This window comes from Enhydra lutris, unplaced genomic scaffold (genome assembly GCF_002288905.1).
Source record: "Enhydra lutris kenyoni isolate GAN:26980312 unplaced genomic scaffold, ASM228890v2 scaffoldscaffold2, whole genome shotgun sequence".
Lineage (NCBI taxonomy): Eukaryota > Metazoa > Chordata > Mammalia > Carnivora > Mustelidae > Enhydra > Enhydra lutris.
Window position 1 is genome coordinate 6,567,793 of NW_019154086.1, and position 143,233 is coordinate 6,711,025.

A 143,233-nucleotide genomic window follows, 5' to 3' on the forward strand; every position below is an offset into this window, starting at 1 on the left:
TTAACAAACCTTCACTCTGCAGCTCCTGACCATTTTGCACAGCATTTGGCAAACCCAGAATCCAGAGGGGGCATGAATTCAGCAGGGAAAGCTATGGTGAAGTTTAGCCCCTAGTCTCAAAGATGGAGTGGAGATAGTTGGCAGGCTCGAGTCAGCAGGGAGGGTCTCTATGAGTGAGTAGGGAACATCACCCATGGAGAGGCAGAGGGAGTAACCAGAAAGAGAGGCAAGGTGTCAAAGACCTAACAGTGCTAACGTTGTAGGCAGAACCCGGGTGGGAGTAGTGAGGGCGTTGAGTGCTTCATACTAGAGTCGGGAACTCAGAGTAGCTTGGCAGCCTATACTCGGTGTATGACTTCTGTCCACGGTGCTGTTATTTGTGCAAAATCGTGCTTGCTGCTTTGCAAGGGGCTCAGCAATGTTTGTTGTAACTTCCTGGGGACCTGGGGATGTCCACAATCTGTCATTCTTTTCTGTGCATGGAGAAGTAACAGAAAGTAGCCATTGTTGACTTCATGTAAGAAAGGATCTTACCTTAGAAAGCATGTCTAACTTCCTCTGATTCTATGATAGAGTCATGATGCCAGTCTCCCTGCCATAATGAGCCTTTGTGATGCTGGGTATGGAAATTGTTGAATCTTGAAAAGTCTGAAATTACTGCAAAACAGATTCTGAATAGTTTTGTTATAAGAGTTCTTCTCTTTTTACTTTTTTGTGGGGTTAAAAGTTGAGGGGCTGGTCCACACAAAAACTGGTCCACAAATGTTTATAGCAGTATTATTCATAATAGCCCCAAATTGGGAACAAGCTAAAGCTCTATCAACAGATGAACAAAGTGTGGAATGGCCATGGAATAGAATATTTGGTCATCGAAAGAAATAAAGTAAGTATAGAGATATATTATGACAGGGCGAACCTTCAAAATTTTATGCTAACTGAAAGAAGCCAATCAGAAAAGGCCATACATTGTATGGAAATTTATGGGAAATAAAATAGGCAAATCTATAGAGACAAAAAGCAGATCAGAGGATGCCTAGGGATGGAATCAGTAGGAGCTAGGTAATGGGGAGGGCTCTAATGAGGACTGGTTTCTTTCTGGGTTGATGAAAATGTTCTGAAATTATTGCGGTGATGGTTACATAACTCTGTGAATCTACTAAAAACTATTGAGTTCTATAATTTTAAATGGGTAAATTGTATGGTATGTGAATTATAACTCAAAATTGTTAATAAGTAAGTAAACAAACCGACTCAGCTTATCCTTCAGTGTGTTGTAAATTAACTATTTTCTCCTGTGAATCCAAGCAAAATTATCAAAAGTTCTGATAGAGGAAATTTGAATGAATATAGCATAAGTTTTCCATTATCAAAAACAAAAAAAAACCTCTGGAGTGTGCCTTGAATTTAATTTAGAATCATTTTTAAATTGTGTATTGCTGGATTTTATATAAATTGGTCCTTGAAATGAAAGAAAATAAAAAAAAATTCAGGAAGTGGTAAACTTTGTCTGCAAAATGACATACCTTCAAATGAGTGTTAAAGGACTGGCCTGTGTATGCATGTGCACACACACACACACAACAACACACACCGTTTCTTCTTTAGACCCTGAGTGGATTTTGAGTTCTTAAAACTCATTTTCGCCCTCCACTACCCTCTAGATTGGGCCTTTGAAACTAGAGTGTCTATGAATAGAATTCGTGAGTCAAAAATCCCTGAAATCTGGGGCACCTGGGTGGCTCAGTCAGTTAGGCATCTGCCTTTGGCTCAGGTCGTGATCCTGGAGTCCCAGGATAGAGCCCCAGAAGCATCAGCCTTCCCACTCAGCGGGGAGTCTGCTTCTCCCACTGCCCCTCCCCCCACTCATGTTTTCTCTCTCTCTCTCTCTCTCTCATTCTCCCTGTCTCTCTCTCAGATAAACACTTAAGAAAATTTTTTTAAAAATCCCTGAAATCTGATGCTGATGTTTGTGTATATGTATATGAGTATATTGCTTAGAAGAGGTCCCATATATTACATCATATTTTCAAAAGTGTCTGTGACCCAATAAAGGTTTTAAAGATTAACATTATATAATATGGGAAGAAGAAATAGGAGTTAATTTATTTTTATTTTATATCAAAGAGGCAAAACTAATTTTAATTTCTTGGGTCCTACATACAACAGTGGGTAACATGATGAAATCTGTCCAGGATATTCTATTTCATCCTGAAAATGTACTTGCTTCGAAGGGTTATTTTGTTGTTGTTGTTGTTGTTGTTATTGATAACTCTAATTTTTTTTTTTTTTTAAAACAGCTTCTGGGGCGCCTTGGTGGCTCAGTGGGTTAAAGCCTCTGCCTTTCGCTCTGGTCATGATCTCGGGGTCCTGGGATCGAGCCCCGCATCAGGCTCTCTGCTCAGCCGGGGGCCTGCTTCCCCCTCTCTCTCTCTCTGCCTGCCTCTCTGCCTACTTGTGATCTCTGACTGTCAAGTAAATAAATAAAATCTTAAAAAAAAAAGCTTCTGAATGACATTTTAAAAATGTGTTCTAATGGTAATTGACTCTGACGAGAACTATGTATTAGAAGCACCCTTGAAGCTTTGCCGTAATACTCCAGCTTTAAAGGCGAGACTAACAGTGTTCCTTAAATCAGTAAAGCCACTGTGCAGCTGTGGTTGCTATCTACTTACTCACTTCCAGCAAGAACAGGTGTGCGTGAGAGAGATAAAGTGTGGGATCCTAACTCCCCTGATTAATCATGTCTCAGAATTATGTATGCAAATCATACTCCACAGCAGTTAGGAACCTGATATTTCTAGAGTCTTCCATTTGTCTTTAAAATAGACACCTAGAAATCAGAAACACTGTAGACTGACTAGATTGACTGACTTCTTGGTAGCCATTGATGAGATTAATAGAAAAGAAGTCCTCTGGACCCAAAACAGCTTTCTGCAAGAACAGAAAAGTCTTTGATTATTCTTGGGACTACCAATGCCAACTGCTTATCTTGCGAGCTTATGATTTTGAGATTAACAGACAAGTTGCACTGCTTCCTAGTAGGACACCACTCATACTGTGTTCCAAGAGGTGGGCCACTCACATAGAAATAATGAGAACAGCACCCCCTAAAGCTGTGCAACACCCAGTATTGTTTTCAAATAAAAAAACTCCTTCCTCTGTTTATTGCTATAAGTATCTTTCTAACCAAGAGTTAGTTGATGAAAGTAAAGGGGAAGTTTTGCTTTAGTTTGGTATCTCCGATGGGACCAAAATTTTATAAAGGTTTCATCTTGTCTGTCTTTGTACTTTCTTTTTTTTTTTTTTTTTTTTGGTCTAGCATTCTGATAAAGAGGAACATAAGAGATGAACAGGACTTTTTCATTCTTGTCTACAGTGTTCCAGGGCATGTCAATTGTAATATTTATTTATTCTCTTTCACCAAACTTAAAGAGCTGAGCAGAATGAGAGCCTGAATGCGTCTGATAAGGCGAGTTGAGCTGGCACAATCTAGCTCTTCTGCCGTAGTCACAGTTATCCCACCTCCTCTAAGAGGAGGCAGTTGCTAATTCTGGCCATAATGTGAAATCCCTAGGGTGGCTAGGGCAAAACCTTCTCCAACCAAACCACAACTGCCCTTGGATTCCCAAAGTCTGCCAAGGCCTAGACAATTGTTCATTTGCGTGTTTTGGCAGAGACTGTTGGCTGTCCCCCAGTGTTTTTCTTCTTCGGGAGTAATGCACTTCTCAATTTTTCAGCTGAGCATGGGGCTGCTCACAATACGCAATACATTTGTCAGCTTCTTTTGCATCCAGTTGTGAACATGGGACTGAGATCTAGACAATGGGAGGTGCAGAGGAGCATCCCATGGCAGCTTTGGGGACCCTCCCTTAGAAGTCACCTCATGTGCTTCCTCTGCCGGTTTCTTTTTTGTCCCTTCCTCCATTTTGCTGCCTGGAACAGCTGTGACAGCTGGAGTCTAACCACTATCCTGGGCCACGAGGACAAAGGTCATGCCTTAGGGATAGCAGAATAGAGGGCTGTAAAGAGCCTGGTCCCCAAAGCCCTCCTCGGGCAGAGTTGCTACTCTGCCTTCCAAGAGTCATTTATGTGAGAGAGAAATCAATTCCTATCATGTGTAAGTAAGCCAGTGTTACTGTAGGTCTTTAATTATCATGGGTAGGGCCCATGAGTCAGTGGGGTTTTGTTTTGGTTTGTTTTTGTTTTTCTCAGTGCCAGGGGTAATTCTGATGCAAAGGCAGGCTCAAGAATCCAGTCTCATGAAACAGGATTTCTTATTTCAAGAAAAAAAAAATCGCCAGTGTGATGTGATTTTTCAACTTGATATTGAATTGCTCATAAATTTTTATGTTCTGTTTCTCATAGAATTGTTGTAGGCAGTTCATGGAGAGGTCTGATAAGAACCTGAGAATAGGGCTTTAGATCAACATTTAGTAGGAAATAGTCTCACAGGCTTATTTGAATCTCAGATGGACTCCTACTTAATGAGGGACAAAAACACCCAAAGAACATGTGCATTATGGGAAGGAAAGGTGGTCAACAATGGCACAAAGGAAAAGAAGAATAATTCAAGAAGCAATATCTTGAATTAAACAAACAGTATTTCTCAGCACTGACCAAAAAGGTGATGATAAATCAGAAGTGTATGGACTTTCTGCTCAGTAGATCAGAGATCTCCAAAATGGGGCACCCTTACCAGAGGAAGTGTAAAAGATGACTCATAGAGGTTCAGGCATAAAATATTAGAAATGACTGCTACTTATCTTTGTCTAAAAAATAAGAAATTAATCTTTGTTAATCTTTCACATATATATGGACACTGTTGGCCTCACCAGGCTGCATCTCAGACAGTCATATGTCAGGAATGAAGTCATCCTGCAGGGGAGAGGGCAAGTTCCAACATACAGAGAGGGGGACAGTGGCTTCCTCCCTCTTTCATTTGTTGTCAGTATTTTTTTTTTTTTTTTTTAGATTTTGTTCATTTATTTGACAGAGCACAAACAGGGGGAGAGGCAGGCAGAGGGAGAAGCAGGCTCCCCACCAAGCAAGGAGCCTGACGCAGGACCCTGGGATCATGACCCAAGCCTAAGACAGATGCCCAACTGACTGAGCCACGCAGGCACCCATGCTGTCAGCATGTTGAGAAATACTGCAGATTATGTATGCTGGATAAGTGGATATTTGGATTTAATTATTTAATCTAACTAAATTAACCTTCACAAAAGATTCCTTGAAAGAAAGCATAATTAAAGATAATGCAAATAATACAAAGGTAAACAACAAGAAAACTGCAGAGCTGGTAGATCTGATATCAGTTTTTTGTCAGGCACCTCACAAGATAGAATTATTTAGTCAGATTTGGCAAGAATTTGACCGAAAAGCTTTGAAATTATCAAGACGACTATTAGGAATGTTAATATATAATCTACCATTCATGATGAAGCTTGCCCTAAGTGTGTATTGTGTCTTATGATATTAGTTAATAATAAGATGAAACCATCACCTAACAAAGTGTTTTAACATGATTTATTTCATCGTTATCTCATCATTTATAAATTTCTTTTTTTTTTTTTTTTTTTTTTCAGTAGGCCCACACCTAGTGTGGAGCCCAATATAGGGTTTGAGGTCAACACCTGAGCTGAAATCAAGAACCGGACACCTAACCAACTGAGCCACCCAGGTGTCCTCATTTATAAATATCTATTTTATTGTTTTCTAATGTGCATATATATCAGTATAATAGTGAACTATACAATTTATAAACATCCTACATAATAGAGATGTATACTAAAATTTATATGATCCTTTACCCAGACCCTCCTTTAGGAATGAGAGATTTATTTTCCTAGCTGCCAGCAGTGCTGCCAGAAAATGGCCTTCTTTGGGGATTGCCTTGCTCAAGGTAACATCTTGTTCCAAAGGGAGCTTGTATCCAATGACTGCTCAGTGCAGGAGTGTAAATGCTGGTCCTCTTGCCCCAGCTCCAAAGGGCTGCCAGCTCTAGAGCTCCCAGTGATATTGGCCTAGGGTCTTCACCGCTACTGCACTGAAATGCAAACTCTCCCTCTGCTCATTCCTCCTCTCTGCTTCACAGGTGTTAATCCCAAGAGCACTCCCTAATCTCTATCTTAGAGTCTGCTTCCCAGGGAACCCAAACTATGATAGTGAACCTGCATGATTTTTGGGAAATGTTTGGGTTCATATACTCTCTATCAGCTCTTTGGTATTGGTCTAATAGATTTCTTTTGCTCTCACAAGTCATTAATTTTTATGAATATTCTGGATGTGCTAGAAAAGAATGTGCATTCTCTGACAAATATGGGATTCTCTCATAAGATCAATCTTGTTAATTAAATTACGTGTGTCAAATTTTCTATTTAGCCTTGATGATGTTTTATCTGTCGTCCTCCTGGTCCTGTGACTGGGGACAATTACCCGTGCCAGAATGGCGACTCCTTTCCTTGGCACAAAGAGCCAGAAGTGACTGAGAGTCATGTGTGTTGTGCAAAGGCTCTTACTGAGTCCCTGGTGGAAGGGCTTCCCTTCTAAGAACAGACTTCTAGATCTCAGAGCTTTAGTTGCTGATATTAGATGCAAGATTCTCCAAGTGGGTCACTGGCAGTAATGGTAAATGGGGCCACTTCTACTTCTGCTCTTTGGTCCCTATAACCTTGAATTCTACCTATTAGAAACATAGCACCACATAATGGTTATTGATTAAGGGTGTGAAGTGCATCCCAGATGATTATACCCAATCCTCACAGGATGTCCTCTCCAAACTGGCACCCCATGGCTAACTTCAAAGAGATATTCTGTTATTCCATTAGGAAGGCCAATAGCTTCTGGGTGGTGTCGTATACAAATGAAGTAGGGAATCCAAGCTCGTATGCTCAGTTCTACACCACCTTTGTTGTAAAGTGTGTCCTTTGGTCTGATGCAATATTCTGTGGGCTCTCGTGTCACCGGATCAGATACTTTCTAAGTCCTTGGAAATGCAGTCCTGCAGTCTGGAAAGGAAAATCCACACATGGACTATATGTCAATTCCAGGCACAATGAATCACTGATCTGCTGACAGAAGAGTTTCCAATGTAATTGGCTTACCATGAGGGGCTGGTTGTCTCAGGATAGGACAGTGCCTGGGGCTAGCCATACATTCAGCAGCTAGGTTAGCCTTGGTGAGTGGGAGGCTGTTTTGTTGGGCTCAGGCATAACTTCCATCCTTACAGCTCACTCTGTTTATAGGCTATTATGTGCCTGGCCAAGGCGGTCAAGGACACTGGCTCATTGATGTCAGCCAGCCCAGCCACTCTGCCTACTTGTTTGCTTAATTCGTCTTCTATGGCAGAGGTTTTCTGGATGACATTAACATGTGATGCACAGCTCTTCACACTTTGTGCCCGATCCCATAGGTCTGTTCTCAATTGCCCAGTTTTTGCCGTCCCCTGTCTTCCTATATGTCTCCTTCTAGGACCCAACCAACCATCTAACTATTTGGCAATTTGCCATTGCCCATATATATTCTCACCTTGAGTTACTTCTCTTGAGTCTTTTGATTCCTTCTTCCACCATTGGCCATGGTAGTTCTATCTACTTCACTGATTATGCCATCATTTTCTCCAAGCCTACAAGAGCCAGCTTAGCAGTGTATTAGTGGTGTGTCCCAGAGTCTTTACCTGGGCACTAAATTCTCTATCATGGAGAGTGCTTCCATTCAATAAGTTCTCACTACCATAGTTCATGTCTGCCCCCCACTTTGATCCAGCACACTCAGGGCTCACTCCGAAATGCACTCTCCTGGTTTCTAGTGATACCTGTTGGCTAGTCCTGTAACTCCTTGGGAGATATAAGACCTTTCCTTCCTTAGTCTCAGCACTGCCCTAAATGGGTTATTTTGTGACTCAACTGTAATCATTGTTCTGTTGGCCAGGAGGGAAGGTATTTCCTGAGCTAGGCATGTGTCTTGCAGAACAGAAGCCTTTGACTTATCTTAGAGCAAGTAGGGGTAGGGAGGAGAAGTCACAGGTCTTTAGCAAGGACAGACAAGCCTCTTCTATGGAATTTGATAGTTTCAATTTCATTGACCCTGATGTCCCCGTTCCAAATCACAGGGTTACACTTCTTCCCAATCACAGCCCTAACTTTGGCAAAGGAGAATTGCCACAAGAAAGCAACCCTCTGTGGAACTCCATTTCCCTTATAATTTAGTCCTGGGCTTGATCCTCTGTGTTTCTGCCCTAAGTAGATGAGTCTCCCATATGCTACCAGGGGAGGCCTCTGACATTTGCTGTTCATCTTCCATTGGTAACTAATGACCTTCACACCTCTTATTGTGTGTCTCTAGTGCAGTGGTAGCCCCCAGTAACAGCCATCTGACTCCATGTAATTACAACTTCCTATAAACCTCTCAAATGCCTGAGATACAGCCCTCATTACCTTCTATGGGAATTCCACTTCAACTTCTCCACTGATGAAAGTTGGTGGGTTTTGTTTGTTTGTTTGTTTGTTTGTTCTTTCTTTTAGGTAGGTTCAATGCCAGCATGGAGCCCTCCACTGATGAAAGTTTTAACTTTTTCACAGCTACAGCATGCTAGAAGCTTTCAATATTCCACTTTCCACCAGTGATGATGTTTTCATTGCCAGTTGCCTGGTTTATAAGGCAGCTCCAAAGTCCCATTTTAGAGTTTGCTTCCTAGGACCAGTTCTGTTAGCAACTGTCATAGGTCACGATCCCCAGGAAAGAGACTCTGGAGTAGAGATTCCCATGCAGACTGAATGGAAGGAGGAGTTGAACTGCAAGGCAGGTGCAGCAAAGCTTCCTCAGGCTCCCTGAATTGAGGCAGAGGGTTAGGCTTTGTATGCCTGCCTTGCTTTTGAATGTAAGTTGCCCCCAGCGAGGCATGGCTTTGAATAATGCATCTAACTTCATCTAAGGTCAATATCCTTGGAGAAACTCAGGTCCCTGGCCTCTACTGGCAGCCAGCACTCCCGGGAGCTGAGGGAATAATTGAAGGGACAGAAAGGCAAGACCTGGGCAATGCACCAAAGTATCCAATACACAGCTCTGCCATGCTTTCACATTGCTCTCATTGCACCTTATCCCTCTTTGGATCATTCACTGCCAAAAGCCCACACTCCCAGCCATCTCTCACCTCATCCCTGAATTCTCACCCTCATACAGCTCTGTACATCTCCTGACCCGATGCCTTGTCTCCTTCAGCCTTGCAAACCCTTCCCCTGAGTCCTCAAGGGATTCAATTCACAATTTGCATCAGTGGAATCTCCTCTAGTCTCAAAATGTTCTCTCAATATTCCTTTGTCTTCTTGACCTAAATTCTTAGGGTCTTCAAAGGGGGTCTCTAAGTAAACGGCTTCACCAGCCAGCTTCAGAATAAATTGAGGAATAAATCAGAAGTAACTATGGCACCAAATACCACCTTTACCAGTAGTACAGTCCAGGTGGAAGGATGTGGGTTTTGGTACATTAAGTCTGCAGACTGGATAGCACTGTATTCGAGAAGTAGATCTCCCCAAACAGCGGCTGCAGTGCTGGACCAAACATTTATCTCCTCCCTCAGTTATGTAGTTTGAAACATTTCTCTAGTGCATATAAGTTGTCTCAGACCCCTGTGTGAAACAGGTGAGGAATAATGAAGAGAAAAAAAAAGAGAGAGGACTCTCAAAATCAGATAAACGATAATAGAATGGAACATATATCATAGGGAAATGAATAATGTAGAGTATTAGTATTGGAATTCAGAGAAGGAGGTGGTCACTAAAAAATTAATGCCACTAACCTCAAGGAAGTTATCCTATTACATTTCCTCAGGCATCCATCTCCCCATTCTCCTTCTGGCTGACTATACCTTCTATTCTTCTGCTTCCCATCACTTCCTTCTCCTTTCTCCTTCTCAGCTAATGTGGGCTTCCTTCACAGAGAAAATAGAAGCAATCAGAAGAGAGCTTCCACAGGCAGCCATCAACACATCTACCCACCTCCCTGAATCTGTGCTCATATATCCTGTCTTCCCTCCTATTTCTGTGAACGAGTCATCTGTCAAAACCCAACTCCTCCACTTGACCCTAGATCCCCTCCCCTTTCACCTACTCAGATCCGTTCTCCCAGCAGTCCTTTCTTCTTTCTTCTGCTCTGACTTCCCTTTCTCTGTGGCTTCTTTCCAATCAGCCTATAAACAAGCTGTAATTTGTTCCATTATAAATACATATTAAAAAAAAACCAACTTCCTCCTGTCTTAAAAAATCTTGATCCTATCTCCCCTTCTAGCTACGAACACTTTCTTTCATTCATAGCAAAACTTCTATTTCTGATGATTCTCTTGGTTTCCCATTGTTTGCCTCTCATGCTCTCTTCAGTCTACTCCAATCAGGCTTGTATCCCCACCACTCTACCAATACTGCCTTTGTCAAGGTCACCAATTCTTTACTGCTGAATCCAATGGTCAATCCTGGTTCTCATCCTACTTGATTCATCTTTCATTCCCTCTTCCTTCCAAAGCTTGCTTCACCCAATTCCATGATATCACCACTCTTTTTATTTCCCCCACCTCACTAGCCTCCTGCTTGGTTTCCACTGCTGGTTCTTCATCTCCATCACCTCCAAATGTTGGCAGGCCTTGAGGCTCAGTCTTTAAACCTCTTCTTTTGTTTGTGTACACCTACTCACTTGGTGATCTCAGTTGCACAACTTTAAATATCACCTATGCACTGAAAACTCCTAAATTCACACCTTTAGCATGGACCTCTCTCCTGTTTGTCTTGTCTACTTGAAATTTACATTTGGATATCTAATGGATGTCTAAAACTTAATATGTTTAAAATTGAGCTCTTAATACCTGTCAATCCCCTCCCCCACATATAGGCTTTTCTTTCCCATTTTCAGTTAGTCCCTTCTGGCTATTTACTCAGATCATAAACCTTAGGATCTTCTCTGCCTCTCCTCTCTCACTTTCCGTATCTAATCTATCAGCAAATCTTGGTGGCTTTACCTGCAAGTATACTCAGAATACAAGTACTTATCACTGCTTCCTGGGCTATCACCTAGAGCCAAGCTATAGTTATCTCTCACCTGGGGCAACAGCATCCTAACAGGACCCTGCTTCAGCCTTTGTTTTACTGTGGTCTTATGGATACAACAGCCAGTTGCTCTGTCTGAACTCTCACCTCTGCCAGAGCCACTCTTCTGCTCAAAATCCTCCAGTGGTTTCCCATCTCATTTGGAATAAAAATGAGATTCTCTGCAATGCCACAAAGCCCCATAACTTCTCTGTCCTCTCTCCTATTTCTCTGCTTGAATCATTCTGTTTCAACCAACCTGGCTTCCTTGGTGTTCTGAGCATATGTCAAGCAAGCTCCCACCCCAGGGCCTTTCCATTTCCTGTTCTGGCAACCTGAAACTCACTTCCCTCAGCTCTTTGCGTAGGTTGCTCTCTCTCTTTCTCTCTCTCTCTCTCTCTCTCTCTTTTTTCTATTTCAATGTCACCTTATTAGAACTATCTCTGCCTACTGCACATACAATAGCAATAATTCCTTTCCCCAATGCTTCCTATCTCTTTGACACTGCATTCTCTCCATAGTTCAATTATTAACTGACATATTATATATTTCTTTGTTTCTTTGCTTATTTTCTCTGCTCCCTCTCCAAATGCAAGCTCCCAGAAAGCAGGTGTTTGGGATACAAAGATTGCTCATTAACTGTTTGTTTAAAAAGTATCTAGGGGGCCCCTGAGTGGCTCAGTCATCTGGCTTCAGCTCAGATCATGATCCCAGGGTCCCGGGATTGAGCCCCACATGAGGCTCCACGGGAGGCCTGTTCTCCCTCTCCCACTCCCCCTGCTTGTGTTAGCTCTCCCACTGTGTCTCTCTCTGTCAAAAAAATAAATAAGATCTTTTTAAAAAATTAAATTAATAAATAATATCTAGCACACCTTAACATAAAGTGGTGTAAGAACCAAATTTCCATTGGTAACCTGAATTTTGTCTTGTCTACCTACCCCTAACTTTATTTTTATTTTTTTTAAGATTTTAATTATTTATTTTGGAGAGAGAGAGAGAGAGAGAGAGAGAACGTGCACAGTGGGGGCCAGGGGCGGGGGAGAGGGAGAAGGACAAAGCAGGCTCCACACTGAGCACAGAGCCCATGTCAGGGCTCTGGGCTTGATCCCATGATCCTCGAGATCATGACCTGAGCCTAAACCAAGAGTCAGGTGCTCAATTGACTGAGCCACCCAGGTGCACCCCCCACAACTTTGGAACACATGATCCAATAAAATTTTTCCTAATTTGTGACTTAAATTAAAAAATGCTTACAAAAGGCTAAAAATCAAATTACATTTTATGGTATAATTAACAAATCCTCTTTACTTAAGAAAATAACATTACCTAAAAAGAAACCTAAAATTCTAGAATATTTGATATTAGAATATATGGAAATTTGAAATTCGAACTATTGAAGAAAATCTATATTGTGCTATATCAATATATTTTCAATTATCCAAGTGGTCCTGAAGACTCATCTCATCATTGAGACTCTATGTCACAAGATGGAACAAACCTTATTAAGTAAAATTTAAATAAATCATTCCAAGAAGTAGGTATTCAGACTGGGTTGTTTTTCTTTTTTTTGCTGCATTCCCCACTAGATGGTGCTGCTAAGAAGTTTTCTAGAAAATTCCAACTTAGGGGTTCACTTTTAACTAAGCAATGGAATATAATTCATATGTTTAAGGATGGTTCTTTAATAACATTTGTTTTTATAACTTTAGACAAAACATTCTGTGGGCGTCTAGAGCTGGTATGTGGATGTGATGTGGGTCAGTTTCATCAATAATAGACAGTCTGAGTAGGTGGAAATCAGAGATAGGATTTCAGCTGCAACAACATTTGAAATTATTCGATATTCAGCAGTCGTCATGTGCTTGGCTTCCAATAACTTTTCCCGGAATTTTCAGCAGGCCTCCTGAATTGCAGATGTCATTCAATCTGCAAGATTGAGCATTATATACTATTTCAACTTAAAAACCCAGTTACTTATTCTTGTGGTTCATGAAAAGCCAGCTTTATTAATTGTTTAAAATAAGGTCAAGAGTTTTTAAAATAGAAATTGAACAGGTGGATTTATGGTTCTTTCTATGAAGATATTTTGTCTATTAGGCAGAAAATTCAGGATTTTTTCCGTGTGTAATACACAAATGTAATAGTATGAGTTACTGGTAAAATACAGCAATTAGTCCCCTTGACCACTTCCTTAGAGACCATTTTCAGTGGGAAAACGCAATGAGCTAGGTAGTCAGATTTTACAATTCGCTGTGGATTTGAGGCTTTTATGGAAATTTAAGGATCAAAGACTTCCTTTACTTTATCCTCTGTGGAAATAAAAGTTTGCTGTGAAAAAGCATTACATTTTATTTTCTAGATGAAAATTCCAGCTTCTTTACTGTTTACACATTGATTCTATTTCCCATCTTTTAATCATTTTTCCAGCTTTATTGTGATATAAGTGATTTTCAACATCACATAAGTGTAAGGTGTACAATGCGATGCTCTATGAAAAATGATTGCCATAATAATGTTAGTTAATATCCATCACTTCCTATAATTACCTTTTGTATGTGTGTGTGGTGAGAACATTTAAGATAAATTCTCTTAGCTACTTTCAAGTGTATAGTACATTATTGTTAACTAGAGTCACCTTGCTGTACATTAGATCCCAGAATCTATTTATCTTATAACTGGAAGTTTGTACCCTTTGATCACCTTCTCCCTCCAGCCCCTGGCAACCGCCAATCTATGCTCTGCTTCTGTGAGTTTGGTTTTTTAAGATTCCACATGTAAGTGAGATCATACAGTATTTGTCTTTCTGTGTCTGACTTATTTCACTTAGCATTATGCCCTCAAGGTTTATCCATGTTTGTCTCGAATGTCAGGATTTAATCGCTATTGTTCCTTTCTCCTACTGTTACCAGAACGGGGATGGAGGAAAGGAAAGGCATCATTTACATAATCATTTGCCTACTCATCTACATGTATTTGCATAAGTTATGAATCTCTCTGAGTAGCAGACCCAAGGAAGGAGAAGAGGAGCGTGGAGTGGGGGTTGGGACTTCGCAAAGGTCTCCAGGGACTTTCCTTCAGGAAGCAGAGAATCTGGATGACAGCATTCTGGGGACTCAGGAGAGCCAGACCAGTAGACCTCTGGGCTTAAGGGCATTGAGGCTGCGGGAGGATACGGACTGTGAAATCTTCGCTGGAAAGAGCAAAAGAGGAAAGAAAAGTAGACAGCATAAGCAAAACTCAATGTACTTCTTTTCTCTGCAGCTGATATTCCCACTTCCTGGTATCTCAACCTTGGGGTGAGACAAGCGGGACCTCGGGGCCAGGGATCAGCAGCTGTCCAGCCAGGCTGCGGGGGGCCATGGCCCCAGCACACGGACCCCTTTCTTCTTCCTTGGAGGGAGTGGGAAGCAGCTGTAAGTGGAGATTTGTTGCTTGGTCTCTTCACCCCCAGTTATCAGAGGAAAGCTCTGTGTAGCAGCCTGTCTCCCATTCCCTGGCAGGCGAACAACACAAAGAGAAATAATCCCAGCATATGAACACCCTCTTTTCACTCCTGGGCTGTTAGGCAATTTGGCAGGTCTAGCCCAGATCCCAAAGCAGGAATCTGACTTAAGCAGGAGGGGGCAGCTTGGAGAGGCATCTTGATCTGCTCCTCCAGACTCATTTGCTTCTTTGCCTCTACAATAGTTAGTTGAATTGTTAGAACCATAAATGCCAAACTTTTGAGATCACACCTTTCTTGGTTGGTTGAGAGAGTACACCCTTAATATGCTTTAATAGATGTGAAAAAATCATTGCATGTTTTTCAAATTTTTGTTTTATTTTATTACTGTTTTTTAAAATTCCATATTTAAATTCAATTTCATTTTAATCACGGAAAAAAAGCTTCCGCAACACTTACTACTGCAGGACACTGTTCTAAATATTCTTCATGTGTCAACTCACTTAATTTTCACAACAACTCTCTGTAGTAGGTATTATTATCTCCATCTCATAGATGAGGAAACTGAAGCAGAGAAAGGATTCTTTTCCAAGGACATACATAGGCAAACCCAAGATTTTAACCCAGGCAGTCTGTTCCCAGGGTCTGTGTTCTTAACTTTTAAGTCATGCAGTATGTACTTACTTATAATTACAAACATGTGTATATACCTTGTGAAACATAAATATACATAGATTTTTAAAAAATTTTTTGAGAGAGAGAGAGAGCAAGCGCTTGAGTACAGAGTAGAGCAGAGGGAGAAGGAGAAAGGGAGAATCTCAAGCAGACTCAGCACTGAGTGCCAAGTCTGACATGGGGCTCGATCTCACCACCCTGAGATCATGACCTGAGCTGAAATCAAGAGTTGGACGCTCAACAGACTGAGCCACCCAAGAGCCCCCATACATGGATATTTTTAATGGTAAGTGTAAAAATAAATATAAATAGAATTTCAGACATATTCTTCCTTTACCCCAACAGACTGTTTTATAGTCTCTCATTTTAGAGACCACTCTTTGAGAATATGGAACCCTGTGGAAAGAGGTTGGCCTCGGCAGACCCAGGGAACATGAGCTGTACCACTGCACTCTTCACAGAGTGGGCATCCAGATCTTTCCAGCATTAGGATCCCATTTAAAATTAAAAAAAAAAAAAAATTTGCAAGTGCTGGGGCGCCTAAGTGGCTCACTCGTTAAGCGTCTGCTTTCGGCTCAGGTCATGAGCCCAGGGTCCTGGAATTGGGCCCTGCATTGGGCTCCTTGATCCACAGGAAGCCTGCTTCTCCTTCTCCCACTCCCCCTGCTCATTGTGTGTGTGTCTCTCTTTCAGATAAATAAATAAAATATTTTTAAAAAATATTTTATTTATTTGACAGAGATCACAAGTAGGCAGAACAGCAGGCAGAGAGAGAGGGGGAAGCAGGCTTCCCGCCGAGCAGAGAGCCCGATGAGGGGCTCAATCCCAGGACGCTGAGATCACAACCTGAGCTGAAGGCAGAGGCTTAACCCACTGATCCACCCAGGCGCCCCAAATAAATAAAATCTTTAAAAAAATTTGCAAGTGCTCATATAAGAGTTGTACTTTCCATATCTCTTGATTGAGAAAGGAGACTATGATTTAGGCTATTAAGTAACAGTCATGCTTTTAAATGAAACCATTTTATTAGCTACAATAGCATCAGTGCACTGTAGGAAACATTCCGGGTATATGCAAGTCACATTCATTTTTCCATGTACATGCAATACCTAGTATACTTAGAGATTTGCCTGCATATTATGCTAATCCCAGGCCCGGGACATATATAACCTCTGTGGCTGTTGAGATCTGCTGGTTTGGTGGAAAGAGTCTGGGGTCAGGAACCAGCCAGAACTGGATTGAACTCTAGTTCCACATGTGTGACTTGGGATAAGTAACAAACCCCAAGGTTTCCTCATTTGTAAAATTAGGAGAACACATCCTCGCTTGTATGTTGTAAAGAGAGCTGTCAATGAAAATTCTCTGGTACAGAATGACACAATAAATCAAACTCTGGAAAGGCCCGAGTGACCTGAGGCCAACAGATGTGCCCCATTCCGCCCCCTCCCCCAGAAGTCAAGGCAAGCCTGTGAGGAAGGGAGGCAGAGTTCAAAGCCAGTTCCCAGAGAAAGGGCTTCAAACGGCCAGCCTTCAAGAACATGTGAAGGTGAAAACTGTATGTGTTCAGCCTCCTGGGGGTAGGAGCCTGGAGCGGGAGGCCCTGGGGGGAGCTGAGTTGCTTCGTGACTGCCCTAAGCCCTGCATAGCAACCAAAACAGCAGGGGTACCCTTCCCCCCCCCCCCCCCCCCCCCCCCCCCCCCGTCTGCCTAGTCAGACTCAGAATTAAGATCAGCTCTTGGTCAGGCTCTGAAGTATGTCCTAAACTGATGGTTCTCAACTCTGACAGCACGGGCAAATCAATCCGGGGAGCTTTGAAAAAATACCGACACTCGGATTCACCCCTGAAGATTCTGACTTAATTGGTTTTGGATAAGGCCTTGGCACTGGTATTTTTATAAGGTCCCCAGGAGTTTTCAATGTGCATCAGGGCTGAGAACCACCGTCTAGATTCGTGTGAGCAGCTTCTGTAGGACTAAGAGTGATGTCAAAACTAGTGGCCAGCAATGAGATGGACAGCAGCAGAAGGCGCAAGACCTTTCTTAGGACTGTTGTGGGCCCATACCGTGCTAAGGACACAGACGTCCAAGAGCTAGGACTGTCTCCTGCCCACAAGAAACTCGCAACCTTGTCGGGGAGAAACGCATAGGTAGGTTGCTGTGACGTTTGGAAGAGGGCTTTTGGTTCAGCAAGGACATATCAAGGAAGGCTTCCTGGAGGACTTACCAGCTCATAAAGGGTAAAGTCACTATCCAGATGAAGATGAGAAAGGGAACAGTCCCCCACAAAGGCTTAGAAGTATGAACCACACAGGCTGTGACGGTTAATTTTTTGTGTAAACCGGATGGGGCCATCGGGGGGCCCAGATATTTGGCTGAACATTATTTCTGGGTGTGTCTGTGGGGGTGTCTCTGGATAAGGTTAGCATTTGAATTGGTGGACTGAATAAAGAAGAATGCCCTTCTCAAGGTGGGTGGGCCATCCCCACTGAGTCCCGAATAGGAAGAAAAATAAAATAGGCAAAGAATTCTCTCTCTGCCTTATATCTTAGAGCTGGGGTGTTGGTTTTGCCCTGCGTTCAGACTCAGCCTTGCATTGGAACTATACCATTGTTTCTCTTGGATCTGGACTTCACAGTCTCTATAACTGTGTGAATCTATTCCTTATTAAAAAAAAAAAAAACAACAACAACTCTTTATATATTGGTTCTGCTTCTCTGAAGAACCCTGAATGATACAGAAGGTAGATTCGTTGGGGTGGGAATGGGAGAATGACAATGCAATTTGCAATTATAGAGAAAAAAGCAAGTGGGGCAATGACATTAGTTTGGTGGGGGTGATGCAGTATAGGGGACGTGGATGGGACAACTGGGCAGGCTGGAGGTGGCTGGCTGGGGCAGCTGGACTGGCTTGAGCTAGGCCTCCGCTGGCAGTGTGAACTGAGAGAACCACAGATCTGTCTTGCCCTCATAAAGCTGTTCTGGACCCCAAGCTGGAAGAGGAGGGACCACAGGGCTCTGGACAAACCTAGCCAAAGCAGATGCTAGAACAGGAAGGGGAGCCACCTTCGCTGAGTTAGAGTACCTCCAGGCTCACGTAGGAAGGGGAGCCACCTTCGCTGAGTTAGAGTACCTCCAGGCTCACGTGGAAAGCAAGCCCTGGGCATACCGCTGGGATAAGGCCTTTTAACAGATAGAGTGAGACTTCAGGCCATCCTGAAAGTCAGTCTAGCACCACTGCTCCCCTCCCGGCGCCCCTCTTACCCCCACCTATTGCCCTGGCTGGCAACACTTCCCAAAACTACCTCCCTTAGGAGCTCAATAATACCTGTTTATTCTCAAGAATACATTTCGTTCAAAAGAGTTGGTTTTTTTCTTTAAGTTTTTGTATGTCCATCCTGTCTCTGATAATGTTCTTCATGCTTCTATGATCAGAAATTTGTTTCTTCTCCACCACGAGGATGTTTTTCGTTTATATTTCTAGATCATTTAACCAGTTTGTTCTCATTTATATGTAATGCTCTGATTCTTGATAATATTATTCACTTGACTCCTGGCACTGTGCTAAGTGCTCTACTGTGTTACTAAGTTGCTCCTCAAAACTACCTTCAAGATAGGTGTTATCAGTCCCATTGTGCAAAGAGTGAAAAGGAGTCTTAGGAATTTTAAGATCTTGCCATAGTTGAGCTGATTCTAATTTGGTTCTTAACCACTGCGTAAGTGAATGCTTTTTTATGCCAGTATGTGATTGTCTTAATAGCATTTATTAGTGATGCCTTTCCTCACTGCATTATTTCTGATGTGTCCTACTCAAACTCTTTGAATTAACCTGTTACATCTCTATTTTTTCTGATGTAACAATTTAATTATGCTTTTAACATAGCACTTTATTGCCTTTATAATTCTCACTTTGTACTATGTTTCAAAATTTATTAAAGCAAAATACTAAGTAGGGTAAGTCTGCCACCATCATGCTTTTTAAGATAAGCATTGTTAAGCATTTTTCTTGTTATTATACCAGAGGAATCAGACTCTTCATTTTTAGGTACCTTAATCTGTGATGCTTTCATAAATCTACATCTTAAACTTGGACATACTATTGTATTTATTTTCCTAATCAAGTGCAGGCATAACACTCAATTTATTAACTCTCTCTATAATTTCTCTAGATAAACAAGTCTATACCTGTGCATTCAATCTGCTTTTGTTGTAAGAGTAACAACAGAAATCCATTTTTATTGTATTTCCTTGTTATGTATCAGTATATATACTGACATGTATACATATATAATAAATAGAGTATATACGTACATACACATTTTTTAGTGTCAGTTCTGCAGCTGAACTCATTACGTTCGGTAATTTTTGATCTCCTTCGATTTCTAGGTCTGCAATCATGCCATCTGTAAAACAGATACTCTTGCTTCTTCCTTTCTAATATTTATACAGAATATTTTCTTCTTAAATAGTTATTAATGACGTTTCTAGAACAAGAGATCCCGGTTTGAGAAAACCAGTGTGTTTTTTCTTTAAGAATACCAGTGTGTTTCTTCTTTGTTTTCCGTATATACTCCATCATATTTAGACTGGAAATCCAACATAGCTAATGTAGCCTTAGTTTCCTATTTGGAATAGCTGAAGATAAAAATAGTTTGGAGGCCGGCACCTGCTGGCAGTCAGGTGAGCCTCTGACTCTTGGTTTTGGCTCAGTGGGCCTCAGAGTTGTGGAATGGAGTCCCTCCCCAGGCTCCCAGCTCAGCTTGGAGTCTACTTGGGACTCTCTCTACCTCCGCCTCAACACCCCCCCCAACATGTGCACTGTCTCTCTCTCTCCCCCCCCCCACTCTCTAAAATAAATAAATACATCTTTTTTTTTTAAGATTTTATTTTATTTGACAGAGAGAGAGAGATCACGAGTAGGCAGAGAGGCAGACAGAGAGAGAAAGGGAGAAGCGGGCTCCCCACTGAACAGAGAGCCTGATGCAGGTCTTGATTCCAGGATCTTGAGAGTATAACCTGAGCCAAAGGCAGAGGCCCAACCCACTGAGCCACCCAGGTGCCCATAAATAAATAAATCTTAAAAAAAAAATAGTTTGGTGGAAGCTCAAAGCAAAATAAGCAAGAAAAAAATTTTTTTAAAGATTTTATTTATTTATTTGAGAGAGAGCCAGAGAGAGCACAAGCAGGGGGAGAGGCAGAGGGAAAGGGAGAAGCAGGCTCCCCACTGGGCAGGGAGCCCAATGCGGGGACTGGTCCCACATCTTGGGATCATGACCTGAGCTGAAGGCAGATGCCTAACTTAACAAAATTAAGAAAAGAATTTTTTAAGAAGTGTATCATTAAGTCATCAGAAGCCTTTGTTCCTACTCCCTTTTCTTGGGCATTGCTAAGTTATTTTGCACAGGTGAGCCTCTTGAATTGGTCTCTCCTTGGATCTTAGATTCCTTAGTGCCACATCTGTAAATAATAAGGGTCCCTGCCCCGAGGTGCAGATATTTTTCTTCTCACCAGTCCCCCTTCCTCCACATCCTTGAGTAAAGGCTATATTCTCATATAAGAGAAATTGTTTTAAACAATGATGACCAGGAATCTACCCTTTTGATGAATTACTGAACTAAATTCCATATGACAAAAAGCAATCTCTGAATTATCAACACCTGATTTTCAAAGTTCTCATCAGGAAAAGAAGAGAATTATAGCCAACAACTTATTAAAATCTCTTTGGATAAAACATGTATATCTATTTCCATTTTTCTGTTAATGTGATGTGCTATATTACTTTTACTCTGGGGCACCTGGGTGGCTCAGTTGTTAAGTGTCTGCCTTCGGTTCAGGTCATGATCTGAGGTTCCTGGGATTGAGCCCTGCATCAGGTCCCCTGCCCAGCGCAGAGTCTGCTTCTCCCCTTCCCTCTCCCCCAGCTTGTGTTCTTTCTCTTCCTATCTCTTTCTCTGTCAAATAAATAAATAAAAATAAAAATAAATAGTTTTACTTCTTTGAACCAGTCTTACATTTTCTAGAATTAAAAACAGTGACGAGTACATGCATTTTTCTCCCTTTTTGCTTACATAAGATCTTAATTTTTTAAAAAGATTTTATTAAGCAGCCTTCCCGTTTCTTCTCTTCTGCTTTCCTCCTACCATGCATTTGGGTGAATAAATCAGCCAAGGCCTATGGTGCAAACCTGGCCATATAGTTCCCTGTTTCTTTGACTTCCTCATCTTTGCAGACAATCAGAGAGCAGAGAAATCCCAAGAAGAAGGCCTCACTTACTTTTTGACCAGAGAGCTCTACATTGGGGTATGGATGCCTGGGCCATGTTAATAAAGAGGTATTTTGTTTCATATCTGTAATTGTTTATTGTGCCTAGCTTCCTTGGAGCCTGGTGGGAAGAGGAGAGGGAAGTAGCCAGCAAGGCAAGGTTTGGGCATTGCTGGGTCCTTATCTGTAATAACACAGTAGGAAAACATCATCCTAAAATCTAACAGTGGGTAGAAAACAAAAAGGAGTAATCAAAATTTTAAATGCATCAAAGAAGAAGCCAATTTGTCTTCACAGCTCTAAGGTAGCAGGAAGAGCAGGGGCCTTTGGAAATATATGGTTTCTATCTCCTTCTCCAACAGGAATAGTTTGTGGAATGAGTGGTTTTATGACCTTGGGCAAGTCACATTGTCACTTTTCTATGCCTCCACTTTCCTAAGTAATAAAAGGGATGTTTTACTTAACTAATTCTGTCAATCTCTGAATCTATACTTTTCTCCACTCAGTCACCTTCTAAGCTATTCACCCTGTCAGCTTCCAAACAGGCTCATTTGGCTTTAGATGGACACCCATGGGAGACGCGAGAAGGATAGGGACACCCCAGTTCTGCGCTTTCTGGAAATCACAATAGCTGCCACTGGGACTTGGCCCTCTCTTTGGGAAGTAGAGAATGAACACCCTGGGGGACAGCAGCTCCCTGGGGAAAGCCAGCTGCCAGTGAGGGCAAAGACTTGTTCCTACCCTTATTTCACCCTGGATGAACTCTGCTCAAGACTGAAGTCACAGTAATGTCCCAGATTCTACACCCAGGCTAAGCAGGATTGAGTAGCAGAGAGAGAAAACAAGTCTTATCCTTGCCCTTGACGATGGAGCAAAGCGTAGGTTCGTTTTCCAAACAGCTATATAAAGAACTGAAATGCAGCCACCACAGACACTATACCAGGAGCTAACCACGTTGGTAAGTTCTTTGTACCTGATCCCTTGACAGAGGGGAAAAAAGTGGGACTCCTGGAAGAAACTTCCAGTATTGTAATGCTACGTGACATCTTCAGGCAACTAATTTCATACAGACTATTTTTTTTAAAGAGTTTATTTATTTCTTTGACAGAGAGAAATCACAAGTAAGCAGAGACGCAGGCAGAGAGGGAGGAGGAAGCAGGCTCCCTGCCGAGCAGGAAGCCCGACGTGGGGCTCGAACCCAGGACCTGGGATCATGACCTGAGCCGAAGGCAGCGGCCCAACCCACTGAGCCACTCAGGCGCCCCCATACAGACTATTTTTTTTTTTAATTTTATTTATTTGACGGAGAGAGAAAGAGAACAGGAGCACGCAGGAGACAGCACAAGCAGAGAGGAGTGGCGGAGGGAAAGGGAGCTTGATACGGGACTCAATCCCTGGTCCCTGGGATCACAACCAGAGCCAAAGACAGATTCTTACCTGATTGAGCCACCCAGGTGCCCCTAATACTATTTTTGAGATATGATTGACATATAACATTATATTAGTTCCAGATGTATAACCAAATAATTTGATATTTATATATACTGTGAAATGATCACAATAAATCTAGTTTATACCCATTAACACATATAGTTACCAATTATTTTATGATGTGAATTTTTAAGATTTACTACCTTAGCAACTTTCAAATATACAAAACAGTATTATTAACTATAGTCACCATGTCATACCTTACAGCCCCAGGACCTACTTATCCAATACCTGGAAATTTGTATCACCTTCACCCATTTCTTCCCCCACCCCACTTCACACCTCTGGCAACCACCAATATGTTCTCTGCATCTATGAGTTCAGGGGTGTGTGTTTGTTTGCTTTAGATTCCAGGTATAAGTGAGATCATACAGTATTTGTCTTTTTTAGTCTGGTTTATTTCACTGGTATGTTTCAGCATAATACCCTCAAGGTCCATCCATGTTGTCATAAATGACAGGATTTCCTTCATTTTTATGGCTGAATAACATTCTCAGACTGACTTCTAAAATAACAGTATCTTTTTTCTTTTTTTTTAATCTGCCCTGCCATCCAGCCTCCTGGCCTGTGCTGGACACAAGCTCATACTATACTGGGCATGTCAATCGTGGTTTCTCCATGCCCTCAGTCCCTTCTACGGGAATTGGTCCACCCATGGGTCCTGTTAAAGTTTAGGTGGCTTTTACATCACATGACTTCCCCTTCTCTTTCTTCAGCTGTGGATGGCTGCTAAGATGGTCTTTGAAACAGATAATCATTCTCAGTTTAAACCCCAAGGGAAAAGGAGAAGGTAGGTCCTCTCAGGAACTGAATTAGAAAGGATATCCTATCTAATATAGAATTAGATAGGATAGAACTAGATATCCTATCTAATATAGAATTAGATAGGATAGAACTAGATATCCTATCTAATTCTAACTGAATTAGAAAGGATAATTCTAACCGAATTAGAAAAGGATATTCTTTTCTTTAGAAAGGAAAAGAATAGGTGGGGTTAGGACTATAAGGGGTCAAAGTTAGATACTACGAGAGAAGAGAAGCTATCAGGTGGAAAAAAGAAAAGGTAGAAAGAATAAATATATTGGCGACGTAAGCATCAACACATACGGAGTCCTATTTCTGGAACACCAGTGTGAAGCTCTGTCAGCTCCTGCCGCCATTGTCTGAGGGCTGCTTTGGTTGAAATCCCAGTTCCTGGAGGCCTGGATGTACCATGGTTTCCTGGGTTTCCTTCTTGTACCACGTACCTCCTGAAATTCAACTTTCCATTACTTATGGTACTTGTAACACACACACACACACACTCACCCTCCTGGACACAGTACTGGGAGATCTCACATGGGCACTCTGTGATGACTCTTGTGCTCTCTACATAGAATGGTGGGGGCAATCCACTGTATGTTGAAGTGGCCTTCATGGAGAGGTAATGGCCATTATTATAACACAATCATAATGTTAGCTACGACTTCTGAAAGTACTTATTTTGTGCCAGGAGCTTTCCTTTGCATTAAAAATCATTATCTCGCTTAATCACAACAATTCCATTAAAATTGGTGTTCTTAACCCTGTGTGCAGCTGAGGAAATGCCAGCTGAGAGAGGATAAGTAACGTGCCCAGGGACCCTGGTGAGTAAGTGGTGGAGGCGAGATTTGAACTTAGTGCTGCCTGACTCCAAAACTCACACCCTTTTTACTCTGTTGTGACATCTTCCTCAGGAATGCTGTTAAGTCCAGCTTCTCTTGAAGTGGAGTTCAGCCCCGCAGACAGCAGTGTTTCAAACATGTTTGGCTTTGATAGTTTAAGGAAGGTAGGAACCTTTCATTTTAACACAGTCGCCACCACTCCCTATTACTTCATACCCAGGACTCTTCTCTCCGTTGTGTTCTTTCCCTATCCCACAAAGGCACTGGAGTTCGCAGCGTCTATGAGGACAGCTCCCTGAGGTGTAAGGACATTTTCTCATGTAGCACACCCTATTTCAGACTTCTTTGTACCATGCCTCCAAGTAACAGTGTTCTCCACAAAGATGACTCTCAGCTACTTTGATCTCCACACATTCCAAGTTAAACTTTTTCCCTTTCTCTCTAAACATTCCTTCCTCTTTGGTCCCTAACTGATGACCAGCATTGTCCCTGAAACTCCTTTACTCCCACAACCAAATAACCTCAAGTTTTATTAATTTTACCTCTTCAGTAGTTATGCTCCTTCCCCTCTTCCTGTCCTTCCCTCCCCTCTCCCCGCCACTGCTCAGGCCTTCTTCATCTTCCTCCTGGGCCAGCCACTGCCTTATCAGGTCTTGTCCCAGTAAATGTCTCCTGCTAGCTCATTCCCCAGTTAGCATTTAAAATGCACATTTGATTGCTTCTCAGCCTTTTGGCTAAGATCAAGTGTAAAATGCACAACTGATCCTGTCACTCTGTGCTCAGAACTCCACCATGGAGCCTGTAATAGTTATCTCTTGCTGTATAACAAGTGGCCCCCAATGCAGAGGTTTAAATATTATCTCACAATTTCTGCGGTTCAGCGGTCTGGGTGTAGCTTAGCGGGCTCGAGGTCTCTTACAAGGCTCCAGTCAAGGTGTTGGCTAGAATTGTGGTTTCATCTGAGGATTCAACTGGGAGGATTTGCTTCCAAGCTTACTCATGTGATTGCTGGCAGTCTTTGGGTCCTTACTGGCTGGTGGCCAGAGATACCAGTCTCTTCCTATGTGGGCTTCTCCAGAGTACCACTCACAATATGGCAGTTGGCTCCCTTAGAGTGAGATCACAGAGAGTGAGGGAGAGAGAGATGAAAGCAACAGAAGTCACAGTCTTTGCAACCTAATCTTAGAAGTGACTCCATCCCTGCTTCTGGAGCTGCTAAATCCAGTGCGTACTCAAGGGAAGGAGCTATACAGGCTGTGAAGACCAGGAGGTGGTGATCCCTGGGAGCCACGTTAGATGCTGCTGACACAACTAGCCCTGCCTGAAGCAGTGGTTTGGTTTGGGTATTGGGGGTTTGCAAACAAAGGGAGTTCCAGCATTCCCACCAGCATGTATTCTTCCCAACAGGAGCAGCCGGACTTCGCAAATCTCTTTTATTTATGCTTTCTGGTAAGTATTTCCAATGAACAAAGTGCCTCTAGCTTCAAGGGGTTCAAACACTACTGGTTTATCTCACAAAACAAACTGAGAGTTGCTGGGGGGAGGGGGGAAGGGAGAGGGTGGTGGAGTTATAGACATTGGGGAAGGTATGTGCTATGGTGAGTGCTGTGAAGTGTGTAAACCTGGCAATTCACAGACCTGTACCCCTGGGGCTAATAATACATTATATTTTAATAAAAAAATAAAAAATAAAAAAAAACCCTGCTGGTTTAGAGGACGAAATCTAAACTTTGTTGGGCTTATCATCATTTGGCCGCTGCCTACCAGTCCCTCCTCTCATCTGATCGCTCCTTCAGCCCACGTTACTTTCAAGCAAGACAGACTTCCAGAATAGCCTTTGCCTTTCTTGCTGGCATGCATGCTGGTCCCTCTCCCATAACATCATCCCAGCTGGTCTGCATTGTCAGTGCTAACTCACTGGTTTTGTGAAATACTTTTTGATGGCAGACTTATCTGTTTGTTTCTTATTCTTGGAGTTTGCTTTGTTTAAAGCCCTGAATCAAAGCCATTACCTTCTATACTCTTATGGTTGGTTCCTAGCTCCCCTCTAAATGATCTCCAGCATCCAACCCAGAGCCTGACACACAGAAGACACTCAGTAGCTAAGTGTGGAGGGGATAAGTGGGCCCAGCATTGTATGTTGGGCACTGCCTAAGTGCTTGGGGCCCTGGGTGTGGATGGAGGGCTGACCACTTCCCAGCATTTGCACAGGTTATGAGAGGTACCTCGGCTGTCTCCTTTATAAACCATGAGTCATTCATTGTATTCCAGATCGCTCTTCACTGTCATTTTAGACTTTAGCTGCTTCCTGAAATAAGCTAATTAAAGCTGATTATTTTAATTGTTAATCATCAAGGAAAATTTTTTTTTAAAAATGGAAATGGCAGAATGTGTGTGTTATTCTACCATTTAAAGAAGTCAGAGTGTCTTCTTTCAGAATTAGGATAAGTCCATTGCTTCTAGAAATAAGTGTGGACTGTCAGCACGTAAAGAACAGGGTTTGTTGTGTGGAGCACAAAATTGACCCAGATCTTACTTCTATTAGAGTCACATCACATCACTCAAGAAAAGTTCAGTGGTTATTGGCCTTGAACACTGAGGGTGTTTACTGAGGTCCCCAGGAGGCTGATTGCTTGACACAGTAATGACTGGCCTTTTTGCCCTCACTCTTTATGTTCAAAACCTACTCTGGAGGTTGATCTTTCCACTAAAGTTTTTTATACATAAAAATATTTCTCTAATGGACTTTTTCAAAAAGTGGCACAAAACTGGTGCATCCCTCTCTAAGAAAAACTGAGGAATAAAATGGTGAATTTTGAAAAACATATGAAGGCAATCCACCAATAATAACTACTTCCACCACTGTAAAAATATAAGAAATTCTATTTTGGATCAACTCAGGGTCCAAAACATTGGGTCTGTTTTTCTGTCTTGCCTCTGGTGATTACACAATGGGATACTTTGTGGGAAAGCTGCCCTTCATGGGGCCATATCAGAACGTTAGGGAGGGACCATGAATATTTCTCTATTATGGGCCTGTCATTCTTGCAATGTCTAAAATGCCTTTTTGAGCCTATAGTTGTCACCTACAGAAGTAAGACATTCAATGAGATTACAAGCATGTTTATTTAAGTAAGGTTTCTTTTTAATTTCCAAGGCTCCAAAGGAATCTCTTAGTTCTGGGGGCTTAAGTTTTGAAAAACAGATGTTTTGCTTTTCCACATTATTTATGAATTTTTAGTCCTAAATCTTTTAATGTATCTATTCCAAAATATTTGTTGAGAGCCTCCTAGTACCCACCTAATGTCAGGCACAGGAAATACACAATACCTGCTTCACTACTTGAGTTACCAAGTAGAAGGCAGAGCATGTCCTTGAGTGTGGAGAAGGGTGGCAACTAAGAAAAGGCTCCAAGTAGCATTTGAGCTAGAACTGGAGGGAAAAGCAGAAATTGCATGCATAAATGAAGTTAGGCATTTTGAGACAAAGGAGAGGATGAGGGAAGAATGAGAGAAGACACAAAGGCATCCAGGAGAGGATATTACATGTCTAGAAACCAAACAAATAATCCAGTGGGGTACAGATATGGAGACATGAAGAAGAGTAGCTGGAGAAGACTTTGGGAGGGCTTTGCATAGCCTAGAAAGGAGTGTGAATTCGTTTTCAGTAGGCAGTGAGAAGTGTTAAAAGTTTTTAAGGCTAAGTATGATACAGATTTTAGAGTGTTCTCTTCTTAGCATTGTGAAGGAAGAATTGGAGCGTAGAGAGTCTGTAGACAGGGAAGGCATTTGAGGTGCTTGGAAGTGGAATACTAATACTTCTCGAGGATCTGCAATGTGCCAGATACAGTGCTAGGCTCTTGACATACGTGGTCATGTTTAGTGTTCACTGCAAGTGTATGAGGTAGGAATTCTAATTCTCATTTAAGAAACGAGGCCAAGTAACTTGCCCAAGATCACCCCGCTAGGTGGTAGTGGAGCTGAGCTTTGATTCCATTCTGCCTGATTCTAAAGCTGCCCTTCTTTCCTTTGCATTAAAGACGATGACGAGGGTCTGACTTATGCCTGTGACAATACCACAGAGGTGTCGGGTCCTCCCTCCCCACAGAAGACTCCTCATTTACTTGCTCCTCATTTGGAAGCTTCTCCAAATACTTCATCATTTTAATTGCTTTAATATGACAAATTGACCAATTACTAGCAGGTTATTTATAACTATGATGCAATTAGTTGCTCGGTTCAATCAGGCAACCAAAACATAACTGATTTGTAATGGCTTGATCTATCAAAGTGTTCAGAATTGTTGGTGTACATAGATATATCTTACAGTAGCATTAGACAAATATGTGCAATAGAATAGGAAGGCAGAATATGATCATTCACAAATGGCATCCGGACCAAAAGGATTTTAACTCTAGCTCCATCCATACCCAAATGGACAAGTCAGAGCTTTGTGTGAAAAAAGATGTCCTGGGAAACCTTCTGTTTTGCTTTGCTGATAAAGAAACTGACGCCCAGAAAGCATAAGGGATCTGCCAAGGTCTCCCAGCCAGGAAACAGCAGAGCTTAGACTTGAGCCATCTGCATTTTTCTGATGCCAGGTCCTAGAGAACTTTTCCCACTATGCCTGCTGCACTGTGACATAAGCAAGTCACTTAGCCTCTTGAATCCTCAATTACTTTGCCTACAACAAGAGAAGATCAGTGGGTGTGCCAGTTAGCTTTTACTCTGTAAGAGACCATCCAAAACAGCGGGTTTTTACAGCAACTGCTTTATGTAGCTCCTGATTCTATGGAGTGCCCTGGTGGCTGTTCAGGTCATAACTAGCTCAGTGGATTTCTGCTGGACTTTCTCATGCTTCTGTGATCAGCTAGTGGGTCTAAGATGGTCTAGTAGGGCCTCATTGATAGTTCTGGTGGTTGGTAGACCATTGATTGGCTAGAGATTGGCTGCTTATCGAATGGGGCACCTTCCTTTTCCTCCATAAGGCATTTCATCCTCCATCGGTCTTGTATACCTGGTGCTCTCAGGGATCCAAGCACAGAAAGAAAGGAACTCCACTGAGCATGCTCTTTGGAAATCTTTGCAATGGAAAGTTTATTATTCTCTCATTGGTTAAAGTGAGTCACATGATGTGGCTACCATGAATTCCTACCTCCTGATATTCATGTATTTGTGTATTCTCCTTTCCCTGCATGAGAGATGGAGTTAGGACTTTCTGCTAATGAATAGAATTCAGGAAAAGTGATAGGCTATCACTTCCAAGATTAGGTTGTAAAAGACCGTGACACTCTCTTTGACTCTTTCTGCCTGCTTGCTCCAGTAAAGCAAGTTGCCATGTGTGAACTGCCCTGTTGAGAAGTTCGTGTGACAAGGAACTGAGGGAGTTCTCTAGCCAATAATCAGTGAGGAACTGAGACCCTCGGCCCAACAGTTCCTTGAGGAAATGAACCTGCCAACAAACCGTGAGTGAGTGAACTTGGAAGCAGACCCAACCCCAGCTGAGCCTCTAGGTGACAAAGCAGCCATGCCCCACACCTTCACTGCGGTCCTGTGAGAAACTTGGAAGCAGAGGACCTACCTAAGTTATGCCTGGGGTCTTGACCCATAAAAATGGAGTTGTTTTAACTTAGTAGTGAATTGTTATATAGATAGATAGCTAATACCCATAACTAAGTTCAGAGTCAGTGGGGGAATACCCAAGGGTATGGTTATAAGAAGAGTGATTATACAAATTATTCACGCATATTTGCAAACAATTTACTGTAGATGGACTTTTTCCAGCCTTTGGGAGTCTGAGGTGGAATAATTTTCACGGCTTTAACAATTACTTATTCTCTGTGCTTAGAACTGGGAACAAGATAGTGAACAAGACAGAGGTCATATTGCTTCTGCCCTCAAGGAGTTTACAGTTTGTGGCAGGGGAAGGGAAGAATGGGGAAAGATATTAGTTCAATAATTCCCTCTTTAATTGTGTGTTTAAAGTTATACGAAGAGAGAATGTATGTAAGAGTTTAGGTTGGTCAGAGAAAGCTTCTTTGAGGAAGTAGCACATACACTGAAAAGGCAGGCAGGACAGGAAGAGAAGGAAAGAGGAAAATTCCAGACAGAAGGGTAGCTTTCAAAAAGGGGAAGTGGAGAGGCGGTTAGCACCAATGGGACAAGTACCTGTATATGATCAAAGTATATCTTATTATGTAATAATGATGTTGTGGGTTATGGTTTTAGAGATAAATGCAAAAATATTTATGGATGAAATTATTTGATGCCTGGGATTTGCTTCAAAATAAACCAGTGGCAAGGTGGGGGTATGAGTGGGAGGAGCTAAAAATGAAACAAGAATGCGTTAATCATTATTGAAACCGGGCAATGGGTTCAAGAAAGTTGATTATACTAGCATCTCTCCTTTTGTGTATATTTTCCATAATAATACTTTAAAAACTTGTATCCTGACAACACATCTTGAAGGGTATATGTATATATGTTTGAGAGGTCACAGGATATTTATTTCCTCCAGCTCCACTGCAGACAGTAGAGGTTAATGGCACCTTTGGGGCAAGGGGATAGAATGAGTTTTGTGTTATAGAAAATGTAAAGGCTTCTCAGCTTCAAATAATGTGGCTAACATAAAATAGGGTATTTGGGTAATTTGCCTTGCCTCCTGGTTAAAGTGCTATATTGCATTATTTCTCATGCTCATTTTTCACTAGCTGAGACGGTATGGTTTCATATAGCAGAAACTTCTAACGTGTTTCAGCCTAGAGTGGAAGGCAGGGGAAGGATGCTGTTTAAATATTAGCAGAATGCTGTAAAGATTCTGTTACAAGGCCTTATATAATATGGGTAGTATTAGAATGCTTATGGGTTAGGGAAGGAGAGAAATAAGATAGAGATGGGACTCCCCATTTGTTCAAAAAATTCTGGGTTGGCTTGCTACAGCAATAATGGATTATGGATTTATTTGATTAAGTTTTCCTTTAACTCTTGTTATTCTGAGGTGGGTCAGTCTGTGAAATTAATAGCCAGAACAGATAGATTTTATGAGTCAGGGATGTATTTCATCAGGATTTTTTTCCGGAGAGGGACGCCTGGGGCTGAAGCTGAAGAGATGATGTTTCATATTTATAGCTGTTTCAGTATTAGGTTTTGGGGGAAGCATATTTTGTGATTTTGATTCGGATCTTTCTTGAAAATTCCATTCCCACCAAATTGAGTCTCTCCCTAATCCCTAACAAATGAAGACTTCACTAGAGTCAGATATATGCAAATTACATTTCCCTTCTTGTGCCAAGGTTAAATAAAAGGGAAAATTACAAAAGATTGCTTATGGCAGCAAGGATTTTCAGTGCTTGAAGATGAATTTTGTTATTTCAAAACCATGACGAGTCTCCTTGTCAGTGCAAAGCAGGAAAGGAATAAAGTAACGGAGAAAGTGGACCTGGGCATAAACATGTTCCCACACAGCATTTGTACCAAAAGGCTTTGTTGTTGTTCCCTGAACCTTGGCAATTACAGGCATTTTCCTTTGCTCTGAAAAACAGTTGGCAAATAAGAAGAGTAGGTCCCTTCCTTTTCTGTGTTCAAGGCTAGGTCTCGCCTTGTTGCAGGGAAACACTAATTCCCAACCATGCTCCCTGAGAGCAAATGGTTTGTTTTCTCTTCACTGAATCCAGCCCGGGGTGGGCTCTCAGCAGCTGAGCCTGGCATGGAAAATCTATTTGGAGCAGCTTGTCCCCAGGAGGGAAGAAGGCAAGCTGATTGTGTGCAGGAACCGCAGCCACCATCCTGGCCAGTCACACCCAATGGCCAGGGCAGGCATTAACGCACAAAGCCACACACAAGAGTCCTTGGCAGACAGGAGTCCTGTTTGTGGGCCCACACCCACATGTACCACACACACCCAATTCTACCCATAGATGCACTGTGCACACATACTTGACCTACCAGTCCCAGGTGCCATAACGGCACACATCCCACACACATACATACAATACTTATGTAAGCACATCCTGTGCTCATATACACAAAACACATGTAACCACATCCACCCGCACACTGTGTACATGCATACGCAACTGCACATAGGACACAGACCACATATACTCTACTACACAAACATACACACCACCCACACTCTGCATCGGTATATCCATCCATACTATGTTCTCCTGTATACACACACCTCATCACACACTGTGCACCATGCACACATTCCACATATACCATGTACACACTTAACACATCCAGCTACACACACACACACCCACCATACATACCCAACGTAACATTCATACACACCCACATACCACATACACACCAAACTACACACCCATGCAACACATTCCATACACTAGTCCTGTGCACACAAATGCATCTCTCTCTCTCTCCCGCCCTGACACACACACCCACCCACCCACCCACGCACACACACAAACGGGCGTTATTTTCCTGCTCAGCAAGGTGGGGCTGCACCCCCATGGAGACTGGGGCTGGGGCACCAGGGCGTCCTCAGGGCCAGCAGGCAATGGTTCCCACGGGCGCGGTGGCCCAGGCCTGGAGGCTTGGGTCCCTGCCACGTCGCGGAGTGGCCGCGCCTGGAGCAGGAGGCTTGCCCTGGGGCGGAGAGTGCGCGCGGCCGTGAACGCGCGCGCGCCTCCGAGGTGCCTCCGTGTCTACTCTGGGAGGCGTGTACGAGGGAAATGTGAGCCGCGTGTGGGGAGAGGATGTGTGTATGAGAGAACCCCGCAGGCAGAGGCGCAGGGACCAGCCCACCGAGCGCTTAAGGTGGGCGTGTCCTCTGTGTGCACAGCCCTCGGCGGAGTTCTCGAGACTGCCCAGCTCGGCGGGAAGTGTGTGTGGGAAGCGCGCGTGTAAGCTGCCGTGCCTGTGAATGCCAAGCCGCCGAGGCGCTTGTATGTTCACTAATGGCCGTGCGTCGGTCGGGGTGGGTCTCGGAGGAATGAGTGAGTGTGTGTCAGGGACTTGCTGTGACAAGAGGGGACGCCGACAGCGTGTGTGAAGAGGCCGGGCTCGCTGACCGACGCTTGGCGCCAGCCCGGGCGGTCGGCACGCGCGCTCGTGTGCGCGTGCGTGTGCGCGTGGGGACGCGGCGCGCGCCGCGGCGGAGGGAGGCAGGCGGCGGTAGGCCCAGCCCCCCGGTCGCAGCGCCCGGGGCGGCTCCTCTGCGAGCCTGGGACCTCCGCGCTCCCGCCGCCGCCGCCGTCGCCGCCGTCGCCACCGCCACCACCGCTACCACCACCAGCATTACCGCCAGCACCGCTGCCGCCGCCACGCGCGCTGGCGTGACTCCCGGCCCGCGCCCTCCCACGTCTGCAGCCGGCTCGGCTTCCTGCCCGCCCAGACGCCGCTTCTCCCGGGCTCCCGGCCTCTGCTCCGCTGAGGGAGCGGAAATGAGTGCGGCGTCGGCGTCTGCGCCCGAGCGGGGCTGGAAGAGCGAGAAAGTGGATGAGGCTCAGGCCCTGGCGCGGAGTTGCGCTGCCCGCAGACCCGACTTCCAGCCGTGCGACGGGCTTTCCATCTGTGCCACGCACAGCCACGGCAAGTGCTTCAAGCTGCACTGGTGCTGTCACCTAGGATGGTGTCACTGTAAGTCGAGCCGCGTCTCCCCGCCTTCGCCACCGTCCCGGGGCGCTCGCGAGGCTGTTCAGGGTCGCGGCTGGGACCCTGCGGCCCCGGCGGCTCTGGGCTCCGCCGGGGCTGTTCGGTTGCCAGCTGGGGCCACCCTGGGCTCCGGGCGGGCGGGCGCTGCCCTGGTGTCGGACGCCTCGGTTGGCACTGCCTTGGCTACGAGATGAAATCCCACGGGGAGCCTCGCTTTAGCTACTTTTACAAAAGGGGATTTCCCTGTCCCAGGAAAACTGGAATCAGTTTTTGTTTCTTTTTCTTTTTTATCGGAGAGGACCAGGCAGTGTGTTGAGAAATGGTAGAGCGCCGTCAAGAGTTGACAACCAGAGGGGAAGCGTTTTTTCAGGGCTGGTGGTTAAACATGCTCCTCTTTTTTTCCTCACTTTTGTCTTTTCCAGGCTGCTCTTTAAAAGAAAGAGCCCTTGGTAATCGAATTGTGGTCCATTTATTGTATCCAAACGGAGAAATCACTAAAGTGTAAGGGACAGCTTCCAAGAAGTTAATATTAACAGTTTGGAAGGATGAACTCCTTCAGCACCCGGCTGTAACTGGGTATATACAGAGCCAATATAGGAGACGGTTTTAAAATTACAAAATAAAATGAATGGAAGTAAGCTTTAATGATATTAAACCAATTTATAAAAGCCAGAACTAAATGGGCTAGGCCTTTTCTCGGTGTTTATCTTGCCTCTGTGTGTGTGTGTGTGTGTGTGTGTGTGTTTTCAAATGGATTAAACTTAAGTAGCCATTTAATCAGAATCCCACAATTTGATTAGTTCATAATATTAGGCCTGCTATATCCAATAAATCATTTCTAAAAGAAATCTATTATAAACTTAGTTCCACATACCCTTATAATGGAGGTTTTTGGAGTGTTTATTCAGGACACAAATTCTCAAAGTGATCTTAAGTTAAAATTGTTTTTTCCTGGTTGATTAAGAAAAAATGGCTCCCAACAAGAGATGCAGTACATGACAAGTCCTTGTTTATGTTAATTGAACATAGTGAGGTATTTTAAATTGAATTTATGACTTAAAGTATAAAGAATTCCTATATTTTCTGTACATTGAACAGTATTGATTTTTTTGTGTTCTGTGTGCTGATGGTTCAGTTTCTTCCCGTAGTTCATTATTCCTATTGCTCTCAGACCGTTCCCCATTATAAAGCATCATTTCAGGGGAGGATAGGGTACAAAGTTGGAAGTAGCAACTGTAGGAAAGCTGTGATGCTGAAGTGCACAAGTACGGTGAATCTGGTGAGAGTCCATTTCCTAGGGAAGTGTAGAGTCCTAGTATCGAATACGAGGAACATTAAAGATGGTCAGTTCAGTGCCTGTCTTCTTTCAGCAGTCTCTCCACTAAGTACAACATTCCTGATGGGAATGGGAACCTTGCTGTCTTCTCAGGTAGCTTAAGTCATCTTTGATTCCTAAAATACTCTCATTTGGAGCTGAAATCAGTTACTTTCTAACTTCTTTCCACCGGTCTTATTCCTACCTTATGAAATCATATAGAACAGTCTAATCCTTTTTCAGATCATGGCTTTTTCAGCTCTTCAGATATACATAGGAACATGCCATGGACATAGACTCTCTTCTCTCAGTATTCCCAGACATTGTTATAGCATCTGGCCTGAAATAGATTTGAAATTCATGTTCATTGAGTGACTGAGTGAAAGTAGCCATCATTTTCCTCTCAAGGCACTGTTTTGTCCTATTTATAAATCTCCTTTCTCTCCTGCCTCTCCTTTTGTGGAATGGTATCCAGGGTCCTGAGCATCCTGGTGGTTCTGTTCTGAACATGTGCCAGTATGGTTATGATCCTCTGAAGACTGTGACCCTTAGAAGGATACACAACATCCCAGTTGTTGTCAGATCAGTCCAGAATTGAGCAGGACTGCTGCCTCCCATGTTTGAAATACTGTTACTGCTGCATCTGGCATCACATTAGCTTTTCTGAGATCCTCATCATATTGAGCTTGCTGCTGTCAGATTGAACTAAGATTGCTGTCAAGAGCTATTAAGCCCCCTTTTTGTTTGTTTTACATATGTGTCAGTAAGTCATGGGACTTGCCCATCTCACAGTTCTATATGTATTTTGTTTTTTGGATAGTGATTGATGTCTTAGATATTTTTCCCTGTTAAATTTCATCTTAGTTAGAATTAGCCCACTTATCTGGCTTATCATTGTTTTTTCAGATCCCAGCTCTTTCTTAATACATATTTGTGCCTCTTAGTTTCATGTCAGCCATATATTGGATAAAGGCAGCAGTATAGTAGCCTTTTACATCTTCATTCAAATTACTGATAAAATTGTTGAATAGGAAAGGGCCACAGATAGGAGTTCTGAACCCTGCGGGTAGAACTGACCTTCAAGTTGATGGCACTTCATTAAGAAGCACTCATTGTTATGGTCATTTAAGTAATTAGCCAGCATTTAATTGTACTGTTATCATCTTATATTTATCTTACCATATGGTGTAATGAGAGCCTGGTCATATACCTTGTTGAAATTCTACCTTGTTGAAATCTGATACTATTTTTATTGCTTCTTTTTGATATGTGATCTGTCTATAAAGACAGCCTTTAAAAAAAAAGAAAGGAAATTATATTTGTCTGGTTACTTAAGTTGGTTCCACAAATGCTTACCATTTTTGTTTCAAAGTGATTAGAAGCTGCTTTTTAAATAAATAATCTGATTTTAGGAAAGAACTGATGCCAAATATACTCGACTATTATTGTCAACTCTTTTCTCCTTTATTCTATATTAGAAAAAATCAGATCTACATTTATTTGCTTGTTTCCAGTCTTTGGCAACCTTCCAGGTCTCCATGCTTCCTCCACTGGCAGTGATGCAGTGATCACATTCACGAGGAGCTTCATTTCATTTAGAGCAGCAAGGTGCTGTGTTACAGTCTTCTCACCTATACTGGGCATCCATTCTTTCTACCCTTTTTTAGTCCAAATACTGTTTTTCTCGGGGAAAAAAAAAAAGCAGAGTTCACACATTTGAGAAGTTCTGCTTTCTTTTTGGCACTCATGAACATTACAACATCAGCCCTAAGCAAAATTCTTTGAGTCTTTTGAACGTGTATTGAGCACCTTCTCTTTGTGAGACATATTGTGGAAACTAGGGATACAAATATTAATACAGCTGGATCATGCCCTTTAAGCAGAGTATAAGGACATGATTCATGCTGTATTTATTTTTGTATTCCTTTAAAATCACAAAGGATTTTTAGGATTCCTTTTTAAAATCACAAAGCCTGGGTGGCTCAGTCGGTTAAGCCGCTGTCTTTGGCTCAGATCATGATCCCAGGGTTCTGGGATTGAGTCCCACATCAGGCTCCTTGCTCAGCAGGGAGCCTGCTCTGCCTCTCTGCCTCTGCCTGCTTGTGCATGCTCTCTCTCTCTCTCAATCTGACAAATAAATAAATAAATAAATAAAATCTTTAAAAAAATAAAATCACAAAGGATATGGGTGAGAAAACTATCAACTTGTTCATCAAATGAGAAGATGCTGAAATGAGAGGACCACTTTGATACTTGGGAGAGGGATTTCAGAACAAATGAAGAAAGTTCAGAACAAATGAAGAAACACAAAATGATTTGTGTTAAAGTTGTGAAATTCATAATCTTATGAAACAAAAGGTTGATAACATATACATGTTAATAAAAGATAAATAAAACATGTATACATGGATGTGGTACTTGTATCATTAAAGGAAATAGTTTATTTGGATAATGGCAGATTTTGAGGACTATGGGAGGGAAAACTATTAAATGTTCTGTAGGTGTTGCTGTCAAAGAGAGATGACTGGGTTAAATAAATTATGGCCCTGAATGTGTAACCTCCCCCCACCCATAAGGAGTTATATTGGATGGAATTAAAGAGTGAAGGATTCCAAGAGGTTTTGTTTTGTTTTGTTTTTAAAGATTATTTATATATTTATTTGATGGAGAGAGTAGGCAGAGAGGCAGGCAGAGAGAGAGGGGAAGCAGGCTCCCCGCTGAGCAGACAGCCCCACATGGGGCTCGATCCCAGGACCCTGAGATCATGACTTGAGCTGAAGGCAGAGGCTTAACCCACTGAGCCACCCAGGTGCCACTCCAAGAGGAGTTTTGAGAGAAAAAAAAAACAAAACGTGACTTGGCTAGGGAAGAGGGATGGGAAAGAATAATCACATGCAGATATTATAAAGTAGATTTTGTGGCTAGAAGAGGTAGAATATTTAGAGGGCATTATACATTAGATTGTTGAGATGCAAGGGAGGGAAGAACAGGAAAGATGTAAAGTCTAAAGTTTCAGTTGATAGAGACCTTAACATTATAGCAGTAATATGGACAGTAGAGGAATGAAACTAGCAAAGGAGATTATTTTGGTATTAATGTAAAAAATAGAAATTAATAAAATAATATCCATAAATGGAAATTGGAATAAATTAGATTTGGAGAGGGAGGAAGAGGAAGGTTATAAAGGATAACTTCTAGACTTCTGCCTCATGCACCTTGGATGGATGGTAATGCCATTCATTCACCAACAACACAGAATACTAGAGATGAACTAGGGTTTGACTGAACATGGCTTGTGAATCTAGTTTTGAATAATGTCCAGGGAGACCATGAGTTCAGTTTTGGATCTGTTGAGTTTAAGCTGCCTTGTCATCACACGGTAATATCAGTAGGCAGTTGGATATAGAGATCTAAGACTTAGAAGAGAGGTCTGCACTAGAGATAATATGGAAGTCGTTTACTTATTTTTAGATTGCAGTTGTGGCCATGATGAAGCAAAAAGACCACCAAGGGAGCGACTATAGTATGAGAAATGAAAATCGTTAGGTTTTCCCTTTAGAACACTAATATTTAGAGTTTTGGGTACAGGAGGGTGAACTCGCAGTAGAGTCTACAAAGAAATGCGAGAGAAGAAAAATGTGGCAAGTTTTTTTTTGCAGGTTTTATTGCAGAAGTCAAGGGAAATGAGTCTTAAGAAAGATTATGAAGATGAGGGATACCTGGCTAGTTCAGTTGGTGGAGTGTGTGGCTCTTAATCTTAGGGTTGTGAGTTCAAAGCCCTACTTGGGTATAGAAATAATTTAAAAATAAAATATTTAAGAAAAGAAAGAGAGAAAGAGTATGAAGATTGAATCAGTTTTTAGCAGGTTATTTCTTAGATATTGGCAAAATATACAAATAGTGATTTTCTTTATTACTGAAGAAGAGGGTAAAAGGTTTAGTTCTTCAACAGTAACTTGAGGAATATATTTAACTGCAGTATTTAGTCAAAGCTATTTGAATTCTTCAAAGTAGACAGAGAGGAATAGAATAACAGGAGCTGGAGTGCCTTGGTGGCTCAGTTGGTTAAGTGTCTGCCTTTGGCTCAGGTCATGATCTCAGGGTCCTGGGCTGGAGCCCCGCATGGAGCCCGCATTGTGCTCCCTGCCCTGCACCTCCCTCTCCCTCTACTCCTCCCCCTGGTTGTGCTCTCTCGCTCTTTCTCTGTCAAATTTTATAAATAAATAAAATCTTAAAAAATAAAAAAGAATGACAGGAGCTGAGAATTAGGACACAGAAATTATAGTCAATATTTTTTGAGTGATTATTTCATATCAGAGTAAGCTTATTATGCTAAGCACTAAATAGACAATAATGTCATTATGTCCATTCTACAGTTGAGGGAAAAGGCTTGGGGGAAGTTAAGTAACTTTCCCATGGGCACATAGCTAGTAAAAATAGAGACTGGATTTGGATCCAAGTCTGTCTGATTCCTAGCACCTAGACTCTTAACCATCATAGGTTCTACAGAGCGATTTAAAATTAATATGCATATCAACTGTTTTTTGTCTCCATTAAAGCCAGTGATGGGGAAGGTTGTTAAGAAATGGGTGGAAAATTATTAACAGTTGCAAAAGTGAATATAGAAGAATGAGAACTATAAAGAGGTCATAGGATGTGATGGGGAATGAAATCTAAGTTAAGAATTAAGGAAGAAAAAGTGATTAGAAGGTGACAGGGGTGGGTGGGGAGTGTACGTGGTATGATGTCGGTGCCATCAGCAGAACTCAAAGTTGGCTTAATAAAATCACATAATAGACGAGTTCAGTTTTCTGCAGAAGTCATCTTAAACGATGTCTGTCTTTTTCAGATTGAAAGCTGGAAGAGTGGGACTTGATGTAATCTAATAGATGATATTAACATATCTAAAGAAAGACTCACAGCAGAAGGTGGATGGGCAGCATGGAAATACAGAAAAATGGAAATTGGAGAGGCAGAATTTGGAAGTGTTTTTTCAGAACTGTTCAGAGAAGGTGATAACACTGCCCAGACCTTAAATATTTGGTCTGTATGACTGGACTGTCATACAAATATTTGGCTATAATTTGGTTTCCTATTTATAGATTTCCTTTAGAGAGAGAAGGAGCTGATTAAAGAATTTAACTCTCAGGACCTTTGGGCAAATACACTTCTCTCCATTAGTTAGTATATTAGCATTGTGGTTTTTGTGTTATTGTGTTTGTTCTGTTTTCCTGCTTCTGTACAAGTAAGGGGAAATTCAGAGAGTCAAGTCTGACTTTCCCAGGGTAATGCCAGCTGTTTTAAGCCACATCCTAATCATATCAACAACAGTTGCTACAAGAAATACATTTAAGAAGTTTGACAGTGAAAACTAGCAAAAAAAAAAAACCAAAACAAAACCCCAAACAGAACAAAACAAAAAAAACCCAACCACAGAGTGGTCATTTGACTAGATGAAGGCCTCAACGGGAGTTTTTTCCCTAAGAATGAGGGTTCTTACCATGTCTAGCGCTTGAAGGAAGAGGATATGGTGTTAAGAGGATAAGTGCGACATTAAGTTCTGAGTAAGATTCCTCAAAGCTTTTTAGAGAGAGGGAGAAGTGATAGGTTTTTTCCATCCACATGGTGCTTCAATCACGGACAGGCAGCAACTTAAACAATCACAACGACTGTGGTTATATGTAGGCATATCTTTTTGCACGTAATCTTTATATATGTTGGCATCATCTTTCTGCATGTGTCAGCTCATTTAAACCTCACAACAACCCTGTGGGGTAGGTATTGTTACCCTCATTTTTTAGGTTAGGAAACTTGTCAACGGTCACATACAGTTACTTTGGCTGCATATGGTAAATGTACACCAGAATCTCACAAACCAACTAGCAACCAGGGCTCTGGGTCACTTGGTTCCAGTCAAGGTAGAGTGAGGATGATTTTCAGCTGTTTTACATTCTTTCTGGAATAAGCAGGAATTAAATGAGTAAAATGAGGTTGGTTTCTGATGTTATTTTTTATTTTTATATTTTTAAAAGTTTTTATTTATTTAAAAAAAGATTTTATTTATTTGAGAGAGAGCGCACGAGTCAGGTGAGAGACAGAAGGAGAAGCAGACTCACCATTGAGCAGAGGGCTCAGTGCAGGGCTAGATTCCGGGACTCTGAGATCATGACCTGAGCCGAGGGCAGACGCTTAACTGACTGATAGACCTGGGCACCCCTGGTTTCTGATTTTCACAGAAGGGCAATTGTATGCAATAGGAGCATTTTCAGAGTTGTTACCAACACTGTAAAACTGCGCTTTTAAAAATTAATAAATGGGGGTGCCTGGGTGGCTCGGGTGATCCAAGGGACCTGGGATCAAGCCCTGCACTGAGCCCTTGCTCAGCAGAGAGCCTGCTTTCTTCTTCTCCCTCTGCTGCTCCCCCTGCTTGTGTGTGCACACGCTCTCTCAAATAAATAAATAAAAATCTTTAAAAAATAAATAGAATAAAAACTAACAATGTATTGGTATAATATGAAGCTTCAGTCATCTCATATTCTCAGCTGATCCCTAGCTGAAGCAAGCCCCCAGGTTTTTTGTTGTTGTTAGATTTTTGTTGTTGTTTTTGTTGTTGCTGTTACATTTGGATGCATACCATTAATTATTGCTAGCTTCCAAGCCTGTTGCACTTAGGGACTTCAACTAGGTAGCTTTTGAGGATGTTTCTATGATAATTTCCTACATTCCAAAACCTTTATTTTATTTAGGTTTGTTTTCTCATACTGTAGAAATTAATTAATTATAAGAAAGAACATTTTTAGAGAAATTATATGTCGTTAATTCCAAACAATAATAGGAATACATGTTTAACAATCAAAAGTTGTCTAGTAGAAGATTTGCTTTCTTGAAAAATAAGGAATGGTTTATACATAGAGCAAGGAAGGCAGAATGTAATCCTAGAAAGGAAAAGGGCCATGGAGTCAGACAGTGGTTTGAATCATGGTTCCTCCATTTGCTGGCAGTATAACTTTGGACAGATTACTCAACCTCTCTCAACCTTAATGTTCCCTCTGAAAAACAGGAGTAAAAGTCCTATTTCACAGGGTTGTTGTGAGGGTTAAATGACGCAAGCAAAGTACTTACTGCAGGTATTCAGTGAAGGGTGGCATCAGGCCCTCCTCAAAAAAACCAAACGAACACAAATTGGAAATACCAGATAGTTTAAGCATCCTGAGGGCAGGCTCTGGGGTTGGACTGCATTTGCATCATGTCTCTGCCCACTTAACTAGTTATGTGGTTTGGGAGATGTTAACCTCTTTCAGTTTCCTCACTTTTAATATGGGGATAATAATAATACCAGTCTCATAGTGTAATGGCCATCCATCCCCAACTCTAGCGACTTACCCCTTCCACAGTAATCCTCGTTTCATTTGAAATTCACTTTGTGACTGGACCCATTTGTTCAATTAAACACTCAAAACCAACAAAGATCGTAAAAATACACATTTTGAATATTCTATTTAGAGATTGCTGAGTTTTTTGTTACCTTCATTGTTGGAAGGCCTATTTTGTAATAGTCACTATGTGATGATTGTCTACTTTTTGTCAATGAAATCTTACAGTGTGCTCCAACTCCCAAGCCCCTTTCGTGTCCTGTTTTCCACCATTGTTAAACAATGGATAGTTCTGGTTAATCAGATTACCAGTTAATAGAGAGCTTTCATGCACAGCAAATACGGCTCAACAGGTTTCAAAGGATCAGAATATTATAAAAGTTACATTGTATTAAAGGGAAATGGAATATATTTAACTTGAATGACTTAGAAGACTTGTCAGGATCCTGTGGTGATACTTGGCCATCATTTGGAATGCTGATTTTATATAGAAAAATGGCAAAAGTACTACTTTGGTAGAGTATTCCTGGTAGCTAGAATGCTGGATAAAGTTAACTTGATTGTAGTCTTTGCAAATTACTTTTCTCAAGTTCACAGAATATTTGTTTTGTGTTTCTCTTGTTGTTATTGTTGGTTTGTTCTTCAATTTTCTGATACTTAACAGTATTCTGTAAGTACACTGCCAAAAACATGCAATATCCGGAGTGCCAACAATGTAAAATCAATCCCTCCAGCTGTGTCTGCACAATGCCCTAGAACAGTCTCTTCAGGACAAATCCTTTAACTTGCCTAGTGCTTATCTGTCCATTTAAAGCTAGACATCTTGGGATAATACAGACATGTATTTCTTCTTCTGTATCTCGTTCTAATGGACTTTAGTGAAAAAGAACACGAAGAGTAAAATTTGGTATTTTATGGGAAATTCTTTTAGACTCATTGCTTTATCTTTTTCTGTCTACACATGACTACACATATCTTTTTCATGTCTACATACATGCATGCATACACACTCTTCCTAAAGTATTTAAAAATAAGTTGCAAATATCATGATATTTCACCTAAATATTTCAGCATGCCTCTCAAGAATGAGGACATTTTCCTCTATAATTGCAATACTAATCACATCTAAGATAATTAATGCTAACTTAGCAATGCCATCTGATATACAGTTTCCTTAATTGTCAAAAAATGATTTTGCGGAGTGCCTGGCTCAGGTTAAGCGTCTGCCTTAGGCTCAGGTCATGATCCCAGAGTCCTAGGATCAAGCCCCAGATAAGACTTCCTGCTCAGGGGCGCCTGAGTGGCTCAGTTGGTTAAGCAATTGCCTTGGGCCCGGGTCATGATCCTGGAGTCCCGGGATCGAGTCCCCCTTTGGGCTCCCCGCTCAGTGGGGAGTCTCTTTCTCACTCTGACCTGTCCCCTCTCAAGCTCTCTCTCTCTCATGCTCTCTCTCTCTACCTCTCTCTCAAATAAATAAATAAAATAAAAAATCTTAAAAAAAAAAAAAAACTGAGATGGAGGTACAGAGATTTCTCCTATATTTTGCTGCCACACATCCACATGTTTTCCACAGTGACTACACCAATTTACATTCTACTAGCCATACACAAGGGTTCCTTTTTCTCTACATCCTTGTCAACACTTATTTATTGTCTTTTTGATTCTAACCATTCTAATGGGTGTGAGCTGGTATCTCAGTGTGGTTTTGATTTGCATTTCCCAGATGATGAGTGATGTTGAGCATCTTTCCATGTGTTTGCTTGATGTCCATAGGTCTTCTTTGGAAAAATGTCTATATAGGTTCTCTGGAATTTTTAATCAGATAATGATTTTTATTGTTATTATTTGGTGTTGAGTTGTCTATGTTCTTTATGTATTTTGAGTATTAACCCCTTATTGGATATATCATTTGGAAATATTTTCTCCCGTTCAATAGGTTGCCTTGTCATTTTGTTGTTGATTTCTTTGACTGTGCAGAAGCTTTTTGTTTTAATGTAGTCCCAGTAGTTCATTTTTGCTTTTGTTTTCCTTGCCATAGGAGTCCTATTTAGAAAATATTGCTATGGCCAGTGTTAAAGAAATTACTGCCTATGTTCTCTTCTAGGAGTTTTATAGTTTGAGGTCTCACTATTAGATCTTTAATCCATTTTGCATTTATTTTTGTATTTGGTATAAGAAAGTGATCCAGTTTCATTCTTTTGCATATAGCTATATGGCTTTCCCAGCACCATTTGTTGAAGAGACTCTTTTCTCCATTGTGTAATCTTGCCTACTTTGTCATGGATTAATTGACCATTTGAGTCACACACACATTTGAATGTGAGTTTACTACTTCTGGGCTCTGTATTCTGTTCCATTGATCTATGTGTGTAACTATACTGTACTGTTTTGATTACTACAACTTTGTGGTATATCTTGAAATCTAGGATTGTGATACTTCCAGCTTTATTCTTCTTTTCCAAGATTGCTTTGGCTCTTTGTGGTCTTTTGTGGTTCCACACAAATTTTAGGATTATCTGTTCTAGTTCTATGAAAAAAGCTGTTGATCTTTTGATAGAGATTGCTTTGAATCTGTAGCTTACTTTGGGTAGTGTGGACATTTTAATAACATACTTCTAATCCCTGAGCAATGGGATGTCTTTTCATTAATTTGCATCGTCTTCAGTTTCATAGTTTTCACAGTATAGGTCTTTCACCTCCTTGGTTAAATTTATTTTGATATTTTATTCTTTTTGATGCAAATGTAAATGGATTTGTTTTTTTAATTTCTCTTTCTGCTCCTTCGTTATTAATATATACAAATGCAACCAATTTCTGTATCTTGCAACTTTACTGAATTTATTTGTTACTTCTAGTAGTGTTTTGTGGAGTCTTTAGGGTTTAATGTGTAGTATCATGCCATTGCAAATAGTGACAGTATAACTTCTAACCTTCTAATCTGAATGCCTTTTATTTTATTTTTTTCTTGTCTGATTGCCATAGCTAGGACTTCCAGTACTATGCTGAGTGAAGGTGGTGAGTGGACATCCTTGTCTTATTCCTGATCTTAGAGGAAAAGCTCTCAGTTTTTCACCATCGAGTATGTTAGCTTTTGGTTTTTCATATATAAACTTTATGTTGATGCATGTTCCTTTAAACCCATTTTGCTGAGAGTTTTTATCATGAATGAGTGTTGAATTTTGTCAGATGCTTTTTTCTGCATCTGTTGGGATGATCGTATGATTTTATTCTTTGTTTTGTTAATGTGGCATATCACATTAATTGATTTACGAGTGTTAAAACATCCTTGCATCCCTGGGTTAAATCTCACTTGATTTTAGTGAATGATCCTTTTAATGTATTGTTGAATGCAGTGTGCATGTTGGGGGGTTTGCATCTGTGTTCATCAGTGATATTGGCTTGTAGTTTGTGTGTGTGTGTGTGTGTGTGTGTGTGTGTGTGTATGTGTGTGTGTGAGTGGTATCTTTGTCTGGTTTTGGTATCAGTGTAATACTGGCCTCATAGAATTTGGAAGCCTTCGTAGTATTTGGAAACCTTTCTTCCTCTTCTACTTTTTGGAATATTTTGAGGAGAATAGGTATTAACTCCTCTTTAAATGTTTGGTAGAATTCATCTGTGAATCCATCTAGTCCTGCACTTTTATTTTTTGGTAGTTTTTTGATTACCAATTCAATTTCATTACTAGTAGTTTGTCTGTTCAGATTTTCTGTTTCTTCCTGGTGAAGTTTTGGAAGATTGTATGTTGCTAGGAATTTAATTTTTTCTTGTAAGTTGTCTAATTTGGTGATGTATGATTTTTTATAGTAGTCTCTTGTAATTCTTTGTATTTCTGTGGTGTCTATCGTTACTTCTCTTTGTTTTTTATTTCATTTATTTGGGTTCTTTCTCTTTTTTTCTTGATGAGTCTGGCTAATGGTTTATTGATTTTGTTGATCTTTTCAAAGAATCAGCTCTTGGTTTAATTGGTGTTTTCTATTTGTTTGTTTGTTTAGTTTCTATGTCATTTATTTCTGCTCTGATCACTTACATTTGAATTTTTTACCTTATAGGTAAGGAACTGTTTTTTCCTGGCTGCTTTTAAGATTTTTTCTTTGTCTTTAGTTTTCAGAAGTTTGAATGTGTTGTGTCCTGGCCTAGGTTTTTGGAGTTTTTCCTGTTTGTGGTTTGATCAGGTACTTGAACCTATATGATAGGTCTCTGCCAAATCTGGGAGGTTTGTTTTTGTTTTTGTTTTTTAAAGATTTTATTTATTTATTTGACAGAGAGATCACAAGCAGGCAGAGAGGCAGGCAGAGAGAGAGGAGAAAGCAGGCTCCCTGCTGAGCAGAGAGCCCCATGCGGGGCTCGATCCCAGGACTCTGAGATCACGACCTGAGCCGAAGGCAGCAGCTCAACCCACTGAGCCACCGGGGCGCCCCTGGGAGGTTTTCAGTCACTATTTCTTTAAGTCATTTTTCAGCTCTGCTTTTTTTTTTTTTTTTTTCCTCTTCTGGGGACTTCAGTAACATAAACATTAGATTTTTTTGTTGTTGTTGTTGTTACGGTGTCATGGCTTCGACAGCTCTGTCCTCCCCCCACCCCCAGTCTGTTTTCTCTTTTCTTTCAGTTGAGTAATTTCTATTATTCTATCTTCCAGTCCATTGAAACTTTCCTTTTCCATTCTTCTGTTGAGCCCATCCACTGAGCTTTCTGTTCTGGTTATTATATTTTTCAGTTCTCCTATTTGTTTGGTCCTAATTTTTCTATTTGCTAAGACCATTTCTTTTTTGTGTCTTTCTTTATTTGCCTTTGTTTCAAATATGTTTATAATTACTCACTGAAGTATTTTTTGAAATAATGTCTGTTTTAAATTTCTTGTCAGATAATTCTAACAAATCTGCCATCTCAGTGCTGGCATCTGTTGATTGTCACTTTTAATTCAGTTTGAGTTCTCCTTGGTTTCTTGGTACAACAAGTGATTTTCAGTTGAAACCTGGACTTTTTTGTGTTATGTTATAGGACTCTTGATCTTAAATGCTCAGTTTTTACCAGATTTTTTTTTTTTTTACACCACTCTAGCAAGGGAAAGGGGCAATATCTTATTACTGCCAGGCGCAGGTAGAAGTCCAGGTACCACCCTCAGCTTCCACTGACAGCTAATAGAGGGGAGTTTTCCATGTTTTTGCTGGATGGTTGTGGGTTCTAGCTCTCCAAGGGGCTTCCAGTAACACCACAGTAGGGATGACTTCATTACCTGACTTTCCACTAGGTCTCTGACACCACTGAGCTGGAGTGTTGAGAAACCTTATTAGGGCTTTTCAAGATTAGAAGTCCAGGTTCTTTCTCTCTTCCTGGTCTTTGCTGTCATGGTTTGGTTTTTTCTCTGAGTACAGTTTTTTCTCTGATGTTTGTAGTAGGGTTTTAGTAGAGTGATTATTATCCAAAAGTTTTCTGTCCTGCTAGGTTGCTCCTTGTCATTTGGCCAGAGAGTGCAGACATTTGTTGGGACAACTTTTGTCTGGGTCCAATGGCTTTTTTGGTTGACAATTTCTCCAAACCTGGCATATACCCACACAAAAAATCTGGAACTCATTGCCATGTTGCTGCTTGGACTCTGAGGTTGCTAGGTGTTGAGCCTTTTCTTCCCTCTTAGAAGTCATCTTCTGTTTGTTTTATATTTAGTGTCCAGGGTTTTTAGTTGTACTTAGTAAGGAATAATAGGTAAAAGTATGTCTGCTTCATCTCCTGGAAGTATTTGTCTCTATTGTCTTGATTTGATTTTAGTTTTTGGATATGTACTCAAAAATCAAAACTATATAAAGGAATACTGAGAAAAATCTCATTTGTATTTCTGTACTTTCCACCCCCTTCCAATTCACCTCCTCCAGATACTCATTTTTGTTAATTTTCTATTGTACTTTGTGTTTCTTTCGCAGAAGTGTATTATATGCGTGCATACGCACATTTGTGTATTTATATACACATACACATTCTTATTTCACCTTCTTTCTTAAACCAAAGCTAATCATACACTATTACTCATGGCATCATCCTTTTTTATTTTACTGTTTATTTCTAAAAATCATTTCATAGCCATTCATGGAGATACGTCTTATTTCTTTATGCCTGCATAGTGCTCTATTGTATCTATATGTGCATTTGGTTTTTAACCGATTTGTTATGGCTGGGCATTTTGGTTCTTTTTCCTCCATTTTGTTACAAATAATGTTGCAGTGGATAACTGGTGCATATACCATATGGTTGTAGTGGTATATCTTTAGAGTAAAGTACTAGAAGTGGGGTTGCTTGATTAAAGAATACATATTTTTTTAATAAGATATTGCCAAATTTTGCTCCATATGGGTTGTACCATTTGTCTTCCTACTAGCAGCACGTTAGAATGCCTATTTCCTCATAGTCTGGTAAAGTGTTTTTGTCAAACCTTTGAGTTTTGGCTGGTGTGATTGGTTAGAAATATGTTGTGAGTGACATTGGGCTTATTTATATTTGTTTTCACCCTCACTTTTCAAAGATATTTTCACTGAGTAGAGACTTCTAGTGTATCGAATATATCATTCCACTTTTTTTCCGAGCTCATTGTTACTGTGGAGAAGTCAGGTGTCAATTTGTCATTTCTTTGAAGGCTATCTCTTCTTTCTCTGCTTTTTTTTTTTTTTTTAAAGATTTTATTAATCCATTTGACAGAGAGAAAGAGATCACAAGTAGGCAGAGAGGCAGGCAGAGAGACAGAGAGGAAGAGGCAGGCTCCCTGCCAAGCAGAGAGCCCGACGTGGGACTCGATCCCAGGACCCTGAGGGCATGACCTGAGCCAAAGGCAGAGGCTTAACCACACTGAGCTACCCAGGCGCCCTATCTGTGTCTTTTAAGCCTTGTTTCATATCTTGATTCCTTTTGTCACTCTATCTTGCATGCTCAATAATTTCTTTAGTTATGCCTTCTAGTTTACTAGCTTTTCAGTTGGGTTTAAGTTGTTATTAAATTAATCCATTGAGTTTTCTTACTTCACCTATTGCATTATTTTATAGATGTTCTATTTGGTACTTTTCAAATAGTCATTTTTGAACAAGATTTGCTCATTTTAATAATGACCTTGTTTTTACTCCTCTTTTCAATTCCTTTTATTTCTATAAACATAAGAAGTATACTTATTTTATTTTTTTTTTAAAGATTTTATTTATTTATTAGCACATGAGCAAGGAGAAGGTCAGAGAGAGAAGCAGACTCCCCGTGGAGCTGGGAGTCCGATGCGGGACTCGATCCCAGGACTCCAGGATCATGACCTGAGCCGAAGGCAGTTGTCCAACCAACTGAGCCACCCAGGCGTCCCAGAAGTATACTTATTTTATATTCTACTTCTGATTGCTCCAGAAGTTTTGTAGATCTGTTTTTACTTGATTTCTGAAGAGTCTTGTTCATTTGTGTATCTTGTGATTTTTTTTTAACCTGTGAGCACCTACTTCTTGGAATGTTACCCATGGAATTCCTCCAGACAGGATTTGCTTTGGTTTCTGTTTGATGTCCTATGGGCACTATTAGTACAGAATTACTTTAAAGTAAACAAGTAGCTTGACATATTTGGACCACCTAGGAAACATGAAGTTTGGTTAAAACCTGTCGAAGGACAGCTTTTGCTCATGAGTTATCATTTTTCTTCCATCCCTCCTCATATGTTCTAAGTTTCAGATATGTAAAACCCCTGCAGGAGTATGTTTCTTTATAATTTACTATTATAACACTGATAACAACTTTATGGGGAGTTTCTTCTTAGACTATTTATGGTAAGCCTTAAGCTTTGTCTCTTGAACAAAGCTTCCACGAGATCATAGAAACCAAAGCTTAAGTTCACCTATTCCTGCTCATATCCTCAAAGTAAATTCCATGTTCATTTATACACTCATTTCTCTGAATTTCTATCTTTATTTAGATTTTGGCCTGATAATTCCATACTTTTTTTTCAGTTCATCAATGTAGTGGGAATATTAAATTTTTTCTAGCATTTAAAAGTTGTGTTTGGCAGGAGGATTAGCCTGGTTGCCTAGTAAACCATACATTTGGAAACAAATCTATTTTTAAAATTCCTACCGTATGGCATGTCTTTTTAAAAGTTGCTTCAAAGCTTTTTTTGGATCAACATAGAATATAAATACATGCACATATAAATTCAGTATAATAAGAGGCAGTAGGTGTAATAATTATCTTGTTAACCAGACATTAGACTATAGGCAAACTCTACTATAACAAGATACTCTATCACTTGGTTCCTTTGGGTTGAGTGGTAAACGCTTCCATTCAAATCATGGAGAAATTATCATTTGAACATAGACATACTATGGTTAACTTTTGAGTCAAATTACAACTTCTGTAAAATTATTTTGATTTGAGTGAGATGATAGTCATTTGATTGCTTACAATTTTAGCCTGGCGGATCATTTAAGAATTACTTTTTAAAGCCACAATGAGATACCATTTCACACCCACTGTAAGGCAGCAATAACAAGGGCAGATAATAACACGTATTGTCAAGGATGTAGAGAAATTGAACCCTCATGCATTGCTGGTAGGAATGTAAAGTGGTATAATCATTTTGGAAAACAGCTTGGCAGTTAACTCTATTTTAAACATATTGAGTATCATATGAGTTAACAACTGCACTCCTAGATATATACCCAAAAGAAGTGAAATGTGTCTACATAAAACTTGTATGCAAATGTCATAGAAACATTATCCATAATGTCCCAAAAGTGGAAACAACCCAAATGTCCATCAGTTGATGAATGGATAAACAAGGTGTGGTATATCCACTTGGTGTACTGTTACTTGGCAACAAAAAGGAATGAGTACTACTGGTACCTGCTGCAACATGTACAAACCTTGAAAACCTTGTACTAAGTGAAATAAGCCACAAAATCCACATATGGTATGATTCCATTTATATGAACTACCCAGAATTGGCAAATCCATAGAGACAGAGAATAGATTAGTGATTTCCTCTAGCTGGAGGAGGGAAGAATTGAGAGTGTTTTGGGTTCTCCAAAGAAATGGAACCTGTAGAGAACACGTACGCACTCCCCTGCATACAACACACAGAAAAGGGGATTTATTATGATGAATTGGCTCATGTGATTATGGAGGCTAAGTCCTACAATCTGCCATCTGCAAGCTGGAGACCCAGGGAAGCTGGTCATGTAATTCATTTTGAGTCTCAGCATTTGAGAACCAGGTTGCCGACAGTTTGAATCCCAGTCTGAGGATTGGAGAAGATGAGGTGTCCCAAGTTCAGCATGCAGGCAGGAAGCAAAAAGTTGTGAATTCCTTCTTCCTTTTCTTTTGTTCTTTTCAGGCCCTCAAAGAATTGGATGGTGCATACCCACATGGGGGAGGTCAGTCTACTGAGTCAGTCCATCTAGTTAAGTGCTTATCTCATCTAGAAACACTTCCACAGCCATACCCTGAAATAATGTTTAACCTAGGCACAATATGATCACAAAACAAATTGTATGTTGATGTACAATTAATCACAGAGAGTGACTGCTAATAGGTATGGGGTTTCTTTCAGGGTGATGAATGCAGTATGGAATTAGGCAGTGGTGATGTTTGCACCACTCTGAACACACTAAACACTGCTGGCTTATATACTTTAAAAGGATGAATTTTATAGTATGTGACTTTTATGAATAAAGCATATGAAAAAAATTTAATTTTATATCTTATATTGAGAAACAGATTTCCTTCATTACATTTATTTCTAGCCCAGACTTCAGGAAAAAAGAAAAGGGTGGGGGTGCAGAGAGGGAATCTCAAGCAGGCTCCATGCTGAGCATGGAGCTGGATATGGGGCTGGATCTCATAACCCTGAGATCATGACCTGAGCCGAAATCAAGAGTCCAATATGTAACCGACTGAACCACCCAGGTGCCCCAGGAAATTATTTTTACAGGGTCATTTTGTTGTATAACTGATATAACATGAGATAATGTCACAGGAGGAAATCAACAAGAAAAATAGAGGGTTTTTTGTGTGTGTGTTTGTTGGTTTTTGTTTTTGTTTTTTTAAGTAATACCAATTTACCTTAATTAAAAGATTATACATTTTAAGAGGTATCCTGAAGGATGAGCTGACTCTTATTTAGTTGCTCAATTTGAGAATGTCTCTACGCTAAATTATCAGTGATGTTTAGCTTTCATTGTATAATTGAAGTGAAAATATTACTTATGTTTTAATCTGTTTATTAATATAGACTTTACTTTTGGGATGCCATATCACTTATTACTCTGTAGTCTTCTCTTAGAATGATATGAACATGTATGCTATAATTTTTTTGTTTGAATATAAACATTTTGATAATAGAACAGGTCTAAAATTACCTTCTTAAGATACCTGGATGGCTCAGTTGGTCGGGTGTCTGCCTTAGGCTAAGGTCGTAGTCCCTGGGTCCTTGGATTGAGTCCCGGCATTGGGCTCCCTGCTCTGCAGGGAGCCTGCTTCTCCCTCTGCCCCCACCTCTGCCTCTCTCTGTCTTTCATGAATGGGTAAATAAAATCTTTTTTAAAAATTGCCTTCTTGGGGCACCTGGGTGGCTCAGTGGGTTGGGCCTCTGCCTTCGGCTCGGGTTATGATCCCAAGGTCCTAGGATCGAGCCCCACATCGGGCTCTCTGCTCAGCTGCTTCCCCCTCTCTCTGCCTGCCTCTCTGCCTGCTTGTGATCTCTGTCTGTCAAATAAAAAATAAAATAAAATAAAATAAAATAAAATAAAATTGCCTTCTTAATAAGTAGATTAAATATATTTAATATTGTCAGATTTGTTGTCAAAAATAACTGCCTTTTGTTGTATGTACCTTTATTTTTTTTTTAAAGATTTTATTTATTCATTTGTATGAGAGAGGGAGCACAAGCAGGCAGAGGCAGAGAGAAGCAGGCTCCCCGCTGAGCAAGGAGCCCAATGCAGGACTTGATCCCAGGACCCCGGGATCATGACCCAAGCCAAAGGCAGCAGCTTAATGCACTGAGCCACCCAGGCGTCCCTTTGTATGTACCTGTGATAATTTATACATATTCACTACATTTGCCCTTCCCCCCTTTGCCCTGGCAAGTTGTTAATTTTGCTCTTCTCTTACTATTAATTTTGTTAAATAACACAATGTCTTGTTAGCCATGTTCTGTCTATAATGGCTATTTTTAGAAAATATTCTTAGATTTATAGTCATGATTCTTTTTTTTAATTCATTTTTTTAGTATATAACATAGGAAGGTCCTAATCGCTTGTTAATAATAGCAACAAAAATATAAAATTGGAGAAACTTAAACATCATCTGAGTCTAACTTGTTACTTTGAATATTTTCTGTAGCCCTTTTTCAAAATGGGCATCAGCCTCTCTAGAGGCTAGGAAGCTGTGGCTTCCACCTTTGGGCAGTATAATCATTAGCAAGTTATTTCTAAAATTGAGACGTCTCCCTTCTTCGTTCACCTCTGACCTCTGCCTCTTCGTCCTAGCTGTCCTACCTAAAGCGGCACTGAATAGGTATGCTCCATTTTTCCATGCAGTATTTTATGTAGCACCCACTATGTGTAAAGCCCTGAGCTAAGTGCTGGGAATCTAGCATTGAACAAGATACCCATGGTTACTACTCTCCTAGTGCTTATGTTTTAGCAGGAGAGGCAGACATTAAGCAACTCACCACACAATGAAGTGCTTAATTACAACTGCCATTTCTATTAAGAAGGAAAAATAGAAACTGCTTAGAGTATGATACCTAGACAGGGGATGGGTGACAAACGGAAGGCTTGTTTGAGGAAGTGATGCTTGAGTTGAAAGCTGAAGTATAGGTAGAAACTAACTATGTAAGTGGTTCAGAGAGACTGGAAGGGAAAGAGAGGGCCATCCAAATAGAGGGCAGTGTGTGTGGAGATCCCTAGGGAGGAAAGGAGATTGGTTTCAAGGAAGTCAAAAATGGCCAAGGTTAGTTTTTGTTGTTGTCAGTTATTTATTTGTTTGTTAGACACGGAAGTGGTTTAATCAGGATTTGTGTTTTATTAAACTTTTATTTAACTCTTCATTTTGAAATAATTTCAGACTGAAGAAAATATAAAATTTACGTGCACTCCTCACTGAGATTTCCCCCAAATATTAATATTAATTTTATATTTCTCTAGTATCATTATCAAAATCAGGCCTACTACATATTTTGTAAAGCATGTAAGATGGATTGTACATTTTTAAAATTTAAATTCAATTAGCCAATAGTAGTACACTGCTAGTTTCAGATGTAGCATTCAACAATCCATCAGTTGTGTACATCTTTAAAGATTATTAAAAAAGAATCAAAGGACTATGTGATGGTGACCTTATGTGGCCCACAAATCCTAAAGTATTTACTATCTGGCCCTTTACACAAAGGTTTACTGATGCCTGATCTAATCCATAGACTATTCCAATTTTCCCAGTTGTCCTACTACCGACATCCTTTTTCTGCTCCAGGATGCCATGTTGTATTTAGTTGATATGTCTTCCTGGTAAAGAAAAATAGAAAATTGAATAAAAAAATGTAATCAACATGGAGGACTCTCAGTGACTATTTGTTAAATGATTTAATACAGCTACCATTATTTTAAATTACTTGATTGAATACCATGCATTTGCAGTGTGATAGAACTTACCTCTAAGTTCTGTAGAATATAGGAAAGAAAGTACCTAGGGATCATCTGTTTCAGAGTTTTTCAAACTATGCTACGAAGTAGGGTTTGATGGAAGTACAGAGTGAAAGTGGCCAATTCTGAGCCCCCTTGCCTTCTTCAGGGCATCTCTTTTCTGTTTTACATAAAATGGAAAAACTGAAGAAATTGATATCATTGGACAAAGAAAATTACGTTTTCTAGACTTCTCTTCACAAGGTTAATCAGTTACAAACCCATTCATTTTCAGAAATAGAGATGGAAAAGTCTCAAACTCACTGATTATATCGTTTGCTAAATAGAGTATGATCTCACTCATTTTAATTTCTAAGCCATTCTTTTTATTAATTTAAGCTCCTTCAAATGTTTTATAATATCTGAAAATTGTAGTTTTACTTCAATTACTACCTTATCCTTTCACTTGTTAGTTTATTCCTTGGTTTGGCATGAGTGTTTCTGTACTGGTGGGTTAATTACATTCATGCATAAAACAGAAAATGGAGGAATCTGGAATAATCAGAAAGCCAGCAAATGAGAATATAGTATTTTTCATGTTGTAAAGAGAAGGGAACTTAGCAATATCCCAGACTACATTGCTGAAAGAACATGTGAAGATGTCTCAGATTCTTCTTCAACATGTGACAGTTAAGTTCCTACATCAAATTCTAAGCATACTGCTTATTTTGTAAACAACGTACATATAGTAATAACATCACCACTGTTTCTGTCTTCTGCATTCGTTATTTCTCTCTCTCTCTCTTTAACTTGTAATCAGGAGTACTGTTTGATTTTTAAAAACAGCTGGTTGTATTTGAAAGGGACTTTAACCAACAGTTTGCTATCAGATTTGAGTACAGTGATTGCTGAAGTAATTGACTTCACTGTCATGGATTTTGTTTCCCTTCTCACTCTCAGTATTATAAAACCTCTAACCATTATTGTTTCTTAAAAGGTCCCTTCATTTGCCTCTTCAAAGGCATATTAACTTCCATGTTAAGAGCTTTTGATTGTTAAGAGCCCCTTTTTATTAAGTTTTTATTTTAATTCCAGTTAATATGCAGTGTTATATTAGTTTCAGGTGTACGATATGGTGATTCAACAATTCCTTGCATCACCCATGCTCATCATGACAGGTCACTCCTTAATCCTCATCACCAATTTCTTTCTTTCTTTTTTTTTTTTTAAGATTTTATTTATTTATTTGACAGGGAGAGAGAAAGAGAGCACAAGCTGGGGGAGTGGCATGCAGAGGGAGAAGCAGGGAGCAAAGCAGGGAACCTGATGCGGGGCTCGATCCCAGTACCCTGGGATCATGGCCTGAGCCAAAAGGCAGACATTTAGCCAACTGAGCCACCCAGGTGCCCCTCCTTACCACCAGTTTCACTCATCCCCCCCACCCTTCTCTCCTCTCCTCCTAAGTTTGTGCTCTGTAGTTAGGAGTCTTCTTGGTCCCCCCCCCCCATTTCTTTTTTTCCTTTTCTATTTGTTTCTTAAATTTTACATGTGAGTGAAATCATATGGTTGTCTTTCTCTGACTAACTTATTTCACTTAGCATTTTACTGTCTAGTTCCATCCACGTTGCAAATGACCAGATTGCACTTTTTTTATGACTAAGATCCCATTGTACATATGTACCACATCTTTTTATCTATTCACCTATCATTGGTCATTTGGTCTGCTTCTATAATTTGGCTTTTGTAGATAATGCTGCAATAAATATAGGGGTACATTTATCCCTTTGAATTAATGTTTTTGTATTTTTGGAGTAAATACCCAGTAGTGTGATTATTGTATCATAGGGTACTTCTGTTTTTAACTTTTTGAGGAAGCTCCATCCTGTTTTCCAGGTTGAATGTCGTTCATGTTTTCTGCTCATTTTAAAATGGGATTATTTTTTCAGTGTTAAGTTTTGTAAGTTCTTTATATATTTTTGATACTAACTCTTTATCTATAAGATATGTCATTGCTAGAATCTTTCCCCATTCCATAGGTTGACTTTTAGTTTTGCTGGTTGTTTCCTTTGCTGTGCAGAATCTTTTTATTTTGGTATAGTCCCAATAGTTTATATTTGCTTTTGTTTCCCTTGTCTCAGGAGACATAGCTAGAAAAATGTGGCTATGGTTGATATCAGAGAAGTTACTGCCTGGGCTCTCTTCTAGGATTTTTATGGCTTCAGGTCACACATTTAGGTCTTTAATCCCTTTTGGATTTATTTTTGTATAGGGTATAGGAAAGTGGTTCACTTTCATTTTTCTGCATATAGCTGTCCAGTTTTTCCAACACCATTTATTTTTCTTTTAAATACTTTATTTTAAAGATTTTATTTTTTCATTTGGGAGAGAAAGAGCACCAGCAGTGGGAGAAGCAGGGAGAAAGAGAGGGAGAAGCAGACTACCCTCTGAGCAGGGAGCCCGACGTGGGGCTCCATCCCGGGACCCTGGGATTATGACCTGAGCTGAAGGCAGATGCTTAACCAACTGAGCCACCCAGGTGCCCCTCCAACACCATTTATTGAAGAAACTGTCTTTTTCCCATTGGGTATTCTTTTCTGCTTTGTTGAAGATTAATTAACCGTGTAATTGTGTGTTTATTTCTGGATTTTTGTTCTGTTCCATGGATCTGTGTGTTCTTTTTTGTGCCAGTACCATACTGTTTGGATGACTACAACTTCATTATATAACTTGAAGTCTGAATTGTGACACCTTCAGTTTTGCTTTTCTTTTTCAAAATTGCTTTGGCTGTTTGGGGTCTTTTGTGATTCCATACACATTTTAGAATTGTTGTAGTCCTGTGAAAAATGCTGTTGGTATTTTGATAGGGATTGCATTAACTGTGTAGATTGCCTTGAGTAGTATGGACATTTTAACAATATTTATTCCTTCAATCCATGAGCATGGAATATTTTTCCATTTATTTCTGTCATCTTCAATTTCTTTCATCAGTGTTTTATTTTTCAGAGTATAGGTCTCTCACCTCTTTGGTTAAATTTGTTCCTAGGTACTTTATTGTTTTTGGTGCAATTGAGATGGGATTTTTTTCTTAATTTCTCTTTCTGCTGCTTCGTTATTAATATATAGAAATGGAACAGATTTCTATATGTTTATTTTGTCCCCTGAGACTTTACTGAATTCATTTATCAATCCTAATAAGTTTTTTGTGGAGTCTTTCAGGTTTTCTATATATAGTACCATGTCATCTGCAAATAGTGAAAGTTTTATTTCTTCCTTACCAGTGTGGATACCATTTATTTCTTTCTGTTGTCTGATTGCTGTAGCCAGGGGATGTCTAGTACCATGTTGAATTAAAGTGGTGAGAGTGGACTTCCTTGTCTTATTCCTGACTTTAGGGGGAAAGCTCTCAGTTTTTTCTCACTGAGTAAGATGTTTGCTGTGGGTTTTTCATATAAGGCCTTTAATATGTTGAGGGATGTTTTCTCTGTGCCTACTGTGTTGAGGGTTTTTATTATGAATGGATGTTATACTTTGTCAAATGCTTTTCTGCATCTATTCAAATGATCATATGGGTTTTTTTTTTTTTTAAGATTTTATATATTTATTTATTTGACAGAGATCACACGTAAGCAGAGAGGCAGGCAGAGAGAGAGGAGGAAGCAGGCTCCCCGCTGAGCAGAGAGCCTGATGCGGGGCTGGATCCCAGGACCCTGAGATCATGACCTGAGCTGAAGGCAGAGGCTTTAACCCACTGAGCCACCCAGGTGCCCCCATATGGGTTTTTTTAATCCTCTCTCTTATTGATGTGATGTATCTTATTGATTTATTTGTGAATATTAAACCACCCTTGCATCTCAGGAATAAATCCCACTGGATCATGGTGAATGATTTTTTAAATATATTATTACATTTGGTTTGCTACTATTTTTTTGAGGGTTTTTGGATCTATGTTCATTAGAGATATTGGCCTATAAGGTTCTCTTTTTTGGTGTCTTTATTTGGTTTTGGTATCAGGGAACACTGGCCTCATAAAATGAATTTGGAAGCTCTCCTTCCTCTTCTATTTTATGGAATAGTTTGATAGTTTGAGAAGAATAGGTATTACCTCCTTAAATGCTGTGTAGAATTTGCCTGTGAAGCTGTCTGGTCCTGTACTTTTGTTTGTTGGGAGATTTTTTTGTTTTTGTTTTTTCCTTTTAGATTTTATTTATTTGAGAGAGAGAGAGAGAGAGAGAGAGTGTGTGTGTGTGTGTGTGCGCGTGTGTATGTGTGTGTGTGGGTGGGGGGGCAGAGGGAGAAGCAGGCTCCGCACTGAGCAGGGAGCCCATTGTAGGGCCTGATCCCAGGACCCTGAGGTCATGACCTGAGCCAAAGGCAGCTGTTGGGAGTTTTTTATTACGATTCAGTTTCCTTACTAGTAATCAGTCTATTTACATTTTCTATTTTTTCCTGCTTCAGTTTTGGTAGATTATATGTTTCTAGGAATTCCATTTCTTCTAGGTTTCTAATTTGCTGTCATATACATTTTCATTATTTTCTCTTACATTTGTTCATATTTCTGTGATACTGGTTGCTATTTCTCCACTCTCATTTGTGATTTTGTTTATATGAGTTCTTTCTCTTTTCTTTCTTGATGAACCTAGCTGGAGGTTTATCAGTTTTGATTTTTTTTCAAAGAACCAGCGCCTGGTTTCATTGATCTGTTCTATTGTTTTTTTAGGTTTCTGTATCATTTATTTCTGCTCTAATCTTTTTTTATTTTTTAAGATTTTATTTATTTATTTGAGAGAGCACAAGCAGGGGGAAGGGCAGAGGGAGAAGCAGACACCCTGCTGAGCAGGGAAACTGAGAGAGATCACAAGTAGGCAGAGAGGCAGGCAGAGAGAGAGAAGGAAGCAGGCTCCCTGCTGAGCAGAGAGCCTGTTGAGGGACTCGATCCCAGGACCCTGAGATCATGACCTGAGCCAAGGGTAGGGGCTAACCCACTGAGCCACCCAGGCGCCCTATAGTGTCCTTAAAAAAAAAAAAAAAAGATTTATTTATTTGAGGGAGGGGAAAGAGAGAGCCAGAGAGCAAGCAGGCACCAATGGGGGAAGGGAGAGGGCGAAGCAAACTCCCCACTGAGCAGGGAGCCCAGTGTGGGAGTCTATCCCAGGACCCTAGGATCGTGACCTGAGCCAAAGGCAGACGCTTAACCATCTGAGCCACCCAGGTGCCCCAGATTATTAAATAGTATCCTTCTTTGTCTCTTGTTATAGTCTCTGTTTTAAAGTCTATTTTGTCTTATATAAATATTGATACTCTGGCTTTTCTAAGAGCTCTTTTGAAGAGTGTCTGCTCCGTGATAGTCAACACATGGGTTGTATCCCTCTTTATCCTTTATGATCTTCCCTGAACTTTAATGTTGTATTTGTACAATCTCTCAACAAAGCAAACAGTATGTATTTGCAGTATTTTATTAATTTTTTGAGTGGGGGAGGGTCAGAGGAAAAGGGAGAAAGAGAATCACAGGGAGACTCCACACTCAGCACAGAGCCTGATGTGGGGCTCGATCTCACAAGTCTGAGATCATGACCTGAGCTGAAATCAAGAGTTGGACCCTTAACTGAATAAGCCACCCAGGAGCCCCTATTAATTTTAATATAAGGCTAAAGTCTACTTTTTTCTAATTCAAATTTCTCAGACTATGAACTGGAGATATTATCAACCTTTGTGAATTTGTTCTTTCTTTAATTACCTCAAGAACCGCTGTTTCAGTTGTTGATTCTTGTGCATATTCCACTTTTAGTCACATTCTGACTTGAAAGAGATTTACAGAATGTGTGTTGCAGAAAACATGGTGCTTTTAATTATTAAAAAAAAAAACAACAACCATTTTTGTTACTCATTTAACAAATTGCTCCTGAATTCCTAATGATGCCAAATATTATTCTAGAAGTTGAGGCTTCAACAGTGAACAAAACACAAAAATCCCTATCCTCATGGACTTTCCAGTAGTAATTAACAATGAGGTATAAGGTTTGTTGCTTTCATGGTCATTAAAAAAAAAACAACAACCAAACTAGTCTTTAGGTATTATCTTTGGTACTAGGAAGAGAATTTTTGTGTGTATACAGTTTTTTAAAAAAAAATATTTTATTTATTTATTTGAGAGAGAGAGAGACAGTGAGAGAGAGCATGAGCGAGGAGAAGGTCAGAGGGAGAAGCAGACTCCCCGTGGAGGTGGGAGCCTGATGTGGGATTCGATCCAGGGACTCCAGGATCATGACCTGAGCTGAGGGCAGTCGCTTAACCAACTGAGCCACCCAGGCACCCTACAGTTTCTTTTTTTAAATAAATGTTTGGATGATGTGATCACACACTAAAAGGCAGCGGTTATGGGGAAGACATGGTCTTTATTGTCAGGTACACGTCAGTTTGAATTTTAGCTTTACCACTTATATTCATTTGGGTGGTCTTGGTTAAGTAACTTCTTTGAATCTTAGTTTACTAATTTGTCAGCTGGAGAGAACATTTATATTGTAGAGTTATCACAGAGAATTAGAAATAATGTAACACGTTAAAGCACTGGCAACTACCATTATCTTGTCATTATATTCTTCATAATCCAGGCTTGTAGCCAAGAAGGACAGCAACAATAGGAAGGCAGGGCCTACGCCCCAAGATTCAAAGGCTTCTTTCTAGATATCCATCTGAATTATTCCATTCTTAGGGATTGAGACTGGCTACAGTAAAGGAGTATGTTGGGAGGATGGTGAGGCCTTTTAGATTCAGAAAAGTTGATCAGATCAGCCTCAACAGCTTTTTCTTAGAAACATTGTTTTAACTTGTAACTAAGGTACTTAAATAGCTACTACAGTGTTACTCAACACTTAAAATTTTTCGAATGTTGATTTTATTGTGCTGATACTGGATACCTAAGCTTGGGATTCCTTGGACAAGGAGAACAGGTAACTAGGCACTCTAGTACAGTAACTATATATTTGCTTCTGAAAGAGAATCTCTTCATACAAGGCTGAGCCAACGCACATGGATGCCCTGGAAGGCTATTAATTTTAGCATTTTTCTGAACTGGTGTTATTTGAATATTTTGTTCAACAATTATTTATGGAGAGTAGCAAGAACTAAAAAGTTGTGTATCTTTATGTTCATCAAGTAGAGCTTTTAGGCTCCTAAATGGAATATAAAAGTTTTATTCTTACCTATAAGGTGCAAAATACTCAGAAATAGGTGGGCTCAGCAGTTTTCATATAAAAAGCTATTTACTTTAGTCATGACATCTCCAATATATAATTTACTTTAAAATGTGGAATCCTGAGTTTACTGGGGTTCTGTTTTTTATTTAACCCTTATAAACTAGCAGCATAGATCTTGCTGCCCTGTTCCTTATCCAATGCTGTCCCTATATCTGGGGAAAAGGAGACAACCTATTTTTCCAATATCTTCATAGGACAAGAGAACTTTGTTAGAGCAATAATACCTAAATTGGAAAATAAAAGAGCATTGCTTTTATGCCCATGTGTAGGTAGAGACTGGCTCTAGGAGAGGCCCTTTTGCTCTTCATTATTTTATTTTATTTTTGATTCAACTTAGTTAACATGTAGTGTGTCACTAGTTTCAGAGGCAGAGGTCAGTAATTCATCAGTTACATATAACACCCAGTGCTCATTACATCACGTGCCCTCCTTAATGCCCATCACCCAGTTACCCCATCCCCTCACCTGCTCGTTTCCCCTCCAGCAACCCTCAGTTTGTTCCCTATATAGTTCCCTACAGTTTTTTATGGTTTGCCTCTCTGTTTTTTATCTTATTTTATTTTTTCCTTTCCTTCCCATGTGTTCTCTGTTTTGTTTCTTAAATTCCACATGTGTGAAATCATACAGTATTTGTCCTTCTCTGACTGACTTACTTCGCTGAGCACCATTTTCCATCTGTATGGACATTTTGTTCCTCTGTGTCAAGTGCATGCACATTAGATTTATTTACTGAGCACCTTTTATCTCCCAAGCACAGTGCTAGATTTGTTAGAAGACAAATATGAATAAGAGACAGCCTCTTCCTTTAGGAGTTTAGAGTCTCTTAGGAATGGAAGAAAACTAACATGTAATGAGTACCTATATTGTGCTAGACACTGTTAAAAGCTTTCATGGGCATTGTCTTATGTGAGTCTCTGTAAGTGCATATCAATACCTCATTTTGAGGGGCAGATAGTATAGGGGTTCAGAATATGGAGTTTACAGTCAGACTACTTGGGTTCAAATTCAGACTCCAACATGTACTGACTTCAGGCAGCAAGTAAGCTACTTACCTTCTCTGGACCTCAGTTTCCTTATCTGCAAAAATGTAATAATATAACAAATCTCAAAGTTATTGTAAGGATTGAGTAAGGTAATATGAACAAGGGGATTAGAAAATTATGTGGGATATAGTAAGCACTAAATCATTCTTTATTTATAGGTTAAATAGCTATTCATTAATTGATGGAACTGGAATTCAACTGTCTCTTTCCCTTCACCCTACTCTCCAGTGGCATTGATACAAGACAATGGGCAGCACAGAGTTTAGGAGAAATAAAAACTGTTAGTAGCCGTTTAGAGGAAGGAGTACTTAATTCTGCATTGCGGAATTGGAGATTAGGAGTCCTTAATCTAGGTCTAGATGGATGAGGTATATTCCCTTTGGGAAGAGGATCTTTCAGAAGGCAAACTCCCATGACTATCTTTTAATAATCTTGTAACCCCACTACCACAAACAGGAAGACAGTAGGCACTGGATAGGTAGTTCTCAAACTGAACTGAACAAGTGGCGATTGGAGAATGTACTGAAGAATAGCTGAGTGGGTCAAGCTCTGAGGGTAGAGATCCTTGTTTTCTCTTTATCTGTCCTGAAGAGTTTTACTCTTTTCTTTTCATTTATCTCAATCAGGAATGATCTCAATTATCCTACCCTATATCAATGTAAGTAAAAATCAGTGTAGGAATATTTCACCGTGCTTTGTCTTTATTATTCTAGTTGAGCAGAGACTTGAAGAGAAGATCTGATAAAAAAGAGTTGCTTCCCTTCCTTTGAAAATGTGTACACCAAAACATTATTTACTACACTAGCCCACTAAGTGAATCAGCAGATTTGGAGAGGGAAGGGAGGTGTACTCTGGCTGGATATTTTATATCTGGGTCTGAGATGACATAGTTTGTCACCACTGAAAATGGGAAATAGAATAAGTTAATTTGCAGGGTGGAGGAGGTTACCTAGTGTCTGGATTTGTTTTGATGTCATGGCATAGGATTTTTTCTATTCTCATTTCTTATGTCCTGCTTTCCAAGATGTGACAGGTTATATGTTAGTTGTTTCTGCTTGCTTGTTTTAAAGTTATTGAACATAGGGATTTATTGGCAAGTTGTTTATTGGCTTTGAGGGGTTTTTAGGATAGGGTAGGGATAAATTATTGCATCATTTCTGGGATTAAAGATATTTCTTTCTACATAGATGTACACTATTTTTTCATGACCTTGTTTTAAAAAATGTTTTTAGAGGCATTGTTTTTATAACTTCAGTTGTTGGCTTAGTTATTCACACTTTACATCCCAAAAGGGTGTAAGTGTGAATAATTTATTCACACCAGAGTATAATTTAAAATTAATTTCTAATTAGGTTTTAGAAATAAAAAATTTGCATTTCTTAACTGTATTTTATAGATTTGTGGATCATAACGGTATAACACCTGGTTTGATGAGAAATTTCACTTTTTATTTAGTTTGTTTCTTAATTTTATAAAAAGCACTCACTGAAGTCTTGAGAGCTGACACTCTCAAAGAATGCATGCTGTGGCAGTGAGTACCATGGTCAGGTTTTAAGCAGCAATCAACTATCTAAAGATCAGAATTATTTGACACATTAATTAATTAATATAAATAAAAATAAAATAATTTACCTTGATTATTATTGGTTTTGTTGCTTATGTATTTCATTTGAAAATTAGCTTCTGCTTTGTAGTTGTAAAGGAGCTATAAGCATAAAATGTAAAAGAGCTTTAAGCATAAGAGCTTTATACTTAGTTTTGTTTGTATTTCAGTGATAGCATACCAACTAAAAAAAAACTGAAGCTAACCTTAAGGGGAAAATCTGGACAAATCATCATGTGACCTTAACTCAAAAATCTTCTTAGTCTCTCAGTGTTTTCTTGTGTTGATCTGCTCTCCCGTGTTCTCCAGATGTCAAGTATATGGACTTTCTGAGGGGGGTCCATTTACATGGACTGTAAAAAAAGTATTTTTATAAGGAATAATTTCTTAGACCCTTTCTGTAAAGTTAACCTTATATATCTTTTTAAGGAGCTAAAGGTTAATTAGTCTTTTTCTTAAAAACAGAGATAAAAAGTATAAAAACCTTACACTTCTACTACACATTGAGCTTTTCAATAGTGCTTTCTTGTTTATTATCTCATTTTCAGATCCACTATTTAAACTGGTTAATTTCTTTCTAGCTTGTTTTAGGTTTGCTGACAGAATGCATTACTTTTTTTTACTTTTACTTTCACATCCTGTGAAATAGACAGCCCATAATGATCTTCAGACATATAAAAGGGACATCTTACAGGCAGTGATAGAAATATATTTTCTGTTATTCCTAGGTATGAGATAAGGGAGATGGGGAATTTCAATAGAAAAGAAAGATAAAAGATACCTGGAGAACTTTTCTGACACAGTAAAATGGATTTTTAAAAAGCTATAGAAACTCCTCTGGAGATTTGAATGTGAGGATTTAAAATAATATTTTAATGGTATAATTATCAGTGCAGTTAGGGAATGGACAGGAGATCACTCACATGTTTATGAATTTGTCAGTGTACTATACTTCTCCCTGTGGCTGGGTTTGTGGCCATGTGAGTGGGCAGTAGGACACGCCCTACCCTTAGAAGGCCTTTGTGCTCAATTTAATTATTTGCTATTGTCATCTTGAAATTCTTCAGTTTTGAACAAGTGACCTGGATTTTCGTTCTGCACTAGGAACTGCAAATGATGTAGCCTATTTCCTAGCATTATTTGAAAATGAATTAAAACACGTGAAAGTCCATCCTGAGCCTCTGCACTCCACTGTGACTTCTGTTTGCTCCATTATTTCCCGGGTCTCTCGTGTCAGCTGCAGGCACTTTGAAGCACTCAGGGGAGTTATTTGAGACTCCTTGCTCTAACAGTAATGACCCTGTTTTACAGCTGTTTTGCCATCTATCCCTGAATTTCACTTGTCTGAAAAGACAGTTCCTTCAATCTGACTCACATCTCCTTTTTATCGTCTTGCAACAAGTTCTGTAAGCTGTCTTACCTAGAAAAGAGACCTAGCTTTCAGCTGTCAGAGTTTGCTAGTTATGTTTAAGACCTCGGCAGCCTGAACTCAGACCACCATATTATTATGTAAATTGGTATTTTTTAAATTCAAGAAATTAATTAAGTTAAAGAGTGGTCTTCATAAGTTAAAAATGGTCTTACAATGATAAAATATATAAGAAACTGCTTAGAGAAGTCAAGCATTATAGAATTGTAAGATATCTATCATTTTTATCTTTTTTTTTATTGGTGCCCTTTTGTACTTAGTATGATCCTTATTTTCTTTTTTAGAGAATTAGGTTTGTTGACATATAACTTATAGTAAAATTCACACATTTTTAGGTGTACAGTTATCCGCATTTTTAATAGATATATATAGTTGTTTAACTACCACATCAAGGTGTAAAATATTGTAGAATATTTCCATCATCCCAAAAGATTCCCTCAAGCTCCTTTGTGGTGAATCCTCTGTCTGCAGTCCTAGCCCTAGTAATATTTAGTCTGTTTTTATTCCCTATAGTTTTATCTTTTCCATAATATTTTACAAATGGAATCATATAATATACATTTTCACTATACTTTTTATAGTGTTCCAGAATGTTACCTAAATGGAATTATATAACATGTAGCTTCTACTTAATGTAATGCTCTTGAGATGCATCCATACTGTTTACTGATTCAGTAGTTTGTTCCTATAGATCACAGTTTAGTATCCCATTGTATGAATGCACTACAGTTTGTTTATCCACTCTTCAGCTGTTGGACATTTAGGATGTTTCTGGTTTTTGCCTATTAAAAACAAAGCAGATATGGACATCTGCATGCATGTTTTTGTGGGGTCATAAATCTTCATTTCTGTTTGGTAAATATCTAGGAATGGGATTACTAGATAAGAGTGTGTTTAATTATCTCCAAACTGCTTACCTGTTTTCCCAAGTGCCTGTACGGTTTTGTATTCCCACCAGCAATGAGGAAGTGTGGCTTTTGCTCTGCACCCTTGTCAGCACTTCGTGTTGTCAATTAAAAAAAAAAATAATCTATTTAAGTATGGGAGTACTTGTATCTTATGGTAGTTTTACTATGATTTCTCTAATGATTAACAGTGTTGAGCATCTTTTCATGTATATATCTGCCATCTGTATAGTCTTTGATGAAATACTCAAATTATTAGCTCATTTATTTGAGTATTTTTTACTGCTGTGTTGTGAGAGTTCTTTATGTATTTCAGTTATCAGTCCTTTGTCAGATATGTGTTTGCAAATATTTTCTTCTAGTCTGTGGACTGTCTTTTCATTTTCTTGTAGTGTCTAGAAAGGAGTTTTGAATTTTGATGACACCCATTTTAACAATTTTTTCTTTTATGGTTTATTCTTTTTGTGTTCTCTTTAAGAATTTTTTGCCTATTCCAAAGTCACAGAGGTTTCCTCATATGTATTCTTCTAGAAGTTTTATCATATAAATTTCATATTTAATTCTGTGATTCCTCCATTTCAAGTCCATTTATACCTTCTGTATGGTGTTAGGAATTGGGTGAGGTTTTTTGTTTTTGTTTTTTCGTTGTTTTTTTTTTTTTAAGATTTTATTTATTTATTTGACGGACAGAGATCACAAGTAGGCAGAGTGGCAGACAGAGAGAGAGGGGGAAGCAGGCTCCCCACTTAGCAGAGAGCCTGATGCGGGGCTTGATCCCAGGACCCCGAGACCACGACTGGAGCTGAAGGCAGAGGCTTTAACCCACTGAGCCACCCAGGCGCCCCTGTTTTTTGTTGTTTTTTTTTTTAAACACATGGATATTCAGTTGTATCAGCACCCTTTGTTGAAGATTCCCTTCTCCATTGTATTGCCTTGGGCTCTGTTGAAAATCTATGGACTGTAAATGTGCTGAAGCCAACTTCAGTTCCATCAATACCATACTGTGTTTTTGTTATAGGGCTGAAATCAGGCATTGTGAGTCCTCCAGCTTTATTATTCTTTTTCAGAATCCTCTGGGCTATTGTACTTCCTTTTTCTTTCCATATATATTTTCGAATTAGCTTTTCAATATGTAAAACAAAACATATTTCCTGGGATTTGGATTAGATTTGCATTGAATTTGCAGATCAGGGTTTGATTTCCCTTTATGTATTTTGAAGCTCTGTTGTCAGGTTTATGCATATTTAGGATTATTATGTCATCTTGGTCAATTTGTCCTTTTATGTGAGGAACATTAGGTAACATCCCTCTTTATCCTTGGTAATCTAACCCTTGTTCTGAAATCTGCTTTGATAGTAGTATAGTCACTGCAGCTTTCTTTTGCTTAATGTTTAAATGGTATATATATTTTTTATCCTTTTACTTTAACCAGTATATCTTAATTTTTTTGTTTTGTTTGTTTGTTTTTAAGATTTTATTTATTTGTTTGACAGAGAGGGAGAGAGCATGAGCAAGGGGGAGGAGTAAGGGAAGAGGGAGAAGTAGGCTTCCTGCTAAGCAGGGAGCCCAGTGCAGAACTTGATCCCAGGACCTGGATATCATAGCTGAGCTGAAGGCAGATGCCTAACTGACTGAGCTACCCAGGCAACTGTTATGTCTTAATGTTTTAAGTAGGTTTCTTATAGATAGCATATTGTTGGGCCTTGTATTTTTAATGCAGTTTGGTATCGTGACTTTCTTTGATTGTCCTGCATGATCTGGTCTTGTTATTTCTCCAGTCTCACACATCTTGGTACACTCTCCCTCCTCCCTGCTATACATCAGACTAGCTTTAATTTAGTTTGTGGAAATCCTAACATGCTTTCTTGGTATAAACCATAGTTCTTGCTATTGTCTCTGCCTTGAATATTTTCATACCCCTTGGTATCCTACCAATCTTTTGCCCTCCAGTCCCCCATGCTGTAAACTTCTAGTAAATAACCTTCTTGTCCTTCAGGTCTCTTCTTTACAGACGCCTTTCATGATTATCCTACCTAGAACCAGCCCTTTCAATCTGTGATAGAATCATTCTTATTTCCTTCTAGCTATAATCCTAATCTCTGTTTATTTGCTTTGCATGTTTGTTTGTTTACTGTGCTGGAGATAATTGGGAGATGTTGCAGGTTTAGTTCCAGGCCACTGCAATAAAGTAAATGTTGCAGTAAAGCAAGTCAAACGAATTTTTTGGCCTTCTAGTACATAAAAAGTTATGTATGTTACACTGTACTGTAGTCTATTAAGTGTGCAGCAGCATTATGTCTAAAAAATGGACATGCCTTAATTTAAAAATACTTTATAGCTAAAAAAAAAATGCTAACTATCAGCTGAGTTTTCAGCAAGTTGTAATCCTTTTGCTGGTGGAGGCTCTTGCCTGGATGTTGATGGCTGCTGACTGCTCATGGTGGTGGTTGCTGAAGGCAGGGGTGGCTGCGGCAATTTCTCAAAATAAGACAATGAAGTTTGCTGCATTCATTGACTCTTCCATTCATAAAGAGTTTCTCTATAGCATGTGATACTGTTTGAAAGCGTTTTACCCGCAGTAGAACTTCTTTCAGAATTGGAATCAGTCTTCTCAAACTCTGCTGCTATTTTATCAACCAAGTTTATGTCATATTCTACATTCTTTGTTGTCATTTCAACAATCTTCACAGCATCTTCACCAGAAATAGATTTCATTTCAACAAACTACTTTCTCTGTTCATCCATAAGAAGCACCTTCTCATTCGTTTAAGTTTTATCATGAGAGGCACCTAGTTGGCTCAGTCAGTTAGGGGGCCAGCTCTTGGTATCGGCTTAGGTCATGATCTCAGGGTCCTGAGACTGGGCCCTGTGTCAGATTCCGTGGTGGGCTCCGTGCTCAGTAGGGAGTCTGCTTGAGGATTCTCTTTCTCCCTCTCCTTTTGCCCCTTCCCCCACTGGCACGCATGCATGTGCTCTCTCTCTCTCTCAAATAAATAAATATTAAGGTTTTATCATGAGACTGCAGCCATTCAGGCTCAACTTCTAATTCTACTTCTCTTGATATTTCATTTCATGAAGAGTCCTTCATGAGTGTTGGAATATACTTCTTCCAAACTCCTGTTAATGTTGATATTTTGACCTCTTCCCATGAATCACAAGTGTTCTCAATGGCATTTAGAATGGGGACTCTTTTCCAGAAGGTTTTCAATTTACTTTCCCCAGATCCATCAGAGGAATCACTATTTATGGCAGCTATAGTGTTATGAAATGTATCCCTCTTTTTTTTGTTTAAGATTTTATTTATTTACTCGACAGAGAGATAGAAAGCACAAGTAGGCAGAGAGGCAGACAGAGGGAGAGGGAGAAGCAGGCTCTCCACCAAGCAGGGAGCCTGATGCAGAACTCGATCCCAGGACCCTGATCCCAGGACCTGAGCCAAAGGCAGACACTTAACTGACTGAGCCACCCAGGCGCCCATGAAATGTATTTCTTAAATAATAAGACTTGAAAGTCAAAATTATTCCTTGATCTGTGGGTGGCAGAATGGATGTTGTGTTAGCAAGTGTGAAAACAAAATTCATCTAATTGTATATCTCCATCAGAGCTCTTGAGGAACCAGGTGCATTGTCAGTGAACAGCACTATTTTGAAAGTCATCTTTGTTTTTCGGAGCAGTAGTTCTCAATAGCAGGCTAAAATATTCAGCAAACCATGTGTAAACAGACGTGTGGTTATTCGAGCTTTGTTGTTTTGTTTGTAGAGCACAGGCAGAATAGGTTTAGCATAATTCTTAAGGGCCCTAGGATTTTTGGAATAGTAAACGAGCCCTGGCTTCACCTTAAAGTCAGCAGCTCATTAGCCCCTTACGAGTGAGTCAGTCTGTCCTTTGAAGCTTTGAAGCCAGGCATTGACTTCTCTTCTCTAGCCATGAAAGTCGTAGATGGCATCTTCTTCCAGTACAAGGATGTTTCATCCACACTAAAAATCTGTTGTTTAGCGTAGCCACCTTCATGAATTATCTGAGCTAGATGGATAATGATGCTTCTGCATCAGCACCTGCTACTTTGCCTCACACACTTATGTCATGGAGACGGCTTCTTTCCCCTAAACCTCCACTAGCTTCAGACTTTTCTTCTGCAGCTTCCTCATCTCTCTCAGTCTTCACAGAATTGAAGAGAGTTAGGGCCCTGCTCTGGATTAGGCTCTGCCTTAGGGGAATGTTGTGGCTGGTTTGATCATCTATCCAGACCACTCAGACTCTCTCCACATCAGCAATAAGGCTGTTTTGCTTTCTTATCATTTGAGTATTCACTGGAGTAGCACTTTTCATTTCCTTCAGGAACTTTTCCTTTGCATTAACAGCCTGGATAACTGTTTTGTGCAAGAGGCCTATCTTCCGTCTCACTTTTGACATGCCTTCACTAAATTTAATCATCTCTAGTTTTTTTATTTTTTAAAGATTTTATTTATTTGGCAGGCAGAGATCACAAGTAGGCAGAGAGGCAGGCAGAGAAAGAGGAGGAAGCAGGCTCCCCGATGAGCAGGAAGCCCGACGTGGGGCTCGATCCTAGGAATCATTTCTAGTTTTTTATTTAAACTGAGAGACATGCAACTTTTCCTTTCACTTGAATACTTAGAGGCCATTGTAGGGTTATTAACTGCCTAATTTCAGTATTGTTGTGTCTCAGGAAATAAGGAGTCCTGAGGAGAAGGAGAGAGGGGAACATCTGGTCAGTGGAGCAGTGAGAACACACACAATATTTATTGATTAAGTTTGCTGTCCTATATGGACGTGGTTTATAATAGTAATATCAAAGACCACTGACCACAGATCACCATAATAAATAAAATAAATGGAAAAGGTTTGTTGCCACAGACCTTCAATTTGTACAAAATGCAATATCAGTGAATTTCAATAAAACAAAGTGCAATAAAACAAGGTATTCCTGTACTTTGTACCGTCTCCTATTGGAATGCCAGTCTCATGAAGGTAAAGGGGCCTTATCTATTCTCCACTGAATGGTTAGCATTTAATAATACAACGTCTGGCATATGGTATATATTTATTGAGTGAACAAATTTTCTAAAATTTGGCTCATTCTAGGAATTACATAACCACATGTGTATGTATATATATATATATATATGTATGGTATATGTATACATATATGGGGCTTATACACACACACACACACACACATAAGTGTGTGTGTGTATATGTGTATGCCCCATTGCATATATCCTCCATTAGGCAGAAGTGTGTTTGTACTTGCTAAATTACCCTTCGCCATTAGCAATCCTACATCTCAAGTAATCTGCAGTCTTGCTGTTATCATATGACCAAGTAAAGGATCTTTGTAAGACACTTCATAAAACAACTTCGTATTTCTGAAAGTACCTGAAATTCTAAAAACTGCATTACAATCAAGGGACACGAAACTAAAAATAGAGGTGATCAACTTTCATGACAAATTCAGAATTAGATTAATTGAAAACCTAACTTAAAACTTCATAATCAGACATGCCTTTTCAGTTTGTTTTCAAATTTGAAATGTCATGAGATCTGGTACAGTGTTTCGATTGGACATCGGACGGCTAATGTCAAGTAGTAGTAAACTGATAATGAGATGTTAGAGCTAATTTATCATCAGTCAGTCAGTAGGATCAACGAGCATTGATGGTGGCAAGAGGGGCAAAGTCTGCTTAGAAATTAATACTTTTATTTTTAAGGGACATTAGTGAAGACTTTAATGCTACAGATGACATACTGAAGAGTAACTTCTAACAAATTAGGAAATTCCAGGTGAGATAATGGAATTCAAAGATGAAAGAATGTCCTTCTGCTGAAAACCTAGATAAATTTTGGATTAATATAGCAACAACAAAAACTCTTTTCATGTAGAGCCACATTTGAAGGCAGGAAAGGCAAATCTCCTGGTGCCAGAGGGAACTCTGAGATTGGAAGTTAAAGTCCAGAGGCCCACGAGACAGCGATTGGACTGGAGATGGGCCTCTGGGGTTTTAACTCAGGCTGGGGCTAAGAGTGGACATCGTGGGCTGCATGTAGAAGTGGAAACTAAACAGAGACAGCTCACTGAAGAGTGTTTTTCCCTCATGAATCTAATCAGATACAAGAAAGAAACTAGAAAATTCCTGAATTAGTGTAATCTGATTGTTGCTTTTGTTGAGTAAAATAGAGTGATCTGGCAATGGATTAGCTTTTCAGATTTGAATGAGACTGAGTTTTTTGCCATTATACTTCTTGTAGGTCTTATCCCTGCCTTCCCTGCTTCATTGAGTTTTCATTTTACTGTATTTTAAACAAGGTGGTAAGGTAGAGAAAAGGGCAGTGTCTTGGTCAATAACCTTTTATTTGTTTCTCGAAAGTTTCACATGTTCTTGGTTAAGGACAAGCAGGACAAATGTGCATTCGTTTATGAGCTGTGACAGAAGCAGCCAAATAACAAACTTCTATCCTTATATTGTTCTAATTATGTCTTCTAAAGAGTTACTGGAATAACATTTAATGTTTCAGAAGTCTAGAGAGATAGACCACATGTTAAGAAAAATAAAGTTGCTTTAGCAACCCAACTCTTCCCTCAATATAAGGACATAGGAAAAGTTTACAGATATCGTAACATTGTTCATAAAGGGTTAGCATCATTTGCAGTGGAATTCTTAAGTTAAATTATCCTTTTAGTAATGGAATAACATGGAACAGTGGTTCTTGAGATGCCACTATTTTAAAATGACTCACCTTGCACTGAGTGCAGCATTCAACTTTCCTATTTTCCTAGAACTGATTTATTATTTAAATTATTTTTAAATTTTTATTTAGTGTTCTGTTACTGCAGAGTTTTGTTATTCTTTTTCTTTTTAAAAGATCTTATTTTTATTTATTTGACAAAGACACAGCAAGAGAAGGAACACAAGCAGGGGAGTGGGAGAAGGAGAAGCAGGCTTCCCGCTGAGTAGGGAACCCCGTGTGGGATTCGACCTGAGCCAAAGGCAGATGCCTAACGACTGAGCCACCAGGTGCCCCAAATTTTGTTACTCTTTTTTTTTTTTTTTAAAGATTTTATTTATTTATTTGGCAGACAGAGATCACAAGTAGGCAGAGAGGCAGGCAGAGCCAGAGGAGGAAGCAGGCTCCCTGCTGAGCAGAGAGCCCCATGCGGGGCTGGATCCCAGGACCCTGAGATCATGACCTGAGCCAAAGTCAGAGGCTTAACTCACTCAGCCACCCAGGTGTCTCAAATTTTGTTATTCTTAAAGCACACCAAGGAGAATATTGGTAAAGATTTGTTAAAAGCTATTTTGTTAGGTCACAGTCCTTTATGGATAAGCTGTAATGTAATTTAAATGTTGGGGCTTTATTTCAGGCTCTATTTTGTCCTTATAATGTTCTCCCTCAGCATGGGTTTCTGCAGACAGGTAGGAACTGTGTAATAAAATGCAGTGTATTTACCTCTGTATTCATTCAAACATTGATAGGATATCCCCTCTGTTTTGAGCATTTGCGCTGCCAGCAGAGCATATCAGATGATTGACACAACCCTGATCCTTAAGAAGCTCACAGTCCCTAGTGGAAGAGATGGAGGGACACAGAGAGACAAGCACAGAGAAAACTACAGTCAAAAATATATGCTGTATAAAATTATATCCAGGATGTTATGAGAGCACAGAAGTGGAGTATCTAACTTGGCCTTAGGGATCAAATTAGATTTCCAGGGTGAAGGATGGTGAGCTGAGTTTTAAACTTTTTTTTTTTTTTTTTTAAAGATTTTATTTATTTGACAGACAGAGATCACAAGTAGGCAGAGAGGCAGGCAGAGAGACAGGAGGAAGCAGGCTCCCTGTCGAGCAGAGAGCCCGATGCGGGGCTCGATCCCAGGACCCTGGGACCATGACCCGAGCCGAAGGCAGTGGCTTTAACCCACTGAGCCACCCAGGCGCCCCAAGGTGAGCTGAGTTTTAAAGGGAAAGAGGAGCTGGCCAGATAGAGAAGGAAAAGAGGGTCATTACAGATAGGAACAGTCTGAAGACTTGGAGATGTAAAAGAATACTCATTTACTTATTTGATAAATATTCACTGAGCATCTACAGTATGCCAAGCATAAGTGAAACTTGCATTGGGGACATAGTGGACAGTATGTCCCAAGTATAAACATACTTCCTGCCCTACTGGAGTTTACAGTCTGTATGGAGAAAGAGATGAATGAAATAACTACACAAATAATTGTAAAAACTGTAATTGTAATAAATTCAGTGAAGGAGAGGTCCATGGTGCTGTGAAAACATGTAACAGAGTTGGGGTTGGGGCAGTGTTCTTGAGGAAGTCATACCAGATCTGACAACTGAAGGGTGGGTTCGTAAACAAGCATTACATGCAGTTGTGTTATATCACTTTTCCTGGTTCTTGGTAATATAGGTTCTTAGTAAATATAGGTTCTTGGGTATCTTTAGAGATCTTCAAGGAGTACGGAATAGCTGGAACTTAGGGTATGTATGGGAGAAGCAAAGGAGATGAGGCTGGAGAAGTGGGCAGGAGCAGGATCATGGGAACTGGGAAGTTTGGTTTTTATCTTGAAGATGATGGATATTGTGAACCTTTGAGGGATTTGAAGCCAGGCTGAAATAAGCATAATCAGATCTGTGTTTTAGAAGGATCTTTTTGAGAAAGGTTACTGTGGAGGATAGGTTGGAGAAGGCCAGACTACATTAATACCTACTTGTTTCTTTGCCCCGTAATACATGATGGGTTCTGTACTTTTTATTAATATTTTAGTTCTTTATTTCTGTTATATCATTACATATATTCTTCTATATTTTTTTTGTGATATATACATATGGTGAGAACCATGGTTTTTACCTTTAGTAGTGTAGGCATGGCTGCTAAAGATTTCTCACAGGTCTTATAAGAGCAAGAATTGGAGGAAATGTATTTCATGTATTTTAAAGTGATACAGCACAGCTCTAGAAAGAATACTAATGTTTTCAGGAGGATAAACAACTAGAGAATTCCTAGCTTATGCTTCTTTTTGCATTTTTATTGTTAGGGTTGCTGATTTTAAAATATAAGAGGTTCTGCCTCAACGAATGATTTGCAATAACTATTAGTATTTTCATAATTGTAGTTTCTCATTTAAAAATGCAAAGTGTTAGGGGCGCCTGGGTGGCTCAGTGGGTTAAAGCCTCTGCCTTTATGATCCCAGGGTCCTGGGATTGAGTCCTGCGTCGGGCTCTCTGCTCAGCAGGGAGCCTGCTTCCCGCTCTCTCTGTTTCTGCCTGCCTCTCTGCCTACTTGTGATCTCTGCCTGTCAAATAAATAAATAAAATCTTTGAAAAAAAAATGCAAAGTGCTGGACTAGGTGAGCTGTAAGAACCTTTCTGGCCATTGTAATCTATGATTTGGTGTTTGCTTTTTCAACACCTATTCACACTTTTGCTTTCCTGTACTGACACGTCAAATTGAGGCAATGGTTCCCACCACTGGGTGATTTTGCTACCTGGGGGACATTTGACAGCTGTATCTGGAGACATTTTTGATTGTCACAACTTGGGGAGTTGCTACTCACATCTAATGAGTAAGAGCTATGGATGCAGCTAAACTTACTAGAATGTTCAGGGCAGCTGTCCTCAGCAAGCATTAGTCAGCCCCAATTTTTGGAAGTGATGGATATGGTTATGGAATAGATTACAGTGATGGTTTTACTGGTTTATACTTACCACCAAACTCACCATGTTGTATACATTAGATATGTACAGCTTCTTGTATGTCAGTCATGACCTCAACAAAGTGGTTTTAAAAAAGGGAAGAAATTTTTTAGCCCAAAATGTTAATAATGATAAGGTTGAAAAACCCTGAATTAAGGCAATAGTGGTAAGACTTCCTTTGGTTTGGGGCGCCTGGCTGGCTCAGTCGATTCAGCATCTGCCTTTGGTTCAGGTCATGATCCCAGGGTCCTGGGATGGAGCCCCGAATTGGGCTCCCTTGTCAGTAGGGGGTCTGCTTCTTCTCTCTTTGCCCCTCTCCCCTGCTTGTGCTCGCTCACTCTCTCTCAAATTCTTTTTTTTTTTTTAAAGGCTTCCTTTTGTTAAAATATAGTCCTTGAATAGATCTGTAATAAATATACCACAGTGGCTTAAAAAACAAATATTTATTTCTCCTAGTTCTGGAAGCTGGAAGTTCAGGATCAGGGTGCCAGCACAGCTGTGTTCTGATTGTGTTACAGAACACAGTTGTGTTCTATAAACTCTTCCTGGTTTATAGAGGGCCGCTTTTTTGCTGTAACCTCAGATGAGGAGAGATCATTTCTCCTGTGTCTCTTCTTCTAAGGGCACCACTCCCACTCATTAGGGCTTCACTCTCATTACCTAATTACGTCCCAAAGATCCCACCTCCTATTACTATCAAAAGGGGGTAACATTCATTAACATGAACGTTGGCAGGACACATTCAGTTCATAACAACCATAATATTTATTTGTTCATTTACTCACTCTGAATGTTACCAAATGATAAGCATATCATCCTCATATTCCTCTGGCATTGTTAAATACAGAGTAGGCCTTGTTGAGATATCTGGGAGGGCCCGGTAAAACAGCATGGCTCTTCATTTACTGAGTTCTGAACCAGTTGAGAAATAAGACATAAATATTTGGGAACCGAATATTACCCTTTTCTAATAAAATCTGAATTAGAGGGTTGCAGCTTGTATTTGCTGCTGGATAGGCTTCTAAATTCTGGACCTCAGAATTAGAAGGCTTACAGCAGTCATAGCAGCCCTGGACTGAGGGGAGTCCCAGTGCAGAGACCGTCCTTAGAGAACTAGGTTAGAATTTGTGTACTCTGGTTAGCTCATTCCCAAGAGGTGAAAGGAGGGAGCTGAGCCAAGCATCTACAGATTATTCCTCCAGATTTGCCGACTAATAAACAAGTCTGTCTTGGAGGGAGGGAGGAAAGGCATAGATAGGGCCAAGAATTTGATGCTAATTGAGTTCCCTCCATAGAGAAAGATACTCCAGGGAAGAAGAAGGTTTCTTCTGAATAGGACTCAATAAATGCTAAGGGATTATGGTATAGAATCTATACACACCATGGATGTCTATGCAGTCTAAAAGGGACTTTTTTCTGGATTTGTGTACATTTATTGTGTCTAACGTGCCCATAGCGTTAGTTAATGTTACAAACAAAACAAGGGAGAATAAATTCAAATTTTATATGATAAAAGGGACCTTTAAATATTATTTAGTCCTGTGGGCCTCAGTCTTGGTTACACATTGGAATCACTCGGGGAACTTTAAAATAATATTGAATGCCTGCAGACCATCCCAGACCATTTCATATAGAATCTATGTGGGGTAGGACCTTGGTGTTGCTGTTTTTAAAAAGCCACTCAGAGGATTTGACTGCATAGCCAAGACTGAGATTCACTGATCCAGTCTAACCTTCTCATTTTATATACAAAAACTGAATCCTAGAGTTTGGGTGACTTACTTAAGGCTATGATTAATGATAGCTGGAGTAAGAATCTGGTCTTTTTCTGTCTCAGAATCCAGAAAATTTGCTTATGGCAAACAAAGCTTTTGGTGGGTCCTTTTTTGTTCCCTGTCCCAAAACTTTAGCCCAACAAAAGAATTTGCAAAAACCCCAGTCTTATGTTAGGAGACTTGGATTTTAATCCTGGCTCTGGTGCTAGTTGGCTAAATCGTTTGGCCTCAGTAATTTTAACTTTTAAAATCAAGGGGTTATACAAGATCATTTCCAAAGGTTTTTCCAGTCAGTCAAATTCTGGGCTTCTTCTATAGTTTCAAATATTTATTGTTCCATAGATAAGGTTAATTGCTATTGTTGTTTTAACTTTTATTAAGAATCCACTGTCTAGCAAGTGTGATGCTAGCTGCTTTCATATACATGAACTCACTTTAACCGAAGTATTTTAGGATAGGTCTGATGGGGAATCTTTAAAGTAATTATTAATAGCTAGATATTGCTACCACTTAAAATTATAATGCCTTGGAAATCTGAGCTGCTTTAGTTTGTTTCTTTAGTTTACTGTAGAGGTAGCCTCTAGGGCTATGTTTATGTGGTAAGGAATATCAAGAAAAATGCTATTAGTTCTTCTTGGATATTTCCAAGTCTGGATGTATTCAAATATCTGAATAATTACTTGAGTCCTTTTAATGTAATCTTAATATTTTTCAGTATATAAATGAAACTTGAGACAAAATTAACCCAACTATGTTCTTTTAGTTATTTTTGTGTTCTTTTAGTTATTTTATGTAATCAACTTAGTATTATTTGAAATTTAAATTATTGTTTCAGCTTCTAGCTGTAGCCTGTTATATTCCAGGGATTAAGTTACGTACCTTTCCCTTCCTTGCTCTCCATAGAGAACTACATAAGTTATGTACCTTTCCCTTCCTTACTCTACATAGCTCTGTCCCTGGCACTTAAGAAGTGCTTAATAAATATTGGTTGGCTTAACTATTGTTTTGTATTCTGGTATTAGTAGTCCACTGTGTCTTTTTTTTTCCCCATGTATATCACAAATGGAATTTCCTGTTGGCACTGTTTCATAATGAATTATAATTGAAGCTCCCTATGACTAATGAATAGAATTATTTCATTAAATGTTTCTACTAGTGTTATTTATAGTCCCTTATATGCTTGTCCATTATTTTATGACTGGATAAGGTTTTCCTAACTTCTTCTTAAATAAATCTCAGGTGAGGCAGGAATGAAAACACTGCTATTTTCAGCCATGTTTGAAACAAGGAATACTCTCTTTAGGCAGTCGTGTTTCTTTCAACTCCTATTCTTATAATTCTATCCAAAAAATATGGCACAGTTAATTTTTTTTTTAATTTATTTATTTGACAGACACAGCGAGAGAGGGAACACAAGCAGGGAGAGTGGGAGGGGGAGAAGCAGGCTCTCTGCTGAGCAGGGAGCCCGACGTGGGACTCGATCCCAGGACCCTGGGATCTTGACCAGAGCCGAAGGCAGAGGCTTTAACCCATGAGCCACCCAGGTGCCCCGGCACAGTTAATTCTTTAGGAGTCTAATTTGCCTTTCTGTATATTGTGCGTATATATAACTTTCTATATATTGTGTACCCTTTTTTCTAGTCTAGCTAAAAGCTTCCATAGGAAGGCAAATATTAGATATGCTACTTTGTTTTTCACTATAATCTCCATAGGATTTGTGTGCATGTCAAACGGCAGTTATGAATTTGGAATAAAACTGTTAAAAATTTAACTCCTGTTTAGTGACTCAGGTTTTAAAATAATGTCATGGGAATTTTTTCTGAATTTACAAATTTGGGAATTTTTCTTAAGTACCGTAATCATTATTAGTTATTATTTATTAGATAGAGTTGGTTTGGCAGTATAGACTATACAAAAAAAATATTTTAATTAGTCTAGGCATACAAAGTCTAGAGAGGTAATGAAATGGGTAGAGGTTACCTTGGCAGTGATGGTGTAGGGAGAGAGAGAGAGGAATGAAATTGGGAATGAATAAATAGAGACTTCAACTATATTGCTAGATTTATTTTCCTTTCTTTTTTAAACTGTGAGTTCTTTATTTTTTTCTTTATACTTTTGTGTAAGACAAATATTTTATAGTAATTTTTTAAATGCTAAAAGTAAGTTGGCTGAAAATAAGTTAAATATGAAAATGCCATAAGCATAATTTTTCTAGCCTACTGGGAATGTTAATTTGAATTATTTGTTGAAAACTTCACAGAAATAAGTTTTCTAGTGAAATTGGAAAATACTGAAATTATTTGGCAATAGAAGCACAGTGTTTCCAAACTAAAGGCAGGATGAAAGAGAGCAAGAATAGAGAAAAGGGATTCTTGCTAAGGGAATGAGAGCCACGTGGCAAATGACCACTCAGTCAGTTTCTTGATAAAGTCAGAATATTATCACAAAATGAGCCACAAGGGACGACCATGTACTTGACACAAAAGTCATCAGTGGCACTGCCAAAGTCTTGAGACTGAGAGGAATTAGAAAAGAAACCAAAGGCTTAACTTTTCTAAAGGAAGAGCTACGTAAAGTTCACTTATGTCTTTGGGTTTCATTAATAAAAGCTGTTATTTACCTTCTACCTGGGCACGTTGCTTTCCATCAAGGCTTAAATCAATACTTTTCACTATATGTGAAATTCCACATATTTTTAGGGTAAGAGTGAGTCATCCTCCAAATTGTGCATCTCAGGCTGTCTGTGCTGGCAAATATAGGACGACTGGGCTCTTGAGAAGTCATCCAGACTTTGTCTTGGCAGTGTTCCATGGATATACCAATTATTTTTTTTATAGTTTTTTGTTATGTTAGTCACCATATAGTACCTCATTAATTTTTGATGTAGTGTTCCAAGATAACACTCAGTGCTCCATGCAGTACGTGCCCTTCTTAATAACCATCACTGGCCCACCCATCCCCATAACTCCTCCCCTCTAAAACCCTCAGTTTGATTCCCAGAGTCCATAGTCTCTCATAGTTCATCTCCCCCTCTGATTCCCCCCCTTCATTTTTCCCTTCCTTCTCCTAATGTCCTCCATGCTATTCCTTATGTTCCACAAGTAAGTGAAACCATATGATGATTGTCTTTCTCTGTTTGACTTATTTCACTTAGCATAATTTTCTCCAGTTCCATCCATGTTGATGTAAATGTTGGGTATTCATTCTTTCTGATGGGTGAGTAATATTCCATTGTATAGATGGACCACATCTTTTTTATCCAGTTGTCTGTTGAAGGACATCTCAACTCTTTCCACAGTGTGGCTATTGTGGACATTATTGTTATGAACATTGGGGTGCCTATGGCCCTTCTTTTCATAATATCTGTATCTTTGGAGTAAATACCCAGTAGAGCAATTTCTGGGTTATAGTGTAGCTCTATTTTTAACTTTATGAGGAACCACCACACTGTTTTCCAAAGTGGTTGTACCGACTTGCATTCCCACCAACAGTGTAAGAGCGTTCCCCTTTCTCCACAACCTCTCCAACATTTGTTGTTTCTTGTCTTGTCAATTTTTGCCATTCTAACTGGTGTAAGGTGGTATCTCAATGTCATTTTGATTTGTATTTCTCCGATGGCTAATGATGATGAACATTTTTTCAGGTGTCTATTTGCCGTTGTATGTCTTCTTTGGAGAAGTGTGTTCATGTCTTCTGCCCATTTTTTGACTTGATTATTTGTTTTTTGGGTGTTGAGTTTGAGAAGTTCTTTATGGATCTTGGATACCAACCCTTTATCTGTAGTGTAATTTGCAAATATCTTCTCCCATTCTGTGGGATGTCTCTTTGTTTTGCTGACTGTTTAATTTGTTATTCAGAAGCTTTTTGTCAGTTCATTTTTGCTTTTGTTTCCCTTGACTTTGGAGATGTGTTTTGAAAGAAGTTGCTGTGGCCAGTGTCAAAAAGGTTACTGCCTATGTTCTCCTCTAGGATTTTGATGGATTCCTGTCTCACATTGAGGTCTTTAATCCATTTAGAGTTCATCTTTGTGTATGGTGTAAGAGAATAGTCAAGTTTCATTCTTCATATATAGCTGTCCAATTTTCTCAGCACCATTTATTGAAGAGACTTTCTTTTTTCGATTAGATATTTTTTCCCGCTTTGTCAAAGATTAGTTGACCATAGAGTTGAGGGACCATATCTGGGCTCTCTATTCTGTTCCATTGATCTATGTGTCTGTTTTTGTGCCAGTACCATGCTGTCTTGGTGATCACAGCTTTGTAACATAGCTTGAAATCAAGCAACGTGAGGCCATCAGCTTTGTTTTTCTTTTTCAACATTTAGTTGGCGATTTGGGGTCTTTTCTGGTTCTATACAGATTTTAGGATTGTTTGGTCGAGCACTTTGAGAAATGCCATTGGTATTTTGATTGAGATGGTATTGAAAGTATAGGTTGCTCTGGGCAGCATGGACATTTTTTAAAAATTATTTTTATTAACATATAATGTATTATTTGCCCCAGGGGTACAGGTCTGTTGATCATCAGGCTTACACATTTCACAGCCTTCATCATAGCACATAACCTCCCCATAGACATTTTAACAATGTATATTCTTTCAAACCATACATCTTTTGGGAACTGGACTCCCTTTTGAGAAATTTGAGTTTAAAATACTTGACCATTTCACAAATCATAGAAAGCAGATATGTATGTAATTTGCATGATACAATATTTTTGTAGAATTGCCAAGTATCTTATCTTTGTTGTTCTTTGACAAGTTGATCTTTGATCTTTGACAAAGTTATGAAGCCTTTTCAAGCTGTCTTCTCCTTTTGTTCCCTTATTCCCTTCAGTGTTTACCACTGTCTCTACTTTAATTGTCCAGTTCTACTTTTGTTTCTTTCCTCCTTCTCTGTCATAGAGAATGAATCTGATATTACCTACTGCTAATTGATTGATTATTCTTTAAAGTCTCTAATAGGTTGAATGGCAGCTCCAATAAGATATGTCCAGATCTTAACTCCTGGAATCTGTGAAGGTGACCTTATTTGGAAAAAGAGTCTTTGAAGGTGTAATTCTGTTAAACTGGTATAATCACCCTGGGTTATCCAGGTGGGCCCTATATCCAGTGACAGATGTCCTCTAAGAGACAGAAGAAAAGACATAAAAACATCTTGTGAAGGCAAAGGCAGAGATTGGAATTTTGTAGCCATAAGCCAACAAAGCCTGGAGTCATCAGAAACTCCCAAGAAGCAAGATTCCTCTTCAGAGCCTTGGAGGGAGGATGGCTCTGTTCACACTTTAATTTTGGACTTCTGGCCTCCAGAGCTGTGAAAGAATAAATTTCCATTGTTTTAAGTCACTAGATTTGTGATGATTCGTTACGGCAGCTACAGGAAGCTAACACAGATTTCGTGAGATTTCTTGTTGGGGTCAAGAAAAGTGTTTTACATTTCTGGACCCTGGCTTTTTTAATCTTTAAAGTAAGAGAATTAGATTAAATGGTATCGAAAGCTCCTTTTATTTCTATGAATGCTTTAGAAACAAACCATCTCAAAAGCTACAAATTCAAATTAAGGAAAGGGAATGCCAGAGACACTGGTATTAGCCAGGAGAGGCAGTCTTTCAATAAAATTACTTAATCTCTTCATTAGCATAAATGAAGAATATACTTCATTGTGTATTTGTCAAAACAAAACAAACTCATCATAACAAAAAATTTAAAAATACCCTACTAGAAAGTTATGACTATCAGGCTTCTTTTTTCTAGATAAGTATTTTTCTTTTTTGTTGTTAAACTTCCTTTACTAGCATAAAATACTGAAGTTTAAAAATACTCCTGATTTTGGGGCACCTGGGTGGCTCAGTGGGTTAAAGCCTCTGCCTTCAGCTCAGGTCATGATTCCAGAGTTTTAGGATTGAGCCCCCGCATTGGGCTCTCTGCTCAGCAGGGAGCCTTCTTCCCCCTCTCTCTCTGCCTGCCTCTCTGCCTACTTGTGATCTCTGTCTGTCAAATAAATAAATAAAATCTTAAAAAATAATACTCCTGATTTTATTTATTTTTTTTTTTAAAGATTTCTATTTATTTATTTGAGAGAGAGAGAGAGCATGAGAAGGGAGAAGTCAGAGGGAGAAGCAGACTTCTTGCTGAGCAGGGAGCCCAATGTGGGACTCGATTCCAGGACTCCAGGATGAGGACCTGAGCTGAAGGTAGTTGCTTAACCAACTGAGCCACTCAGGTGTCCCAAAATACTTCTGATTTAAAAAAAAATAATTCTGATTTTTGGCAATGTTTTTAAATCCTCTACATATTCTTTAATGTGTGGTTTCTGCAACTACACCTTTTACTGAGGTAGGCACCTGACCAGAACTTAACAATGTGTATTTCATTGCACCGTGCAGCCTCCTACTCCTACTCGTGTAATGCTTTAACCATGTAGATTTATAGCTACGCTTCTTTTAAGATCCTCCTAATACGGGTGCCTGGTGGCTCAGTGGGTTAAGCATCTGCCTGCTTTTGGCTCAAGTCATGATCCTGGGCTTCTTACCACATCTAGCTTCCTCCTCAACGGGGAGCCTGTTTCTCCCTCTCACTCTGCTGTTTCCCCTGCGTGTATTCTCCCTCTGTCTCTCTGTCAAATAAATAAATAAATAATGAAATCTTAAAAAAAAAATCCTCCATGTATTTGGGTCATTTATTAGCACTTCTTCCTTTGTAGTTAGTTTTAATGTGTGAGCTTGTAATAGGCCAAGAACCTTCCCGGGAGGTGGTCTCTAAATAAATGTGTGCTAAATAAATTATTAATTTTAGGGGAGATTCCCCAAAGAAACATATTCTTCTAGCAAATTTAGTTTTAAAATCAGTATTTTCTAGACTGTTTATATTGAGTTACCTAATGTGCCCCCCACCCAAAATTTTAAAGCCGCTTTGTTGCTGTTGTATTCTTTTATGGCAAGGAATTTTTTTAGTGACCTCAGAGTAGCTGTTGGTGGACATATTAAAGAAAATATTTTTGTAGTTGGAGTAGCATAACCTCTCCATACTGTTTCCTTTCAATCAGACTTATTTTACTTTGTAGTTATTTAACACCTTATATATGACAGCAATGATCGCTCACCTGCCTTTCCTCTTCCAAGGTCATGTTACCTATAGAATATGCCACAGGCGTGGATGATCATGTCTTCTAATTAGTAACTATTTTGCCTTCTTAAAAATTTAAAGGTTTTATTTATTTATTAGAAAGAGTACAAGCAGGGGGAGCAGCAGAGAGAGAGAGAGAGAGAAGCAGGCTCCCCTCTGAGCCGGGAGACCAATATGGGGCTTGATTCCAGAACTCTGGGATCATGACCCGAGACAAAGGCAGATGCTTAACTGATTGAGCCAGCCAGGCACCCCTGCCATTTTTTAAAAATTCAATGTCTTAGTACAGTTGTGATATGAGCCTATGCTGCCTTAAACATTACTAATACTGCATAAACATCCAGATTTCAAAAAAAGGGAAATACTTTGTTAAAAATATCACTATAAAAATAGTTACTATTGTATTTAGTAATATCACTCTTTCCTGGTACATTTAGAATATGATTCAATTTATAGTAATTGAACACTTTTCCCCATTGCTTGTTTTTTCATCTTGTAAAAAACAAAAAGTGAAAACCTCTTAAGTAATTCCTTAATTTAAAAAACTTTAAATTTTTTATTTTAAAATGAGAATAATATTGAAAGGCAAAGCATAAGGAATATAGTCAGTGGTATTGGAATTGCATCGCGTAGTGACAGATGATAGCACTTGTGGTGAGCAGAGCATTATGTATAAACTTGTCAAATCCCCATGCTGCACACCTGAAACTAATGTAACACTGTGTGCCAACTATACTCCAATAAAAAATTAATAAAATAATGAAAACAAAATGAGGATAATGTTAGACACAGACAGAATGTTTCCCTGATCTGTAATTTGGGGGAAACTATCGGTGGGGAAAGCACTCTTATTATTTGAATCAATAAGGTATGGTAATTGAGCTGTTTAATGATATAAAATAGAAAGTGTAACACAGACCTTGGCCTAATTATGTAGCTATCACCCTAGTGTCCTTTTATTACATGTTACTACAAGGGAGTTTTGAAGAGAGAGTGACAAGTCTTAGGTATCATGTTAGATCTCTGCTAGAGTCTAGCTTACATACCTGGCCTGAGGAGCTCAGTGCTACCTGGGACTGCCTCTGTCCTGTGTGTGTGCATGGGGGCACTGAGAGGAACTGGCGCTGTTTCCATTTCCCTCGAACCTGAATTTAGGCACTGCTGGGAGGGAATGGTGGGTTATGTATCACATCCTTTTGGTGTCTTCCCTAGAATGTAAGTGCATGTGAGGCAAGATAGAGTTAAAGATGTAGGTCCTCGGAGGGACTCAGCAAACAGTTATCCTGTGGGGGCAATTAAGTACATGACCGTGCATGTGCGTTCACCTGTGTACGTCCCTGTGCAGACTTGAGAGACTGTAAATCAGTGTCTTGAGTGGCTAAGTATAAACTTTAATTCTGACGTTAACATGCTTTTTAAAACTACATATATTTTCGGGGCACCTGGGTGGCTCAGTGGGTTAAAGCCTCTGCCTTCAGCTCAGGTCATGATCCTAGGGTCCTGGGATCGAGCCCCACATTGGGCTCTCTGCTCAGCGGGGAGCCTGCTTCCCTTCCTTTCTCTCTGCCTGCCTCTCTGCCTACTTGTGATCTCTATCAAATAAATAAATTAAATTTAAAAAAATTAAAAAAAAAAACTACATACACTTTCCCCTTGATGTCCTGAGATGTTCCCACATAGATCCTGCTCTCCCCACCCCACCCTCAGCACACACTGTCAGGGACAATAAGATAACATTCATATTCATGAGTCATGAAACCTTGGATCCCCTTACATATCAAACGAGCACATCTCACAAAATTTATCGCTTTCTAACCTGCTCCTTTGCCACTGCCTTAATGGAGGCTCTTCTTCATCTCTCTCCTGCAACCTAAGTTGTCTTCCCCACCCTTTCATCTTTCTTAATACTGTTGACAGAGTGATCTTTCTATAACACAAATATTCTCTGGCCCCATTCTTCTTTACCCAGGATCCTTCAGTGACTCCCCATTACCTCCTGGATAAAATCTCTATATCTAGTCTCTGTGGGATGGCCTAACACAGTCCTTTGTGGCCAAGCCCCTGCTCATCTATTTGGGCTGTTTTTCTTCTTACATGTACCATTTTAAAGTGGGACTAAAGTGCTTTAATTCTTTGAAAACATTTGCTCTTCTGCATCCTTGTGCGTTTACACACCACACTGTCTGCTGGGGATGCCTGACCTTTTCCAGCCCCACCAAGCCTCCAGCCACCGGACTTAGCTCAGACATATCTCTTACAGGCGTCTCCTAAACCACTTGCCCTCCTGTGGTTGATTCCTCTCCTCTTCCTTTGTTCTTTTCTCTGTGCTCTGTACATCATCTTATTACCACACTTGCCACACTGTATGGCAGTTGTTATTTCTGGACTGTTACCCAGATAGAAATGACAGCCATTTTCTAATGATGATTCTGAGTTACATAGGCACTGTGTAACTAGAAAAAGGACGCAAAATTTGAACTTGAATCCTATGAACCACAGTATCAAAACTCAAACTACTTTAACAAAACAGTGGAAAATAAGTGAAATAACTCAAAATATTTTAGGTACTTGACGTAACTTTTAATTTGATTTTACAACTCCTTACATTGGAACATAAGACTCAGAATGCAGTTTGGCCTTACTCAGTGTCACAACCAGAATGAAAATGCATAAAGGATAATGTCAGGAAAAAATTTTTTTAAACATTTAAAAATTAAAAACGTTTAATAACCTACAGTATGGGTAATTAAAGTAAATGGGGAAAAATCATGTTGCCAATATGTACTAGAAAACCTGATGGAAAAATCTGAAAATAACCTATCAATGTATATGAATTCCATCATTTTATTGTATGGGAATTAGACTAGACCTAGCTATATACTATTTAAAATATATAGTACACATGCATGTATGCCCTTAAAAGAAGCAAGATTGAGGCTTCTCACCAGCTGGCCTGAGGAACAGTTAATGATGAGGTAGAATAACCCTATTTGGGGGTGATAGCATGAAGAAACAAGGACACTGGAATAAGGAGTTGAATGTTTTTCCCTACTAGCAGACATTAAAGTTGAATGTATTTGATTATATTTCTGTGTCAATATCTTATCACTACAGGTAAGTTAAGTCCTACTGCATTAGTCAGGGTTTTCTAGAGAACAGAACCAGTAGGATTTGTGTGAATATGGGAAGATATAAGAAATTGGCTCATACAGTTATGGAGCTGGTGAGTCTAAAATATGCAATGTGAGCTGACAGGCTAGAGACTCAGAAGAGCCAGTGGTGCAGATGAAGTCCAAAGACAGTCTACTGGAGAAATCTCTGTTGTTCAAGGAAGCTGGTCTTTTTGTTCTGGTCAGGCCTTCAACTGATTAGATGAGGCCCACCTACATTATGGGGACGGTAAGCTTTACCCAGAGTTCATTGCTTTAAATGTTAGTCTCATCTGAAAGTACTCTCCAACTTGACACATAAAATTAACATGATACCCACTGAGCGGTAAAATGAATGTTTTGTAATTAGTTTCCTCAGGCATTACAATATAGTAATACATCTTTTTATGTCTCTGGGTTCATTAAAATGTTCACTATAAAGGGAAAGGCTATTTGCCTTTATCTCATCATTTTGTAATCTTTTGAAGTTTTATGGGAGAACTATAGATTTTCTGAATTATTAGCATTAATCAATGAATTCTTGGAGATACTTGTTTTGACTCAAATGTGGTCTGCTTATATTCCAGACAGAAGCAATAAAAGCCTCATTAATCTCTCTGAAATCATCAAGAAGATCTCAACTACCATTTTAAGCTCATGGTCTACAAAAAAATTCACTCGCATTTGGTTCTTCATTAGCAACATTTCTTAAAAAATCTGTAATTGGTACGCCTCTTTCAAGAAGAGTTGGGGATCTCTGAGCCAACCACTTGCAGAATTAGATAGTTCCCAGGATGGTTTTATTTGTTTAGATTATCCCAGGCACATCAGAACAGCTGCATCTGGACATGTTTCATCCTTGCTGTGGGGCTGGTGTCCCTGGGAGTGTTTTTTAACCAGAGCCTGTCTCTCAAAGGCCTGTGGCTTTGTTTGTCTGCAGGGGACATACTTGTGCTGATAATATCTTTTTTCCCTTATATTTTCAAGTGGTAATTTTGAAAAATTCATCGAACCCGTAGAAATTTTATTTGGCCTTGAAAATCTGAATTATCATATTACCAACTCTAATCAATGTACCAGTAGTCTAAAATCATACAGGCATATGCTATAGTCCTAAATTATCACATACTCAATGTAGGCAAACAGGCATAAAGCTCCCACTGTGCCCATCATGGTGCTTCCTTTCCATGTAGCTCGTTTTGTCTAGAACATCACATGTAATCAGGATTTCTCTTCTTGAGTGGTCGGTTCTGCATTTTATGTTCCACATGCTTTACAGGTAGGGGTGATTGATTCCTCCTTGTCTGTTTCCATTGTTCTCTTCATAGGCAGTTGTATTCCAGGAAAAAGAGCTGAATTACTGTACTCTGCCAGCCATGGTGATGATGTGCTCTCATTCATAAAGTTACTGAATGTTACTCCCAACCTACCCCCTGAATTTTTCAATCTGGAATTAAAATTAACGTGTGTTGGTCTGTTATAAAGGCTGGTTCAGAATTTTCTTTCCTGCTTTTTTTTTTTTTTTTTTTTTTTTTTTTCAGGGAAAGCACTTTTAGTTCAGTAGTTTTATATGTCATTTCTTTGGAGGAGAATACTCAAGGATATTCAATAAGCTCTCTTTGTTGTGTTTTTTTTTTTTAAGATTTATTTGTTTATTTGACAGAGAGAGCCTAAGCAGGGGAAGTGGCAGGCAGAGGTGAGAAAGAAGCAGGCTCCCCGCTGAGCAGGGAGCCCAACACAGGGCTTGATCCCAGGCTCCCCGGGATCATGACTTGAGCCAAAGGCAGACGCTTACCCGATTGAGCCACCCTGGTGCCCCTGTTGTGTTATTTTTTTTTACATTAATTATTGATATAGAAATATTAAGTAGTAAAAACCATACACTTTAAAAAAATAGGTTTCAGAGTTTTGTTTTTGTTTTTTTTAAAAGATTTTACTTATTTATTTGACAGAGAGAGATACAGAGAGGGAACACAAGCAGGGGGAGTGGGGGAGGGAGAAGCAGGCTTCCTGCTGAGCAGGGAGTCCAATGTGGGCCTCAATCCCAGGACCCTGGGATCATGACCTGAGCTGAAGGCAGAGGCTTAACGACCCAGGCGCCCTAGAGTGTATTCTTCTAATATTCTCCTCTATTATTATTAAAATTAATTGCTTGTCAGTTTTCCAGTTTTAAACATCTAAAAAATTATTAGTATTTTAATACGTAACATTTAGTATCTATTAGTCTAAGTTCCAAATATATACAATTTAATTTCTTAATATAATGTTTAAATTTTCTCAGTAGACAAAGTAGGAAAGTACCGCCTATAAGAAATCCCACACCTTGAACTTGATCACTGAATCAGTTTAAGTCCAGTCAGGAAAATGGAAACCATACAGTAGATTACACAGGTATTTTAACATAAAAAAAAATTATGAAACTCTAAGAAATAAGTGACTATGACATATAAGGAAAGCTTGCATGGTTCCCATGGGCTGAGGGACGATACCCAGGAAGGACAAAGGTGGAAGGTAGTACCCTCCCCAAGGCCCACCAGAGGGGTTCGGCCCCCTGTTGGAATAAGCGTATTTCATCCCACTTGGTAGCAGAGAAGTTTGTTGCTTTGCCAGGCTGTACTGGTATGAAATTGCCTGGCAAGCAGGAAGCGCACCCCTGGAGTGCAGGGGAGGCACAGGCAGTCAGCAGTTACAGGTGTGGGTGTGTAGAGGGAGTGGAGGCTTGGGTGGGCAGGAGGGTATGATGTAGGCAGAAGGCCTTTGGAATGGTGGCTTCCATGTGAAGAAGCCTATCACCAGGCCAGGCCAAGACTGCAACTTTGCTAAGGAACTGCATGTTCTGGGTACCTGCTGGGGGCAGAGCTCTGACAGATTTCCTCACCCCTAACCCCTCGCATGTACAACAAATAGTAGGAGAGCCCCTTACTTCTTCGGGGTCCCTCCAGCACCCTCTCCTGAGAAAAGTTAACATCATGCTGACTGTAGAGGAAACGTGCCAAAAAGAACGCTGTGCATTATGGCAGAACATATATTGAAAGGAAAATCTGGAGTCGAGAGGCAATCCATATATAGCACATTTGTAATCTCATTGTAATCTGGTTTTTACTCTTTACTGTTAATGTCAAGTGTGGAATGCCTCCATCCATATATTTTACTACCCAGCTATTGTCATGAAGAAGTAGTCTAAGAACAAAGCTCCAATGTGGGTTTTGGTGCCATGCTCTGAGCCTCTTGTCCCCATCAGGAGTACGGGCATACCTCGGTCTACCGTGCTTTGCCTTATTGCACTTTGAAGATACGGGGCTGTTATACAGATTGAAGATTTGTGGCAATGCTTGTCGAACAAGTCTGTCAGTGCCATCTTTCCAATAACATTTGTTCGCTTTGTGCCCGTGTGTCACACTTTGGTAATTCTGGCAATATGTCCAACTTCTTCATTATTATATTTGTTAGGATGATCTGTGATTAGTGATTACAATTCTCTGAAAGCTAAATTATCATTAGCATTTTTTAACAATAAAGTATTTTTAGTTCAGGTATGTACATTTTTCAGACCTAATGCTGTTGCACACCCGATAGACTACTTTCGGAGGCACTAGGAAACTAAAAAATCCATTTGCCTCACTTTATATCAACATGCATGTGAGTGCAGTGGTCTGGGACTGAACCCACAGTCTCTCTCAGATATACCTATAGTTAAGTGGATAGTTAAGTAGAGATGCCATTTAGTTGTAAATACTAAATTTATTACTTCTTATTCCTTAACTCTTTGGATTTTCCCAGTAGCACTGTTCTTAAAATTGGCTAGCCAAACCACTTCCAAGAGAAGTGAATGGTAATTATTATACCTGATTAAAGAAATAACGTATTTCCTTTCATTATATCAAGAAATAATCATATGTAGTTATTAATAATTTGATTTTTAAAATTACATCATTGATATTTAGGATGTGTTTCATTGTTGTAATTGATTAATAAAAAAAGTTCTAGAATGCCATATTGGCTTGTATAAATTTGAAAATGAGGGTTTTGAATATGCATAGACATATTCTCTACAAAAATAACCTTTAACAAAGATGCATTTTTAAAAATTTAGTCTGCTGAGTCCCTACTGAGCTCCTTTGCTAAGCAGAGACTTCACGTTTCACGATCTTAGTTTCAAGATCTTATTTTTCTTAAATCAGCTTGACTGGTTAACATCACTTTCTCATGAATTTCTCAACTTTTCATCCCCAGATCAATAGATATATGTGACAGATGCCTTAGACTGTTTCCCTTAGCTTTAGTTTGTTGGGAATATCTGTCCTTTGAATTAGTGGCTGCTAATAACTTACTTGGCATCTGGAGAACTATATAGCTTATACTAGTGGTAAGGTAGAAAACCGCACCAGGGTCATCATGTTCTAGATCTCCGCTTTTGCTGCTTCCCTTAGGGAAAATTTCTTCCTTCTCAAATTTTTTCTAACTGCAGTTTTAGAAATCTGCTGCCCAGTTCATGGCCTGGGTAACTCAGCCCATATTCTAGTGATTTTTGCAGAGAAAGGTAGGAGGCTAAGACGGCCCCATAAAATGCCCATAAGGTCAAGTCTTGTTCTAAAAGAAATCAGAGGTCATGACTGTTATTATTATGTTATCATCATCATCATCTTCTTCTTCATCTTCTCCTTATCATCCACCTTTAAGTAAAAAAGGATAGTATTCATATAGCTTTTCTTACTTTGTAATGATCCATAATCAGCCATTTTCCCCATTAATTCCTCTTTCCCTCCATCAGGCTTCTTGGTGTTTTCTTGCACTTCAAAGTACAGACACTTAATACATATGGGTTGAGTCTCTGTGTGCTCTGTCAGCCGCCACCTATTTCTTTCTGAACATACTGTTTTCATGCTTCGTCTCACCATCAGTGACCAACCTATCCTTGGAGAAGACTCCTTCAGCTCTCCCTTAGCTCTCCCTTTTCTAACCAACTTGACTCTGTTAAGACCAGCCCTACAGAGCCCCTTTGAGTGGTTAGTAGGACTTCAGATTAAGTGGAAGGAGGTAGACATACTGCTCTTGCATATGAAACCTTTGTTTGGCCAGCTGAAAGGAAATGGAAACCTGAGAGTTCTCATTCTCTGACCTTTTTTATTTTAACAGTGGGCTCTTTTAGCCAGACTTACCTATTCCGATGTTTCTGAACTTTCTGGCCCAGAAGGGCTCTTTCCCCACCGGAATCGTCTGTGTCTACAAATTCAAGGAGTTCCATTGTGCCAGCTGACTCAGCAGAGTGGCTCTGTCGGGTCTAGCCTAATAAGGCGGGAGGAGGGTCTTGCTCTCTTCCTAGATTATCTCTTGGTCATAGGAGAGCCCTCTGCTACAGTCAGGCTGGTCACCCTGCTGTCCTCTGCAGTAACCCACATTTTTTCCACCTCTGGATTTTTGCACAAGGCATGCCACTTTCTTTTGTCCAAGTCCTAGCTCCTCTTCAGTTTACACCCTATATTTTCCAGGCCCAGCCCTCACCTTTTTCCGAGCTCCTACACTGGATATAGTGTGTACCTCACAACTGGATACTTAACCTTTCCTCTTGTGCTGTTTTTGGATGTGTGTGTGTGACCCACCTGGATTATAGGAGGGGGGTGTGTTTTACACTTCTGTTTCCCTCTTGTTGCTCACTGGTAGGCTATTTGTTAAAATACTCAGAAGTTTCTTGCTTCTCTCTGTCCCTTAAACCGGAGGGGTTGGCTTCAGGTAGAAATAAACATGGTTTAAAAAAATACGGAGACAGGGGCGCCTGGGTGGCTCAGTGGGTTAAGCCTCTGCCTTCAGCTCAGGTCATGATCTCAGGGTCCTGGGATCAAGCCCCGCACTGGGCTCTCTGCTCTGCGGGGAGCCAGCTTCCCCGTCTCTCTCTGCCTGCCTTTCTGCCTACTTGTGATCTCTGTCAAATAAATAAATAAAATCTTAAAAAAAAAAAAAAAAAAGTACAGAGCCTTCATTAGAACTCTGTTCAGACCGGTTGCTCTGTAAAATGATAAATGTGGCAAACAGCTTCTCCGTTTTTGGGTTTTTTTTAAAGATTTTATTTATAACAGAAGCAAGCAGAAAGGCCAAGCTGGTCATGTTACTCTCCCCTTAAAACTGCGCAGCGCCCTTCTACTCTGCAAGGGAAGATCCCCAGTCTTGACATGGCCTCTAGTGCCTGCATGGTCTGGCCTCCATGGCCTTCTTCTCTAACCATTCTCCCTCTTACTCATCCTGCGCCAGCCATTCTGCCCATTTGCCGTCTTTGCCTGGTGACTCCCACTTATTCCTAAGGTGACATGTACCCCATTCAGTCATTTTCTCAAGGATGTCTTGCCTGACACCACCCCCACCCTCCCATGGTCCAGATCACATATCCCACATGTGATTTTGAATCACTGATTTTGCATTTTCTATTGCTTTATGCCTGTCACTTTTTATGGTTTGCCATTACATATCTTTTGGGGTGATTATTTGTTCAAATAGATATATCCCTTCCATAAGAGCAGGGTTGCAGTCAGTCTTCTGGCTATTTTAACTCCATGTCCCTAATTTAAGGCCAGGCACCCAAGTGAAGCTCATTACATGTTAGTTTGAGGAGGAGTGACAGCAGATGTAAAAGTGAATTGTAGGGTCTGGGAGCTAGGGAATGAAGGCAGGCTGGCAGAGAGCTGTGGTCGGAGAGAAGTTTACAGGCTAAGCTGAATCAAGAAACTGGGTATATTTGGGGCATTCTAGAGGGTGAGGGTGGTCATGGGCTTGGCAGGGCTGGGCCACATGGCAATCTGTAAAGCCTAGAGTGGCTTGGAGACTGGTAGGCAGCCCCTTACAGCCTTCTGTAAATAACACCAGTAATAGAAGGTTTACAGTGTGCCAGACACTGAGGTAAAGCTTTTAAAAAGTAGATATTACTAACTACTTTTACACTGAGGAAATGGGAAACATGGGAGGTTGACAGTCTCATGAAGGTCAAGCAGCTAATAAGCCCCAGAGTCAGGATTCATACCCAGATGCATTTGATTCCCCAGTCCTTGCTCTTAAGCCCCAGGATCCGTCATCTTCTAGAGTGTCTTCTGTGTTCCTTACTTTCCCAAGCCGTGTGACTTTAGATCAGAATATCACGCGTGAAAATCCACGACAGCCTCCTCTAAACCCTCATCTCCTCTCTCTTCAGTCTGGTTTGTGCATCTTTGCCGGACCGAATTTCTTTAAGGTCCTCCGTTTATCGTGGTTACTCATGTCCTCAGCGATCCTCAGTGCTTCGCCAGGCACCGAAACACGAGCTCTGGCCCCGCATTCTGAGCCCCATCCGCCCTCCATCTTCCTCACAGACTTTACTGTCCTTTGCTCTCTCGGTCAGCCCTCTGAACCTCCAGTGCCTGCTGACCCTTCCGGCAGGTCTGGAGCAGGTCTGTGCTGCTCCCTGGGTTCGTGTCCTTTCTTAGTCTGGTGAAATCCTTCAGGGAAACCTGGAATCCCATTCTGCTGCTTGCTGAATGCCCTTGTTATGTATTCTTTTAGTTACTCAGTTCTTGACTTAATTGTGCTTTGTTTTCTTCTACCCCTAATTTGACTGGAAGCTCCTTGAAGCTTGACTGCGTGTTTTATTTGTTTCCCCGTAGCATCTGATAGAATAGCATAAATATGGTGGATTTTCAATAAATGCTTGTTAAATAAGTAAACAACCCATGCTTCTGGTATTCTGGCTCACTAGGGTTTTGCTTTACATTAATGTGTTCCCCTGCACTAAAGATTATCCGGTTTGAAAAATGAAGAAACTACGATCTTGCATAAAGTTGTGACTGGGGACTTTAACATATTGGGCAGTATATAAACTTTAATGTTCTCCTAGAATGAAGTGGCATATTGACTGCCAGTGGGGCAGGGTGCCAGATAAGGCCACAAAAAATACTGGTTATAGTAAAAGATATATTTTATATATAAACATATTATATATATATTTATGTAGTAAATATGTTCTTTTGTTTTTAGTTTGTGGTATGCTTCTCAACTTAGTAAATAATGCATATTGCAGAAATAGCTGAATAAGGATATTTAACATTATTTTCAGTATAATGAATGCCCTTGGGAATAAAATAAACATAATTGTGATTCACTATATAAAATCAGAGAACTGAACTGTGGATGCAGTTTCCCTTAGGCCACTCATTTTTTTCTTTTTCAGTATTTTACCTTTCTAATTATATTTTGCTTAGGCTAATTTTAAAATTACTTTGCATTCCCCGAGAGCAAAGTTCTTCATGTGTCAAGGGGACACATACTTAATAGTCCTAAATACTATCTGTAAAAGCAAAAAGCTCATTTCCCTCCCAGAGGATCTTTTTTAAGAATCAAATGCACAACTTAAAAAAAAAAAAGAAGTTTGTAGAGTGCGTACAATAGCTTAACAGGGCATATAAATTATTTTTTACATTTATTTGGGTCTTCTTTTCCCCTTTGTGCTCTAAAACCAAAAAAAAAAAAAAAAAAAAAAATCCCTTCAAGGAAATATATCTGCTCTGTGTTTATACTATGTTCCAAATTGGAATATTAGCTGAAGTTAACCATATTAATGAAGGAATGAGTATCCTCATAAAAACACATGCGGCACAAGGCTTGGGTCCTAGAACAGACTTCTGTTGTGTTACATGAGCTTGAGAAAAGTAATTAAGTCTTCTGTTTCTTCTTCCTTTTTTTTCTTAACCAAAGAACCAAGATGAAAACATAAGTCTTTTTTAGTGTCTCATCCGGCATTGTTAAAAAGTATATACTACACGTTACTGCTAAACACCAAAGGGGAAGAACAATCGGGATAGTTAAGAACTCAGACTCCAAAAGAATAGTGGAAGTTACTTATCTAATGGTTTTGATCAACCTTTAGTTGAGAAAGAGCTGAAAGTGTTGAACCAGGTTCCCTAAAAAGAAATAAGATGTATGAAATTTCTTTTTATTTTTTTTTAAAGATTTTATTTATTTGTCAGAGTACAAGCAGGGGGAGCAGCACAGGGAGAGGGAGAAGCAGGCTTCCCACTGAGCAAGGAGCTGGACAAGGGGCTTGATCCCAGTACCCCAAGATCGTGACCTGAGCCAAAGGCAGATGCTTAACCATCTAAGCCACCCAGGCACCCCTGAAATTTATTTTTCACTTATGGATCACAGTTGGTTTTTGTGATCTTGGTGTTGTATAGTCAGTTTCATTATTGAGAAAATTGTTTCAGCTCCCTTGAAAAAGATTCCAGATAAATTGATGGGTTTGTGACATTTGTTTTTATTTGTTATATTATTTTTAAATGGGAATTAAGTACTGTAATGAGGTTTAATATTCACTTTCTTATGGATGAATTTAGTGAGTGAACGAGTCACTAGCAAGCTAAGCCTGCTTCCCAAAAATATTTTGGCAATAAGCTTAAGAATGTATTTAGGGGATACCTGGGTGGCTCATTCAGTTAAGTGTCTGCCTTCAGCTCAGGTCATAATTTCAGAGTCCTGGGATTGGCCCCAGTCAGTGTCCCTGCTCAGTGGGGAGCCTGCTTCTCTCTCTCCCTATGCTGCTCCACCTGCTTGTACTCTTTCTGTCAAATAAATAAAATCTGAGAGAAAGAAAGAGAGAGAGAGAGAAAGGAAGAAAGAGAGAAAGAAAGAAAAAAGTGTGTTTAATTTCTTAAAAAAAGGAACTCTAGGGCTCCTTGGAGAAATGGCTGATTCCTGCACTGGGGCAGGGAAGTACATGATAAGCCATTAACCTCTTATGGTACCAGAAAGCACTGACTGCTCCAAAAAAGGTTGGGGGCACGTTGAGAGGACACAGGTGCTAACTTGAAGGAGCTCCCAGAGTTAAATATGGGATATTTGAGCAGCAAAGTAAATAATGATAGTAATGGATTACAGTCCATAGAACAAAATAGTGAATCATGCTTAATTTAAGTAATTGGAAAAATAAATGAAGAGAATGAACAGCTCTTACTTAAATAGAATTCTAATTAATAAATGTAGAAGTAATGATGGAAATAGGAAATAACTGTTGGGCAAACACCACAGTAGTGATCATTACAGACCAAATCCCCCTGGACATGCTAAAGTTAGTAGATGACAGTAAGGGGACAAATGGGATATTTGTACAGTCTCAGGGTTATCCCTTCACCAGATATGTAAGATATAAAGGGAAAATGCTAACTTTCAGTGGAGAAACCTAGACAGACACCACATTAAACAAGTGTTCAAAGTTACCATCATCTGTAATGAGATCAGCAGCATTTTACCTACTGATCAAATGCATTGAAAAAGGTACATCACTTCTATGGGGATTTTTAAGTTATATTTTTTATTTTGAAAATAATTATAGATTCACATGTAGTTTTATGAAAAACACAGAGATTCCATGTATCCTTTACATGCTTTCCAGTGACAACTATAGTTGCAAAACTGTAGTTCATTATCATAACCCAAGATACTGATAGTGATGTAGTCACATTACAGAACATTTCTATCACTACAGGGATTCTTGGCATTGCCCTTGTATAGCCTCACTCTTTTTTTTTTTTCTCTTTTTTTAAAGATTTATTTATCCCAGAGAGAGCTGCACAAGAGCATGAGAGTAGGGGGAGGGAGAGAGAGAATCCCAAACAGACTCCCTGCTGATTGGGAAACCCAATGTGGGGCTCGATCTCACCACCCCAAGATCATGACCTCATGACCCCAAGGTCATGAACCTGAGCTGAAATCAAGAGAGGCCCAACCAACTGAGACACCCAGGCAACTCAGCCTTCGTCCTTTTTAAAATTGGGCTGCTTGTTTTCTGTTATTGAGTTGTAAGAATTTTTTGGTATATTCTGAATCATATGGAGTTTCCCTTCCCGTCTGTTAATGTAGTGAATTATACATATTTTTTTAGTATTAAAAATTGTGGTAGAATACACACAAAATTTACCATCATAACTACTTTCAAGTGTATAGTTCAATGGTATCAACTATGTTCATATTGTCGTACAAACATCACCACCATCCATCTCCAGGACTCTCTCTATCCTGCTGAACTGGAACTCGGTACCCATTAAATAGCTCCCTGTTCTGTCTTATCTACTGGCCCCGGGTAGTCACTACTCTGTTTTCTTCCTATATGAATCTGACTAACCTAAGTGGCTCATGTAGGTGATCTCATACAGTATTTGTCTTTTTGTGACTGGCTTACTTCACTTAGCATAATGTCTTCAAGGTTCATGCATGGTGTAGCATGGATTTCCTTCCTCTGTAAGGCTGGATAATAGTTATTGCATATTCCACGCCTTGTTTTTCCATTGATCTGCCGACAGGCAGTGGGTTGCTTTCACCTTTTGGCTAATGTGAATGACGCTTGCGATGAACATGGTTATGCAGCTACTCTCTTTCAGACCTTGCTTTCCTATTTTGGGGTATATACCCAGAAGTGGAATTGCTGGATTATATCTCGTTTTTTTCTTTTACTCTCTCTACTTTGTATTCTGCAAGCTCTGTCTCCCTCTGAATATCTTTTCCTTTTAGAGATTCAAGTTTTAAAAGTTCTCATCTGCTTATTTCTTTAAATAATATAGTAAACTCTTAATTAAAAAGACTGTTCGGAAAAGAGAGTATAGTGATTATTGAATTTTGGGGCTAAGTGGCCAGGAAACCCCTTTTGTTTCAGTCCTTGCTATTGCGGTGTGTTAGTTTGTTTTATTCCCTTAGTAAGTACATTACAGCAGACATAATTGAATTTCTCTGATAATTCAGCATCTTGTGATGCTTCAAGGCTACCATTACAAACATAGACTCACAGTGTAATATACCACAGGGCAGAAGTTACTGGGGAGTGGAGGCAAGTACAAACCCTTCTGGACTCTTTACAAAACTAAATCCTTGATACAAGTTTGTTTTCTCCTGTTAAGTATGTGCTATAAGAAAATCAAACAATACAGTATTATAACTAGTTGATTTTTTTTAAAGATTTTATTTATTTGACAGACAGAGATCACAAGTAGGCAGAGAGACAAGCAGAGAGAGAGGAAGAAGCAGGCTCCCTGCTGAGCAGAGAGCCCGAAGCAGGGCTTGATCCCAGGACCCCAGGATCATGACCTGAGCTGAAGGCAGAGGCTTTAACCCACTGAGCCACCCAGGTGCCCCATAACTAGTTGATGTTTGAAAGATGTTTACTAAACTTAGTTTCTCATCTGGCCGTCTTTACTATTAATTTCTTCTGTGCCTTCCTCTTTGCATCCGTATCCCCATATCACCAGATAATGGGCTGGCACTTTAGCTCGAAGTAAGCACCTTTAGTAGATTTAACATGTAGAAGCAGATGGAATCTGGAATTCAGTATTCTGCACATCTTGGTCTCCCAGCTGCATTTCTCTTTCTTTTACCACACTTCAAGGAATAAAAACAGAGCTTTGGAGAAGGCAGGACTAGAGAAAGAGGTAGAAGAGCTGTGACGAAGAGAAAGAGAAAAGGATTTTTAAAGAAGCACAAAGGAGGAAAAGAAAGACGAGGGTAGGGCTGGGACTCAGTGCGGGGGTGGGGAGGGATCGGAAGGAGGGGGGAAGGCAGGGTGGTTACAGAAGTCCCAAAGTCAGGCTTCATGGAGTCCCTCCTTTGGACTAAATAAAGTCCTGAACCCTGTGAGTCTGAGGACGAATTTCTAGGAACTTCTAGAGTTCACTTGGGCCCAAATGAACTTACTCAGCACCCTACATCAGGCATTTCTTGAGTGCCTGCCATTCACAGCCTCCCGAACTCAGTAACCCCAGTCCACCAGCCAGGAACAGAAGAGACCAACCTCCATTCCAGATGTTCTATTCACCGTTTTGTGAACATAAGGGGAACAGCTCCCTAGGTTCTGCGAGTAGTTTCTTCTCTGCCCTTGCCAGACTTGTCTTTCTCTGGTCTTGAGGCTGGAGGATTGGAGGGGAGGCTTGAAGCTCTGCCATCTTTACCCCTTCAGCTGACATTGCCACGATGCTTGGATGTGGAGGTCCTACTGTACCAAATTATTAATTAGTCTTACTGATTTGAACTTTCCCTGATAAGTAGTAATACCATACTGTCTTCATAGCTAAGGAAGAAATAAAGATACCTGTCATATTTGAAACATAGTTCCCCAGGCAGGTGTTATGGGTTCTTCTTACTTGTATTTTTATCAGACGGTGTAAGGTTTGCATGATATATATGTCCAGGCTTCAAAGCAGACCTAGGAATCCAAAGGTTTAACAGTTTTAAATGTACCTTTCCCATGTGTTACTCCAGAATGAAGCTGAATATATTTTAGAGTAATTTAGTTACAATGAAATTATAACAACTAAGCCTACATTTTTGTACATTTTTGTACAGTAGTCCGGGAACAGAAGTAAAAAATATAGGCAGGCTAATCGATCTTAATAGATTACTGATGTTGCACTATTTGTGGCCTAGTTTGCTGCTCACATTTCTGGTCTGAAATTGCTGTTCTCCCATGGCCTAAATAAATTGTTAAAAAGTCTAAAGTAGTTTTCCTTACAAATGTCATTTCTGTCCTAGAATTTCCAGTCTGACCAAGAAATAAACAGGAGCAGGTGTCATGTGCGGTGAGCGAGTAGCTTGCAAAGAGACACTCATGAGGATACCAGAGATCAGTAGTTCTCAGCGGGACGATTCTGACCCCCGGGACTCTATGATAATGTCTGGTGACGGTTTTGATTGTCATGCCTGTGGAGGAGGTGCTACCAGAGGTCAGGGATGCTGTTGAAACTTAGGTGGTCTAAAATGGCAATAATGCTAGTTAAAACATGCCATCAGAAATATGCAGAAGGTACAGTATGAACTGATTGATAATCAACTCTATTAGGAAAACCCAAAATGGTGTCTACCATTGTGGCTGTTTTCTCTCAGTTTTTCAGGGTTTTGTTCTGTTTTTTTTTAACACCCAGATTTCTATTTTGAAATCATTTTAGATATACAGACTCATCTCTGTCTCAATTTCCTTAGCACTTGGTACCTGAGAGGCTTTGCAGAGTGTTGAGTGAAGTCAAAGAGAACAAAGAGAGAGACACATTAGGAACAGATCTGTTTAGGTCTCACTTCCACAGTGAGCTATGTGACACACTGCTCAGAGCAGAAATTTTGTAGATAAGCTTCTTGGTTTCCTGGAAATGCCCAGTAGGTCACCCCTTATATCACCTGTACCCTTGCTTCTACTTGGCTTGGGTTGCCAAGTGGAGTTGGGGCCAGGGAGAACTTCTTCTAACTGGGCCACCGATGAACTGGGTCTTGAAAGAGATCATTCCATGCCTCATTATCTTACCCCAGCCATTACTGATGGCTAGGACAACCCTCCAGGCCATTACATACATCTGTGTGTGTATATGTATTCTCACGAAAACATAGAAACCTAAAATGTGTAAGTCTTCTGTAATCTTGATAATAAATTGGTATACATTCCTCTAGTTTTAAAATATATATATTACCACATGTATTAATAATTGTATTTAATATTTAATAATATTAAATATCTAATATTAAATTCAAGTATTTAATAACAAATTAATAATTATTAAAGATAGAATGGAATTAGGATTTTATAGTCTACAACTTTACAGCATTTTGTTCTGTTTTGTTTAGATTTTATTTATTTATTTGACAGAGAGAGACGGAACACAAGCAGGGGGAGTGGGAGAGGAAAAATCAGGCTTCCCAACAAGCAGGGAGTCTGGTGGGGTCTCGATCCCAGGGCTCCGAGCTGAAGACAGTTGCTTAATGACTGAGCCATCCAGGCACCCCTTTACAGCATGTTTTTACTGTACTATATCGTGAGCATTCGGTGTTATAGTGCAAGGGTAAAAGATTTAAAATTGTCTATAAAGTAAGGATTTTAGTATATACCCACCTCAGAGGTATTAGAAAGACATAAATATAAGTTAAAATTTGTAGAGTGTTGAGTTTCTTAGATGAAAATACCATGATGTTATTATGTACCATAATCAATGAAAAATTATGTATTTTTCATTGATTATAACAATGTTGAATGATTCTATTACTGGTTTCTTTTGATGGTGAAATATTTTTTAAAATATCTGATCCTCGGAAAGAAACCATTATGGCTACATTAATGTAGCTTGTGTCATATTCTTTGATTTCAACCACCTTTTTGGTGTTCCCCTCAGGCAAATACGTGTATCAGCCCATGACTCCTGTGGAGCAGCTTCCGAGCACGGAGATTCCTGCGAAGCCTCGGGAACCCACAAACACCATTCAGATCTCGGTGTCACTCACTGAACACTTTCTGAAATTTGCATCCGTCTTCCAGCCGCCCCTCCCCCCTGATTCACCAAGGTACTGTATGATCTCAGACCTCTTTATCGACAACTATCAGGTTAAATGCATTAATGGGAAGATGTGTTATGTGCAGAAGCAGCCAGCGCCGCATTCCCACAAAATGAGTCCCGAGGAGGTCTCTGCACACGATGCCTTAATTTCAAGAGAGAGCAGTACCCCTAAAATAGATCACTGCTCTTCTCCCTCAAGTTCTGAGGACTCCGGGATCAATGCGATCGGGGCTCACTACGTGGAATCGTGTGATGAGGACACGGAGGAAGGAGCAGAACTGAGTTCCGAGGAAGATTACAGTCCCGAGAGCAGCTGGGAGCCAGATGAGTGCACCCTTCTCTCCCCTTCACAGTCCGATCTGGAAGTGATTGAGACAATAGAAACCACCGTGTGAGAGCCCAGGCAGGAGCCACCGCCTCTGATCGCGCTGAGCGTCTGCAGTTCTGTCCGATGGATCCTTTCTCCCCTGCAGCTGGTGTTTTCTGCCCCTCTAACAGCCGTAGCAGCTCACTGGTCTGCTGATTAGCATCACTCTTATGTTAGTCTGATAACTAAGACATTCCTTTTCTTATAAATGGTTTTCTTTTGTATCTAGACTTATTTTCTATGTAGCATCTGGTGTCATGAATTGTGACCCAGCCTTAATTTCACTGGGAACTTTGAAAGCGATGCAGTGATGGTCACAGAGGGTCATGGATCAGGTTGAGGAGCCACCCTGAGTGAAGGAGGCAGTGAAGGGGCGAGTTCTTCACACACACACCCGCCCCTCTTGGCATTCCTTCCGGTGTGCCCACAGGCACCCACACCCTGCCGGTCTCAAATGGGAATCAGCTCCTGAGAGGGCAACAGAGTGTGCACTGGCAGATGCCATTCTGTCCCTTTTCCCTTCTCCCACCACCTGCACGGGCCTGGGCCTGTGTTGCCTCTGCTTACCGCTGGAGGCTCCTGGAGACCCTCACTCAACCCCAGTTGTGGCTAGTGTCTGCGTTCCGTGTGTGACCTGGGGTGGAGCCAGACCTTCACTGACAAGAGCTGACACCTTCAGTTTCATGTTCAGTCCAGCTTTAGCCGGGTGCCCGCGCTCTGCCTGCTGCCTCTGCCCCGCGGCGTGGGGCTGCAGCCTGAACCAGACCTGACTCCTGGCAGTGAGGGGTCCATGGTCCAGTGGAGCACTGTGCCAACGCATGCGGGTCACAGTGCCCAGAGCGCTCTGGGAACCCAGGGGAAGGAGGGAGGTGCTAGGCTTGCAGCTGGGGAACGTGTTGCAGTATTCGAACTGGCCCCTTGGGTGGGTTCCTCAACGTTTCCCTGTTTTTCTTAATTGTTCTTCAAATCCGGGGAAAACTTTTAGGAAGTTATATAGGTATTATACTTAGGAGGCAGCCACATCTGACGTCTTAAGAAAAAAAAAACCAGTAATAGTTTTAGTTAGCATGGAAATGCTAAAGACAGCAGCCCTTTAGGGATTAGGAATGAATCTAATAGGTTTGATTAATTCTGCTTCATTTGGTTGTATGAAGCATTAGAATGGTTTAGGTGAGAAATGGATTAGAATTCAGTATGATGCATGGGTTTTTTTATGCAAATGCAAAAGCAGTTGAAATAGTTTGCTGCTAAGTCAGGAGAAAATATTTTGTGTGATATTCATTCACTTTACTATAGTAATAGTCATAGTCTGTTGTACATGTTCTCTTTTCTCACACACACAAAATAGTAAATAATTCTTTCTTATTTAGCTCTCTTCAGAATTCTCCTAATTTCCATTTATACAAGGTGTTTTTGTGTGAGTTGCTTATCTGCCATTTCTTCAGATCTGCTTTCTGTAAAGCATAGTTAAGAATCCAGGAAGTTTAAAATATGGCCCTAATGAAACCAGAACTATCCTTGGCGGAGAGACAGAAATACTTCTCCTATCCTAACCATGAGCATGCTCGTGGAGCATTATCTTGTGCTCCGTTCGCATTTTGGCACATCTCTTCTGTGTCACATGAGTGTGTATTTTAAGAAATAAGAAGAGGCCTGTTGTGTTCTTCTCTGAAGGCTTCATTTGGCATCCTTCACAAATCACTCTAGGCAGAGTCTGCTTTCTTAGCTGTATGTGTCGTTCACGTGACTGGCTAGAACACTTCGGTAGGCTTAGGTGCCCAGAACGTCCCTAGGGATTAGAAAGCAGAGCACGCGTATTCCTTTGAAAACAGTGTTAGTTGAAAATTCCTATGCTAGATGAGAATGCAATATACGGTTCCCACTTACTGAAATGTAGAGACTCAACAAGACAGACCAGGAAGGTGGTGAGAGGAGCTGCAGGAACAGCAGGGTACAGGAGAGGGCAGGTGGAGGCGGGCGTGGAGAGCAGCTTCTCCAGCCCAGGTGGCTTAGGGACAGACCTCCGGGGAGTCTCCCCGCGGTTCTCAGGGCTGCCCCTGGTGGAGTCGCCTGCTGGAGGAGGGCATCCAGACCCAGTCCTGGGAGCCTAGCGGTGTGGCCAGCCACTGTGTGTGCCTGCCCCGTGGGTGAGCTCACTGGAGCCCCCGTGTGGGCACATGCAGGGTCTTCTTCCTCAACACCGCTCCTCTCAGTTCTCAATTTGGGACCCACATTCCTGTTCATTAGACTGATTGCAGTCAACCACCAGGTCTCCAAAGCCATGGAAATATGTGGTCACAGGGCCACATTTCTGAAGCTGGCTGGGGCAGGGTTGGGGCCTTTATGGGTAATATCTACGACTTTTGCCTAGGTTCCTGTTTTTTAAACTCCTGAACTGCCATTCAAATTACCCACGATTTTAATGGAATTTTTGGATTTAATAATGGTTGATAATCACTTTAAATATTTGCACAATCTCTTTATAATTAAAAACTCACAAAGCTTCACTTGCTACTATTTTATAGAATTGGAGATATTCCATTGGATTCTAAATATCAGATGCTCCTGGATCTCAAAATAGCCTTTTCTACACAAGCACAAGCAAGAATTTCTGTGTCCTAGCACTGTTAATAATTCTCTGAAAATCATATATGATTGAACCAGAATTGTTTCTTTATGCTTGCATTCCAAAAAACAACTGATAAGGGTATAAAAATGTGTATTTACAACTAAATTCTAGGCCTATCTGTTATATATTATATAAAAGAATTTCTCTGTGAACCTGATATTATATTGTTCATTTGTATAAGCATATTTATAGGCACTTTAGAAAATGTTTAGACTGTAATGTGTATTATAGACGTCAGACACAGTCATGTCATGTAGTCTTTTGGTTTGATACTTATACATTGACAGGTATGAAAACTTTTTAACATGAACCTGGTAGTTTGCTCACTTGGAACAAAGGGTTGGGCTGTATGGATGGAGAAGCTGCTTTTGGGGCGCTTGATGGAAACCCAGCTCCATTCCCACTTACTGCAAGTTGGTGTAAAAGCTGTTAGGTCGAAGATGCATGGTAAGTGCGGTATGGAATTGAGCTTTCTTACTGAACCAACATTTATTTTAGAATTTTCAAGGTCCAGATATGCCCATGACTCTTCTGAGCAGTGACAAACCAACTCAGTCACTTTTGTGGCTGCACCTCTTTGGCACATTAACAAATAAGGCTTTACTGTCAAATCTCGGTATTTTTTTACCTTGTAATTTCTAAGATTTGAAGTAAGAATGTGAGAAAACCCTGGATAAAAACCAGTTGCTTTCCTGGAAAAGCAGACTGTGTACTTCAAGGTTATATAATACAAAACCAAACCAAACCAAACCAAATAAAACCACCCAAACCCAAACAAAACCATGAAGTGGTTGTCCTGAGGTACCTTTTGGGTTTGATCTAGGGTTTGATCCCATTTTAGGGGTGGTGGTTTTAGTTTTTAATGTCCACTTCCTGGCCTATTTGAAACTGTTCTTTTGGGACTAATTATAACAAACTCCTTTTACACAAATCTCTCTATTTGGGTAACAGGACACCACCTATTTTAGAAAGTTGTCAAAATACCCAGACATGTTTGGCAGTATAAATACTACAAGGCAAAGGGGAAAAAAGCACAAGTTAAACTAATATTTATATGTCAGCTCTTGATTTTTCCATCTTGTTTGCAAACTTGTATTGACATGTTTTGGCTTTTCACATGAGGGAAACATTTTAACAGTTTTTCTTTCCTACTCCCCTCCCCACGGGAGGTGGGAGCCAGACTGAGGAGCATTCTAGGCTTTTCCAGTGAACAGCATAGGCTTGCGTCTCCTCTCATTGAGGAGGAGAGGGGAAGGAAGTGGGAGTTGTATTTGCTGTCTCCTGCCGGAAATTCCAGGGGTGTCTGTGTTTCTCACCTCCAAACACAAGTATAAGGGCACCTCTCAGAATTAATTTTGGAATTCTTTACTTTTAAAAAATGTTCTCTGCTCCCATTCATTACTCTGGGGGATGGAGAGTTGACCGTACTGCGTGCGGAAGGGCCTTGTTTCTGTTGGTGCTTGGAGTTCTTCTCTTGGGACTGAAGCCGTGCTCTCTTACTCGAGCTCTCTTATTAGTGTGAACAAGTCTGAAAGCACATCACCACTGGAGGCTTTAATATTGAGCTTCTGTATCATTGTATCCATATACTCTTTTGAAGGCTGTCCATACCTTGCAAAATTCACTTACTGTGCTACTTTTTGCACCTGTTTTAAAGTTTTAAGCACAATGTTGACCACTCTGTAATTTCCTAAAATTATATTGTTTTCCTACAGACAGCTCAACTTTCCTTTATGTATAATACTTTAGGAAAATACTTACTTGTAAAAATAAATGTAATTTTTTTCTTTTGTACCAGCATAAATCTGATATTTTGGAGTTCGGACTATTCTCTCCCCCACCTTCTCCTTTGGAGAGGTTCTGTCTTGTTTAAATATTGCATTGTGAACTTAACAAAACAAAAACAGAACCCGCATTTGTCAGATGTGGAACATGTATATTGAGTGCTTACTCTGTGCCAGGAAACACGCAGCTGACATCATCGTCACACTTAGATTGGACAAAAACGATGACACGCAGCCGAGTATTCTTACTCATAACGGTAATATGCTCCCAGTGACCTGCTCGCACTCCCAGAACACTTTGTAACAAGGACTTTTTTGTTGGCTACATCAGGTGTATACTAGTAAAACTTACATATACCCCCCCACAGTCTTCCTTTCACACAAAGCCACAGCTCTGTATTTGGTTTACACATGCGCGTGAGACAGTTCTAACCATAGGTCCTAGGGGTGCGGTCGCTTTGTCACCAAGGCTCAGGGTCCAGACCTCCGCGTGGCAAATCCAAAAGCTCAGTTTGCTAATTCACACCTGGAAAAGAGCAGCTTCTGGGGTTGGATTTCAGCGAATAACCTCACTAGGGACGGCTAAATACATTCACTTATTGGTAACAATAATAATGCTGTTGTTACTACTATTAGTAGTTACGGCCCAGCCTTACCACTTTCCACAGGTGAGCCTCACGGCAGTCCTCTGAGGGAGGGAGAGTGCAGCCCCGCATTGCACGAATCAGGGAAAGTGCTCAAGGAGTGAATATATTTGCCCCAAGTGGCCCAGCTCGTTGGTAGTAGGAGTCAGAACAGAACCCAGTTACTTTGGCTCTAGAGCTCACATTCCTGGCCCTTTGCCCGAGTTGCTCCCTCTGGTGCCCCCCCCCCCATTCCCAGGGTAGCTGGAGACTGAGCCAGGATGCTGCTGGTGCCCCTGGGAGCGGAGCAGAGCAGAGCCCAGGGGCTGCCAGTCCTGCCAGTAACCCAGCACACCCCTGCACCCAGGCAGGGGCCTTACGCCTCTCGCGGGCGGGCAGTGTTGGAGCAATACCAACAGACTTCCTTCCCCTCTCCCCCTTTTCTGTGCCCCACACAGACCACACACACACACACACACATCCCAGCTTGCTGTACATATTTCGGGGCTTTGATGAGGCTGTGGCTTCTTCCATGTTTAATCACATCTTGACTAGCTTTCTAGGCTAGCTGTTTCTGCCTTCACAAAAGATGACTTGTCTGAAAATGACTTGCCGACAGCTAATCTCATCTACTGCGTGTGCATTTTACTCACTTAACTCTACATAATTGTACTGCCAAGTTCTAGAAGGCATCTCATTGTAGCCTCTTACAAATGCTGACTACATACACTTTTATTCTGCAATAAACTTTAATTTAGCATCTCGTCCTCATTACAATTCAATCACTGCGAACTGGTAATGCCTTTACCCCTCGCTGTGCCACCCCGTTCTGTGCTGACTGAAGGGAGTGGAGCAGGACCTTGGGACTCAGGCCTGGCACAGTAGGGTTGAAGGAGGTGTGCATCCGAGGTCAGACGGAATTGTGCAGAAACCAAGCAGGCATGGGAACCCGTGGAAGTGAAAAGCAAGACAAAGCAAACATGGCAGATACTGGTGTTTTTCTATTCGCCTTTTTGAATTTTCCTAGTTGTCTAAAATGAATCGATACTACTTCATATTCAGAAACCTGGTGGGTTAATTTGAAGATGATGAGTCCTAGGCCAGTGAGTGCAGGTGGAGCATTTGCAAGGTGTGTGGGGGCGGACGTGGAGAGCCCACGAGCCTGACACGCAGTGACACCTGCTCAGGGACCTGCAGGACGACACTGAAGGCTGGACTGGGAAGTGTGTCCTTGAACTAACCAGCCTCCACTCAGCAGTGACTCCTTTCCAGGCCTCCAACCGTGGATGGAAAGTTCTGTGCCCATGGGTTGGAGAAAGAGGAGAGGATTTGTTTCTTACTCTTTCTCAATCCCCAGCCTGAAGCTCTGCATGTGAATTTGGAGATGGGCGATCAGAGGGCCTGGGCTTCAGTGGGATGCCTTAGCCCTCGGTGTCACCTAGTGTAAGACCCCAGATGATTTATCCCAAGAAAGAGCTCTGGAGTGTCGCCGTGAGGTGAAGACCGTGCGGCACTATCAACTAGCAAACAAATGCAACGTCTGAATGGAGATGTCACCAAGCATTTTCCCAGATGTCAGTCCCCCACACCCCGTAACTCTGTGTGGTAGGCAGGAAATGATAATTTCGGGAAATTTGGCTGATGCAACCAATAGGAAAGTCAGCGATAAAGGCAGGTAAGTGAGTTCTACGTGGCAGGTAAGTCGCGGGGCCAGAGCTCCACACGTCTGCTGAGGTTCCAGAGCCAGCTGCTGTGACTGCCTCACTTGCTGAGCCTGTGCGGTCAGACCCTGTTCTGCTCCTGCTTCGGCCTGTTCCCTCTGCTCTCGCTCACCTGTCTCTCTCCTCCCCATACCCGAGGCTCTGAAGTGGTCCACTGCACACCCCCAGGCCCACCTCTGTCTGGACTGGCCCTGGAGCTAGGTGGAGGAGTCCGTGAGCCGCAGCTCAGCCCCCTGGTGTTGCCCTTGTTGCTAAGTCGCTCTGGCTTTGTGCCCAGCTTGGCTTGACCTGGACCTGGGTCTGGCCTGGGACCTCAGACACTGCCTTGCGCTCGGGTGGGGTCCTGGATCTAAGAACTCTGTTGGCAATTGGCCTCCCATCATAGCACTTTTGTTACCTGCTGCCTCTGCCTTCTCCCCTTCCCAGCCCTGTTGGGGTGGGGCCTTTGATGCCAACGGCTTTCTTAATTATCGCATATCCTTCTGTCATCACCTGTTACGGACTTGCCTCTTGGGACCGGTTTACTTCAGGGGACTGTGTAGACCCTGACTCTGATTTCCTGGTCGTGGATGTCTGGAGTCTGCTTGAGCAGGGCCCCATGCAATAGAGGGCTGAGATCCTGCTCTCATGTTTAGAATCTGCCTGTGTGAGCTGTGATTCCAAAATTCAGAGCAGGGTGGGCACATCCACGCATCTATAGAGGGACTTGGCAGAGCTATTGCCGTGTATCCACAGTAGCACTCTAAGCGGCACCCAGTCCAGGAGCTCTTGGGAAGGCCCATTGGGGGACTGCTCTGTGTCTGGAGGGGGTGCTCGCTGAGGCCTGGGATTTGCACAGGGATCCACACAGACTGCCCAACCTGGGAATCTAGAAGAATGAAAGTTAACTCTAGCACGATTTAGGGACTGCACTGAGTGTATGGAGAGGACACGAGGGATTTGGGTTTCCCAAGGAACCCAAGGCCCTAGATAAATGTGGAACCATATTTATCTCTGCGTAGGTCACTGAGAGGTCAGTAAAAGATCAGTGGGTCCAACTGGAATTCACTGGGTGTCCTTTTAGATTACTAGGGTTCCCAAAGGGGTCAGTTCTACCCCAAAGAGTTTTCATCCTATAATCAATATATCCAAGAGTTGGAGAGGCTGTGAGTTCCTGGAGCTACAGTGTTCCCTGAATCAAACAGGAATTCACCAGGCTCCATGTTATCTCTGACGCAGCCACTCAGAAAGGGAATAATGGGGTCACAGGTCAGCAAAGGGGAGGATGAAGGGAGGAATCACCATTTCAGCTGGAGGTGACGGTGTAGTGTGGGAATGTTGAAGGGTGATGGGAAGATACCCTTCTAGGGAGAAGAGGCTGGTTGGGCAAACTGTGAAATCCTGGGGCTTGGCACCCTGCAGACGATTAGGAGCAAATCCTGACCTTTGAGATGGCTGTGGTGCAGAGTTTGGAGGGAACAGATGTCAGGTGGTAATGGGGGCTACCGGGCTCCTTGGTTTTGGAGAAGAGCCTTGGTTTCGGTAAGGCCCAGCCCCACCAGCAGCTTCATTAGCCGGTCCTGTCCGGCTCCTGAGCTAACCACCTACCCGCTGGCTGGGCAGGAGGCAGATTTCAGGGCTTGTGCACTAAAAGCCAAGCTCAGGAGGAGACGGTGCCGGGCTGGCATGCACGTGTCCTGTCTTTCTTACCCCACTGTCCGCTGCCTAAACTGTAGACATGCGTGCGTGCAGGCGGGCATATATTCAGAAAGGGGCCAATTACCTCTATCCTTTGACCCTGCAAGATCACTCCTAAGCTCCTACCCAACAGAACTGCATATGTATGTTCAGCAGGACAGGAAGCAGAATGGCAGTAGGCCCATACTGGAAACAGTCAAGTGTCCATTGACAACACAGTGGAGAAATGATGGTATATTCAGGTAATGGACTACTATACACCAATGAGAAGGAATAACAAAGATAAATCTCACAAACAGAATTAGAGTGAAGGAAACCACTCCCAAAAGAGTGCGTAATGTACTTTATTTCTATAAAGTTCAGAACAAGCAAAACTATGCTACTGGAAGTCAGGATGGTGGTTAAGTTGGGGGGTATGATGAACAGAGAATTCAGGGGGCCTCAAGGGTACTGGTTCTCCAGGTGTCCTCAATTAATCAAGCTGTGTGCATTGGGTTTGTGAACATTTCTGTCCATAAAAAAAGTGACTTTAAGGAAACTGTGGTGATACCTATTACATTTTAAGCACTGAATTACGGAGGTCACGGGAGTGTACAAAACGCAATTCTTCCAAGCAATGGAGACAGACGGGAACGCCCCCCCCAGGTGTGGACAAAGGGTGAGTGAAACTGCCATTTTCCTTCAGGCGCTGTGCAAGACTTCCTAGAGTATCAGCGCAGGAGGCTGGTGGCAGAAGGAGGGGCCCCTGGGATGAAAGCTGATGGCCATCTCTGCCCTCCGGTAGTTCAAGGGTGCTCCGACACCCCAGGGGCTGGAGTTGGCTGTGGGCTGCCGAGAGGACAACACACCAAGAGGCCTTCCCTGAATCTTCAGGCACATCAAAGGCATCTGATTCTGGAGATGCACCTTAAGAAAAACATCTTCAGCAGGCAGAGCTGAGTGGAAACTTACTGTTTCTAAAAGGATCCCCAAAGCTCTGAATTATTTATTCACTAAAGCATTCATCATTGATGAGGCCCCCTGTTGGCTTTCCTTGTCCACAAACACCTTCCCTCCCCCTCACCGCTGAAGGTTCTGGTTGGCAATGTTATCTTTGGAAGGCATCTTCCCACCCATCACTTGGACCTTTGCTTATAGATGAAACAGATCACTTTATTTTTATTTTTCAGAAGAGCAGACAGCCTTCCTCAGCTCTCATGTGGGCCAGTGGTGGGGGCCTGATTGGCAACCCAGCACTCTTTCCAGCAGTCCATTCTGCTATTTGTGGAGAACTGGGCGAGACTCTCCCCCCATGTGTGGGAGGGGGCAAACACAGTCAGCAGGGGGCACTCAGCTGAAGCTGGGAGCTGAGAGTAACCGTTTTTTAGGTGGGCTACAGTAACGTTCAAATACTTATTCCAGGAACAAATCTGTGATGGGTACTGCCGTATTTTGACCAACCAGAATCCACTCCCCTCTCCCATCAGGTCCTTGATGTCCTTTCAGAGGATCATCTCTTCCTCCCCTAGGGGTGGGGGGCAGCATGAGAAGAGACTCGAGACCAGATACCTGCCCTCCCAAATGGTACCTGCAGGGTCTATGGAAACTCTCCCCAGATCCTTCCTTTGCCACCTGTCACAGCCAAGGGGTGAGCATGGGGCCTAGCAAAGCAGCTGGAGCTCAACACGGGTGAGTGGGGGACACGTAGAGCTGCCTGCTCCTAGTCTGCTCCTTGATCCTGGGAGCTCCCCCGCTCCCCTCTGTGAGCTCCATGGAGATGCCAGTGGAACCGCTGCTGTTGCTGAGTCTAGAAATACTTCCGGACAAATATTTGCCCCTAAGGGACTGCTTTCGAAGCAGGACCTGACATCCCTGCAGAGGAGAATATCTGCTCTGTGCCATGAGAAGGGACAGGGACGGTGGCTTCCAGATGGCAGGTGTTGGGGCTCGCTCAAGCCTGCCACATCCCCAGTGCCCAGGGCTGCCCCACACTCAAGAGTCTGTTTCTCATCTACCCTTAGGTGAGACAAGAGGGCTCTTCAAATCCAATCCAGAGTGTGCTCTTAGGAAGGCGTGACCTGAATATAAAGATGCTGTAATTGATTCAGTGGTGCTGTGACAGGGATGAGAAGTTAAAGAACTGAAGGACTGATTAAACAAGACGGGGGCTAAAGAAGAGTCACGTGTTGTTTACTAGCCCTGATTTGAACAGAAGTTCTGATATTACCAAGAGCTTTTTTTCTTCAGACTATAAAATGAAGAAGGGCCATCACCACATTTTGCTTTGAGAATATCAAGTGCCTTTGGCTTTAATTTCAGGCTCATTGAGAAACCTGATATGTAATCTGGGCAGGGAGCATCAGCAGCTCTGGAGTCACAGTTCTGAGTTCAAATCCCTGATCTACCTTAAACAATTACATTTGGGTGTACAGCTTTAGAATTCGTCTGTGTGCCTTACAAAGTGGTCACCACCATCCAACACCAAACACTTGACTCCTTTAGCCATTTTGCCCACCTTTCAACCCCTCTCCCCTCTGGTAACCACTAGTCTTTTTTCTGAGAGTTTGGTTTTTTTTTTTTTTAGGTTCCATATTTGAGTGAAATCATACAGTACTTGTCGTTTTCTGACTTATTTTGCTTAGCATAAGATCCACAAGTTCCATCCATGTTGTAAATGTCAAGATCTCATTTTTTTTAAAGATTTTATTTATTTATTTGAGAGACAGCAAAACAGCACAAGTGGAGGGGGAAGGGCAAAGGGAGAGGGAGAAGCAGGGTCCCTGCTGAGCAGGAAGCGTGACTCAGGACTCGATCCCAGAACCCTGGGATCATGCCCTGAGCCAAAGGCAGATGCTTAATGACTGAGCCACCCAGGTGCCCCCTTTTATGGCTGAATATTCCACTTTGTAAATATACCACATCTTCTTTATCCATTCATCTATCAATGGATACTTCATTTGTTTCCATATCTTAGTTATTGTAAACAATGCTGAAATGGACACAAGGGTGCATATAACTTTCTGAATTAGTGTTTTCTTATTCTTCAGATAAATACCCAGAAGTTGAATTGCTGGATCATATGGTAGTTCTATTCTTAACTTTTTGAGGAATAAACATGCTCTTTTCTGTATTGGCTACACTACATCCCCACCAATAGTGTATAAGGGTTCCCATTTCTCAACATCCTCTCTGACGGTTGTCATATCTTGCCTTTGTGATAATTCCAGTAGGTGTTAAGGGATATATCATTGTGGTTTTGATTTGCATTTTCCTAATAATTTGTGCTATTAAGCACCTTTTCATGTGCTTATTGTCCATTTGTATGTTCTCTTTGGAGAAATGTCTATTCAGATCCTCTGCCCAATTTTTTTTTTAAGATTTCATCTATTTATTTGACAGACAGAGATCACAAGTAGGCAGAGAGGCAGGCAGAGAGAAAGGAGGAAGCAGGCTCCCCGCCAAGCAGAGAGCCCGATGCGGGGCTCGATATCAGGACCCTGGGATCACAACCCGAGTCGAAGGCAGAGGCCTTAACCCACTGAGCCACCAGGCACCCCCTCTGCCCATTTTTTAATCAAGTTTTGTTGTTGTTGTTACTGTTGTTGGGTTCTATGAATTCCTTGTATGTTTTGGATATTGATCCCTTATTGGATATATGGTTTACAAATATCTTCTCCATTCGGTAGGTTGCCTTTTTGTTTTGATGATGGTTTCTTTTGCTGTGCAAAAGTTTTTTAGTTTGATATAGTCCCGTTTGTTTATTTTTGCTTTTGTTTCCTTTGCCTTTGACATAAGATCCACAAAGACATTACTAAGACCAATATCAAGGAGTTTATGCCTATGTTTTCTTGTAGGAGTTTTATGGTTTCAGGTGTTACATTCAAGTGTTCAATCTATTTTGAGTTACTTTTATGTAAAATAGTCGTTTAGTTTTATTCCTTTGCATGTAGCTGGCCAGTTTTCCCAGCACCATTTATTAAAGAGTTTCTCCTTTCTCCATTGTATGCTTTTGGATCTTTTGTCATAGATTTATTGTCTCTATATATGTGGGTTTATTTTGAGCTCTCAGTTCTATTCCATTTATTTGTGTATCTGTTTTTGTACCAATGCCATACTGTTTTGATTAATCTAGCTTTGTGCTATAGTGTGAAATCAGAGAGTATAGTATCTCTGGCTTTGGTATTCTTACTTACTCTTTCTCAAGATTGCTTTGGCTATTTGGGATCTTTTGTGGTTCCATGAAAATTTTAGAATGATTTGTCCTCGTTCTGTGGAGTATGCCATTGGTATTTTGATAGGTATTACATGGAATCTGTAGATTGTCTTCTTCAATTTCTTTCATCAGTATCTTGTAGTTTTCAGTGTATAGGTCTTTAACCTCTTGCTTAAATTTATTTCTGAGCATTTCACTCTTTTCAATGCAATTATTGTTTCTTTTAAAAGATTTTATTTGTCAGAGAGAGAGCGAGAGTGAGACAGTGAGCGAGCACAAGCAGGGGGAGTGGCAGGCAGAGGGAGAAGCAGGCTCCCCTCTGAGCAGTGAGCCCAATGTGGGACTTGATCCCAGGACCCTGGGAACATGACCTGAGCCAAAGGCAGATGCTTAACTGACTGAGCCACCCAGGTGCCCCCTTTCAATGCAATTATAACTAGGATTTGTTTATTAATTTCTGGGGTTTTTTGGTTATTAGTGTATAGAAATGCCACAGATTTCTGCATATTGATTTTGTATCATGCAAATTTACTGAACTCATTTATTAGTTCTAACAGTTTTTTGGTGGATTCTTTAGGATATCCTATGTGTAACATCATGTCATCTGCAAATAGTGACAGTTTTACTTCTTCCTTTTTGATTTAGAAGCCTGTTATTTCTTTTTCTTGCCTAATTGCTTTGGCCAGAACTTCTAATACTATGTCGAATAAAAGTGGTAAGAGTGGGCACACTTATCTTGTCCATTCTTTTTTTTTTTTTTTCTTGTTCCCATTCTTAAAGGAAAAGTTTTCAGCTTTTCACCATTAAGTATGATGTTAGATTGTAAGACTGTCACATATGACAATTTGTTGAGGTACCCACTTTTGGTACTCAACATCCACTTTGTTGAGAGATATTTTTAACCATAATTGGATGTTGCATTTTGTCAAATGTTTTTCTATATCTATTGAGATGATCATGTGATCTTTATCTTTCATTTTGTTAAGGTGGTGTATCATGTTGATTGATTTGTTGATATTGAACCATCCTTAAATATCTAGAATAAATAAATAAATACACTTGGTCATAGTGTATGATCCTTTTAATGTATTGTTGGATTTCATCTGCTAATATTTTGTTGAGGACTTTTGCATCAATGTTCACCAAGGATATTGGCCTATAATTTTCTTTTTTTGTAGTGTCCTTGTCTGGTTTGGTATCAGGGTAATGTTGGCCCCATAAAATGTGTTTGTCAGCTTTCCCTCCTTAGTTTTTTGAAATAGTTTGAGGAGGATAGGTAGTAAATCTTTGAATGTTTTGTAAAATTTACCAGTGAATCCACCTGATCCCAGACTTTTTTTTTTTAATTGGGAGGCTTCTGATTACTCTTTCAATCTGCTTACTAGTAATTGGACTATTCAGATTTTCTACTTATTCATAATTCAGTCTTAGAAGATCATATGTTTTTAGGAATTTATCCATTTCCTCTAGATTGTCCAGTTCGTTGGCATATAATTGTAGTCTCATGATCCTTTGTATTTCTGTGGTATCGATTGTAACTTCTCTTTCATTCTTGATTTTATTTATTTGAGTCCTCTCTCTTTTCTTGGGTTGTCTAGCTAAGGGTTTGTTGATTTGGTTTATCTTTTCAAAGAATCAGCTTAGTTTCATTTATCTTTTCTTTTGTCCTTTTAGTCTTTATTTCATTTATTTCCATTCTGATCTTTATTATTTCCTCCCTTTCATTAATACTTGACTTTGTTCTTTTTCTAGTTCTTTTAGCTGTAAAGTTAAGAGAGATTTTTTCCTATTTTTTTTTTAAGGTGGCCTGTATTACTATGAACTCCCCTCTTAGAATTGCTTTTGCAGCACCCTATAGATTTTGATATGTTCTGTTTCTTTTTCCATTTTTCTCTAGGTAATTTTTTATTTCTCCTTTGATTTCCTTGATGACCTATTGGTTGTTTAGTAGTATGTTATTTAATCTCCACATTTTTGTGGTTTTTTCCCATTTTCCTCTTGTAAATTAATTTCTAGTTTCAGGTCAGAAAAGGTGCTTTATGTGATTTAGATTTTCTTGAATTTACTGATACTTGTTATGTGGCCCAGCATATGACTGTTTTGGAAAATGTTCCACCTACATTCCATCTGCTTTAGGTTGGAATGTTCTGCATATATCTAGTAAGTCCATCTGATCTAATGTGTTGTTTAAGGCCAGTATTTTCTAATTATTTTTTTTGCTTGGATGATCTATCCATTGATGAAAGGAAGGTATTAAAGTCCCTTACTATTACTGCATTGCTTTCAGTTTATCTCTTTAGTTCTGTTAATATTTGCTGTATATACTTTGGAGCTCTTATGTTGGGTGCATATATATTTATAAATGTATATTTTCTTGCTGGATTGAACTGTCATTTTTTTAAAAAAGATTTTATTTATTTATTAGAGAGAAAGAGAGATCACAAGTAGGCAGAGAGGCAGGCGGAGGGGGGGGAGGGAAGCAGGCTCCCTGCTGAGCAGAGAGCCCGATGTGGGGCTCGATCTCAGGACCCTGAGACCATGACCCAAGCTGAAGGGGGAGGCTTTAACCCTCTGAGCCACCCAGGTATCCCTCTTTACCATTTTTTTTAAAAAGGATTTTCTTTATCTGAGACAGAGCAAGAGAGTGAGGGAGCACAAGTAGGGGAAGCAACAGAGGGGGAGGGGGAAGCAGGCTCCTCACTGAGCAGGGAGCTAGACATGGGGCTTGATCCCAGAATCCTGGGATCATGACTTGAGCCAAAGGCAGATGCTTAATGGACTGAGGCACTCAGGTGCCCTGACCCCTTTACCATTATGTAGTGCCTTTTTTGTCTTAGTCTTTGTTTTAAAGTCTGTTTTGTCTGATATGCAGATAATTACTCCAGCTTTCTTTTCATTTCCATTTACATGGAATTATCTTTTTCTATCCCTTCATTTTAAGTCTTTACATGTATCTAGATCTTAAGTGAGACTCTTGTAGTCACCATATAGATAGTTCTGGCCTTTTTTTTTTTTTTTTTTTTTAAATCTATTCGGCCACCCTCTAGGTTTTGACTGATGAATTTAGTCACTTCCAGTGAAAGTAATTATTGAGCATATTATTATTATTGCCATATTGTTGTTTTCTGGCTGTTTTGGTAGTTTCTCTCTGTTCCTTCTTTTCTTGGTCTCTTCCCTTGTGATGGTTTGTTGCCTTTCTTTTCCTTCCTTCCTGTCTCATTCTCTCTTCTTTTCCTCTTTCTCTTTTTATCTCTCTCTCTTCTTTCTCAATATTGTTTGGGCTCCTTTCTCTTTCTTTTTCATGTATCTATTGTAGGTTTTTGGTTGTGGTTACCATGAGGTTTATATATATAGGAACAAATACAGAGCAGTCTATTTTAGGCAGATAGTTGCTTAAGTTTGAACACATTCTAATAGCACTACATTTTTACTCCCCCTCCCTAGTTTTGTTTCGGATGTCCTATTCTTCATCTTTTATTTTGTGTATCCCTTAACAACATCTTATAGTTATAATTGATTTTATTATTTTTGTCTGTTAATCTTCACACTAGCTTTGTAAGTGGCTGATCCACTGTCTTTATTATGTATTTGCCTTCACCAGTGATATTTTTCTTTCATTTGTTTTATTATTCCTGGTTATAGCTTTTTCAGTTCCACTTAAAGAAGACCCCTTAATATTTCTTGTAAAGTTGGTTAAGTGATGAACTCCTTTGGTTTTTGCCTATCTGGGAATCTTCAATTCTAAATGATTATCTTGCCAGGTAGAGTATTCTTGGTTGGAATACTTTTAATGCTTTAAATATATCTTGCCAGTCCCTTCTGGCCTGCAAAGTTTCTGCTGGAAAGTCAGCTGATAGTTTTATGGGGTTTTTCTTGTGTATGATTGTTTTCTTGCTGCTTTTAAGATTCTCTCTTTAACACTTACCATTTTAACTATAAAATGTCTTCATGTGACTTTCTTTGGGTTCATCTTATTTGGAACTCTGTGCTTCCTGGACCTGGATGCCCTTTTCTTTTCCCAGGTTAGGGAAGTTTTCAGCCATTATTTCTTGAAGTAAGTTTTCTGCCCCCTTCTCTCTCTCAGCTCTTTCTGGGACCTCTATAATGTGAATGTTAGTGTATGTGTTTTCCTAGCAGCCCCTTAAGTATCCTTATTTTTAAGAATTCTTGTGTCTTTCCCCTCTTCTGGTGATTTCCCCTATTCTCCCTTTGATTGCTGATCCATTCTTCTGCGTCATCTTATCTGCTGTTGACTATCTCTAGTGTATTTTTCATTTGAATTATTGTATTCTTCAGCTCTGGTTATTTCTTACATTTTCTCTTTGTTGAAGTTTTCCCTGTGTTCCTCCATTCTTCTCCCAATTTTTTATGACCATTACTTTGAACTCTTTATCAGATGAATTACCTCTATTACATTAGGATTTTTTTCCTGGAGTTTTTATCTTGTTTGGTTTGAAACATGTTTCTCTGTCTCATTTTTATTTTCTGTGTTTGTTTCTATAAATTAGGTGGAATGGATGCCTATCCTGGTCTGGAAGGAGTGGCCCTGTGTAGGAGCATTTCCTGTGGAGACTATTGTGTGACTGGAAGCTTTGGCTGGCAGGAGCTAAGCAGGTGTGGGCTGGAGCGGGAGGGATATATCAGGGCACTCACTCCATGTCAGGACTGCCTTAGGCATAGTGGTTTTACCTGGAGTGAGCACAGGCCAGGGCATTCTTAGGTGCACCATGCCAGGGCCACCTTGATGGGACAGCTGGATTTGGAGTGGTCATGGGCTGGGAGACCTAGGGTGTGCCTTGTCAGGGCCACCCTGGAGGCAGTCCCTGGGTGCACAGTGCCAGAGCTGCCCTGGCAGGCTGGCTGGAGCTGGAGCAGGCTGAGGGTCCTGGGGCACACCGTGCCAGGGCTGTCTTTGCAGGATATGGGCTGGGAGAGACTCCGTGGGTATGATGCACTGGGGCTGTATTTGTGGGATGACTGGGTTGGGTGCATGCTGGGAGTGGAGGGGGTAGTCTTTGTGCCAGAGACCATCTTGTGGGGGTTGGCTAGGGGTCTAGGGTGCACTGGGGCAGCCCTAACAAGGCTGGCGTGAGAGCCTGGACCATGCTCCTGCCTGTGCTGTCAAGGTGGAGGGTGAGTGTAAAAAATGGCACTCACAGTGCCTCTTACCCTGCAGAGAGTTCCAGCAGTTCCCTGCCAGTTTGGTGGATGCCCTGAGGTTAGTAAATGGAATTTGCTTTGCTTCTAATCTAATTAGCATTTAAGCCACTGTTGCTTTGACTGTGCCTCAGGGTAGGGGAGTCTGGACTGGGACCCTCAGCGACATGCCTCCCTATTGCACTGGTGGGGTGTGTTCCCATAGTTACCACGTCTCTGTCTCTTCTAGTCTTCTGTGTGGTCCCTCTACTGTGTACTGGGTAGAGGCTCTTCAATCAGCCCTCAGTTCTTCAGAAGGAATTGCTCTATATGTAGGTGTACATAGTGTGTCAGTGGGAGGAGGTGAGCTTATTAGGGTCTTACTCTGCTGCCATTTTGGACCACCTTCCTTGATTTTACTCCTTTTGTCTTTTAACCTTCATGCTTGCTTTCTAAGTGATTGATCCACTAGCTTTATTATACTTTTCTAGTGAGATTTTTAAAAAAATGTTCGTTATCTCTACACCCAATGTGGGGCTCGAACTCACAACCCCAAGATCAAGAGTTGCACCACTATCCTGACTGACTATCCTAGCCAGGCGCTATTTTCCAGTAAGATTTTTGCTTTAATATGCTTATTAGTGCCATTTCTTTTCAGCATAAATAAGCCCCTTTAAAACATTGTAAGGCTGGTTTAGTGCTGATGAACTTCTTTAGCTTTTGCTTACCTGGAAAGCTTTTAATCTCCCCTTCAATTCTGAATGGTAATCTTGCTGGGCAGGGAATTCTCTGGCTGGAAGTTTTTTCCTTTCTGAACTTCGAATATGTCATGCCATTTCCTCTTGGCCGGTAAAGTTTCTGCTGAAAAATCTGATTGCTTGGGCGCCTGGGTGGCTCAGTGGGTTAAAGCCTCTGCCTTCAGCTCAGGTCATGATCCCAGGGTTTTGGGATCGAGCCCCGCATCGGGGTCTCTGCTCGTCAGGGAGCCTGCTTCCCTTCATCTCTCTTCCTTGCCTCTCTGCCTACCTGTGATCTCTGTCTGTCAAATAAATAAATAAATAAATAATCTTTTAAAAAAAATCTGATTGCTTTATGGGATTTTCCTTATATATCACAAGTTATTTTTCCTCCTGCTGCTCATGATTCTGTTTAATTTCTACCATTTTTTAAAAAAGATTTTATTCATTTATTTGAAAAAATGAGTGAGACAGACAGCATGAGCGGTGGGTGGGTGGGGGGAGTGGAGGAGCAGAGGGAGAGAGAGAAGCAGACTCCCTGGTAAGCAGGGAGCCTGTTGTGGGGCTGGATCCCAGGAGTCCAGAATCATGAACTGAGCCGAAGGCAGACACTTATCTGAGCCACCCAGGTACCCCTAATTTCTACCATTTCAATTACAATTGTGTTGGTGTGGTTTTCTTTGGTTTGTCCTGGACCTGAATGTCTAATTCCTTTCCCAGATTAATTTTCAGCCAGTATTTCTTCAAATTTTTTTTCCTGCCCCTGTCTTCCTCTGGGATCTATATAATGTGAATACTGTAAGACCCAAAAGTCCCTTACGGTATTCTCACTTTTCTTTTTTTTTTAGATATATATATATTTTTAAATTTTTATAAACATATATTTTTATCCCCAGGGGTACAGGTCTGTGAATCACCAGGTTTACACACTTCACAGCACTCACCATAGCACATACCCTCCCCAATGTCCATAACCCCACCCTCCTTCCCCCAACCTCCCTCCCCCCAGCAACCCTGGGGGGTTGCAAACCCAGTTTGTTTTGTATTCTCACTTTTCTTAATTCCTTCTTCATTCTGATGCTTTGTCTGGGTGAGTTCCATTGCTCCTCCTCCAGCTCCCTGATCTGTTCTCCTACATCATCTGGTCTCTTGTGGGACCCTCTAGTGTATTTTTTAGTTCAGTTATAACTTCTCTTTTTTTACTTTCTTAATCTATTCTCCTTGTTGAAGTTCTGTGCTCATCTTCTTCTCCTGAATTTGGTGAGGATCCTTATGACCACTTTATCAGGTAGTTTGCAAATCTCTGTTTCATTCAGTTCTTCTCCTGAGGTCTTGTGCTTTTCTTTGGAGCTATTCTATCCCCTAATTTTGCCCAACTCTGTGTGTTTTTCTATGTATTAGGTAAGTCAGTGACCTCTCCCAGTACTGAAGTGGCCTTTTGTAGGTGTCCCGTGGGATGCAGAAGGATGGTCTCCTCTGGTCCCCTCCACAAGCCATATGCTCCCTGCTATTGTGTGGGGCTATGGCTGGGGTACGCTGGTGGGCGGGCTGGCCCCTGGCCCGACTGTGGGGTGTCGGGACTACTGTGTGTAGGTGGGGCTGTCAGTGGCGTGTAGCCTCTCTGGGGCTGGCAGATTCCAGGGAGAATTCCAAAAGCGGCCACCAGTGCTGGTACTACTGAGGGAGACCGAGATTACAGATGTGGCTCCCACCAGCATCTCAGTCCCCAGGGGGAGTCTGCTGTTTCCTGCCTCTTTGGCAGATGCTTTATGGTTAATAAATGGGTCTCCTTTACTTAGTCTATGTGCTTTTTAAATTGGTGTTTTTGCACTGGTTTCTGAGTACAGTGAGTCTGTGCCTCAGCCCTTTAAGAGTGGGTTTCCCAGTTTTCCTGGACATAATCCCCACTGATTTTCAGAACCTGGTGTTTTGGGGGCTCATCTCTCTTGATCGCCTGTGGAGGATCTGAGGTTCGGGGTATCTGATGTAGAGCTCAAATCCCTCCCTCCTCAGGGAACAGTTCCATACCTTTGCAATCCCTCACTACTGTGCTTCCCCGTGGCTGAGGTTTTCTCCCCCGCCAAGTCCATGTCTTCGCCTATTTCCCACCTTGATGCTGTCCTTTCCGGCTTCGCTGTGGAGGCTCTGTTCATTCAGCTTTCAGTTCCTGTCAGAGGGAACTATGGAGTTGTTGATTTGTTGTGTTCATAGGAGGAGATGGGCTCAGGATCTTGTTACACTGCCATCTTGAACCCCACTTTGTTCTGCCATTTCTTTTTCTTTTTTGAAAAAGAGAGTGCACGTACAAGCTGGGGAGGGGGTGCTGGGCAGAGGGAGGGAGAAAGTGAATCTTAAGCAGAGTCCATGCTCAGCACGGAGCCCTGTGTGGGGCTCGATCTGACAACCCGGAGACCACGACCTGAGCAGAAATAAAGAGTTGGACGTTTGACCAAGCCCCCCTGCCACTTCTCGAGTGTGTCGCCTTCATTATTCCTCATGTGAGGAATTCCTCAGCATTTTTATCTGTGAAAGGGGGTTGAGTGTGAACTAATAAAACTGAACTGTGGCAACAAGGGCTCTAAGTGTCCTTCACGACTGGACAGACGGAGAGCTAGCCAGCAGGCCTGCAGAACTTAAGCACAGAGGCATTTATTGTTAGGGCAAATCTTACATTCAAATGGGTTTTAACATAAAAGCATCAAAAGGGAGATGCCCTGCCCCCAGGCCTTTGCTTTCTGTTCCCCTGCAGCCTGGCCCACCACTGCTCTGTCTTCCTGACAGCAGCAAGAGCTCAGGTTCCTCCTTGTTACTTAGCCGCTGGAGGGGACCAAGGAGGACAGACTCCGGAATGCCATCTGCCTGAGTTCCATCTATTATCGAAGCTTCAGGGAAACTGGAAAATATCCCCAAGGACAACATGCATGTTCTTAAAAAGCTGGATGGAAGTATGGGACATCCCTTTGCTGAACAAGCAAAACAAAATCAACTGGTCTGATGACGTGATGCTGCTGCAGCTTCCTGAGAGACCATGGTCTCCCTGGGGAACAACGGGGAACAATGGGCATGGGAAAAGGCCCAGCACCGAAGTCCTCCTGGGCACTTCTGCTCGGAAGGGGGAAAGTGGAGGGGCCAAGCCAGTTGCGGTGGGGAGGGGAGGGTATCCCTCGCTGGCTACACCAAGATCGTCTTGATGTCTGGTGCCAGGCCCCAGAGAGGCCTCAGTCCTCAGTCACAGGCGGGGGAATGAGCTGCAGCTGGAAATTCTCATTCTGGAAGATGCTGTTGAAAGCAGGGCCACTCTGGGAGCCACTGAATGGCCTGTAGCTCTCACTGCTGCGATTCTGGGAGAGTTCTGTGAGGAGAGCCAGCTGCAAAAGAAAGGCCACAGTTTAGCCCTGGTGTGTGGAACAGAGGTGAAGGGTCCTCGACTCCCCCACCTCAGATACCCAAGGGACAGCGCCACCCCGCAGGGAGAGCATAAAGCGGGCTCTGGCTCCCAGGTCTGCATCTCACAAACCCATAAGGAGACTTGGGGCGAGTTTGCTGCACTTCCAGGGCCCGAGTTATTTGAGCAATGCTGTGACCGGACTGGGTACGTCCCGTCGGAACCCCCCCCCCCCAGCGCTCTGAGCATTCCTGGCCGGGCTGGCGCTATAGCCCCGGGCCTGCTGTCCCCCACAGACGCGCCCCACGCCGAGGTGCTCTGCTCCCTGTACACTTCATTCCATGCTCTCCTTCTCGCTGAGCTCCTCTCAGGACAAACGACCCTGAATCATGACCCCTAGCTTCGATACTGCCAGCAGCCCGCCCCGCCCCCCTTCAGCCGAGAGGAGGGAGGGAGCCGGCAGACATGGCCTGGCCACTGCGTCAAGTCAGGCTCCGGACCCCAGGCCCGCAGCAACTTCTGCTGGCGCGAGCTAGCTGCACTGCGGGCGCTACGTCAGGCCCTCCACGTGCGCAGTCCTGATCTTCCACAAGAACCCTCTGTGTACAGAAGCCCATGTCCTCAGAGGCAACCTGCCCTAAGTCACCAGCCCTGAGTGGTAGTGTAGGGCTCAACCTCTGCGCAGCCGAGCCACCTGCGGTCCTGCCATCCCTGCTCTGTCACCCATCCCCACTCACCCACCCTGCCAGGTGCTCTGTCCTCTGGCTCATCTAGCCACTGAGGGGCTCTCTCTCCCTCCAGGCGGTAACGGCACAAGGGTCACACAGATCCATCTGTCACTTCTGGTGAAAACGCACTACCAGTGACTGGGGGGACTGGAGAGACAGCTGGAGGGACTCTCAATTCTCGCCCCAGGCCCTGGAACTCCACCTGCCAGGTGTGCAGCGGGCTAGGTCACGCACTCACGTGCCGGGGACTCACACTGCGCCGGGCCAGGAGACAGATGTCCCCTGGTCCACTGGGGCCCTGTCTTTGCCACTTCTCGTCCTCTCTAACCCTCTCAGCTGCCCATCAGCCTGTGAAGTCCTCCCTAAGAACAGTTCTGTATAAGACTAGGAACAGAACAGGCGACAGATGTTACATCAACTCGAAGTTCTCTCACATTCAGACCCTGTGAGGTTTAGGAAGATCAACCGCAAAAATATTTTCCATTTCCTAAGAGAAGATCTGCGTTCTGCTTCTGTAACTCTGTGATCTGGAAATCAAGGAGTCCTGAGTGATGGCAGAACAGTGTGAAGCAGAATGTGGCTGAGGCTGAGAAGGGATGGAGAGGCTGCCGTCTCAGTGAAGCCACTGGGCCCTGTACCGGAGACCCCTGGAGAAGTTTCTCTCCAAGAGGGAACACGGTTTTTCCTCAGGAACATGCCAAGCCCCCCAGCAGCTATTTGCACAAGAACCGGGGGGAGAAGCAGGGAGTCCGGGCTCAGAAGCAGAGCCGCACACGGTCTGCACGAGCTCAAGACAACACCGAGAACAAATTGGGCCTGGCTGGAGTGTAGGGGCAACTTGGGGTGTGGAGAAGGTGGTAGTCTGGACTCCACCTTCCAGTGATGAGATGCAGGAAATAAGGGGGTAACCAGATACTGGGGTTCAGAGCGAGTCCCCAGGCAGCAGGGACGAAGACCTGCAGTGACCATTTGGAGGGAAAGGAGAGAAAGCCGCAGGAGGTACGGACAAGGTGCCTCTGGAAGCTCCTTGGGGAGTCGGGGGAGTGGAGGGGTGCTGCCAGGCTTCTGCTTTGGGTGACTGGATGGGGAGCCAACTCCAGACAGCCACCAGACAAGGGGGAACAGGCAGAGAGGCTTATCGGGTCCCTGGGGGCCATGCAGACGGATGCAGGGGCAAGGCTGCCAGTGGCTCTCCCAGGCCGTCTCTTCTTTGGGTTTATACAGGTGCCGACCACTTTAGCCCATGCCATCGGCAACAAGAGCTACTGCCCAGTCCCCACTGCAGTGAGGTGTGGTCGTGTGTCTAAGTTCTGGACAATGGAAATGACACATGCAACTTTTAGAAATGTATTTCCTCCAGCCCTCCTTTTCCTCCACCTCACTAGCCCGCATGCAGCTGTGACCAGGAAGCGGGAGCAGCCCCGTTAAACCATGAGAATGGGAGCCCTGTGCTCAAGGCAGGAGAGAGGAGAAAGCTGGAGGCAGGCTCATGGCAGGGGCCCTGGGCTGCCTGCGTTTCCACTTCTGTCTTGGGCACCCCTGTCACTCAGCATTTGGGTTCCATCGCCAAAACACATTCAGCCAGCACAGATGTCCGGCGGGGTCTGGGACTTTGGGCAGATGGGATCATCACTGGCATAAACAAAGGCCTCCAGAAGGGAGTACACATGCAGATGCCCTTCTGTGTCCTCAGCAAGTAAGGGATGACAGTCTGCCCACTTCCTCTGTGTCCTCTGCAATCCGGAGTGCTCCCTGGGGCCAGGGCTCCATACGACCTTAACCAGGGTTCCAAACTAAGGAGGAGGCTGGAGTGTGGACCGGAGGACGCTGCACTTCCCAAACAGTAATTATAAACAGGGAAATAAAAATATAAACCACTGGGCGCCTGGGAGGCTCAGACTGGTAGGTGTCTGACTTGGGCTACAGGCATGATCCCAGGGATCGAGCCCCACGTCAGACCCCCTGCTCCATGGGGAATCTGCTTCTCCCTCCCCCCACCTACTGCTCCCCGCTTGTGCTCTAATAAATAAATAAAATCTTAAAAAAAAAAAAGAATGTAAACCACCACAAAAACGTTACCCGGGAACTTCCTCGGTAGAGACGGCAAAGCTGATCAAACGCTTGGATTTGCTGTGGGTCCAGGACAGGTTCTGAGGCTGCCTGGAAATCAGAAATGAGAAGGTAAACACCCCACGTGGGCAGCCTCTACACTTGGCCACGCTGACACAGAACATGGCCTTCCTTCACGCCTTTCTGAGGCAAACCATGCTACCAGCAGTTAGCGAGAGAGACCTTACTGAACATTAATTCGGAATGGGTACATCCTTCTGAAGCCCCTTGGTGCCAGCCCCCAGGTTGACCTGTGTATGGACCGTCCCCACTGTGGTCTAAGTGTCCATACACAAGCTTTGCTTGGGGCTCCTTGACCTCAACCCTTTGTCTTTACTGTGCAGAGCAGTTCTGTCCGGGCTCACCTGCTCATATCTGCTACTGAAGCTGATGGGCAGAGATGCCCCTTCTTAGTGCTGGACGGCGAGGGTGCATTATAAACACACAATCACGCCCTTTCCCAGTCTCCTGAAAAAGCTGGCAGCCACCTAATGGGCTGCAAGGTTAGTCTACTGCTTTTTTGGAAGAGGTGAAGTCTAGTTTATTTCTACAGCTGTCCTGCTTTGTTCCACCTGTCACTGTGGCGGACACGCCGATACTGTGGTTCTAGGCTACTCTGGGCGCATCTGGTCCAATGCTCTCACCTAGAGAAAAGAAATGGGATCCGGCAGAGGCAGCTGCAGGCTTTGGGGTCTGAGGTAAACTGGAGCACCAGTTCTGACACTAATTTGCTATGTGAGCTGTGTGTCCTAAGTCACTTTTCTGAGCCTCAGCTGCCTCACCTGTGAGAAGAAAATGCTTTTCTTATGGGATCACTGCAAATTAGATGAGGTACAGATTTAAAGTGTCGCTTATGTGCCTGGCGCCTCACAAGGGCTCCGTGCATGCTAGCTTGTATTACAATTCAGAGACACTCTTAAATGTTGCTTTCAGGAGTTTTTATGCTTATGTGTAAGATTAGTAAAAAGAGGTCTTTGTTCTGTATTTATTGTGAACCTCTCTAGGCATGAATAAAAGCATCACTAAGTACACACTGAATTTCTCTCTGAAGGAGGATTTCAGTGATGAAGGGTCTGGGTGGGGACGGGGTGCCACGCTCTGAGGAAGGCACGGTCATGTCCTTTTTTTCCCCACCTCAGAAGGATTCTGAACTTATTAAACATTATGCAGAGGTTACATAAATTTATTAATTCATCTTCCAGGAAGGACTTTGCTTCTTTTCCTCAAAGTTTTTACTGTCCTTAGGGGAAACAATGTACTAAGATCTCAGAGCGAATGGAAAGAAGCACGACCCTTGAAATCACTCACGCCAGCCTAGCGGGGAGCTGTTCCACACTTTACCTTCTGACCAGGCGAAAGGCTCTCCTGGAAGGCCCAGAAGGCAGCTATCAGAGAGGAGGCCCACATCTCATGGCCCCTGGGACCCACGGTGCTGCCCCACTAACTATGGTAACACAGTCTTGACGCCCACGGTGATGGGACGGCCAAGGACAAGGCGGCTCAATGGAAATCCCAGCAAGGGCAGTGCGATCCAAAACTGCCAGAAAAGAGAAGAGGGGACCCACAGAGGCTCTGCCTTTCATTCCATTCCATGTCTCTGGGTCTGTGGGACACATGGAGCGCATTCTCTGAGATGTTTAAGATGCCTTTTCTCTGTAATTTGGTACGAAAAACGATCATATTTTGGAGATAAAGTATGTAGAGTATCACACTTCTGAAAGACACTAAGTAAAATACACAGGGAAGATCCAAGCTCAAGATGATTGGAAAGTCTGAGAAATACTATACAGCTAGCTCAAACAAAGAAAAACAAGAAAAAAATATTACCATCGAGAGACTTAACGAAAAAATACTGTTTTCCCACCTGACTTCTCGAATCCCTTCAGTATCACTGGCATAAACTGGGGAGCAGGACGGGTTAAGGGCAAGGGTGATACTTGTCTTTCTCCGGCCATTCAAAACCTCAGCTGTGGGGCCTGCCACTGCCCTAGTCCACAGCACAACGGCCCAGCCACCCTGATGTCCCCTTTGCTTATTCCCCGGTTACTCTGTGATAAGGTCTCACAACGAAGGTCCAAACAGAAGCAAGTCAGTAGTTGACTTGATAGGGTAGTGGAGGATGGGGTTCATGGTGAGGGGAAGGCAGGTTCATTACGCAGAAGGTTTACATGCCAGGTTAGTATATGATGACGCAGCAAGAGCCAGGAAAGGTCTCTCCTTATGGAAGTACTTCTATAAAGCACCCCTTGGCCTCGAAGGGATATTTTAAGAAAAAAAAATTCATGAAATGTACTACTGTACTTGTTATATAAATGTGGGTGGTACTGGCCATTTAATGGTGACCCACTGAAGAAATGCCCATCAAACCTTGCTGAGAAAAGCTGTACTGGACACTGACCTGCTAATAATTGTATTTTCTTTTTTTGTTTTTAGCACTATGGAACTCAGGGCTAAATGGTTAGTTACGTGGAACTAGCAACTCTTTAGGACTCGGTGGCAAACATTTATGTATGCAATTATACCCCAGTTTTATAATAAAATTTTCCCTATATATTTCATCCTACTGGATGTGTTTTGGAAGCCAACTCAAATCATTCTGGCAAAGTGAAGGTCAGGTCAAAAGTAGAAAATGCCACTGCTAAAAACAGAATCCTGCTTTCATCCCCCAGGAAATACTATGGGCAGATGAGTCTATTCTAGGCACAGAATAAATGGCTCTAGCCCCGGGGAGTTCGCTCACTGAGCCAGAAAGTGCAGAACTCATGCTTTCTGGTCCAGTACTTTTTGGATGGGAATGTGCGGGAGAATCCCTGGGAGATCTTGTTAAAATGCAGAGCCTGGTGAGCAGGTCTGAGGTGGGGTCTAAGGTGCTGGGTTTCTAACACGCTCGAAGGCAATGCTGAGAATGCTCAACCTCAGCCTACACTTGGAGCAACCAGGTGCTACCCTGTGTTGTTAGAGTGGCTGGAGGGGGGAATTTCATGTCCTGAGTCCTGCGGTAACAGGAAACTCTCAGGTTGTGGGAATTTCACCTCCTACTGATCCCACTGCACCAAATCAATCATTCCACTAGTATTTCTCTTTCCCTAAGGCACCCACGGATTAGGGATGTTGGTTTTCAACACTTACTAGGTTCACAGGCATCTTAGCAACCCTTGGATAGAATAAGAAAGTTTAATAAGGATGCTCTTGCCACCTGGTTTATTTTGAATCTTAATGGGATTGCAAGCCTTACACCTGTTTTACTAAGTAAGGGAACTGGACTGTATAAACTGAGGAAGAGAAGGCTAGGAGACTTGCCTAACAGGAATAAAAAAATCATAACCAATTAAGGGTCATAAACAGGGCCTTTGCCTTATAAACCCTAGTCCCCCTCTGCTCAGAGAATAAACAGGTGAGCACAGAGACACATATATACATACCCCCATAATTTCAAACAACATGATCTGCCCAGAGAAGTGTGCAGGGGCAGCTTGCCAGAATCTTTTTTTTTTTTTTTTAAAGATTTTATTTATTTATTTGAGAGAGAGCATGAGAGAGGAGGTCAGAGGGAGAAGCAGACTCCCCATGGAGCTGGGAGCCCGATGTGGGACTTGATCCCAGGACTCCGGGATTATGACCTGAGCCGAAGACGGTCGCTTAACCAACTGAGTCACCCAAGTGCCCCTTGCTTGCCAGAGTCTTATTCCTCCATTAGGCCCTTAGACTCCTTGGCAATACCACAAGAAGGGGCTTCCTATGATGACGTCCTTTAGGAAATGAAAAATGTCACTGTTGCATGGGTGTGAAGTACCTGAGGATTACAGTCCTATCGTACCATGCAAGCCATCACCCTGGGCCACTTAGCTGAGGAGTGGCTGCTGGGGCTGCCCTGGAACCCTCCAGAAGCCACAGGATGGACATGCCCAGTTCTTGGCTGGGCCGCCCTGGCTCTTGGGTAAAGTGAAGACAAGTCATTTGAGGCAAAATGGCTGAGCTCTTTATAGACATGCCTAGGACCTAGGAGATGCTCACCTGTCTTAAAATCCTTCCTGGAATAAGACTGTCATTTGAAAAAGGAAGTACACAGGAAATGATTACTAATCACCGAGGCAGGGATTTCTGGACTCTTCCTCCATGGTTCCACAGGTTCAGAAAGTGGGGTGGGGAGTCTGTGAGGGGAGGCACAGGGCATCCTCGAAGTCAGTTTGCCACAGAAGACTCCCTGCCTCTGCGGGCTCCTGCCCTCTCCCCTCCTCTCCCCACCAGGCCTCAGAAACTAAGGTCCAGCTCTCTGGGTTAACAAACCTCTCTCAAGTCCCTCCCAGTATTTGGGTCTGGGGCACAAAGGTGAACAAGAGGAGTTTAATGTCCCAGAAACTGCGGGACATTAAAACCCCACGGAAAGATTCCATGTCCTCCCGTGCCGATAAGCAATGCCAGAGAGGTCACCGAGCCATCAACGATCAGCCACTGCTCCTCTGCAGGGCACACCTCGTCTGCCACATGCTCTCCTGTCATCGATAAAACCAGCAAAATCCCTGATGCTACAACATTTGTGGGCCTGGATCAGACTCTTACACGTGAGACATGGAAGCCTCAGCTCCATACCCTTCCAGAATGCTCCTGTGTGTGCCCCGGTCCTGTCAACAGATCTGCTTCCACAGGCCCCATGTGCTGCCATCTGTTGCACTCACTGTGGTGTGATTCTCTGGGTATCGGGCTCATCCGTTAGACTGGGGGCTCCCTGCACAGCAGAACTGTGTCTTGGTTACCCTTCTGTTCCCCATGCTCTACAGCCGGCAAACGGGCAAAAAATAGCTGCTGAAGAATTCCATCTCCCGGCTGCTCTGGAACCATCCGTTTTAGGTGTCTGAGCAGGCAGCCACTCGGCTCTCCTGGCCCAATGTGACGTCACTGGCACTTGTCTTCCTAGTTTCAAGAACTGGGACTTATAAAGTTTCTTTGTGATTTCTGGCATGTTTGTCCTGTATTTCAGTGAAAAATGCCAATTTCATTTTACTCAATTCACTTTTGGGGAGAGGATTTTTTTAAATTGTCAAAAACATAGGTACCGCCCCTTTTAAGAAGATAGGAAAACGTACCAAGCAAGCAGGACTTGTAGTGACAAGCCTCTCTCCCTTGCTGCCCGTACTTCCAGTGCTGACGCCGCCACTCGGCGTTACCGCAGCCTGTGGCAGGGAGGCTGGGCCCGCTGCCCTGGTGCCTAGGACACCGCAGCAGCTATGGTGAAGGGCCCCCACACGGTCTGCCTGAGCCCAAGCCTGGCATCGCCAGGTGCTAGACGACACTTGGAGGCAAGTGGCCTATTCTTTGAGCTGGTTGGGTTTTTTTGCTTTTTGTCACAGGAGTAAGAGAAAAGCTATGCCATGGGAAGTGGTTGAGATGAGGAAGGGAAGGACTCCAGCACAGGGTCACTGGCCAGGATGCTGTGACTTCCCGGAGGGGGTCCGGGAGGGCCCTGCGGGCGCCACACACAGTTGGGATGGGACAAGGTCATGCGTACCTAGCCCTCACATGGCACTGAGAAGGAAAGAAAGGAGACCTCAGAGCACAGTGCCGTCCACAGCGGCAAATGTGGCAACAGAAGGGCCACCGGGGAGAGAGACCGGGGAGGGGAGAAGCTCTAAGAACACAGGGCCTCTGTCTCTCTTGCTTCCCAGCAGCCAGAGCTGCGCTCGGCACAGAGACATGGGAACGACTTCATTGCTCTCAGACAGAGGAAGGGGCGGGAAGGGCAAGCAAGCAGATTTCCTCCCTGTTACAGGTTGCTGGAACTTCCACAAGCCCTCTACCTGCAGGAAGAACACAGGGCGCACGCTCAGACAGCCCTGGGCTCCGTGTGGATTCTGCAACAACTAGCTGAATGCCTCCAGCCCACTTATTTAGCTTCTCTCAGTCTCTTTCTCTGCAAACGACAGAATTGTGAGGACCGGAGACCACGTACAGGCCTGGTGCCTATTTGATGTTCAGTACATGGCTGCGGTGACTGCCACTGTGTCATCCATTCTCCCAAGAGATGTGCCCGGGTAGAGAGAACAGTGGGCTGGGACTCAGGAACCCTGAGCTCTAATCCTGTCCCAGCTCCCTGTGTCACCTGAGTGGGTCACAGCCCTCCCAGGTCTACGCTCTGATCTAGAGAAAGGCAATGCCAACACCAGCCACTCTCTCCCACTCAGGAAAGCCTCGCAGGAGGAAAGGCATGGGAAGACATGCAGGTTTCAAGTAAGAAAGCAACATTCACTGAAGGTACTCGCGGCTTTTATGGCATAATCACATGCAAACTAGAGCTAGGCACGAGAGGCCCCGTCAGGAAGCCCCAGGACAGCCCCAACGAGAAAGAAGAGCTGGTCTAAGATGCTGTACAGAGAAAGCGATCTGCCAGATCAGCGTCCAGCACAGCATCAAAGTGCGAGCGACCAGATCTGAAGGCAATCTCCATGGGGCAAATGCCTCAGCAGAAAGCCCCCTGCCAGTGTCCCCAGCCCCTCTGACCCCCTGCCCAGAACGGATCATGAAGGGTTTTCCAACTGGAAGAGAAGGGAAAACACGTTCGATGCTATCTGCCAGAGCCCATTTTCTTCTTCTCATGTAATGAAGTCTAGTGATAAAAGCTGAAAATTAAACTGCGGCTGAACTCAGAGGGACAGCTGGTCAGTGACCCCCCACAGTGCCCCACCTTGCCTTGCAGAGGGGGGCAGGGGCAAGAAGCAGACCTGCCGGCCCAGGAGAGCCCCAGGGCAGGGAGGCAGGGCTGACTTGCTGCACCAGCACATTTCAAAGCTCGTACTCCCACTCCTACAGAGCTGGCAGAAAGCAGAGCTGTTCTTACAGCTGGAAGGAAGAAAACCACCCAGGGCCTTCAGGATCCACAGACTCAACTAGCATGTCAAGCTTTGAGATCGGAAAGCCACCGGAATCCGCTGCCACCCAGGGGACTGGAGCCCCAGGAACAGGGATGGTAACAGTAATGCCAGGGAGCCTGGCCGAAGGCTCCCGCACCATCCACGGACATCGGGCGGCCACGGGATCTCTATAGTAAGCAAGGTCCTGCAATCAAAATCCCAACATTTCTTTTCCTAATCGTTTCCCCACATGAGCAGGCCAAACCTAGTTTCCCAGAGACGTGGGACACTTCATCTAATTCTGCAACATAGCTACTTGTCTTTCCTGCATTTCGGGAACCTTCTACTGGCATTTTTGTAATTTGCTGGTGAGGCCAGAGCTGGAGGTGGAGTGGGATGAGTGGAAGGAGAACTGTATTTTCCCACTCTTCTCCCTTTCTGCCGTTGGCCTCACTTTTCAATCTTTCTTTCTAGCTGGTACAGGCCTCAGTAAGACTTTTGCCACTACCTAAGCTGTTTCAAACTAGAGGTCCTTAACATTTTGCCTAAAATGAAACCCTGGCTTCAGAGATAAGAGGGAGCTGACACTTCCTTCCTCCCTGCAAACAGAAAACCCCCTCCTAAAATTCCCCTCTACACATACTTTGCTCCAGACAGAACCCCGACCATTCACTCATGCTCCTCTCCGAATGCCTCCTCTCTCCCTGCAGGTTGCAATTAATACTGAATTAGGTAATGAAAGGACAAAATAAGCAGGGATGTTGCTAAGCTGCCTGGAGAGAGGAGGGAAACATCGGCAGGACATCTGTGAAGGAGCTTTCACTTGGTGCAGTACAATAGCTCCGGAGTGAGCAGCCCTCGGGCAGAGGGCGCCTGAGGTAGGCGATGGAGAGGACGAGCAGCTAACTGGAAAATACCCACAAAAGCTGAGACCATTAGTACCACAATTAAAAAGAAATACAGTGACTTCATGGCCACAGGAAGAACATGCTAGAGTAAGTGGGCTAAGATATGAAAGGAGTCACTCAATTACGGAGCAAGCAACCACTGTCCAGCCCCTGTTCGGGGCACCGTGCATCCATTAGCTCATCTGATCATCACAAGAACCCATGAGGGCCATACTTCCGGCATCTGTATTTCCCAGCTAACGCAACTAAGGTCCTGGGGTGCAGTGCTTTGTCCGTGGTCACTCTGGGTGGTTGCGGAAGCCAGACCTGAATTTGTGCAGTCTAGTTCCAGAATTTCTTTCACTTGCCTTGCTCCTGGCATCAGTGTGAAGAAGCCTGACAGCCTTCTGTGTCACTGAAGGGACAAAGAAGGTTATGTCAGGAGCAGAGTAGGACTAGCTGGGCGGTCAAGGTGCCTTTGCCATGCTCCTGAAACACAGATGGCCTCTGATCTCTTTCTGAAATCCTTCATGATTCTGCTTTCTAGCTAAAGAAACTCATCCCATCAGGCCCATGAAGTCTTAATAAAAGGCTCTGGAGAGAGAACAGTTGATGAAATGAGCTACAATGATTAGCGTCATGTTAAAAATACATTTTGGAGGACTGAGCTGAAGAAGCCCAGTGAGAGCTGACAATGTTAAGGACTGAAGTTAAGTTCTTAGAACAAATATGGAACCACAAAAGACTCCCAATAGCCAAAGACATCCTAAAAAAGGAGAAGAAAACTGGTGGTGTCAATCCCAGATTTTAAGATAGACTACAAAGCTACAGTCATCAAACAATATGGTATTGGCACAAAAACAAATGCATGGATCAGTGGAACAGAACAGAGCCCAGAAATAGACCCATGATTATATGGTCTGCTAATCTTTGACAAAAGAGGCAAGAATATGCAACAGGAAGAAAGTCTCTTCAACAAACTGTGTTAGGAAAACTGGAGAGCAACATGCAAAAGAATGAAACTAGACCACTGTCTCACACCACACACAGAAATAAACTCAAAATGAATTAAAGACCTAAATGTGAGACCTGAAACCATAAAAATCCTAGAAGAGAGCACAGGCAGAATTTCTCTGACACTGGCTGTAGCAGCATTTTTCTAGATACGTCTCCTCAGGGAAGGGAAACAAAAGCAAAAATAAACTATTGGGACTACATCAAAATAAAAAGCTTCTGCTCAGCAAGAGAAACAATCAACAAAACTAAAAGATGGCTTATGGAATGGGAGAAGGTATTTGCAAATGCCATATCTGATAAATGGTTAGTATCCAAAATTTATGAAGAATTTATACAACTCAACACCAAAACTCCAAATAATTCAATTAAAAAATAAGAAGGCCTGGATAGATAGTTCTACAAAGAAGACATACACGTGGGCAACAGATGTGAGAAGATGTTCAACGTCACTCATCATCAGGGAAATGCAAATCAACACCCCAACGAGGTGCCACTTCACACCTGTCCGAAGGCTAAAATAAAAACCTCAAGAAACGACAAGTGTTGGTGAGGATGTAGACAGAAAGGAATCCTAATGTACTGTGGGTGGGAATGCAAACTGGGACAGCCACTGTGGAACCATGCAGGTTCCTCAAAAAGTTAAAAACAGAACCACCATATGATTTAGTAATTCCACTATTGGGTATTTACACAAAGAATACAAAAACGCTAATTCAGGGGTGCCTGGGTGGCTCAGTGGGTTAAAGCCTCTGCTTTCAGCTCAGGTCATGATCCCGGGCTGCCGGGATCGAGATTGGGCTCTCTGCTCAGCGGGGAGCCTGCTTTCCCCTCTCTCTCTACCTGCCTCTCTGCCTACTTTTGATCTCTGTCAAATAAATAAATAAATAAATAAAATCTAAAAAAAAAAAATAGTATCAAAAACGCTAACGCAAAAAGATATATGCACCCCTATATTTACCACAGTGTTACTTACAATAGCCAAACTATGGAAGCAACCCAAATGTCTATTAATAGATGAATAGATAAAGAAGATATGGGATGAGTGTGTGTGCGTGCATGTGCTCACACATCTGGACCTGTATACACACACAATGGAATATCATTTAGCCATAAAAAACAATGAAATCCTGCCATTTGCAACATGGTGGATCTAGAGGGTATAATGCTAAGTGAAATAAGAGAAGAACAAATACTGTTATGATTTCATATGTGAAATTTAAGAAACAAAACAAATGAATAAAGAAGAAAAGAGACAAACAAAAAGCCAAACTCTTAAATACAGAGAATTGATGGTTCCCAGAGGGGAGGGGATGGTGAAAAAGTTAGAGTGGATTATAGAGTACGGTTATCATGATAAGCACTGAGTAATGTACAGAAATACTGAATCATTATACTGCATGCCTGAAACTAAAACAACACTGTATGCTAACTATACTGGGGAAAAAAAAAAAAAGAACTAAAGCTAACTTCTTCACAACAATGTGAAGACCGTTTTGTGTATACACTGTTGCTCATGAATATTTTCTGCCATCATGGAAGAGATTTTGAACTTGGTTCTGAATTATTATTATTATTCTGAATTAGTGACATTAATTAGTTGTGTTGATATCCTTGATGTTAGTTAGTTAGTTAGTCATCACCAATGTGGGATAGTGGGATATAGGATCAGACCTGTCTAATAGGTCAGTTTTCTCACGTGTCAGAGACAACAAAGTCTAATGCAAACATTGGGCTAATGTGTGCATTAAACATGAAAGTAACTAGAATAAGCCAGAGACCACTCCAGTTCCCTCATAAGAGCCTCATGAAGTAGGCTGTGCAGATATTTTCTGTTGTCTACACAAACGTAAAGTACTATGGGTGTACAAGGTATTACAGACTTCCCATGGGGCACCTGTGTTATTCAGTGTGCTGGGACTGCAGGTACCGAGTACCCCAGCAGCATCCTCAGCGGGCCCACCATAGTGTTAGGGCCCCATCACGCTGTGCCATTAAGGAATACAGTAATCTTTCGCTTATCTACTCATTTTGGTCCCTCACAAAAATGATTGTCGCTAGATGGGTCTGAAGACTGACACATGTATATTCTACCTGTCCATGCTTGGCTACTCCTTGCCTAACCTGCTTTGAAAGGCAACAACCTGGGGAAGACTTGTAGTGGCAAAAACTAATAATCTCATGATGCCTAACAAAAAAAAAAGGACTTTTAAAAACTTTTAGGCAACTGTAGAATGTAGTTCAAATTTTAAAAGATATTGTTCCTTGGTCAAATGTGTTAAAACCTTCCTATTATCTTGACAGGGATTATTAGTATCACTATAAAACACTGGTCATCAACTGCCTCACGGGTATGGGAAACTCAAATTCTCAAACACATCAAAAAATAACGATGGATGTTGTTGCCTCCAGTGTTCGGCAGCATTAGAAACAGAAATAAAAAATGGTGGTCCTGGGAAATAAAATGGATGACAGCTGGGCCTGGGACCCCCACCTCCTTTCTTCCTGAGGGAACTGTCCCGTGCAAACTTAGGTTCCCGCACTGTGGTTTATTACAGTCTTTCCTTTCAGTCAGGAAAGGAAGATCTAAAAAAAAAAAATCTGGTAATATTTATTTTTATGGAAAGTGGACTTACAAAGAAAGCTTCTTAGTGGGGTAGCATTTTTCTATCGCTAGTCAGAAATCCTCCTTTGTCTTATCATTCCTTCCTATTATCTTGACAGGGATTATTAAAAATATAATAAAATGACCTTATTAAAAAAATTAAAACAGGGAAAGCATTCACTTCATATATGTAATTAAGGCTTGCTATCCTTTGATTACCTAACTGACTGTTGCCTACGTATAAGAACAAAGTCAAACAATTATCTTGATAGATGCCACTGTGGGCTGGCAATTAAGACAAAGAGCTCTTTTGAGGGCAGAAGAAAATGGAACTCACAGAACTAAATGAGGAGAGGGTAGCAAATGGACTTATAGCACTGCAAGTTTCCTGTATTTTATAATAGGTAGTAAAATATTAACTCTAATTAGATTGTGATAAGGTAAAGATGTATTCTGTAATCCCTATAGCTACCACTAAAAAACAAAACAAAACAAAAACAAAGAGAAATAGCTAAAAAAGTAATAGAAGAATCAAAATCAATAGTAAAAAACAGTCAAATAGGGGCACCTGGATGGCTCAGTGGGTTAAAGCTTCTGCCTTTGGCTCAGGTCATGATCTCAGGGTCCTGGAATCGATCCCAGGACCTATAAGGTATTATGGACTTCGGGCTCTCTGCCTGCCTTTGCCTACTTGTGATCTCTCTCTGTCAAATACATAAATAAAACTCTTTAAAAATTAAAAATGAAAAAAAAAAAAAAAGTCAAATAACTCCAAAGAAGAGAGGGAAGAAGTAACAGAGGAGAATATAGGTGAGGAAAGTTGTTGGGTCCCACAGGGCCTGCCCAGGACTATGAGGCCTGGGAGTGAACAGCACAGGTGTTCCCTCACACAGCACACAGGCCTCTGGAAGCTCTTGTCAGCAGGTTTCATGGCAACCACTGTAGTCCTCACCAAGTATTTCTGACATGACTGTGTAAACTGTAAGGAATCAATATCCTGGGTACACACAAAACTTTCTTCCTGGGAACCAAGGTGAATGTGAAGGACAAAAACGGAGGCAATGCAAATGTGGGTTTCACAGGGATGTGACAGTAATGATTCACGTATATTCCAGTTTCAGTCAACTACCCTGATTTAGGTAGTGGGGATTTCAAGAGGTTTCATTCAAGACTCCTCTTCCCCAAATGCTTTAAGCTATTATTGAATTCTAATCAGATTTATTTTCATTTTTTGAATGAAAATACCACCAGAATGGGGGCTCTGTGAAGGCAGAGACTGGTCTGGTTCCCTACAGGATCGCCTGCACTTAGACCCGTGCCTGTCACATAGTAAGTGTCCAGTACGTGTTTTGTGAATGTATTAAAGCAGAATTTGAACTGGAGGCTAGTGCCTAAAGACAAGGCATCACAAAAGCAGACATATGGACATGGGACTGGTTATGTTTAGGAAATGAGAAATTTCCACTGATTAATGAAGGAAGGAAAGAAGATGAAGAGCAGGCTGGTGATGCATCCAAAGCTTACACTGTTGACCTAAACCAATTCAGACTTCATTTTGCTCATGACAGGGTTCCACTCAAGTTTTCCAAGCATTAGAAGAGGGGGACCATGGACTGGAGCCCCGGAAGACAGAGACTGTGGAGTTGGTGAGAACTTTTGGGGGCAGCGGAGATACACACTGACTGGGGAGCGACAACACACTGCTGAGGTAAACAGGAAGTACAGAGGGCTTCTCAGAGTGAAGTGAAACACAGAGAGAGGACATGGGAATTACAGAAGTTCTTTCCAGTGACTACAGGGACTTTTCTGTAGAACTTCACTATTCTCTTATATTGCTGTGAAGTTGCCAGAGGCAGATATGGAATGACCCATTTAGTACCATAAAAAGGCAGTCTTGGGGTACCTGGGTGGCTCAGTGGGTTAAGCCTCTGCCTTCGGCTCAGGTCATGATCTCAGGGTCCTGGGATAGAGCCCT

General features: G+C 41.5%; 2 protein-coding genes across 5 annotated transcripts in view; one reads left to right on the forward strand and one right to left on the reverse strand.

Annotated features, from left to right (window-relative positions):
• The first annotated feature begins 33,912 nt into the window (after nt 1–33,912).
• LOC111148734 (chromosome unknown C3orf70 homolog) lies at nt 33,913–109,777 on the forward strand. The gene is made up of 2 exons (XM_022505530.1): nt 33,913–34,185; nt 104,658–109,777. The coding sequence occupies exons 1-2, from the start codon at nt 33,990–33,992 to the stop codon at nt 105,212–105,214; spliced, it is 753 nt and encodes a 250-aa protein (XP_022361238.1). The 5' UTR covers nt 33,913–33,989; the 3' UTR covers nt 105,215–109,777.
• A 16,541-nt stretch (nt 109,778–126,318) lies between these two features.
• Nucleotides 126,319–143,233, reverse strand: part of LOC111147960 (VPS8, CORVET complex subunit) — a 245,202-nt gene continuing 228,287 nt past the window's right edge. For 3 of the 4 annotated variants that reach the window (XM_022504289.1, XM_022504272.1, XM_022504282.1), the window contains 2 exons: nt 129,878–129,954; nt 126,319–127,053 (listed from right to left, as the gene is read on the reverse strand). In XM_022504289.1, coding sequence (XP_022359997.1) covers nt 126,904–127,053; nt 129,878–129,954 — 227 coding nt within the window. In that variant the 3' untranslated portion in view covers nt 126,319–126,903. Of the gene's footprint in view, nt 127,054–129,877; nt 129,959–143,233 lie in introns of all 4 variants that reach the window. The other variant, XM_022504266.1, reaches the window with a different exon arrangement.

Bases quoted from the DNA above. Each gene is read 5' to 3' on its own strand.
- LOC111148734 (XM_022505530.1), top strand. From the start codon at position 33,990: ATGAGTGCGGCGTCGGCGTCTGCGCCCGAGCGGGGCTGGAAGAGCGAG. The intron at 34,186-104,657 runs GTAAGTCGAGCC...TGTTCCCCTCAG, and splicing joins TCACCTAGGATGGTGTCACT to GCAAATACGTGTATCAGCCC.